The sequence below is a fragment of the Anguilla rostrata genome, chromosome 8, assembly GCF_018555375.3.
Source record: "Anguilla rostrata isolate EN2019 chromosome 8, ASM1855537v3, whole genome shotgun sequence".
NCBI lineage: Eukaryota > Metazoa > Chordata > Actinopteri > Anguilliformes > Anguillidae > Anguilla > Anguilla rostrata.
The window spans coordinates 50008609-50143761 of record NC_057940.1 but is presented as its reverse complement, the minus strand read 5'-3'; the positions used below and the strand labels follow the sequence as shown (position 1 = coordinate 50143761).

At 45.3% G+C, this 135153-nt stretch overlaps 7 protein-coding genes across 14 annotated transcripts; 5 read left to right on the top strand and 2 right to left on the bottom strand.

Moving 5' to 3' along the window:
- Positions 1-3558: 3558 nt before the first annotated feature.
- On the bottom strand, positions 3559-9516 carry msmp2 (microseminoprotein, prostate associated 2). Of its 3 annotated transcripts, none has more exons than XM_064348541.1 (4): positions 8695-9516; positions 6174-6294; positions 5228-5336; positions 3559-4754 (listed from the first exon to the last, which is right to left on the bottom strand). In XM_064348541.1, exons 1-4 carry the CDS (start codon positions 8749-8751, stop codon positions 4577-4579), a joined length of 465 nt encoding a protein of 154 aa, XP_064204611.1. In that variant the 5' UTR covers positions 8752-9516; the 3' UTR covers positions 3559-4576. The 3 variants fall into 3 exon arrangements, with proteins under 3 accessions (XP_064204611.1, XP_064204613.1, XP_064204612.1); XM_064348543.1 differs by lacking the exon at positions 8695-9516 and adding an exon at positions 6935-7238 and having other exon boundaries at positions 6174-6290; XM_064348542.1 differs by lacking the exon at positions 8695-9516 and adding an exon at positions 6935-7234.
- Positions 9517-15848: 6332 nt separating this feature from the next.
- Positions 15849-37792, bottom strand: LOC135260405 (IgGFc-binding protein-like). Its single transcript, XM_064345618.1, has 16 exons — positions 37679-37792; positions 31611-31951; positions 28044-28629; positions 26866-27470; positions 26207-26765; positions 25251-25591; positions 24027-24612; positions 22874-23478; positions 22217-22775; positions 21868-22130; positions 21201-21557; positions 20362-20929; positions 19700-19899; positions 18084-18461; positions 16921-17195; positions 15849-16079 (listed from the first exon to the last, which is right to left on the bottom strand). Exons 1-16 carry the CDS (start codon positions 37725-37727, stop codon positions 16046-16048), a joined length of 6306 nt encoding a protein of 2101 aa, XP_064201688.1. The 5' UTR covers positions 37728-37792; the 3' UTR covers positions 15849-16045.
- Positions 37793-44741: 6949 nt separating this feature from the next.
- Positions 44742-47315, top strand: ecm1a (extracellular matrix protein 1a). 2 transcript variants are annotated; one of them, XM_064348540.1, is made up of 4 exons: positions 44742-44968; positions 45564-45817; positions 46270-46431; positions 46844-47315. In XM_064348540.1, exons 1-3 carry the CDS (start codon positions 44896-44898, stop codon positions 46420-46422), a joined length of 480 nt encoding a protein of 159 aa, XP_064204610.1. In that variant the 5' UTR covers positions 44742-44895; the 3' UTR covers positions 46423-46431; positions 46844-47315. The 2 variants fall into 2 exon arrangements, with proteins under 2 accessions (XP_064204610.1, XP_064204609.1); XM_064348539.1 differs by having other exon boundaries at positions 44752-44968; positions 46270-46418.
- Positions 47316-49040: 1725 nt separating this feature from the next.
- pip5k1aa (phosphatidylinositol-4-phosphate 5-kinase, type I, alpha, a) lies at positions 49041-70915 on the top strand. Its single transcript, XM_064348537.1, has 16 exons — positions 49041-49941; positions 54109-54143; positions 54940-55029; positions 56798-56928; positions 58221-58338; positions 58446-58598; positions 59547-59846; positions 60587-60762; positions 62512-62595; positions 63284-63332; positions 63872-63956; positions 64092-64265; positions 64691-64826; positions 65157-65213; positions 65856-65937; positions 66577-70915. The coding sequence occupies exons 1-15, from the start codon at positions 49896-49898 to the stop codon at positions 65932-65934; spliced, it is 1713 nt and encodes a 570-aa protein (XP_064204607.1). The 5' UTR covers positions 49041-49895; the 3' UTR covers positions 65935-65937; positions 66577-70915.
- Positions 70916-73644: 2729 nt separating this feature from the next.
- psmd4a (proteasome 26S subunit ubiquitin receptor, non-ATPase 4a) lies at positions 73645-81483 on the top strand. The gene is made up of 10 exons (XM_064348538.1): positions 73645-73795; positions 75252-75392; positions 75979-76093; positions 76798-76884; positions 77012-77080; positions 77512-77727; positions 77987-78095; positions 79071-79208; positions 80318-80379; positions 80678-81483. Exons 1-10 carry the CDS (start codon positions 73770-73772, stop codon positions 80849-80851), a joined length of 1137 nt encoding a protein of 378 aa, XP_064204608.1. The 5' UTR covers positions 73645-73769; the 3' UTR covers positions 80852-81483.
- A 2696-nt stretch (positions 81484-84179) lies between these two features.
- On the top strand, positions 84180-99465 carry znf687b (zinc finger protein 687b). Of its 3 annotated transcripts, XM_064345444.1 has the most exons (11): positions 84180-84294; positions 84414-84484; positions 86007-88620; positions 89648-89916; positions 90834-91018; positions 91470-91646; positions 92101-92263; positions 93166-93525; positions 94130-94242; positions 96065-96182; positions 96304-99465. In XM_064345444.1, the coding sequence occupies exons 3-11, from the start codon at positions 86028-86030 to the stop codon at positions 96982-96984; spliced, it is 4659 nt and encodes a 1552-aa protein (XP_064201514.1). In that variant the 5' UTR covers positions 84180-84294; positions 84414-84484; positions 86007-86027; the 3' UTR covers positions 96985-99465. The 3 variants fall into 3 exon arrangements, with proteins under 3 accessions (XP_064201514.1, XP_064201515.1, XP_064201516.1); XM_064345445.1 differs by lacking the exons at positions 84180-84294; positions 84414-84484 and adding an exon at positions 84544-84884; XM_064345446.1 differs by lacking the exons at positions 84180-84294; positions 84414-84484 and adding an exon at positions 84924-85290.
- Positions 99466-104169: 4704 nt separating this feature from the next.
- Positions 104170-133834, top strand: LOC135260227 (trichohyalin-like). 3 transcript variants are annotated; one of them, XM_064345440.1, is made up of 11 exons: positions 104181-104306; positions 106184-106306; positions 108628-108703; positions 108911-109133; positions 113289-114250; positions 115997-121407; positions 121555-121774; positions 124905-125155; positions 126995-127255; positions 129517-129623; positions 130127-133834. In XM_064345440.1, exons 3-11 carry the CDS (start codon positions 108638-108640, stop codon positions 130435-130437), a joined length of 7812 nt encoding a protein of 2603 aa, XP_064201510.1. In that variant the 5' UTR covers positions 104181-104306; positions 106184-106306; positions 108628-108637; the 3' UTR covers positions 130438-133834. The 3 variants fall into 3 exon arrangements, with proteins under 3 accessions (XP_064201511.1, XP_064201510.1, XP_064201509.1); XM_064345439.1 differs by having other exon boundaries at positions 115997-121411; positions 121559-121774; XM_064345441.1 differs by lacking the exons at positions 115997-121407; positions 124905-125155; positions 126995-127255; positions 129517-129623; positions 130127-133834 and having other exon boundaries at positions 104170-104306; positions 121555-121753.
- The last annotated feature ends 1319 nt before the right edge of the window (positions 133835-135153 follow it).

Sequence of the window (135153 nt, the reverse complement as noted above, 5' to 3'; positions counted from 1 at the left end):
GTGAGACACTGTAGGGGGCGGGGTTAATCTTAGAGCGGGTTCAGTCTTCGTGTCCAGTTCCACTGCCCAGTGTTCAGGGACCAAATGGGGGAGATGAGAATAGAGGTCATTCGTGTACCACACTTATCTTTATCGATATTCTTTCAAGAAAATGTTATACAGCAAACGGAATAAACTTCAGTGCTTAAAATTTATGGAACAAATAAAGGAATATGATAAAAAGCAATAGTTTTAAACTGGAACCTTTTTGTAGCAGAGCATCTTTGTAATGACGATGATGACAAAAAGATGGAGTTTTTTTTTTTTTTTTTTTTTTTTAAATAAAGGATCATGATTCATGTTTACGTTTGCTGGGCTGGTTTGTTTGTTTGTTGGGCAGTGATGCGGGAATGAGTGCCTGTCTGATCCGGGAATGAGTGACAGGTTGAATTGGACACGCCCACCGGCTCAGACAGAAGGGTTGGGCCGACTGTCATGCTGTTGGGCCACATTGCTCTTCACTTCTTGTGTGTCTGTGTGTTTGTGTGTGTGTGCGTGTGTGAGAGAGAGGGTGGGGTGGGGTGGGGTGGGGGGAGAAGAGAGTTACAAGCACCATTTTTGAGGTCAGCAAAAGTTCAACTTGGAGTCTTCCTGCTGCGTTTTTCCTACAAGAACTAAAAAAATGAGCATGATGAATCAGCACAGAAAAATGGTGGCATTTATGGTTGGATGGAAGAAAGGAAAACGATAACAATTTTTTAAACTTAAAAAAAAACTATTTAACCCCTTCTGTATAATGCCCCCTTTTTAACACAAGGCTGAGAATGACATACCCAAAATTAAATGGTTACTTCCATCCCTTTTGAATACAGGCATAATCTCTTCTGAAAGGTAACCCCTTGGGAGTTTGTTTTGCAAGAGTCGGGATTACTCTGAATATTATTGAACCAAAATAACAAGCTCAAAAGCAGTGGAAGTGGTTTTTCTCCACCTAAAAGATTTTTTGAGAGGTTGCAGATGCTTGCGGGCGTGCCTGTTGGGCTTCGAAACACAATGGAGCCACAGGGACTACACGGGACAAATTCTGGATCAAATTTGATGACAATACCAGAAATGAGCATTCTACATTATTTTTTCTATGCTGTGTGTATGTGGGTGTTCAGAGAGGCCATTTGACACTTGGTAACCAAATGATATTATAGATCTTTAGAGATGTAAAGAACTATATACACTGATCAGCCACAACATCAGCCTGCCTAATATTGTGTAGGCCCCCCTTGTGCCGCCAAAACAGCTCTGACCCGTCGAGAGTTTTTTAAAATCATGTGGAAATAATTCACCCTCTAACAATATCTTAGTTTTTTAGCCCTGTGGCAACTAATAATGTAATAAACTACCAATAGTATAATAACTCCCAATAATGCAATAATTCAATTTTTTTATGTAATAAAAACCAATAATGTAATAAGTAGTAGTAGTGGTGTACTTTATTGATCCCCGGGGGGAATTTGCACTGTTGCAGCATCATAGACAACAAAGTAGCACAATCAGATACAAATTTACAGTAGATACAAAATATCAGATACAAATATACAGTAGATACAAATATATACAGAAACCCAAATATACCAGAGGACACCTTCAGAGGTGGAGTCCATGCCTCGACGGGTCAGAGCTGTTTTGGCGGTACGAGGGGGACCTACACAATATTAGGCAGGTGGTTTTAATGTTGTGGCTGATCAGTGTATATTGTGTACTATATGCTCATGGACGAGGTTTGTAGAAATTAGTTTGCTTTCCCACTGCCTGTCCCCTCTTTTCCTTGCTCTTCCCTTGCCACCTCTGACAGCAGCAGGTCTGGAAGATTGTAGAAAATTGCTACATTAGCTATCTAGTTAATAAATCCATTGATTGAGTTCCATTGACTGAAGTTTTCGATCAAATTCCCCATCCCCATCTACATGTTAATAAGGCATACTCCTTATTTTTAAGCATACTAAATAATAAAAATATTTTGAGAATGTATTTAAATTCTCACTGATAAAAAGTCCTTAATTGAACATGCCCTCTACTGTGGAGTCAAAGCTGTTTTCACTGTCCTCAGAAATATTCACTCAGACAAGTGATTTCTTCCAAGGCCTCCAAATGCCTCCAAAAGTCTGCGTCTTCTGTTCAGATTTAGGCATTGCTAAATAAAACAACTTCTTAAGCACAGGGTCTCAAATTTGTTGTGCCAGTGCCTAACATTTTCAGCGTGCGTGCTGAAAAAGTTATGGTTCGTATACACTAGAGACACAATCCGTGTCCTTTTTTTGTTCACTGGATCCTTACCGTGATAACGATACCACCTTAACCGTGATTAGTCTCGTCTGTGGATTTCCGAAGCCCAGCTTGTTTTGCCACCCCCCATGGTACAAAATAAGAAGCCGCTGTTGCTAAAACAGTGGCATCGTAAAGTAGCTTACTGAGAATAGAATCTTGAGGTTTAACACTTTCAACAGGTACATGGTATGACATGGTTAATAGAAAATTTCACTGTAAAAAAAAATTAATTCAGGTCAGCCATTTTCTGATTGCGGTCTTATTGAGCAACAATCTGCTGATTGGCTTTTGGCTGTTTTTTGAGGTTTCAATCAGCTCGACCGTAATTCGACTTGCGACGTGTCTACCACATTAAAAAAAACAAACAAAAGAAAAAAAACCCTTGAATTGTAGGTAAATCACTACATCCGTAAGACACCCATCCCAGCCGCGGGCCTGTCCCATTGCAGAAGCCTACCTTAGTTTTGGGAGGGCACGCACAAGCACAGCCAGGTGGCATTTGCGTCTCCAGGTGAGCGGAACGGCTGCTGCTTACTTGGCTCATGCAGATCGCGGGTGCCTGATCCGCCAGAGGAGGCGCTGTTGAGCAGTGAGGCGGAGGGGCGCCTTCCCAGCAGAAACCTGCGGACTCTGACCCTGGAAATATTGTCAATGCTTAACTACAGCACACGGCTGTTTTTCTGGGTGTGTGTGCTTTGGGTCCTTTAGGTCAGGGGTCTGATCCTGGTACTAGAGCAGAGCTGTAGCTGTTTCTGGTTTTCATGATAACTTCTTGCTTTAATTACTTAATTACCCCTAACTTTTACACCATGTTGACATTTCAGAAGCATTTCCTAATAAGCACATGAATGACAGCCTTCCTGTGTTCCTGTATGAGAGATTTAACCTACGGAGTGGACCGGTGTCAGTGTACATAGCCAATTAGCTCATTCAGCCAGAGCAAATGGTGGCAACGAAAACCTGCATACACACCGGGCCTCCAGGACCAGAATTGCCCACCCTTGTCCTCGAGGGTCAACTTTAACGTGCTGAGCTACAGGTTTGAACGTCAAGACTGCAGAACTACCGTACAACTGCAATAGCTATCCAGGTGAGTTGTTTTAATTGACCAATCACACGCTCAGCCGCAACACAAATCTGCAGTCGCAAGCATGCAACTCGGTGAGTCTATTTACCTGCAAAAAAAAAAAAAAAAACTGTAAAACTGTTTAAATATTGCACAAGTATGTAAATGCAGAGGAAATCAAACCAAGACTGTTTCATTGGAATATTTTTATTTCAATAATTTAAAAGTTTTTGACACTTGGCTGAAGATAAATATATTTGAAAAAACAAACTGTCCAAAAACATGAAACCATTTGCCAATAGGTCTGTACTTCATACTTCATACATTCAAAAAGGAATGTACATCATTGTGTGAAGCTTTTTTTGCATAACATATTTGCATGTTTTAACATTTGTGTTTATAAATACAGATTATATAACGGAAGATCAGTGTGTTTGTAAAGGACAATATGGCAAAATAAATGACAGTTCTGTACTTGTGCGCTTATTCAGAGTGGGCTGGGCAGTAGACAATAATAGACAAACAGTCGTTAGTCCATTTGATAATGTATTTGACAATGTTTTTGTGCATATTATCTCTCCCAAATGCCACTCATAAAAAACCATCAGAGTGTTTGCATACATTTTGGGTTACACATTTTTAAAACTATAGTGGTAAGGGACCACTGTGCTTACAACCAGTTGGTTTTAAGTTTGATTTCCAGGTTCGAGGCATTAAATTAGTGTCTCTGAGTCTCTAATGCAGTGGTTACCAATCCTGTTGCTGGAGATCTACTATCCTGTAGGTATTCATTCCAGCCCTAATTTGGCACAGCTGGGTCTACTAATTAGCAGCTCAATGAGATCTCTAGCTGTTGAATGAGCAGTGCTTTGTTAGGATTAGAATGTAAGCCTACAGGACGGTAGATCTCCAGCAGCAGGGCTGGTTACCACTGCTCTAATGCATAACTTTGGTTAATACCCAGCTATACAAATGGGTATTCATAATGGCTATTTCCTTATTAAAGATATTAAGTTGCAAGACAGTGGATTAAAATGTGATAAGCAAATAAATAATGGGGGGGAAAAAACAAATTGACAACTGGTTAAACGCTTTGGTTGATCAATCTACCATACAGATCTGATATATTTTTGTATCAGTGCATATGTGTCTGCTTTGGGTGGTTTAGTGCTTGGCTAAGCGTCACTGCCTTCTCTGCGCTGATGAAGATCAGAACATGGGGTCGTTGTCGGCCTTCCAAACTGGCCCCGCCCCAGGTCGCATCCGGCCCCGCCCACCATAGAGACACGGCAGCTTGTGATTGGCCCGCATCACCACGGCAATGTTGCAGGAATCTGGCTTCCGAACCACTTCGCACCAATCTGGGTAGTCAACAGGCTGTGAGCCACTAGGGGGCAGCAGAGAGACACAGGGAAGTGGCGTCGCAGTCAGTCCATCATAGGTACTTAACCTTTTGAAGCCGAGGGACGTTATATATTACATAATGATAGAAATATTCTCATATGAAAAAATGAAAAAGGAATATAATATAATTATTTTCCCAGGGGGAACATCAGGTGAAGTAGCTGGCATTAACAAAGTTAAGTAAACAATTTGCATTAATTCCATTCCAAATAAAATAACAGAAAATTCAGAACATGCAAATTCCACTGTGTAAAATTATTATATATTTTTTAAACTATTATTCCTAGATATTTAAAATGTTGATTGCCATGCCACATACAATATATATTATATATTATATACTACACTGCCTATTCATGAAAAAGGCACACATTATTGTCCCTTGGTGGGAAAGAGACGTGGAAGGTGGGGAGAGACTGGGGGTGCACGGTGTCTGCCTGAAAGTGGGGTACTCACAGTTCACAGCAGCCCACTCCAAAAGGCTCCAGGCACACGCACTGGTCGCACTCCGCAGTCAGCCAGCTTTCCCCCATCCCAAATACCCGGTCCTGATGCTCACACTTCGCTGCACACCAACCCCCAGGGCAAACAATTAGAGGATCTTTCAGTTTAAAGCACACACACACGCACGCACACGTGTGCGCACGTACACATACATGCCGTATATACAAACTCATATTCACACTCACGCCACCAAATATAGCATGTGCGTTCTTTTCGAAAAATTAATCAAATTGCATGCGCACGAATGCCATTCAGTTCAGTGGCATGACCCGTGACAAAATGTTTCCCTGAGGTGGTCATGGGAAATGAAGTCTTTAAATGATCTGACAGTTCTATTCAAAGCCTCTACTTGTCCCATCACATTAGCACCAACACAATACATCACATTTTAACATGATATACACACACACACACAAGCCCACATGCACACACACACATACACACAGTCTTATGCTCCAGTATTCAGTTAATGTAAATGGAATGTAAATAATTGTAGCTAGTGTTATCCAAAGTCAGATGGCAAGCGTTGATCGCTCAAGTTATTTTGTCAGTGAGTGCTAATCGTGAGTGTTGAAATTCAGTGTTGATGGCGAGCGTTGATCGTTTGTGTGATTTTCTCAGTGAGTGCTAATCGCAAGTGTTGAAAGTCAGTGTTGATGGCGAGCGTTGATTGCTTGTGTCATTTTGTCAGTGAGTGTTAATCGTGAGTGTTGAAAGTCAGTGTAGAATTCTGAGTGTTGATGTTCAGTAGTGTTCAGTAGTGTGTTCAGTAGTATTCAGTAGTGTGTTCAGTAGTATTCAGTAGTGTGTTCAGTAGTATTCAGTAGTGTGTTCAGTAGTGTTCAGTAGCGTGTCAGTAGTGTGTTCAGCAGTGTTCAGTAGTGTGTTCAGGTCTTACCTTTGGCGTTGAAGTAGCACTCCCCGCCGGTGTAGATGGAGAGACAGGGCAGCACGGTGCCCAGCAGGCAGACCGTTGCCATGAGAACCAGCCTGTCTTTCTGCGCTCCCCTCATCTCTCCCTGTGAAACCGCGACCAACACAGTGAGTTCCCCCCAAACTCTCCAAACTGTCATCCGCTACTTCCCCCTCCCTGCTCTCTCCTTCTTTACCCCCCTCTGTTTTTACTTATAGTAAAAATCTATTTTTAATGTCTTTACCCGTTTCACAATCTTAGTTGGTTTTTTTTTGTTGTTGTTTTTTTTTTGTGTGTGAGTTTTCTTTAAGGCCACAGATCAGATCACTAAAGGGATCTTAAAAGTAAGAAAAAGGCTTTCTCAGAAAGAGAAGATGGTAAAGCCTCCTGTTCTCGTCTCCCTGGCCCCCCATCTCCCCATCTCTTCTGCGTTTTGCTAAAAACCTCTTTGTATTCTATTGTACCGACCCCTCTGTTTATGAATCCTGCGTTTGCATTGCATTTTTCTCTTATCTCCTCTCCTGCTTGTTTCTCTTTTTGTCCATTTCTCCATCTTTTTTCCCTCCTCTCTTCCTCTTGCAGCCTTTTATCTGCTTTGATTGGCCATCTCTCCTCCAATTCTCTCCTCTCTTCTCCTGTGACTATACCCCCTTCTCTATTCTTTCTTTCTCGAGTGCTTCTTCATTACGGCTCTCGCTTTCATCCCCCCTCCCTCAATTTCCCCCAGAAATAAAAGGTCTCCTTACTGATTTTTGGATTTCTCGTCTGTCTGTTGGGGTCTCAGTCTCTTTCTCCCTCTCTTCCTCCTCCTTCCGTCTTCACCCCCTCCGAGTGTCTGAACTACAGTAGCATGTGCAACCCCCAGGTATTTATACTGACATCTCTTTCTATCTCTCTCTCTCTCTCTCTTTATCTGTCTCTCAGACACGCACAATTGCCTCGCCCCTCCTCCTCTTTCTGTAGCTCTTCTTTTGCCCCTTTGCTTTCTTTCTGTCTTTCTCTTTCTCTCTCGCTCTCTCTTTCAATGTATCTGTGCACACAATGTGTGTTGGCACAGATAACATTCTGACCGCAGTACAGTTGTTTTGCCTTATGCCCCTTACCACTGTAATTAGCCAATGGATCAATGGGCAATTGGGTAATTGAGATCTATTAGATGAATGTCATTTGCAGGAATGAGTGTGTGTGTGTGTGTGTTGAGCAAAGCTGCACATATTAGAGGACGAATCGAGTATAATTTGTCTTGCTTATGTTATTCTATAAATTATATAATTTATTGTGAAATTAAATTAAGCGCTTTGTCAGATGTATTCTATAATATGTGGGGATGCATTATATAAGCACCAGATCTTGCAAACTTTTTGTCAGCAGTGTATTCTGGCACAATATATTTCAGAATGCTTCATATTTTACCATAAGGAACGGAGTGTAGCACAGTGGGTAAGGAACTGGGCTTGTAACCGAAAGGTCGCAGGTTCGATTCCCGGGTAGGACACTGCCGTTGTACCCTTGAGCAAGGTACTTAACCGAAATTGCTTCAGTATATATCCAGCTGTATAAATGTATACAATGTAAAATGCTATGTAAAAGTTGTGTAAGTCGCTCTGGATAAGAGCGTCTGCTAAATGCCTGTAATGTAATGTAATAAATGTACAGACATTGTTGATCAGAAAGGATTTAAGTGTACGTTTTCATTCTTTGTGTTGTTTCTCAAATCACAAAGTTGAGCCATAGGTTGTCCAGATTAGAAGTCACTGTTAGGCCTGTGTGACTGTAAGTCTTTTGTTATGTGTTTGCATATGTGCATGCGCGTGTGTTCAAGTTTTATCTTTTGTTTCATTTATCTTTGTGTGTGTGTGTGTGTTTTGCCTGTTTGCACACCCTGCCTTGTATATGTTGATAACACACACACGCACACACACACACAGTGAACCATGGCAAGCGTATGCGCACAAAGAAAGGCTGACCTGTCGTATAATTTTTTGAAGCCTTTGATGACGTGGCTTCATGCTATAGCTCCCTCTTGTGTTATCTTGCAGAAATTACATGCAACCCCACAACTTGGTCTAATGACTTAACATGTATGACCTAACCAGTAATGCTTGAAAAGTCATGCGGACTGCCAAGTTGATTTTAGATAGAACAAAGCAGAAGGACATGAATTGTGTGTGGTGACATATTGTTTCTTTATTTTAAAGCACAGCTTGGGAGTTTATTTTTTAGCACCAAGCTGCATGATTGACACTACTGTTTGTGCATGTGTGTGAGCGTGTGCGCACACGTTTTTGTGCATTTGTGTCACCCTTTGAATGTAATAAAGTGACAGTGTGTTTATAGCATTATTATTTTAAAGGATGTATCTAATAATAGTATCAATGTCTGTTAAAGATATGCAGTATATCGTTCGTCCCAGGAAATTATTAATTCATATGGCTAAAAAAGATACCAGGGTTATGACACAACTCAATTAAAAGGACGGAAATAGTCTGTAAAATACAGTGCTCACTGAAATACATCTCCGATGTATCTTTGGGACATTCTTCTTCCGGGAGTTCCCCAGCATCCAGTGATTGGTCGCTGTGGCTCTCCGCTGCCACCCGGTGGCTGACTGAAGCAGTACTTAATGGGCAGTCTGCACAGTACAGCCACGTGCTATAGCATATTCGTCGGGCTGTGCAGACAGTGGAAAATGAAGGCCACATCCGTTCGCATTAAAGGGGAGAATTCTTGCAGCCATTGTAGGTACAACTGTTCCGAATTTAACTTTTGTACAATAATAGTGTTATAGTATTACACTAGTTTATTTAATTGCTTTTTTAATATACAAATTTTCATGCTGCTTTTCTTATATATCCAGATTATTCTGTATATTCTGTAGTAATACGTACATATATACATACATACATACATACTACTACTACTACTACTGCAACTAATAATAATAATAATAATAATAATAATAATAATATGCAGCATTTATACAGTGCCTTTCAAAATCTGAAAGTGTTTAGAACAAGCAGATTTAAAAACACGCAACAATATTTTTGACCAAACAAATTCTGAACATCTGGTTAAGGAATCCATGATAAAAATAATTTTAAATATTAAAAAAAAAGAAAAGGCATCACGACCAGCAGACTTATGTTTCATTCACCACTTAGGGTGCAGAGACACAGAAAGTAAGCCGCAATTCAGAAGAGTACTTTTTCAGGACAGACAACCAATATAGCAGTCCTATATCTGCACTAAAAAATACAGAGCATTGTTACCATGACAGCGATACATAGCAGGATGACACTATTACATGTCGTCCAGGCGGGGTCAGGGTCTTCTGATGATGTGACTCCACTGTAGAATTATGCCCAAGATCTGTAGGAATATGTCTGATATTTAGTTGATGTGCTACACGGGAAAACAACCGAATATCAAACATATCACACAGCTCCCGGCCCAGAAAGGAGGCCTGTCTTCGCTCTCCAGCGAGCAGAGAGTTCGTCGGTTTCCGAAAGAGATTCCTGATTTTGGGAAGAGAGCGCGAAGCGGTTGGCAAGTGAGGGAAACAAAAATGAGGAAGAAAAGCAAGGGAGCGACTAGAAGAGGAAAAGAAAAGGAGAGAAAATGTAAAGATTTAGGAGGGAAAAAAGACAGAGCGCATGCCCACAACCAGCAATCGGGGATCATGCATTCTGTTCAGATTAATTGGAGAGTTTATTGGGAAGGAGATACACCGTGATTATACATTCAGTGGGAAGAAGATACTGAACGATTTCACATCTAGTGGGAAAGAGATACTGAACCATTGCACATTTGGTGGGAAGGAGATACTCAAGGATTACACATTCAATGGGATGGGTGCACTCAAGGATGGGAAAGCATGGTTTGGGGATTACACATTCCTTGGGAAGGAGATACACAGGGATTACAAATTAAGTGGGAAGCAATCACTCAGGGATAAAACATTCATTCTAGAGGAAGGTTATACTAAAGAATGAATAGGGCTGTTCTCACACACACACACACACACACACACACACATACAGATATACCCTACAAGACTCACACTCCAAAGCTGGCCGGTTATTCCTCAATGATGATCCTGTTAATCTGTGGGATGGATGAACTCCTAACACTGCTCTACTACTACCTTACCACTCTACTAATCCACTACTAGCACTACTACAACAGAGCACTAAACTGTGCTTCGTGTACCAGGCTAGGTAGCCGTTCCCCGTCGGTGTGTGTCGAATGGCATAGCGTCCTGTGTGTGGTCTCCAAACTGCGCTATAATTCTTGCGCAGCTCCTGTATTAAAAAGCCAGATGAAATGAGTCGGATAAAATGTAAGTGTGCGGTCCTGTCTGGTGTCGACCTGGTCGTGTGCACTAGTGTAGTGATCAGTAGTGTCAGTAGTGAGTGTGAGTGTCAGTGTAGCGCCGGGTGCTCTGGTCCCAGGGCGGGTCAGGGACGTGTATTTATACCCCACGTCCTGTGTGGGTCGCACCTTCTGCACACTGTTCCCTTTTCGTTGGCTAATTAACGGCGTATTGATGGGCGGCGCCCGAGGCTGTTCCTACCCATTCCATTAGCCCGATCAATGGCATCGATTTCCATTCTGTTTGGAACCCGGGTTACCATTCGCCAAGTCTGCCGCCTCGCTCTTTTCTCCCATTTAAAATCGCTGTGCCGCTATTTATTTGTGGATGGCGCTGAAAGTTTTTGGCCATTTGGCATGCTGTGGTCCTTGCCTTACCATGATGTACAGTGGTAAATATTGTCCATATGTTTATTGCATGTTCATTTCTTCATTGTTTTATGCTTACTGTGTGAACTGGACTTGATGTTCATGGCTATGGATAACTGTTACATAATGAGTATTGTTCCTTATCGGACCTGTGTTTTGCGGTTGTCCAATTAACCTTCGGCATGCACTTATTGTACGGCGCTTTGGTTAAAAGTGTCTGCCAAATAAATGTAATGTAATGTAATGCAATGCATATGATTTTTGAAGGGTGGGGTTTTCTTGTTAGCCCAAGGTCAGTATCTCTAAAGCAGCTAGTGAATTCTGGCTTTGGTGTCGTAACCAGCCAGACATGGGGCACACCTGCGTTAATTACCATTGTCCCCAACTTCATCTCCTTCATTTGATGCCTGAGACTTGCACCAGCACAGTTCACTGGACGCTCATTCGTTTTTCTGCTGGTTTCTGCCTCTAGTTAAGAGTCACGTTTCCCGAGGATTGCTTTTGCCAAGCTCTCGTGTCCGTGTCACACGCGGCTGTACAAGCTTTTACTCCGGGGCCAACGGCATCGTGGGTAACGTAAAGATGAGTGTGTCAGTTGTGGTCACAGAACAGTTCTGTGGGCCCGGTCTGCCTTACTACCCACAATCCTCTGCGGAATGTTGAACATCGTTACCGTTTGTGTGCTGGTCGTGTTGGTCTCCTCCCTTCTGTTTGCCCCCCCCCACCCCCATCCTCTCTCCATCCCCTTTGCTCTCATTCCTACAACCCACCCCCTTGCCCCCAGCCCCTGCCTACGCCCACGCCCATGCCCCCACACCCCAGAACACTGACCTTGTGGAATCCGTTGGGGCGGAACATAGGCTCTGTAATTGTGTCCATAATTATAAGCCCTAGGGTAGTGTTATGTTGTAGCAATGGGATGTGGGTTGTGGTGGGATTTGGGGGGGCGGGGGGCGGGGGGCGGGGGGCGGGGGGGGGTTGGGACTGGGGGGTGTTGAGAGATTGCTCATTAGATTATATTCAGTCAATACATCACAACACATCATTACCGGGGTATCCGTGTAAAAACAATCTCAGCCACTGCTCTGCTCTCAGTCAAACACATTTAAGCCATAATTTTGCCCTTGTTACCTGTATACAGTGTGACCGCAAACAGCTGACGAATGTACTACCCCTCTGCAAGATAGCGAACTGAAATGAAAGCAGATATTCTTAGCGGGAGGCATATTTCATATTGTGTATGTTCGCCAAACGTGACCAGAACCCACAGAGTCAGTTCAGTTTTCTATTTATTTGATATTGAGGGAAAGCTGTGTCCCACTGGACCAATGTGAGAATGTTCAGCACTTTGTGTATTTGGAATTTCTTTCTAAATGTTTCTTTTCAAAGTCAGTGTTCTATAACTCCATTACTTTCAATTACCGCTAGTTATTGTTACATTAGTTAGCAATGTTCAATTAAGAACATTCTAATAGCATATTTGTGATATCACTCTTTAAAGAGTTAAAGAGATAGTTCACATTTCTGGGGTGTTTTTAAATGCTATTTCAGTTTCACTGTATGATTTCTGAGTAGGCCAGGCAGTTTTTGTGCAATAAAGAGTATTTTAGATATTCACAAAAGTTTCCGATGTACCGCTGGTTTTATAATAGCAGGTATCGGGGCATTTCGGAGTTTGGAGTCTAAAGCAAGAAACTACACTTGAATTGAGCGGCTTGTACTGCGACAGTATCTGGGAAAGTGGCTTGCAAGAGTGACACGCTGATGGAAGCACGTGTTTCCAAAACTTTCCAGCCACAGCCAGGACACATTTAATTAGTAAACGTTTTCTGTGGATTTGCGGATGTCTTTGGGAAGTGCATATGACCTACAGAAAGTTCTTTTTCACGTGTATCACCTAAACCCCCGTGCGAGGCCCATGGATGGGTTCCAAGGTTTGGAAAATGCTGTTGAATGCGCACCTGTCTGATCAACAGACATACATATGCCAGAGACATATATGCCTGTTCGTTTCTTTCTGTTATAGCTTACGGGGCAGCGTCAGCTGGCACCGCGGGGTTGCCATGACGCTGATTAGGACTGACACTGAGGTGGTGAAAGAACAGCAGCTGCCGCCCGGATGATCGATACAGACTCATAAATTCGAGTCGCAGTTGCCCCGCACGCGGATCGGGCACCGAGAGAGTCAGGCGCAAGGTTACCAAGGGCAGTGCCGAGAGGGACGTGACCCAATATTATTACCCACTGTCATTGGTTGTGTCAAACACAACACTTCTCAAACATAACACGGGAACCAGGCGGAAAGGGGGATTTGAAAAGGAACGTAGCGGACGTGAGGCGATCTGAGAAAATGTTTGCTCTGAGATTACCGTTCCCTTACAGAAAAGACAAACCCAAACATTTATTCTGGCAGAAGTGTTGCAACAAATACATCGTATATGCTGACAATTAAATTGGAGAAAGAATTGAAAAACCAATGTTGTAAAAAAATCTTTTAATGACCAGTACAGTTGACTGTAAAATGCAACTCCCTGTTATAGGCGGAAAGGAACCTCCACAACATAATGTTTTTTTTGCGCCGTGCTCGTGTCATATACACATTCGAATTCCGTCAGGCAGTTGTGTTTTCACTGGGATAATATGGGTAATTACACACACAGACCAGACTAACTGGCTTGAGTCTGGAACTGACTGATTCATAATGCACAAAAGATGCTGAAACGCACGGTGCGTTGCATTGTAGCACTTCCTGGCAACAAGCTTATCATCACCAAAACAGCACTGTTTACAGTTGACAAACAAGCAGGCAACTGCATATCTTTATCAGGGCCATTTCAGTACAGTTTGTGAGATAATGTCGTCTTCAGACAATAAAAAGTGATTTATTATTTATGGTTTTCTATTATGCAGGTCATTACATTATGCTTACTTCTCATTATGTACCCATTTATTTTCTATCCGCGACTAAAACATGTCAACTAATCTACAAATGAAATAAAACATTGTTATATAATACTTGTATCAGACGATATTATGTAGTAATTACTGTCTTCGCGATCAAGAATTGTTGATTAATGTCTAAGTTATGAATTCTGAAATGTTTTAAGTGAATCTCGATACAAACAGCCACCGTATTTTAGGTTGTTATCTGCCAAGATAGGCAAATGTAATGATACGCAAAAAATAAAAAAATAAAAATAAAAACACGAAAAAATGGCTACCTAAGTTAAGGACGGTGGATAGGAAATTCACACAGACAGGGCAGGAGGCTAATTAATATAAGCGCATTTGAAAGAAACACCTTCGCTTTTTTTAACGCTTTCGCGTATGTATTTTCTTCCAGACCACAGTTTGTAGTATTGGTACTGACAATATGCCTACGAATATATTTATGGAAACTTTCTGTCAATGGAAATGTACCTATATATCAGATCCATCCGCATCAAGACACTCCTGCAATTTGGATGCGAACACACGGCCCAGAGCAGCAATTGTACAGCAATCATACTGATTAACCACAGGGTAGCGCCAAATCGCAAAATAATCCCATCCGCTTCGAGCCACTGGAAACTTCATCAATACGCCTTCGTTGATTTCCGCTGTTGTTCGTTTTTTGTAATGTAGGTTAGAAAACAAGTGTGGTCGGGAGGGTGGCCCCTTCAGGTAGGGAATTATGTGGTGGTGTGACCAAAAGTAACTCAGACTGGTGAAGTCTTCATTTTACTGACTTGATGGGCACAGACTGTAGGCTATAAGAGGATAGGTGCAGTGCTTTTAAGTCGTGTTACAGAATGCCGTAGTTAGTAACCTGTATGGTGGCAGAAGTGCGGTTAGATATATCCTGCACATTTAGTTATGCGTATCATGAGTAAAATAATATTTATTTTTGATTGGCCCATTCGTACAACGAAGGTAAGAACTGTATTTTCTGTCTGTTTGTGCATTCATATGTCACGTGGCCGGAGCCGCGTTTTCCAACGGATGAAACAGATTTTGCTGAAAGACTTATGTCACCGGGACCTGAGATGGTGTGATGTCAAGGCTGCGTCATTTCAATGAAAATGTCGGCGGCAGATATGTGTTTTCTTCAAGCCCCACTCCCTTTTAAATTCAAGGCAGATATGATGGAGAATACTTTCTTGAGCAGTTGGACAGGGCAAATACAAAGAGCTGAACACCCATACACTGGGACAGAATCACAATGAGCACAGCTTCTTCTGGTTGAGGACGTAACCCTCCCACACACACACGCACACACACAGACCCATACACACACACACAGACCCATACACCCACAGTCCTCCATGTTTCTGTGCTGTTGGCACATGAGTGCGTGATTTCCCCCCCCCCCCAAAACACATTTCCACACAACAGAGGTGCACTTGAAAGAGGGCTTTATTAAGACTACGCTGTAAATTGTATTTGTACATTTGAAGCATTTGGTCTTGGGCTTTTGAGACAGGATAACACCTGGCTTCTGAATGAGGCTGTTGTAACCACCCTCCAACCGCCCCCCCCAAAAAATGTCCCTTAATTTGGACATCGCGAAGAGATAGAAGACCAATGAAAATTCAGTATGAAACATCATTCAAAGTTTGAAATGGGGAGAGGGAGAGACAAACAGGAAGGAGGTATATGGATATTTATACACACAGGAAAGACCAGTTCTAGGTGCACATTGACTGAGACAATGTGTGAATGATTGCTACCTATATAAAGGTGTTGGTGTCCAGGTGGCTAAATTCAAACTTAGTACATATGTGTATATAAAGCAATTCATAACTCATGCATCAGCCTTGTGCTTAAGCAGCTGAACTGGCTGAATTGTGTTTTTACCATAGAATGCTCTCTGTAATAAATCATCTGCCATTTTGAATGTGTAGGTTTACCCCAATCATTGAGGTAGAAAAACACTGGACCTAATTGCAAAAAGTTTATTTTTAGGGTGCATTACACAAATACAGAAAAAGAAAATGAACAGATGGAAGATAATCAGATAAAATCTTTTTTGTTCTTACTGTGAAAATGAATTTATACAACACACAAGTCTTGGTGATTATTGGTTAAAATTTGGTATATTTATATTTGTATGCGTGCTTCCATGGAACGCCGATTCATTACAAAATGTTGGTTGAAGCTGTCGCCAAGCCGCTAGAATGAAAAAAAAACAAGTCAGTTTTTCAAAGCTAAACACATACACACATACACATGCACGTGCATGCACACACACAAACAGACACACACAACATATTTAGCACAAAATTCACTGTCATCCTTATACAGAATCTATTCAAGAGATACAGCATGTGATTTTGCTTTGCGTCATATTGTTGTAGCGTCAGGTTGAGGGGGCTCAGAGTAACTCTTGCAAAAAGAGGTGGTGAAACCCCGCTGACTTCCCTTTGGGGGGGGGGGGGGTTCCGAAATACTTTGAGACAGAGCTACGGAATGAAGAGAGCTACCCCCCTCAGGGCCAGCTCCAGAGCTGCCTTGCCTGTTTATCATATATAATATTCGCCGCTGTTTGTGACACTGTTGGCAACTGCGCTAGTGCTAGAACAGCCAGGGTTCCCTTCTGGGCCCGGGGGTATGTCCCGGCACTCAAAAACAGGCCTATAACCACACGTCCCATCTGGACCATCTTGCAACGTTATTTACAAATTTTATATGGATATTAAGAAATTACGAGAATTCCATTTCTTGTTATTTTCCCTGTCTTAGAGTCATGGTGTTTTGCATTAAAATGTCATAAAAATGACCATGTGTGCGAGATGGCTGCAAGTGGCAATGTGTATCCTCTTAGAGACTGGGCCACACAGTTCAATCACAGTTTCACTGCACTCAACAATGATTATTTACTTTTCTTTTCTTTGTGCATTTGTTTTTTTGTCATAAAATTGCTCGTTGCCGTGGCCGTGTCTTATTTCCACTACAGTGTGGGGACACTCATATTCTAAATACAGATAATATGATAATTAATCTTGTGACTCACCAGCTGGGGAAGTCTAGTGCTCTCCACTTGTCCATGTAGCTTTGGATGGAGGGCTTGCCGAAGATGGAGAACAGGTTGGTGTCACCGGTGAATTCCCCACAAGCGCCGCACAGCTTGTCTGTCAGGTGGGCGCCGACGCTCACGCTGACTTCCTGTTTCACGTTGTAGGTCAGGTGGAGTCCCGACCGCCTCTCGACGACCACCACCTTGTCCGAGACCTTCACCGAAATCTCGTTCTGCAGCATTTTGGGTAGGGTCACCTTCTTTCCGTTTACCTGAGTGCCAAGGACAATGAGAGGAAACAGGGTCAGAAACTGAGTTTGGCCTGCTGCAGACTATGTGACAATACCGGACTCCTCCATACAGAGCCATAGAAAAACCATCTAGAAATGCTGATTCATATTTTCTGTCACAGACACTCCTGACCTGTATGTCAGTATGGCCTGACCAAGGTATTGTATAAAATAAGTACAACTTCCTTGAATTTATTCCTTGGATTTATACTCAGTACTTCTGGCTGTATATTCCAGCATCCTGTAGGCCTTTTTTTTTTTTACTGCTACAGCACAGTGCCTAGAACCTGAAAGGCTTCATCTTGCAAAAATAGATGGTAATCAACGATTGCTCCCATGTTGTTTTTTTCAAATCGAGCACATTCCAATTTTGTTCCTCCCATAAAGTAGTCCTGCTTTATGTTTTTATGTCCCATATGTAGAACTTCACGTTGAATTTAATTTGCCAGGTTTCCACCCACTTCTGGATTCTGTTTAAATCTTTTTGGATTACTTTAGTAGATTCCAAACTGTTAGCTAAAACTCCCAGTTTTATTTCGTCTGCAAATTTAACTAATACACTTTCAATGTCCCTGCTAACGTTTATATAAATGAGGAGGGGCAGTGGCCCCAGCCTCGAACAAGGAAATAGTGTTGGCCCGACTCTTATTTTAAATACTTATTTTTCCTTTTTTACATGCTTTTCATGTGGATCATAATCGCTATTTTTATTATAATGATTTAGTATAATAATTCTATACTATAGTACCATATCTTTGTCTTTTTACATGTTGTAAGCTTTAAGCATTTTTTTTTAGCAACCAGAATTACTGAGTGGGCCAGTCAGCCCGGCCCTTGCCCCCTCAGACACAGTAAGTGGCGGTAACCCACCCAGGTCTCGTGGTTCTTGTTGACCAACACGAACAGGTCCTCGAAGAAAACGTAGACGGCGACGATGGCGGGGAGGGAGGACTGCTCGCAGGTGCGGACGTCCACCACCACACGGAACCACTCAGCCTCCGTGCCCTGGGGGCAGACGGACACGAGCTCGTAGACCCCCACGGAGGTGAGGATGCCGCCCATCCCGCTGAACTCGGTGAAGACGCCCCCGGCCTGGAGCATGCACTGGGTGGGGTAGCAGCCCAGCACGCCGTCCTTCGCCAGGCACTTCTCGCCGCTCGCGCAGGACATCGCGCTGCACTGCACCTGGCCGTCGGCTGCGCAGGTGCATTTCTTTCGGCAGTCTTTGGAGATCACTGACTCACCCCTCTGAAAGGGGGGGGGGGGAGTGGAAGGGGAAGGGGGAGGGGGAGGGGAGGGGGAGGGGCACATGAGAACAACATTACATTACATTATAGGCATTTAGCAGACGCTCTTATCCAGAGCGACGTACAACAAGTGCATAGGTTCATGATGTAGAGGTGCAAAAGAAACACTAGAGTGAAGTAAGGATCGTAGTGCCAGAAGTGACCACATCGATCAGGACTCCAACCCTGTAGAGTAAGCTTGTTCAGCAAGCAAGAATCCTACCAAGTACAAACTAGCACTGGAATCACATCTAATCACACCTAATCAGACAAAAACAATCCTGCCAGATACACTAACATAATCAAATTACAGGAGAATTACAGATGTCTCATGACTGCACAATAAAGCGCCCAGCGAAAACCAAAATACAAGTCAATCTTACCAAGCATTTTAGTCTTATGTTTTGACTTAAAATCTTATTTCTGCAACTGAATGGCAAGAGTTGATTTAACACTCAATTCAATTCAATTTAGTTTTATTTGTCTTGAGCTTTTTACAGAGAAATGCCACAAAGACACTTTGCAGAGTAGCAAGACAACAAACAGAGCAAAAAGAGTAAATAGAGCAAACATCAGGCCCCAAATAGCTAATACATAAGGTAAAAAAAAGGTTACAGCTGAGGTGAACGCTAACAAGAATAATAGATGGCCAAATGGTATAGTTCAGAATAGTGCAGTTTAGAGGAGCTGGATGATGGATTTGGAGCTCCAGACAGTGTCAAGGCATGGGCAGGGGAGGAACTGGGCTGAAGCAGTCCATGACCATGGAGCGAAGCACAGGACTGGAGTGATCCCGTCGATTTAAACAGAGGAAACAGGCAAGAGCAGTCTTTGCGCTCAGGACGAAATAAGGGGCGGGGTCCCAGGAAAGAGAAACAAGCCAGCTTGACACTTGATGCTAAGCTACCCAGTGTGTCAACTCCATAGAGCCATCTTGACACTTGATACTTGAGGCTAAGCTAACTAGTGCGTGCGCTTCGTAAAGCGAGCTTGATACTTAAGCTGAGCTACCTAGTGTGTCAGCTCCGTAGGGGCCAGCCTGACCTGACACTTGAGGCTGAGCTAACTGGCGTGTCCGCCCTGTTGGTGCGAGCTTGACACTTGACACTTAACACTGAGCATTACATACTGTGTGCAGTCTTGTATCAATCCTGTCCCATTCTCGTACATCGGCGCCTGATTGGCGCTTGATTTTCTTACCTTGTAGGTTCGTCCTTCCGAGAAGCAGCCGCACCTGTCCTTCTCCACACAGGACGTCCCGTTGAAGGAGTACCCGTCATCGCAGGCGCACCCTTCAGCACAGGTGCTGTGACAGGAGCTGATTTTAGGCAGGCCGGGGCAGGGAGTGGCACAGGTTTCGGCGCAGATCTTATAGTGGCTGTTGGCCGGGCAGGACAGCGCTGGAACAGCAGAACAGCACAGTTAGACCTGACCTTTGAGTTAAAAATGAAAGGGTGGGCACAGACGAATGGACAAATTTAAACGGCGAGAAAAACGAAGAGAAAATGAAACACACTCGACTAAAAACTGCTCAACTCTAAACTAGCTATTGAATCCCACAAAGAATGAAACGATAGAGCAAAATGGGCAAACAGAAAAGTTGTCTGCATGGAGTCCGGCCCTTTCAGAATTTCCTGTTTGTTTAGCTCACTGAAGAAGGCCTGTGTCGAAACATCAGGGCTTTTCAAGCTTCGTACATCTACATCATAAACAAGCTTAGAGAAGTATTCTAGAGAGCGTAGTCCTTTAAGGTTGAACATTAAAAATGACTGATAACATTTTGTTGGCCTTCCATGCAGATGCATGTAGAGCCGATGCAGGAGCCTGCAAAGGCAGGCATACTCAGTGAGCTGGCCACTCACGACAGAAGTTGGGTGACCTCCAGTTCTGGACCGACACCCCCATGTTCTGACAGTCGGACACGTAGGCCTCGATGCTGCCGCAGAGCGCGTGACGGTCCCCGCCGGACATGCACACGTCGTAGACGCAGTCCCTGAAGTAGGAGTTGGGGTCGAGGACGCCGTAGCAGGCGGCGAATGGGCCGGAGTCTTTCTTGATGAGGGCGCAGTCCCTCTCGAAGGTGGCCTTCTTCTTCTCGTCGCACTTGGGGCAGAAGTCCCCGTTGCAGCCGTCGTCGCAGATGACGCCCGGAACAGCCACCTTCCACGCCGCCCCGAAGACCTGGACGCTCTTCGCCAAGGTGCCGTTCGGCAGCAGGAAGTCGTCGTCCCTTTTGCCGTTGAAGTTGCCACAGAGGCCGGAGGTCTTTCCCCTGTAGTCGTCAGGCACGGTGACACTGACTTTGTACACAAGGTCGTAGGTCACTTCCAGGCCGAAGTTTGTTTTGATGACATCATGCATGCCATTCTGATAGGCTACCACCGCCCCATCGTCAAGGCTCAAAGGGAGGTTGTACATTATTCCATTCACCTGAGGGAAATATTTTTAATTTATTGTAAGTCTCCTCCAGTTGAGGGTTTTTTATTTGATATATGGCTTCTCAATACAGGCATCACAAAATATTGAGACAGGTTATTGTTTGCGTTTTTTATTTTAGACTGTTATTTTCCATGTGCACTGATCAAACTGTACAGAAACCCTGTGGTTTCCGCTTAATGTTCCTTGTGATATAATTTTATACAGAGACGTAGAAGGAAAACGCAATTGCAGTTTAAATAAATAAATATTACGCCTTACTCACCATTATCATTCCAACCTGGTTTCTCCGCAGGATTATGGTGAAGCCGTACACCTCCACAGCCACTAGCTTGGCGACGGACAGTTTTGTGGACTCATCGGCGCTGCCGGTGTCGGCCATACCATACCACCTCTCGTTCTCCACCACCACTGAGAAAGGCGGGAGACCAGTTTTATCTGGGTTGCGGAACTGAGCCACGGTGTAGGTGCAGGTGCCCTGGAAGGTGTAGCTATTGTTGTCGAAGGTCTGGTAGTGGGGGTCGCCGTAGATGCTGCAGTAGCCGACGGGCTGGCAGCCCCATGCGCCGTTCTTCTTATGGCACTGCTTGTGGGCCCCGCAGGTGTTCTTTTTACAGTCCACCTGAAAAATCACGCGACACACCATGGCTTTAATTTATCTCCCCCAAAAAAACACCAGGAAAGGGGCAAGGAGCTCAAGACTAGACAATATGGAGAAAGGAACCTTACATGCAAGTTTTTTTTTGCAACAACCTGTGGATACTACTTGAAAAACAAGTGATATAATGTGTAAGTCTGAAAGAAAGACGTAGCGCTGTAGTAGTAAAATGCTTCATTGAGTCAATTAAATATGTCTCCCACTCTTCCAGTTTGCACCTGAGCCTTGTACCCTCCTCTGGAACCAAAAAATATCCCCACCCCTTCCCCCTCACCTTGCCATCCTTTGTGCAGGTGCACTCCTGCTCGCAGTGTGGAGTGTAGAAGGCCTCGTTGAGCTTGTAGTACCTGCCGTCGTGCTTGCAGCCACATTCTCTCAAAGGCACGCAGTCCTCCCCGCTCAGCACGTAGCCTTCATCGCAGAGGCACCCTTCCCGGCATTGTGATTTGCAGACAGTGGGCGGGTCCATGGTCGCGCAGTTAACCTGGCAGCTGCTGGTGCAGACCTCATAGCGGCTGTGCGTGACACACGGGTAACCTGGGGTGGAAGAGATGGTCAACAGCGATCGATAGGAGAAAGGTTCAGTCTCTCGAACAAAATTAAGAGATGGGCGCCCAACTCACTGCAGAAGGAAGAAGTTCGCCATACTTCAATTTTGGCGCCCATGTTCTGGCAGAGGGCGGTGTAAGCGGCTAAGATGGGGCACTGCCTGCCATTGCTGCTGTCAACGCAAAGGTCGTATAGGCAGTCCTGGTAGAAGTCGTTGGGGTCCGCCAGGGGGTGACAATTTTTGAAGGGCCCCTTGGGGTCAAGCAACGGGTAGCACAGCGACTCGTACTGCTTCAGCTGCGTGAAGTCGCAGCTGGGGCAGGTACCCTTGCAGCCATCAACGCAGCCGGGGATTTCCGCCACCCGCCAGCTCTGACCCAGCGCCTTGGTGGAGGCGGCTTCCTTTCCGTCCTTCATCTTCATGTCATCCTTGGCCTCGTGGTTGTAGTTTCCGCACAGACCACACATGGCACCTTCGTAGGCGCTGGGGACATTGACGATCACCACGCCGGCCCAGTCGAAGGACACCCTCAGCCCGAAGCTGGTCTCGATCACAGCATATCGACCGCTCTTGTAGACAAGCACCTTATTATCGAACAGACTTACTGGCAGGTTCACAATCTCCTCGTTTATCTGTATTGTTAAAGGGAGGAAACGGAATATTGGGTCTTGGACAGGAAATGACATCATAAACTTGAGGAATCATAGACTCAGGAAAAAAGAGCGCGTACCATCACAGTGTTTTTATTGTACCGCTTGCTGATGACAATGGAGTAACCGTAGACATTGACCTCCACCAGCTTGGGAATGGAGCCTGCCCTGCTGTCACGAACATTGTTCTGCACCAGGACATCAAAGGGCTCCAGGCCGGCCTTTTTGGAACAGACACCAGCCAGCTGGTACACGCAGGTGCCTGTGAAGTTGTATCGCTGGCCATCGAAGGTCAGGAAGTGGGAGTCGCTGGTGGCCAGACAGGTGGCGTAGGGGATGGGGTGGCAGTCTCTGATCCCATCGACCACCGTGCACTGCGTCCCGGATGGGCAGCTAGTAGTGTGACACTCCGCCATACCGCCGGTCGGGTTGCACTGGCAGCTCTTGGTGCAGCTGTTGTCACCCCAGAAGGGCTTGCCGGGCTGTGCATAGCGACCCTCGTACATGCAGCCACACTGGTTAGGGAGCACACACTGGTTTCCGCTCAACAGGTAACCCGGGTTACAGACGCAGGTCTCCACGCAGCTCAACTTGCATTTGGAGGGCGCTTTGGGGTTCTCGCAGGAGGCGGGGCAGGCGTTTCCACAGTTCTCGTAGTGACTGTTCTCTGGACATTTGGGTTTGGCTGAAAGAACATAGACCATATGTGGGTTTCAGGTTCTAGAACTTAAGGTGGCCTTTAAGGTGTGCAGCTGAGATTTTGATGTTGGATATATAATTGTATTCATTCATTTTTATGTATGTTATTACTGCAATACCACTTCCGTTTAGTTTTAAGGTTTTCTGAATTTTTTTGTATGTTGCCTTTTGTTTTGGATATCTATTTATATGTAAGTGTTCAGTAGTTTTAATTTTCTGTTAGTTTGTTTGTTTTTGGGCATCAAAAAGTTACGAGGGTTCTCAATTTCAGATGTTTGGCTTTCAATGTTCAATTACATAGTAAGATTGAAAAATAATGCCACTTCAAAGAAAGGTAATCAGTCTGGCCTTCCAGCGAAGCATATATCTAGAGAACCTGCCAGTTAGCATGATATATGATGTAAGTTTCAGGTTTGCAAAAATATCTTATTAGAATTCAAAAACCTGTTAATTTTTCACTAAAATGTACTTTTTTTCACTAAAATGTACGTGCACACTACATCTCCCATAAGTCCCTGTGCCTGATAAACTCACGGCAACCGGCCAGGTTCCTCCAGTCGTACACCTTGATCCCGGCTCGCTGGCAGGCGTCGGTGTAGACCTGCAGGGAGTCGCACAGGTACTCCTTCGCCCCCTCGCCCATGCAGAAGTCGTACATGCACATGTCATGGAACATCTTGGGATCCACGATGGTGTGGCAGCTCCGGAAGGGCCCGGCCATCAGCGTGGAGATGATACTGCAGAAGAGCTTCGCCTCCATGTTCTCGAAGAAGTTGCCCTTGCAGTTGGCGCACTTGCCCGTGCACTCATCCTGGCAGGAGTTGCCGTCGTCTCCCGCCACGCCATGGACTCGCCAGCTCTTGCCCAGCGCCACCACATCGTTAGCCTGGGAGCCGGTGGGAGTGGCCAGGTCGTCGTCCTGCTTGCCATTGAAGTTGCCGCAGAGGCCACACACCTTTCCCGCGTAGCTGCCGGGGACGGTCACCACCATGTACTGATCCCAGTCATACTGCACCGTCAGGCCGAAGTCCGTCTCCAGCAACATGGACATCCCGCTCTGGGATATCACCACTTTGCCCTTATCCAAACTGATGGGGAGGCCCCAGCCCTCGTAGTTAACCTAATGAAACAGGGAATTAGACAAGTAAACACACTGAATGCTCTCTCAGGCATACCCTGGGAGTGTTCAGGTTAAACCTGTATCTTACACATACCTATGAAATTCCCTTATATTCCCCTGAATCAGGTCAGTGGCATTTCTTTTTTTCAGACACTAAGGGAAGTCATTACAAGAATGTGTTGGCACACAGTGAGCAAAAACCGGAATCTAGATGTCTAGAGGGGTAGAAATCTATATTGAGAGGCATTTTGACACAAGCGGACTAGGTTAAGCCCAGTGTAGCTCAGGCTTTATCTGGATATAGCATGGCTATGTCCTAGTGAAACTAGAAAACTTTTACTTTTCAAAAAATTTATATAGGTTTTCACCACGTAAGTGTTCGCTGGGAGGTGAAAAGTCAGTGAAAAGTCAACGAAACACTGGTTGGACGTTCAGGTGAAAATCTGGCAACATTTGGTTGAAAAGTTCGTTTTTTTAGCTGACTAGGACATAACTCTGCTATATCTCAGTAAATCCAAAGCTATATTGGGGTTAACCTAATTTGTTGATCTCAAAATGTCTCACAATCAAAGTTTTTCACCCCTTCAAGATGTCTATATTTTGGATTTTCCTCACTGGAATCAGGCATTGTTACTTACCCTGACCAGTCCAACATTGCCACGGACAATGCTGATTACGTAGCCGTAGACTTTGACTATGACCTTGCTGATGGAGGTGACAGGCGATTTGCCGCGGCGGGTGTTCTGAGCTTCCACTTCAAAGGCAGGTTGGTCCTTGTCCGTGTGGCAACTCTTGGCCATGGTGTAGGTGCAGTTTCCCATGAAGTTGAAGTAGCGACCGTCGAATGTGCGGTAGTGGGGGTCCCCCATGGCCAAGCAGGTGCCCATCTTGAGGGCAGGTGGTTTTTTGACGCAGGTGGGAGCATCACCCTTCATTTGGCAATCCTCGTTCTGCGCACATTTCATCATGCTGCAGTCCTCTGCGGACAGAAAAATATTTTAGGGGTAAAAATCATTGGAATAATTTCTAGCGTTAGTGAATGTGCCTTTATTCAGTGCTTATTTTTCAATGCAAGTAATTTTTGCTCTGGTGACTGACATATGACCGTTAATCTTGATCAGTCCCTCTTGCAAAATTGAGATATCCAGCCTGATTACAATAAAAACAATAACTTCTTTGATTTGCACTACTAATCCTACCATCGAGGTTAAACGCATCAAACTGCAAACGCAATATTCCCAATAGGCTTTCAAAGTGGAACAAAATTGGGTTGTGAAACTTGATATTTATTGCCCGGCATTGAAATAGCAGACAGGCAATACAGAACTCCATGTATTAATGACTACTGTCTGTACGAGCAGTTCTGAGTGCAAGAGCGAGCTGAAACTGTTCAGTTCAATAAAACTTGCAGCCGGTGGGCAAGGCCAAGGTCGTGTAGTTAGCCGAGCAGTAGCCGGCGCAAACCTCATAGTGGCTGTGCGTGACACATGGGTAGCCTGGGGTCGAAGAGATGGTCAACTGCGGTTAATGCCCAAAATACAGGCAAGAAAGGTTCAGACTTTCGAGAGAATTAAGAGACGGGTGCCCAACTCACTGCAGAAGGAAGGATTCCGCCATGCTTCAATCTTGGCGCCTTTGTCCTGGCAGAGATCGTTGTAAATAGTTAAGATGTGGCACAGCCTGCCTTTGCTGTTTTCAAGACAAAGGTCGTACAGGCAGTCCTGGTAGAAGCTCTTGGGGTCCACCAGGGGGTGACAATTTTTGAAGGGCCCCTTGGGGTCAAGCAACGGGTGGCACAGCGACTCGTACTGCTTCAGCTGCGTGAAGTCGCAGTCGGGGCAGTTACCCCTGCAGCCATCAACGCAGCCGGGGATTTCCGCCACCCGCCAGCTCTGACCCAGTGCCTTGGTGGAGGCGGCTTCCTTTCCGTCCTTCATCTTCATGTCATCCTTGGCCTCGTGGTTGTAGTTTCCGCACAGACCACACACGGCACCTTCGTAGGCAATGGAGACGTTGACGATCACCACGCCGGCCCAGTCGAAGGACACCCTCAGCCCGAAGCTGGTCTCGATCACAGCGTACAGGCCGCTCTTGTAGACAAGCACCTTCTTATCGGGCAGATTTACTGGGAGGGTGACAATCTCCTTGTTTATCTGTATTGTTAAAGGGAGGGAATGGGATATTGCAGTGTTGGAAAGGTAGTGACATCACAATCTCGAGGAACCATAGACAGAGGGAAAAGCGAATGCCTACCTTCACAGTATTTTTATTGTACCGCTTGCTGATGACAATGGAGTAACCGTAGACATTGACCTCCACCAGCTTGGGAACGGAGCCTGCCTTGTTGTCAGGGACATCGCTCTGCACCAAGACGTTAAAGGGCTCCAGGCCGGCCTTTTTGGAACAGACACCAGCCAGCTGGTACACGCAGGTGCCCGGGAAGGTGTATTGCTGGCCATCAAAGGTCAGGAAGTGGGAGTCGCTGGTGGCCCGGCAGATGGCGTAGGGGGTGGGGTAGCAATCTCTGATCCCATCGACCACCGCGCACTGCTTCCCGAACGGGCAGTGCGTACGGTGGCACTCGGCCCTACCGCTGGTCGGGTTGCACTGGCAGCTCTTGGTGCAGCTGTCGTCACCCCAGAAGGGCTTGCCGGGCTGTGCATAGCGACCCTCATACATGCAGCCACACTGGTTAGGGAGCACACACTGGTTTCCGCTCAACAGGTAACCCGGGTTACAGACGCAGGTCTCCACGCAGCTCAACTTGCATTTGGAGGGCGCTTTGGGGTTCTCGCAGGAGGCGGGGCAGGCGTTTCCACAGTTCTCGTAGTGACTGTTCTCTGGACATTTGGGTTTGGCTGAAAGAAACAGACCATTTGTGGATTTCAGGTTATAGAATTTAAGGTGACCTTTAAGGTGCGCAGCTGAGAGTTTGAGGTTGGAATGATAATTGCATTCATTCATTTTTATGTCTATTATTACTGCATTACCACTTCTGCTTAGTTTTAAGGTTTTCTGATTTCTTTTTGTATTTTGTCTTTTGATTTGGATATCTATTTATAATTAAGTGTTCAGTAGTTTTAGTTTTTTGTTAGTTTTTTGTTTTAGGGCATCAAAAAGTTACGAGGGTTCTCAGCTTCAATTGTTTGGCATTCAATGTTCAATAATATAATAAGATTGAAAATGATTACCACTGGAAAGAAAGGTAATCTTTAGTCTGGGCTTGAAGTGAAGTAATATATCTAGAGAACTTGCCAGGTAACATGATATATGAAATAAGGGAGGTATGCTCTTGACCTCTTGAGTAAATTTAAGTTCCAGGTATGTGAAAATATCTTATTAGAATCCAAAAACCTGTTATTTTTTTACAACCAACTAAAATGTACATGCACACTACATCTCTCATAAGTCCCTGTGCCTGATAAACTCACGGCAACCGGCCAGGTTCCTCCAGTCGTACACCTTGATCCCGGCTCGCTGGCAGGCGTCGGTGTAGACCTGCAGGGAGTCGCACAGGTACTCCTTCGCCCCCTCGCCCATGCAGAAGTCGTACATGCACATGTCATGGAACATCTTGGGATCCACGATGGTGTGGCAGCTCCGGAAGGGCCCGGCCATCAGCGTGGAGATGATACTGCAGAAGAGCTTCGCCTCCATGTTCTCGAAGAAGTTGCCCTTGCAGTTGGCGCACTTGCCCATGCACTCATCCTGGCAGGAGTTGCCGTCGTCTCCCGCCACGCCATGGACTCGCCAGCTCTTGCCCAGCGCCACCACATCGTTAGCCTGGGAGCCGGTGGGAGTGGCCAGGTCGTCGTCCTGCTTGCCGTTGAAGTTGCCGCAGAGGCCGCACACCTTTCCCGCGTAGCTGCCGGGGACGGTCACCACCATGTACTGATCCCAGTCATACTGCACCGTCAGGCCGAAGTCCGTCTCCAGCAACATGGACATCCCACTCTGGGATATTACCACTTTGCCATTATCCAAACTGATGGGGAGGCCCCAGCCCTCGTAGTTAACCTAATTAAACAGGTCATTAGTAACGTGCAGTTACACACTGAATGCTCTCTCAGACATACCTCGGGAGTGTTCAGGTCACACTTGTGTTTTACACCTACCTATGGAATTACCTTATATTCCCCTAAATTAGATCAGTAACTAATCTTTTTTTTTTTCCTAATCTTAATCAGTCATTACAAGAATGTGTTGGTACACAATGAGCAAAAGTCAAAATCCAGACGTCTGGAGGGGTATAAAACTAGGTTGATAAGCTTTTTGACAGAAGTAGACTAGGTTAACCACAATATAGCTCAGGTTTTATCTGGATATAGTGTGGCTATGTCCTAGTGACTTTTCTAGCACTGGCAGCTGGGTTTTCACCACATAAATGTTCACTGGGCGGTGAATAATTGGTGAAAAGTCAATTAAACACTGTCTAGGTGTTCAGGTGAAAATCTTTTGATTGAAAAGGCAGCGTGACCCCCTTTCAGAGAGAGGTCTCGCTGGATAGCTCCTGCAGATGTTGAGGATGTCTGGAAGCACCTACAGCAGCTCCTGAGTGCAGGCATTAGCATAGCCCCTACACTTCTCCTATTGTTGTTGTGGACAGGTCCATCTATGTGTTGACTATCGCACTCTTAACGAAAGGACTGTGCCAGACCGGTACACTGGCCCTCGTGTAGATGATGCACCAGATTGTCTCCCAAGAAGCCAGTGGTTCCAGGTGCTTGATCTAAGGAGCGGTTATTACCAAATTCATACGAGTAACAAAGACAAGGAGAAAACTACCTTCCCCTTTGCCCGCTGGGGTTTTATCCATTTGAAGGATGCCACAGGGAGTGACAGGAGGCTCTGCTACTTTTCAGAGATTGATGGAGATGACATCTGGCAACATGAATCTGTTGGAAGTTCTTGTCTATTTAGATGACCTGGTTGCATTTCGAAAAACCTCAGAGGAGCACAAAGAGAGGTTGCTAAAAGTCCTAGATTGTTTGCAGGCAGGGGGAGTAAATCTTTCACTTGTCAATTCGGTCAAACATTGGTGAAATACTTCGGCCACATTGTGTCGGACAGGGTGATTGCACCAACCCTTCCAAAATCGAAGCCCTTGCCACTTAGCCTCACCCACAGAACCTTAAAGTTCAGCAGTCTGTTTAGGCTTTTGTGGGTATTCATTGTTGGTTTATGGAGGACTATGCAACCATTGTGAAACCCCTGCATGAATTAACTAGGGGTTATGCACCTCAGAGGAAAGACAATAACTCCAGACACCTCAGTGGAGGCCCCTACTTCAAAGATGGGGAACCAAATGCAGAGTGCTGGACGGAAGAGAGTGAGAGGGTGTTCCGCACTATTATTGAGCAGTTCACAAATGCGCCTGTGCTCTCTTTTGCTGATCCGAACAAGCCTTACCTGCTCCACACAGATGCCAGCCTTAGCAGATTAGGTGGGGGTTTTTTTTTATCAAGACCATAATGATGGATGGAGACAACCGTCTTGCCTCAAACCTGTCTAGGCAGAACAATGCTGCCAAGAAGGCTCATCATGACAAGGGAGTAAGGCATCAGGAACACCTGGGGTGCCAGGAAAACACAAGATCGCCAACCGCTGGAAGTCTAAACCTTACATTGTTGAAAATAGGCTCACTGGACTGCCTACTTATCAGGTGAAGCCAGAAGAGGGCCAGTAAAAATCCTCTTTTCCCTATTAGTTAGTTAGTGGGCGACACCTGTCCAGAAGCAGGTCCATGCAGTAAGCCCAAGAAAACCAGGAGCAGATTCCAGAAGGAACAAAATAAAACCTCTGGTGCTGAAGCAATTGAGAAGGCCACTGCCTCTTATGCAGGAGATTACTATGACAGTGGTTCAGATGATTAACTAGGCTACCGAAATTCACCTTGTTTGGATGTGTCCAGTTTTAGCCCACTGATTTTAAAATCAGCAAGCCTTGCAAGTTAGCATAAATTAAACAAACAGGGTGCAGAAACCTTCTGAACTCCCATCATCTTAGACTTGCCTGACATTCTTGCCAATGATGATCAAGACAATGAGACTCCCATTCCTGTTAAAGAGGACAATACTCCCACCCCAATGGAAGCGAAGGACCCAGACATTAATAAAGATCTGACGCAAATAGACACTCAAGAGAATAGAGTTCCAAAACCTGTAAGTAGACTCAACCTTAGTTTGGGGTTCAAACTGACACACCTTTAGCAGTAGTACACAGGGGATTATCTGTTTTTGATTAACCTGTTTACCAAAGGTGAGCTACCTTTACCATATGTAAGAAATGCTGGAGAGAATGTTATGTACTTTAAATAATGTGCTCACTTAGGAAACTGTATGTTGAAGATTATTGAATGTTATTGGATGTGATGGTGATGGATTGTATTTTACAGTATGCCTTACCTTTTTGCATTTATTTTGGCTGTAGGCAGTACAATTTGTCAGGACATCAAGTTCCTTTGTGAGTGTAACCCCCTTTAAATTTTATTCATGTATTATTGTTCTCTGTAGCCCCTGAGTTGGATGTATTTTCTATGTTAAGCATGGTACCTTCTTAATGAGGTTAATTAACTTGGGGGGAACCAGAGAGGTTTTAACATGTTTTTATCTCCTAGCCCACCTCCCCTGCCCTTAAGTGGCTTTTGTCGCTTGCCAAGCCACCTTTGTAAATGAGAATTTGTTCTGAATGACTTGTCTGGTGAAATAAAGGTGAAATAAAAATAAAATAAAAAATAAAGGTGATTGCCATGTACAGCACATGGTGGAGGATGGGCATTATGTGTTATAGTAGTGATACACAGGAAGGTGGGAGCCGAGGGGGCCACATTAGTTTTTTTATCTGGCTAGGACATAACTAGGTTTTATCCAGGTAAAACCTGAGCTATATCGGGGTTAACCTAGTTTGTTTTTGTCAAAATGTCTCTCAACCTACATTTTCTCTCCTCTTGACGTCTATATTTTGGATTTTCCTCACTGGAATCAGGCATTGTTACTTACCCTGACCAGTCCAACATTGCCACGGACAATGCTGATTACGTAGCCGTAGACTTCGACTATGACCTTGCTGATGGAGGTGACAGGCGATTTGCCGCGGCGGGTGTTCTGAGCTTCCACTTCAAAGGCGGGTTGGTCCTTGTCCGTGTGGCAACTCTTGGCCATGGTGTAGGTGCAGTTTCCCATGAAGTTGAAGTAGCGACCGTCGAATGTGCGGTAGTGGGGGTCCCCCATGGCCAAGCAGGTGCCCATCTTGGGGGCAGGTGGTTTTTTGACGCAGGAGGGAGCATCACCCTTCATTTGGCAATCCTCATTCGGTGCACAGTTCACCATGCTGCAGTCGACTGTGGAGAGAAAAAAATAGTTGTGCCGTTGAACAATTTCTAGAGTTTATAGTGCATTCTAGCTTTATTTAGTGGAATTTTTGTTTTTACATTACATTGCATATATTTGGCAGCCACTGTTATGCAAAGCGATGTACAATAATTGCATGCCGGAGGTCATTGGAGCAAGTACGAAACACAGGTCCAATAAGGTAGAGTACTCATTATGTTCTATTCTGGTGAATGATATATGTCCATTAATCTTAGTCAGTCCCTATTGCAAAATTGAGAAATCCAGCCTGGTGTAACCTGATCATTTTCTGACAGTAATAAAATGGAAAAAAATTGGGTTGCGGAACTTGATATTTAATGACCTACATGAAAATGGTGGAAAGGTGATACTGAACTCTTTGTATTAACAGTTAGTTTGTATCAGCCGTTGTTGCGACAGCGAGCTGAAACTGTTCAGCCTTAATCACTGATCTGCTGATCGTTCTGTTTCAATGGCTAATGTAGACTAGGTAGATAACCCCCGAATTGCCTTTGAAAGAAGACATGCTGCAAAAAAAAAGACTCATTAATTCAGTTTGAATTGAAATATGCTGTCTGCAAATCTCATAAATACCGGAAGACACTTTGAGGCCTGTGTGTTATTGGAGTCACTGTCACAGCCATGTCGACGGGTGATAGTCGTGGTTTGTCTTGTGCCTACCAAACAGCTATTACAATAAGCGTACTGCTGTGTGTCACTGCTCTCGTACTTTATTTCACTTTAATATAAACCTGATGCTACAATTTGTTTGTGTTTCTGCATCGATGAAGTGAAGGCATCATCAGGAGCTACCACCAATGGTGTAAATCGATTAATGCGAGTTTGACTGCTAACTATCATCGCAGGGGACGCCATTTATGGACACTACCTGGGTTACAAATGGCTGGGGACCCATATCCATTCATACGTGCGAAGCCCAGACTGTAGAGCCCGAAAGAGGAGCTGCGATGGGCCGCTCTGTGGAGGCCAGCATCCTTAGGGTAGGACATCTGAGCCCATGAGTACTCGCTTCCGGTCACCGGCCTCCACTGAAGGCTCTTGGGAAATGGAGTCTTGTCAAATGTCAGCCCCTCCAGGTCCTTGGTGCGAGCCACCACGACCGCCATGTTGTTGAAGCCAAGCTGTCCTTCCAGAGTGTAGGAGGTGCAGAAGCGCTCTACGGGCAGAATGGTCATCAGGAATGGGTCGTAACTTTCGCCAAACCATGACAAGATGCCTTGATCCACTAATGCTCCATTGAACTCGAAGAAGACCTGGATTCCCTTGTCGGCGGTGATGTGGATGGGGACTGGCCAGCGGCTTTGGTACTGAATGGTATCCCCACGGTTCATGGTCACGGTCTTGCTGTTGTCGCCTTCTTGGACGGTGACACGTGTGGTCTGGGAGGCCTGGATGACAACGCTGTCATATCTGCCATCGGGGTCCTTGAAGTCCAGCGGCGCCACCACGAAGCTCCTCCCCCAGCTGCTGACGGGCAGCAGCTGCTCATAGACGTGGTTGCACCTGGTGAACTTCCAGGTGCAGGTGTGTCCTGTGATGACGGCGACGGGAAGTTTGGACACCACCCTGGAGGCTGTCAGGTCGATATCACTCTGGATTTGCACGCTCTCGAAGGGTTCGAGCTCAAAGGAAAGCTTGCTCCCCGCTCGGTACACTTGACCCTGAAACTTTGTGTGGTCCTTCACGTAGACCTCGACCAAGTTGCGGGCCTTGTGGTTGGTGATGGAAAACTCCTTGTAGGTGCCCAGTGGGGTGCCTGCCGGGGTGTATACATAGTATTCGGTCCCCCACTCTGTCACAGGGTAGACCACGGAGGTCTCAGAAGTAAAGGGTTTGTAGTTCAGGGACATCACTGTGACCTCCTGGGTGGCCTCGATCCGGACAGTCTTGCCAGATTTCCCGCCGCCGACCATCTCAACGTCCGCGGGCAGCTGGAATGTCACACCCTCACCGGGCCCAATCGTGCGTTTCTGGACATACTTAAGCTGGGGCACAGTCACCTGGACCTCAGTGGGGCCTTTCAGTGTCACGGGGGCGGAGACCTCGAGCAGGTAGCGCGCGTCGTCGTACACCCACAAGTAATTTTGCATGAAGACTGTGACAAACTCTCTTCCTGCCGGTCCAGCAGAGCAGTGGCCTGGAAATAGCGAGGGGAGGGGGGAGGTGAGGGGGCGGAGGTTAGGGTTGAAAGATACCGTAAATCCAAGCCAGACGTCAAATGGAAATAGAGAAAGAAGAGAGAGAATATTCAAATCCTTGTCCTCTCAAACAACCTGCGCCTATGTGTTGCAGGGGGGTCACTGACTTAGGAAATGCAATACATGTCCAGTGTTCCAATCTTGGCAGTGTGTTCGCATTGCCTTGTAGCAAAGGTTTGTGTTGAATCAGGTATGGGGGGGGGGCGTGGGGGGCTGGAGTAAGACTCAGATTTTATGGTTTCTTCCTGATGTTCCCTTCCCAAAAATTTGGGGAGGAATGCCAGGATGAAATATCGCCACCACCCCAACTGGCGTTTTGTTCCAATTTGTGAAAAAGGAAGGAGCAATTAGGTTTCCTTGCTCCCTTGTTTCTCCTCACTCCTGCCAAGAGTATAAGTTGCAAGTTTCCAGCAAAAAGGGAATCCCACAATGCACTGCTCCACATGCAAATAAGAGAGGATGTGTCAGTGCACAGCTGTCAAAAGCTGTCAAAAGGATGAGGGTGTCCCAATATGCAGACTTGATCACACTTGCACACTTGGACACAGCGTTTATGTTCATGTGGTTAGCATAATAGCAGGTGAGTCCCATTTCTCAAGTACGCTTAAAAGTACACTTGATGTGAACTTTATCCAGACTTATGCTAAGAAAGCTCCAGAACGGTATTTGGCCAAGTACACAGACCCACAATGCACCAAGTTGGTGGCATTTATTGTAAATGCCACACACAAGGTTGCCAGCTTGTGTGTTTACTGGAGGAAAATGCCATCAAAGGAATATCAAAGATGTTTGCAAAGATGCAAATGTTGTACTTTATATTTTATTCTTCTGGTAGCATTATGATGGTAATGTTAATGTGAATATAACATTGGCAGACTTTATTAATTTGTCTGTACTTGGCAAGCCCACATCAAGCAATGCACGGCTATTACTAGCTATTGATAGCGGTGTGACTACAATAAATTATTTGAAATAGGGACCACAGAACAAAAAGTGTGTTCCAATTGCATTAAAAATCCCCATGCACTTGGGCACTTAATGCATACTTGTACACTATATGCAAATGTATGTTCCACATCTCAAGCACCCAAGCGCACTTAGCCAAGTGCAGAGAAATGGGACAGTCCCAATATTTTTTTTCATAGGATGAATTTGGAAGGTTCCTGAATGATTCATGAGAGCACATTGAGGAATGAGAGGAGGCATTAAGAACTGAGAACTGAATTTTGTTTGATCCACATTCTGTGGTTGTGCTTTTTCTCACAAAACAATCCTCACTAAAGACGCTGCAAAAACCAAAATTTTTAATAAGACCAGCTGGTGCATTTTTATTATGACTCAAGATAAGCTAGGGTAATGTTACTTTGAATTATTTATGAACCTTCCAATGTTATCCAATGAAAAAATATTCACACACAGAGCGAAGGTTGCCATGACGTTGTGAGGGCCGTTCTGGTTTGCTCCTTGTCTATCCTCCTTTGCAAAGCACCTCTTATGTTCACTTGTTACAGGCCACAAATTTAATCACAAAATAGCTCCATCGAGGAAAGACAGCAAGGAAAGGTATTGTGTTAAAGTGGAACCGAATCCAGCCGAGAACACACACACACACAGGGTCATTTATGCAAAACACCATGAGTGACAATAGCTTCCCCTTGTGGAGAATCTTCATTCTTCTAAATGTGAGTGAGTCAGTGAGTCAGTGAGTGAATGTGAGTGAGTGATTTACAAGCCAGTTCCACAAGGTACATTGTTTCTAAAGAATTCTACTATAGATTTAATGCGCATTTTGACATTGTCTAAAATCATGCTCTTGTATGCATTTACAATGCGATTGCACTTGACATTTTTTGAGACCACAACCATTTCACTGTTATTTGGAAAAGTGATGGTATTCATGTAGTCTATTAGCCTACTGTGGACAAGCAGTGAGTGACCAATCTGTAGCAGTTAAACAGGGCAAGAAATTACTTCAGCTGAGTGACATTATCAGATACAGCTGCTTTCTCTATCGTGTGTCTTGCTTCATTTTGGCATGTATTTTGCCTTAATTACACTCTCAAAGTACGAAACTATCCTGCCAGCTTGTGTCGTGTTGTGTTTGCCTTTTGGAATAGGACTGATGTCGTAGAAACTCAAAACATTGCGTGAGTGCATCTGTGTAATCCCTCAAGCGTAGTTGTCAGGTAGAGTCAAGAATAAAGTAGACGACCAGCTTGTTGCTGAACGCCTCCAGCCCGCGTGTCTAGCATTTTAGCTTTGTGAGTTGAGTGGCACATAAAATGAATATGTCTTTCTACGTGTCCTCATCAATATGGAAGGTTCCCACTTGGTTTTAATACCATTGTGACAGCTGAGTTAAACTCGATTTATTTAGTCAGCCTGTTTAGCTAAAAGTACCACACCCACTACTGTTGATGACTGTAGTGTGGTCGTGGTCAACGTGATTGGAAGAGCTGGTCGTTTGTAGCTTGTTTCTTATCGGCATGCACGGTGAAGTGAAAACCCGCTCTCAAATCTGACTTGGATACAACACCCAGGAGCTGTTTGCATTTCTGAACTCCTCCCCCGATTAGAACTGCACACGGTGTTCCTGTCGTGCGTAGCCAAACATTCTATGTAAAATCATCTCCGGAGTAGGCCTTCTTCTAACTCTAAAACAGTAGGCCAGCGATCAGCAGCTCACGGTCCTCGAGGGCCGAGAACTGCTGGTTTTCCACCCTCCCTTTGCCTGGGAGTCAGGTGTGAAGACAGACTGGCCAATCAGTAGCGCCAATTACCCGGGAGAAAAGAAAACCAGGGCTGGATTTGCATTCGAGGGCCAGATTTGATGATCCCTGCAGTAGGCTACACGTTGTCCCTGTTGGACTTACATGAACTCCGTGGACAGTGCGTGAAGTGGGCCTGTACTCACTTTTGATTTTTGCCGGTATGCGTAGGCTACCGTTAAATCTTACTGCGTTCCACCATTCGTTAGTCTATGTAGGTACCCAAGCTATAGTTATTTACCACAATGGGACTATTAGTTTTAAGCTGCCAATTTGTATTTGGGAACCTTTACTAAAATAAAGATAAGTTCTTATTGCGTTGATTTAGAGATTAGAATTTTGACAATAGCTGATATATGATATATGTAATTTAGAATTCTGAGTGTATCCTCTTGATACTATTTACAAACTGCTTGTAAAACTGTAGGTTAGCTCTTGTTAATGACGATCTTGCCCCAACAGTATATCTCTGCAAATGTCGGCAGCTGCAACAGAACGTTTTTGCTCACATGAGTATTGGCACTTATTTTTTCCCACTTCAAACACAATCTGTAGAGCTGTTGTAATGCTGAGGCTTTTGTAGTGTGCCACAGTATATTTTCACTTCACTAGTTTTTTTTTTTTCAATTAAAAATATGAGAATAGAAACTAACATCCTTAGTTTTGAGCCACATTATTGCAGCTGTAACCATGGTTACAGAGGCGTGAGGTCAAATGATGGAGTACTTACCCCAGAGCAGCAGAAGGGCCACACAAGACATTAACCCTTTCATCCCCATGGCTGAAATCAGGGCGCAAAGAGCTGTCGCTTCACTTTCCAAATGCCGCACGCCAACCCCACAATTCTAAGAGGTACGCACAAGGAACGCAGCACATCAGAACAACCATCCTTAATACACGTTATAAAAAATGATTAAATACAAAATAAAAATAAAAAACTTTCGGTAGTTGCTCATATATGCACAATTCCTTTATGCATCATATGATATTTAATATGGATAATCTTGCAGGTGGCAATGAAAGAAAGCACTTTTCTTTGAATCTGCATTTTCATGGAGCGTATACTGCCACTAGAAGTTTAAGTTGATTAAGGAGAGTCCCTTGGCTCCCTGCAGAGGTGCAGTGGAGAGTCAGAAGTGACTTACCTGAGCAGGACGGCTGGCATGGAGGTGCCAGGTGCGCTCCGGCCCTTAAATTGGTTTGGGGTCCCGCACGGGAGCCAATCAGCACAGCCCCAGCAACCTTGGCGGAGCTAGCGACCCCGCCCGCACGTGGAAAATGTTTCTGTCCAGATGATGGCAGGGTGTGCTCTCGAACCGGGAACGGGGTTGCACCTTAATTTGTTCACACCTGAGATGCTTCGAGAGTTTCTTATCAAAGCCTTTATCACGTTACTATGGAAACCCAAAACAAATTTTAGCTATGCGGAAAATCCAGCGATGTTTTTACATTTGAAATAAATTCAACTTCTAATGACTAATTATTATTAATATCAGTAATATAATTTGGTCATTTTTACAATATTTTTTGCAGAAATGAGCATAGCAGTGTGAATAAGAACAGCAGCAGTGAAACCGGCATCAGTGTGTATAACGGTACATCTATACTGTAAAAGCACGCAAATACGGATCAACGCATCAACGGTGGGGGAGAAAAGGAAATGTTCGTAGTGACCCCATGAATACCCATCATACATTGCACAATGGGACAGAGCAAGTCCTCCGTTGGAGAGACCCTGTAGTACAATCTGAGCAGAGGGATTGTAACTCCCTGTGTGTCAATTAGAACATGCTTAACATCAAATGAGCATGGAAGTTCACCTTCAGCCTGAATGGGGAATAAATGTACATGTAAATGAATGTACTGGTGGTATATAAAAAAAAAACTGATAACTGTTGTTAGAGAAGTTCATTAATCAGATACCACTGATAATGGACCGCCAGAGAATAATAACCTGGAGCAAAGAGTGTTTGCCATGGCTTTAGTTAATCTACATCGGGAGCACTGCCCAAGGGCGTAGATTGACCACTTCAGTGATTCATGTGAGAACTACAGTGTGGGTGCTTTGACTACACGCAAACATTTCAATGCTCGACACGTGCAGAGCCAGGGAAGCTATGCTGTTGCTACATGGGCAATGTAACAAATTAGCTTGAAAGCTAGAGAATTATAGCAGTGCCACTTACATGGGAAGAGAGAGGGAGTCTGAGAGGCGTCTACGGGTCATTTTTGTCTAAATTAAATTTTTAGGTGTTAGGCAAGCAGAAATTGATGAAGGAATTCGAAGTGATTGGCTGAGGAGGAACTTGGACAGTTTAGTTTTGTCAAAACAATATTTTTTCATTCTTGTATGTCCCCCCCCCCCCCCCCTTGGCTATCCCCTTATGGAAATGGAAAATATTTTTTTTGTAAACACATTAAAATGTTTATTTTATTGCACCTCTTCACATTAAATTAAACTTATACTGCATATTTTAATGCAGCATATTCCCTTTTGCATATGTGTCGCAGGGTAAAATGATGGTAAGATGACATCACAATCAACAGCAGCATCATTAATGCCGCTGTTTTCTCCGCGTTTTAGCTAGTAGTACGGGGGAACATTCCAGATTCCAGTGGTTCCCAAACTGTGCGTTGGGACCGATGCATCACAAGAGGTGCGCTGATGTGGACCCTGAGATACATACATTACATTACGTGCCATTTATTTGGCAGACGCTTTTATCCAAATATCCAAAAAATAACATACGAAAAAAAAACATTCTTTCCGGTTTTTTCTACACTTTCCAAAGACGTTCACATCAGTCACATTAAACGCTTCGCTAGGAAAATGCACTGCATTAGTTGCTGTGTGCTTGGTGTACTCGCGGTTGTTTTAACAGAGAAACGAGCCACCGCGCTCGCGCGTAGCGCACGCGTCTTGTCCAGATGTGCAATGGCAGCTGTTAAACAGGGAACGCCTCTTTTTGCAAGCTCTGGCAGTTTCTCATAAAGGCGTCTGTCACGTTACTGTGAAAATATAAAACACATTTTGGCTGTGTGAAAAATGCAACAATGTTTTTAAATTTGACAATACATTTTTAATTATTACTAATATTATTTTTGTGATTTTATGATTTTGGTTGCAGCAATGAGCACACCCACATGAAGAAGAACAGTAAAATCAGTGTGTATGTAAAAGGAAGTGCAACTGTTTTAGCTTAGTCAGTGGGGGAGAAACCTACTTGTAGTTGTTTTGACATAGAAACTTTATAACTCCATATTTAAACATGTTAAAACTATATTTAAAGAAGGTGACGGTAGCAGGAAATGTATTTGTTCAGTAAGTGTGTCCTAGTTTTGGAGAAGTACTAGAACCACTGCCAAATGTTGAAAATTCCATTTCATTGTTGCCAACTCACTGAAGACTGACACTTTTTTTTTTTATTGGCCATCCACTTCTTTATTTCTCAATTAGTACACATGTGATTGGTCTGAAAGTTGCCTTGGACCAATGGAATGTCATTTTAATGTGACAATTATTAATAACGCCCTCCTGTTTAAATTCTTATTTAGCCTGATATGTGAAAAATATTTTTTGCATCGTTCAGATGGCTTGGAGCAGAAGTCACGCCAAGAATCTTTTGAGGGCTGTTGTTTCCTCAAAGTTGGCAAAACTCTTGCTGATCTTTGACCTGAATGCCAAACCCAGCGCCGCAAAACAATAGAACCACCACGTGACAGCCGTTGATATCGGTTTCCTGATGTAAACATCATATATCTACGCAAGCCTTTCTTAGCTTTTAAAACAGGAGTGGGTGTACAGTAGATGTGTTTTTGAACTACTGTAGTGCAGTCTGATATGAGCCTGTGGGTGTGCTTCTTCTGTTTGGAGGTCTTATGAATGGTGTAGGTGTCAGTCAGATTGGGTGTGACCGATGATGTTGGAGAATTTGAAAGCCAAAGACTGTCACGGATTGTCGAGGGAATGGACCCAAATGCAGAGTTAAAAAAAACCCATGAACTCCAAAAGGGGAATACAGGCTTTAATGACACAAACTAAAAAAAAAACAGAAAACAGAAAATCCAAAGAGAGAAGCTAAACGGGCAGGGCAGAAGCAGGTGAACAAAAACAGGCACGGGGAAACGCTCAGGCAGACACATGTGGAAACACAAGCGAAAACACAACCAACATGGATCCAGCACCTGAGTCCAGGAGACGGGAACTTAAATAGACAGACGCTGACGAGACACAGGAGGGCACCATGAACAATCAGGCCACGGAAGGGAATTAAACAGGGGGAGCAGGACACAAAACAGAAGTGCCGCCATCTGGCGGCCCAACAAGGGAAACACAGACAGGAACACAGAACCATGACAAAGACAGGTTATGAATCAATGCTCGTCAGGAAGGGACTTAATTGCTTTGTTTATTATTTAGTTATTTTATTTATTTGTCTTTTATTTTAAAAACCCTGTTGAGACTGAAATCTATTTTACAAGCGCTGCCTGACATAAATTGTCGGTGTGATTGTATTGGGCCTAATTTACTGAAACTGTTCAGAGAGCTGGAGATCGACATCTTTGCACGGAGACTTTTAACTGGGTCGCCTACCTTACTAGCTTGGGTTTGCAGCCCACAAAAATGTGCAAAACGAGCAAACATTCAGGAATATTTATCTCTTGAATTCCCCATTATTGCCACAGGGAGGCAGTGTCTATGCGTAATGTATGATTTCACTGCCCCTGCTGGTAATACGTTATCCACGATGTGGCGTTCTCTGAAAAGACACAAAATAAAGATTTTTTTTATTTTTTATAATCAATCGTCCTAAACAGTTCATAAGTTTAATATTCACGCCATCTGCAAACATATAATCAGTTGCAGGTTTTATAAGGCATTAAACAGGCCTGACTAATGTGGAATTTAACTACAGTGGTTTGCGGTTTCCATAGTGAGCAATTGAGAGTATGGAATATTTTGAGATTTGGACGGATTCCGAATTTGTAATTAGTCATCATTCTTAACACTTTAACAGGATGCAACGCATAACAGTTCTGTATAGAAAACTTGTATTGCCTATGTCAGACCCTATATTGTTCTGAAACAAGCTGCCTAAAGTTTCATTCAAAATTTAAGTAAAATTCAATTATTCAATTATGGTGACCAAAACCATTTATAATACAAAAATAATGGATGTTGCAGTAATGGTCTCTCACAAGTTAACATTTTAATTAGAAAAATTACAATGAGTCATGTGAAATGGAATTAATGTTGTTCCTGTTCCACTGAAGGACGCTGTTGTTTGTTGGTTGCTTGTGTCTGTATTTATGTAGCCTGTGTAAATTATCTTGACGATTCTCATTCCTGTGAAATTTAACTTTCATCATTCAGTATTTCAAAATTTCAGGAGGTGTGACTCCTTTTTCACTTCCCTACCCATTTTGTGTCACACAGTTTTTTGGACAAAATAAGTATTATGGTGTAATTTGAATTTATAATGTGACTTCTACTTCTGCGAAAAGCGATCTGTTCCTAAGAAATTATGTAATTTGGGGCAATAAGAAGAAAGTGTTAAAATGTGTGAAATGGAAGAGAATTTGAAGAGGACCTTTTACCTCTTTCCCTCAATCTCCTTTAGCTTCTCTTTCCCAGCTTCCCTTGGGTAAAGAGTGTCCTCATTTTCACCACAGATAACTACTCCCTTCCTTCCCCAGCGGTGCTGTTTATCTCAACACCAGCGCTCTGGGAGGGGTGGACTGGAACACAGTTGGAACATTTGGGCTGGCCTGATAGAAAACAGGCTCCTAAAAAAAACAAAAATAAAATAGGATAAAATAAATTATGTCCTTTAATGATCTTGCTGTCTTCATGGAATTTCTAAACCCATTTATCTAACGTGGATGGAATGATGGCTGCTCACTCCCTGAAGGAAAGCTCGCTGATTGGCCAATCAGGCGCCTACAGTCTGCCTACAGTCTGTTCACTTCGGCTGTGCCTGAAGTGAACTCGTCCGACACAAGGACTGCGCAGCTGACCTGGTGGACCTGACTGCGCAGCTCACCTAGGGGACCTGACTGCGCAGTGGAGCTGGTGGACCTGACTGCGCAGCTGAGCTGGTGGACCTGACTGTGCAGCTCAGTTAGGGGACCTGACTGCGCAGCTCAGCTAGAGGACCTGACTGCGCAGCTGAGCTGGTGGACCTGACTGTGCAGATCAGTTAGGGGACCTGACTGCGCAGCTCAGCTAGGGGACCTGACTGCGCAGCTGAGCTGGTGGACCTGACTGTGCAGCTCAGTTAGGGGACCTGACTGCACAGCTCAGCTAGGGGACCTGACTGCGCAGCTCAGCTAGGGGATCTGACTGTGCAGCTCAGCTAGGGGACCTGTCTGTGCAGCTCAGCTAGGGGACCTGACTGCGTAGCTCAGCTAGGGGACCTGACTGCGTAGCTCAGCTAGGGGACCTGACTGCGTAGCTCAGCTAGGGGACCTGACTGCCTAGCTCAGCTAGGGGACCTGACTGTGCAGCTCAGCTGTTGAACTGAGGACTGAAAAAATACAGCAGCTACTGTGACATCTCTGTAACTGGACATGTCTCAGTAATGAGAATCAATCAATCAATCAAACTTTATTTATATAGCACTTTTAATCCAATCAGACGGTTGTTTTTTAAACCTTGACTAAGGACGTCTCAGTGCTGTGATAGGTCCGGATTCCAGATTGACAACTTTTAAGGGTGTAGTTGGAGTTCATGAATTCATTTAATTGAATAAACACAGGTTTCTTAAAATTTTTTTACTCAAAATGGAAGATTGGACACAGATATAAAGTTGCTGAGTGCAGCGGAGTCTAAATTGCTTTTCTTCAGAATGGCAATCTTAAGATGGGAAAAAGCTCATCTGAAAAGAATAGTTTGCAATAGTTTGCACTTCCTCAGCCACCTAGATAAAAAAAAAAATGCTGTTTTAAAAAAGGCTGTGGGGACTGGATACAGATAGCAGCAGGTGGGTGGGTTTCAATTGTGATGCCCCATTACTCAACATATCAGCATCAACCAGGACAAAAGACTTCAAGGTTTCCTCACATGCTGTGATTTAGAGTACCAGGATGTTGTCATCGGCGTTATTTACTTGACGGATACCAGCCCTAACGGCGTCTATCTTATCTCTGAAATGAGCTGCAAAGGTTTTCACATTTGGATGTGGACAAAGGATCCCTGGAGTCTGAGGACGCAGGACTGATCAGAAAGATTAAAAGAGAACTGACAGTGTCCTGCTAGAGTGATTGGTCACTAAAACAAGTCATGTAATTTTTAGCCCGCTTTTGTGTCTCTTTGGGCTAAATTTAAAAAGTTTGGATGACATATCACTTTTTTTGGGGGGGGGGGGGGCTATAGCATTGTTGATGAAATGGTGGAAGTTTAAGTTGCTGTTGATTTGTCAATCACTGACTTATTTCAGCCAATCAGATTTTTGTTTGTTTGTCAAAGCCAGTGAGTCACTGCTAAGATATGGCAGCTCAACCAATTTTTAGGTAATGTGTGTTGACATCAGCTCAGCAGTTGAACAACCTGTAAAGCAAAGAGTTCACATTGTCTAAGAGAGACATACTGTTCTGTCATGTTCTGACATGACACGCTCTGTCCTGTGATGCAGAGTTTATTTAGTCTGTCCTGCACTTTCTTTTGCTTGTTTTTTTTTCTCGGATGAGGATCCTCCTTCGATGCGTCCTCCTTCTAAAAAACACACCCCACACAAAATGCGCTCCCCTTCTCTCCTCCTTTCTCAGTGGATCCCACCCTTACCCGGGGCCTCTTAAATACCGCGACCAGTACGACGGGGCCAGCACTGTCTCTCAGTCCGGGCGTTCCTTCTGTGCTGCTATTCCACAGCGATATTCCACAGCTTGTCTGGAGCGGTTCTTTTGTGTTTTTTTTGTGTGACAAGGACGGAGCGAGAAGATCAGACGATGGATTTGCGGGGCGTTCTGCGAGGACCGTGGGTGGTCGTGCTCCTGCTGTTTTCTTTCGTGCCGTCGGAAGGTACGAGCTCTTGCCTCTGAACCGCGCGCGACCTGTCTCAGCGCCCTTCTCCTCCGGCGGACCGCCAGCGCTAGGCTCGTGATCCTGTCTGAGGGAACCTGCTTCCGTGTGTCAGAAAAGCAGTGAACGTAGAGGAGAGGTCGGGCTCCCAGAAAACAGTGAATGACAGAACAGGGATTATAGACTCGGTCATAGAAACGCCCCACGTAGCACCTATTCACTGTGGGGTGGTGTTGCAGCAGTATGGGCACGCAATGAAGGGGCGGGGTTTGTGTTAATTCTTCTCTTGCTTTAGAAAAATACAGGTCTTCACTCTGAGGAATAGGTCCAGATGTGGTTGAAACGTCAACATCTATGCGCCTGTTAATTTGCTTTTTCTTTATCAATACAAGTGCTCTCTAAAGGTGATGCAGTCCTGTGTGTGATGTCGATCCACTGCCAAATCCATTCACTGCTTTTGTTTTTGTTCAGAATCATGTCAGAGTTTGTTTTTTGTTTTATGTGTGTTCGTCAGACCCAGTCGGCATCACTGATTGGTTTAACTGCCATTTCTTATTGTACCTCCCCCCAACCCCCCAACCCCCACCTCATTCAGGACAAGCCCCTCCCTCCACGGAGAACCTCGTCCTGTTCCCTCCCGGTCGGCCAAGCAAGGACAACCTCCCGGGCATCTGCAACAACGGGCTCCATCGCCCTCCCTACCGGCTCGACTCCCTGCCCACGCCTGGGTACAGTTACCTGCGGCGCCAAGCGACGGCCGTCAACAACCTGGAGGAGCTGTACCGGGGCTGCTGCAGGAGCTACGGGACTCAGGACGACGCCCTGACCCTGAAATGCGCGCAGGGAGCGGTGAGTCCCTGCGTCGGAACCGCGCGGAACCGCACCCTCGGCGGCCGTGACGCTCCTCAGCCGCTCTCTCGTCTGCTGTTTCTCCTCCTTGTTTTGAGTTTGTCCCGGTCCTGCTGACCTGAGTGGCCTTCGGAGGAGATAAGGCAACAGCACCACCCAGGGTCTGCCGCCGCCATCGTCTTCTTCTGGCACCTAAAGAAGGCCTTCGCAACACAAATAAGAGTGTGTGTGCGTGTGCAAATGTATTCAGAAAAAAAGCAAAAAGAAATAGTTTTGTGCTGGGGGGGGGTGTTGTTTTTATCACTGTGTGAAGTGACTAACCCCCCCCCCTCCCCCCGCCCACCATTGGGGAAACACAGCAAATAGGAAATAATGAGGTTTTAACGGAAGGTTTGTGGGAGGGGCCGCGTTCTCCTGGCTGCGCTGACTCTCCCGCCCCCTGCCCTTCGCAGTGGGAGACGGCGCTCTCTGAATTCTGCGAGGAGGAGTACTCTGTGAAGACCAGGTTCTACCACTGCTGCCAAAACGACGTCGATTTCGGCTGCTTCGAGAAGTGGGCCCCCAATCCGTCCTACCAGCACCCGGTGCCCCAAAAACAGACGTGAGTGCATTCGGTACGAGCGGGACTCTAGGGTCTTCCAGGGCTGAGGAGATATGTTGGGGGGGTGGAGTGGGGGCATATGTGGGTGACAGGTCATGGAGAGGGGGGGGGGGGCTGTGTGGAGAAAAGGAGGAAAAAGGAGATAGGCAGAGAGGGAGGGAAGGAAGGAAGAATCAATGAGGGGTGTGAAGGATTGGTTTGAAGGAGGAGAAGAGAGACCGGATTCAGAGGGGTTTATTAAAGCTTAAGACTTAACTTCACTCTCCGTCTCCAAAGTGATTATGCTCAAATGCATTAATGTCATTGGGTGTGGCATCATCACCCCCCCCCCCTCAACCCGGTTCTCATTCCAGTTACACGCTCCAACATGAAGCTCCACAGTCAGGGGGTAAATTAAAGTACCTCTATTATTTCTCTTTGTACAGCTGAATTGTGGCGTTTTGGCGCCACCTCCAGGTCATCTCAGGCATGGAAACTGTGGCTGTAAGATTTCTTCCGGATCCACTGGCAGAAGACTAAGCATCCCTTTACACACAATTCTAGTAACACTGATTTCTATAAACTGGGCATATCAAACATAACTCACTTTTAATGGGCTGATATAATTGGTATATAAGCTATAAACTATCTGAATATATTGTGGGGGAAAATCACTGAGATTCAAATGGAATTATTGCAGGTATTATTTTTTCAAAACTTTTTTTTCTTCTACTATATTATGCTGCCACTTGTTTTTCTTCTTTTACATTTTCCTTTTTAGTTGGTGCAAAAGTGAAAATGTACTTTCAACATGTAAAAATAAAGTCCTGAAAGTAACCCAGTACATACAATATGCTTGACCAACACTATGTACTCTTAACAGACATGAAAATAAACATATGATATAAACAACAATAATTTTTTTGATTGTGCTTCATCCTGAGTGCTGTATTTTGAACCTAAAGAAAACAGAATGCTGTACTTTCAGTTCAGTGCTACTCCAGGATTAGGACCATACAATCTGTTCTAGACCAATGTTCTTAGCCTGAAAGATAAGCAAAAAGATAATGCCAGCTCTGACCAAAACAAGTACATCGTCAAGCATTGCAGTTTTAGCATGAAAAAAACAGATGATTTATGATTGCTTGGCAAACAAATCTCAGCTCAACAGCGGGTTAAAATCCTTATCGGTTCATATTCTATGCAATTGACAAACGATCGATTTGTTTGTGTAAATTAGGCACAATTAGGTGTTGTTAATTATTTATTTTTCTATCCCCAAAATTGGTTTCTTAGTCTATCCATACCATATTTTCTTATACCCCCTTGCTGTACAAACACATGACCGCTTAAATTAAGAAATATTAAAGTATTTAAAACATCTCACAAGTCATATTTTAAAGTAAAACTCTTTTCTCAATAGCTTTGAAAAAATCTGTTAAGAAGTGAACTGTATTTTGAAAATGTTGGCTTAACTTCATGAATAATGCCTTAATTAGCATAACATTTTATAAACAGTGCAATTACAATCATTTTTTTTAAATACATTTGAATTATAAAAAAAAAAACTTTTGAATTATAACATGGCTTCTTTTGTTGATTAGGAATATCCTACAGATTTAAGTTCCCACTACTTTGTTTTAAAAACATGACTGAATATCCTCTGTTTTGAGTTTGAGTGTTAACTAATCCTACCCCAGTCCCACCTTTACATTTACTGAAGAGTGCACACTACAGTTGCAGTAAGACTAGAAACAAGTAAGACAGCTAACAGCTCCTCCTACGGTCTCTGAAATAATGAAGATATGTATGGTCAGTGTCAGAACACAAACAGTGCAACAAAAACAGTTGTGCTACATATGCATTTGGCACTGAGCCAGCAGATTAACAAACCTTGGGGCCTATATCGTGAAACAGGATTACTCAGTTGGATAACTGTGCTGAGCAAAACGTGGAACCCTCCAAAATCTGGAACATGAACTGAAGTAAAAAGAGCTGTTTGGGGTTTTACTCCGTGCAGTTATCCAGCTGACCCAGTAATCCTCCTTCACGATACAGGCCCCTGATCATTTAAAAAACAAATAAATACTGCTTTTACAGTGGAATCGCAAAAACGAATTGATCACAATAAAAATCTTTAATGTGGTGTCTCACAGAGTTATACAAATAGTCCCAGTTCTATCACGTGGAAAGTAAGACTGTTCTTGTATTTCTTTTATTTATTTATTAATTCATTTGTTTTCATTTTGGGGTAACATTCCCAATGATGCTAAACTCATCCTAGCAACATAATTATGTTCAATAATTCATTAGATGCTCAACAACAAATCAAGCTATGACACCATCGCCGTTACATTTACATCATACACCTGCATTATTGACTGGTCGTGACGTAATAACACCTTCTATTTAAATTTGGATTTTCAGTATCTGACCTCTGAATTTTCTGAAATAAGACATTTAAGTCACCTTTTAGCCCGAAATTACAATGTGGTGTTGTGATACGTTTGGGGCGATTTGCAAAGGTAAATTTGCAGAGGTAACCTAACTCATGAACGCAGAACACGCACGGATTGAAACTGACGTTGTGCCTGCAAAAAGACAACTAAAATATTCCGATGGCATGCGCGTGATTTGCGTCACTTCCGCTGTTCAACAAGCGGGGTTGGCGTGCTAGCGTTTGGAAGCGGGTTTTCGCCAATGGTGTGATGAAAGAAAAGTGGCGGTGGGGTTGGGGCTGGACATGCTACGACAAGCCAGGGAGGCAGCGTTCTGTATCTCCGAGGAAACGAAGGAAAACAAACCGCGGAGCTTAGCTATTGTGAGGCTGTGGAGTTAGGCTGGCACCAAGTTAGCCAACGTTAGCAAAATAGCGTTATCGTACCCACCAGTTATTGGCTGCATTTAATCTAAACTGCCTGTCCAGGGAGCTGACGTTAGCCCAATAAATGATCATGTTTAGTGCATGATTGAGGGCGAAGTCTGTCAGCCTTTTGTTTTCTAACCTGCTGAGTGTTATAGATAGCTATGTACGTGTCGTTTATGCATTGCTAGATAACGGATTGCAGGTATTGGCTGCAAACTAACCTTGAATTGTCGCTGGTGCGGTAATTGGCTTTTGTCTATCTAGTTAGCCCTGTCGGCAAGCTCGCTGGCCTCTAATTGCTAGTTAGCTGGCTAACCGTGCGTGGTTGGCTAGCTAGCTAGCTGTTTTGCAAGCTCAGTTAGCCGCGGCAATGTTAGCTAGCTGGCAAAATAGCTGACGTTCCAAGCAAGTTTACAACTATTCGCAACAAAGACATCCCATTAGCTTCTCGCTAATTGCAAGTGGCTCTGTCACGACTTATTGTCCTGTTGCCTGGATTGAAGGCCAAAACTATTTTTTAACGTTGTCGCCGAGAAGGGATAAAACTCAATAGGGTAGACTAGAGCTGGGCGACCGTGCTGTGCGCATCCGGAGAAGGAAAACCCACAGAAGCCAGGCCAACAATACGAAAAATGGCGTCAGCCGGTACTGCTGCCTCGGGATCCGTGGGTCCTACAGGTAACTAATAACGAATAAACAAGCGTGCCTTTGAAATGGCATAGTTGGCTAACAAGACAGGGAATTTGGCGAATTTCAAGGCATTCGGTGGCATAGCCAAGCCAACGCGCTGTCATTTTTTTCAGCATACTGCGAACTTGCTAGTTAGCAACATTGCTAACTAATCGAGTGAACGTGGTGGTCTAATTGTTTAATCTTAAACTTTTCCAGGTGGACGCTAGTAAACACCGAATTGGGTAGATAACAGTTCGATTGTTTACAGACCTACAGACAAAATCTTTTGGATGGACAGTTGGACATTATTTTTTGTTGGCGTGCCTTCATTATATTTTTGCCTGTTCTGTGTTAGGAAGTTACGTTGGCGACCTAACTAGCCAGATGGCGAGCCTCGGACTAACTGTTCTTAACTGTCAGAAACTCGACTGTTTTCTTTGTGTTAGAATATTAGTTAAAATGCGTGCATGTTAATGAGCTGACGAACAGAATTAAACCTATAGCTAGGTCTATGCACTTATTGTCATGTTTTAATACGTTGTCCGCGGTTTACATAAAGAAGTGAAATCTAATGTATTCGTGTATGTTTTCGAGACGTTTTTATTGCTTGGGAAAAAACGTTCGCTAGTAGTCATTTACCGGAACGATCCCTTGGGAAATCTCGTACAAGGCTCTGTAGTTTGAAAAAAAAGTGCTGAAATTAAAATGCATTCCCTTGGGGTTGTCTAATTGGGTCGCCCTCAGTGCCTTTTTTAGACCTTTTTTTTTTTTTTTTTAACTTAGATTTTTTTTAACGCATATTTGGGTAGAACATGTTCTGGGAATGTTTTGTAAAATAATGCAACCCACTCAGTCCCTGTACACCCTCCCAGGGCGAATCGATTTAGTGTGACTATAAATTCCTTGCGCATTGCCTGTGCTCATAGTAAGGCAATGAGAAATTCATTCATTTCAGCTCTCTTTAAATCAACATTATCGGACACCTCCTTCTCTACCGTCTTCCATTTAATATGTTTCAGACTTATAAATGCTTTTTCTGTCTCTGTTTCCTGGTCGTCCCCAACTACACAAACAAGAGTGAAGCAGTACGTCAGTGAAGTGGTGACTTGTTTGGAACTTGTGACCGTGAAAAATCACTGTTGCATACCTTTTTTTTTTTTTTTTTTAGCCCTCTTGTCAGGAGCGCCACAAAACAACAGATTCATAGATTCAAACCTGCAAAACACTGCTGTGGCCGTAGGTTCATGAGCAGACAGCGTCTCTGGAATGATAATGTCTTTATTGGTCCTTTTCCGCAGATATTGCCGACTGCAAGAATATAGTGATGGGATCCGGGCCCTGAATTGGGGTTGTAGAAATCAACGGGCTGTACAAATCATGTGCAGCGCGCCCCCCCCCCCCTTCGCACCCGTCTTGCTCACATGATTAAAATAGCATGACCCGCTTCTCGGTGTGTCTGACTCAGGAGATTAGCTTAATTCGGTCGATGTGACGCCTTTGCTCCATACAAGGGCCGACGAGGAGAGGTTTGCAGTTGTGACGACGGGTACGCGCGCGAGAGCGCGAGTACTCAAATCCGGCCCTCGAACCCGAATCCGGCCCTGGTTCTCTTTTCTCCCAGGTAATTAACTGAACAGTTAGTGCTACCCGATTGGCCAGGCTGTGTTCACACCTGATTCCCAGGTGAAGGGAGGGTGGAAAACCCAGCTGTTCGGCCCTCGAGGACCGTGATTTGGGTAACCGGCACGGAGAGAAAGGTGTTTACCAGCACACCGCGTCAAAGCACGTCCTGCGAGGGTTTTGCAAACTGGTTCAGGCTGTCGTGTGAATCCTACTGAAGCAAATTAAATGTAAATATTTTGAGCGCCTTGAATAGTTCAGCTGCCTTTTCCGTGTGGAAAAAGTGGGCGAGCGTGAGGCGCATTGCTTCGTGAGAGCGTGGGGTTGCCTGAAATGTCAAGAATTTTGACACATCCTACCTGGGTATTGCTCGTTAGTGTCCGCCAAAATTTTCGCGGGTTCTCTGTGTGTGCACATGGACGTTTTCTGGCCCGTGCGTAAGCCCGTGGAAGGCTGAGCGGCGTGAGAGTGGCCCGTCTTATGTGACTGATCCTGTTTTAACTGCCTCAAAATTGCTCCACAGATTTGCGCACTCAGTTCTGGAGGAGAGTAGCCTCTCGCAGAGGTACCTGCATGGTGGTGTGGCGTTTGTGTGTGTGTGTGTGCGTGCGCGTGTGTGTGTGCGTAAATGTGTTCGCGGGCAGGCGTGCACGTCGTTCTTGCCCCAGAGAGCGCGTGCTCTCTTTATAAACAGCTCTTTGAACTGGAGCACGAACGCACCGGAACCCTGTGTGTGTGCGTGTGCACGGGCACCTGTGTGTGTTTAAGCATGTCACTTTCTCTAATGCTACACTTTGCCTTAAATTCTTCACGTCACAACGAAGTACCTGTGCACAGCAGTCTGTGTACCCAGAGCCACAGCCTGCTCATAGTACGCTACTGCTTTTTCTCTGTAATACACTGAGAGCATCTTTATGCTGCGTTGGTTTTATTTATTTATTTTTTATTATTCACATTGCATGCATTTTGCAACCTCCTCGTTGTCTTTCATTTGGCTTTATGAGCTGCTGTAACTACGTTTGTTCGATAGCCTTCAGGCGTTTTGTTTGTTTATTCGTTTGTTCTTCAGTCTGAAACGCCGGCGTGTTTTGTGCTTGCGAGCCTCGTCTTACCGTAACCGATGCCCTCCCACAAGTGCTGCATTTTCAGTCCAGAGCATCGACTGGTTTTCTATTGACATGGGGAAGTGTAAGCGGGGCAAGTAAGGACTCACAATAGCGGTCGCTTTGGTTACCGGCCTGCGGCTGATTGGACGAGGCGGAGCGCGCTTGTGTGGTGTTACTGATGGTGTCGCCGCGGCGCTACGCGCACACGCCACAGTACTCGTTTTTACTGACCGAACCAGACGAGGCGTCGTGTGACTTTGTGTGCTTAAGTCAGGATGCCTGCAGTTTTTCCCACTGCCTGTTTTGGAATTTTCCGGAAGTTAGTGGGGGGGGGGGGGGGGGTGTCTGTCTCCCACGGACTTTCTACAAAGGTGCTTCAGGCTCAAGAGCAGGGAAGGTGGAACGGTCTAGACTAGGGGTGGACGAGGGAGGGTTGTGTCTGTCTCTGGACTTCCTGCCAACTTCTACCCTTAATTATGCAATTAGCCCAGTTGTTTTACGTAATCTGACATTGGTGCTGAAGTTCTTGATAAGCTCGCGAATGACAAGCGAAATTTGTTCTTGTGAAGCGATTAGGTTTTCTGTTATGTAATCTGCGTCGAGTTCCAGCTGTGATCACAGCACTAGACATCAGCGTTAAGTGTGGGTGTGTTGTGTTCCGGTTGCGATGACCTCAGTAGTCCTTGCAGTGTTGAATCTGTGGCCGCTGTCGTGTTCTGGCTGTTGATCGCAGCACTAGACATCGCAGTGTTGAGGTTGTAGCTATGTTGTGTTCTGGCTGTGATGACCTCACTGGAACACACTGGCTTGCATGTTGCCGCGGGCTAGGTTGTGCTTAACTCGTCCAGAATTCCTTGGGTTACCGCTGAGTCAGTCTCTCCCATTGATGGACCAGCTGTCCACGGGATGTCTATTGCCTGTGTGTGGTGTGTGGCTCCTCTGATTGGTGCTGTCCCTCCTCTCTCTCTCTGACTGGTGCTAGCAGCCCTCTCTTCGCTGATTGGTGCTTGCCCTCTCCTGTAGTACTGTGTGGTCTGCAGAGTGGAAAGCGGTCAGACTTGAGGCCAAGATTTCCCACTACAGGCTATTCAAAACTGTGGATTTAAAAAAATGGGGGAAAAATGTGTTATTTTTTTTTTAACACTCTCAGGGTGGTCATCTAAGAAAATATGCAGCTATGGTAGGGCGGAGTAGAACAGTGTAACCGTCTCTTTTGACAAATGTAACAGTCTGATATTTGACACTGGCTGAAGTCCACAAAGCTCTCTCTTTATCTCGAGTGCGTCGTGTTATGCTGTTTGCGTTGCATTTTTTTTGTCGCATTATCTTCCCCAAGCAGCTGTGGCGGGTCTTCTGATGTACTGTGTGTAAATCCCCCCCCTCCTCCTCTCCCCCCCCCCCCCATTTCCCTTTCTTTTCCTCTTTTTAATTCTGTCGCTCTCTGTAGGGTCCGGTGGGATCTGGAAGCCGGCTGCCCCTGAGGTAAGACCGATTGCACCGCGGCCTCGGCTGGGACACCCCTGCCCCATTTATAACCCACGGCCACTTGCCCCCCCCCCCGCCCGGCCTGTATCTAAACTAGCCGTTAGCCTAGGCAGGCTTACCCCCCTTTAATGTGCAGCTCTGAAAGCAGTGGATGTATGCATGAATGAATCAGTGCGTTTGTGCAGCACTTTTTTTCCCCCCCGAACGCTCGAAGCGCTTTACGGTGATGGGCGGGAACCCGCCTCACGCACCGCCAGTGTGGTTGCAGTATCCTGCTGTGGCCTGACTCAGTGGCCCTCACCGTAAACCCCACCCCCCCCCCCTCCCCTCCCCGATGAGACATCAGTGTCTGTGTCGCCCACATCCTGTGCTCGTCTGCAGCACAGTTTTTGTTTGGGAGTAAAAGGACAGGTGGGTACTGTAGTCCAGGTTCGTGGGTGAGCCTCGTGTTGACTAGGAAAGCGCGGCCAAGTCACCTTCCGTAAACGAGTGCAGGTGCGCTGTGTACGGCCCCCTGCACTGCGGATAACGGTCCTCTCTTCTGATATCCATTTATTTGCCTTGAAAAAAGAAAAAAGAACGACCTATTGTTCCCTGTTGAGCGCTTGCCAAATATTTGAGGAAGCAAAACCGGCGATAGAAACTTCCCCATAAAGTGTTTTTCAGTAGTGGACAAATTGCTGAAGTCGGACTCTCCCTTTTTTATTTATTTATTTATTTTTTTGTTGCTCATTCTCTCTCTCTTCTCTCCTTCTCTACCTCCGTCTCTCCCCGCGGTTTCTCTGACTACCAGACGGCCGGCTCGTCGGGGACCTCCCAGACCATGAAGAGGACCATCGGACACCGAGGGGTCGACCCTACGGGCGAGACCACCTACAAGAAGGTCAGAGTTCAAAGGTCATTCGAGACTGGCCACATCATTCTCTAGACTGGGCTCGCTCAACTCCGGTCCTGCCGGCCTGGTCTGGGTGCTGGTTTTCGTTCCAGCCAATTGCCCAGGTTATTGTTGCTAACTAAAATCCAAACCAAGACAAGAACTATACATGAACTAAACCTTATTGTAAACTGAAATAAAAATAGAATGGAGAGTTTAAAAAAAAAGAAGGGGAAAAAAAAGAAAACTAAACGGACATGACCAAACCCGCTTGTAAAGCTAACTGAAATAAAATTCAAATACGCCTGAAGTGTTTTTAGTTTTTAGCTGTGGTCTTTTTGATAATTTACGTGCCGGGTAAGAGAGTGAGAATTTTTTTCGGCGAATAATTTTCTGTTTTCTGTTGAACACTGTTTCACAAGCTGGTGCCACGGTGGTGATCTGCTCTGCTCTGACTGTGGGCACCTCGTTCTCACGCGTTGGCGAATGAGGAAATGCCACTGTGAGTCGCCTTACTCTGGACTCCGCTGCCGGGTTTGCTTCGCGATACGCCAACAATACTGGGGAGAAAACGCACGCCCTGTTTGGGATTACTCAACGGGCTCAGAGTGACTGTATATTTGCGGTTTGGTTTTCCATTAAATCGTTCAAGGCTTCAAGCTTGTTTTGCGATGGTTTGCTAAATTAATTAAAAAATAACGTTGAAAAGATTTATTGTTCATTTGACGCAGTACCTGATGTAAACATGTAAACTGTTCTGTTCTTTGCCACTAACAAAATGGTGTACGCGAAAAAAAAAAGCAGAAACCAAGCATTTCCAAAAAATGAAAACTAAACTAAAACTAGCCAACCAACTCTTTAAACTAACTTAAAATAAATTGAAATTGAAAATAAATATAAATAAAAATAGAAAAAATAATGAAATTTAAAAACTATAATAACCCTGCCCATTTACCTTAGTTTTAGTTTTCTGACAGCTCTACGAACTACTCTGGTTCGGCCCTGTGTTTGAGCACAGTAAAATGTTTAGGACGCACTTGCAGTCTGCGGCTGTAGCCGGTGCTCATGCGAATGTCAGCTCAAGATATGATTGAGCTCGTTAAATAATTAAGAGCAAACGCTGGAGCAAAATTCTGAAGTGGACCGGCCCGCCGCTCCTCCTGTCATCCGAGTACAGGGAGGTTCTGCCGGCAGCAGTAATTTCCAGTCCTGTTACAGCTTATGAATATTCATGAAGAGGCGTGGCCAAGAGCAGAACGGCCGTCGCTCCGGTGCTGTCTTTGGCCGCTCGGCGGCTCTGGAGGATTTGAGGCCACGCCTCTCAGCTCGTGCACTGGGACCCCTCCGCTGCTGGCGTCACAGGGCTTTTTTTAATGGAGACAAGCACTCTGATGAGCACAGCAAAACCGCCTTTCGCTCGGATTCCTGGTACCAGCATCTGCGCACTGTGTGTGTGTGTGGAAATGGGCATCGTTCGTGTTCTGAAGGATACGCGTGAGGTCATCCTAGAGAGTCAGGTGGTTTATACTGTAAGTACTGTACGGCCTCTGACTGACTTATTTTTTTAATTCAACAACACTCATTTTTATTGAGTGTTGTTTTATTTATTTTTTTGAATACTCAGGAATCTTCGAATCTTCCCTTCCCTGTCGCTGTGTGCCCAGCACTGGGGAGCTGAACTCTGTTACTCACAAACTGAGGCCGTGTTATGCTGTGTCCCCTCCTCCCCTATCCACACTTTATTTAAAAATGCGTTTCTCACACCTCCCCTCCCCAGACCACTTCCTCTGCCCTGAAAGGTGCCATCCAGCTGGGCATCACCCACACCGTGGGCAGCTTGAGCCAGAAGGCCGAGCGGGACGTGCTCATGCAGGACTTTGTGGTGGTGGAGAGCATCTTCTTCCCCAGGTGGGTGGCGCTGTGCCGTGTGTGTGCCTGCGTGCCTGTGTGTATGTGCATGGCATGTGAATATGTACTGTGGCGTGTGTGCGTGCGTGCATGGTGTGCGTGCATGGCGTGTGTGCGTGCATGGCGTGTGTGCGTGTGTGTGTGCATGCGTGTGTGCGTGCATGGCGTGTGTGCTTGTGTGTGTGCATGCGTGTGTGCGTGCATGGCGTGTGTGCTTGTGTGTGTGCATGCGTGTGTGCGTGCATGGCGTGTGTGCTTGTGTGTGTGCATGCGTGTGTGCGTGTGTGTGTGTGCGTGTGTGTGTGCGTGTGTGTGTGTGTGTGTGTGTGTGCGTGCATGTGGGCTTGTGTACGTGTGTGTGTGTGTGTGTGTGTGCGTGTGTATGTGTGTGAGTGTATGTGTGTGTGTGTGGTGTGGTGTGGTGTGCGTGTGTGTGTGTGTGTGTGTGTGTGTGTGCGTGCATGGGCGTGTGTGTGTGTGTGTGTGTGGTGTGTGTGTGTGTGTGTGGTGCGTGTGTGTGTGTGTGTGTGTGTGTGTGTGTGTGTGTGTGTGGTGTGCGTGTGTGTGTGTGTGGTGTGTCGTGTGTGTGTGCGTGTGTGTGTGTGTGTGTGTATGTGTGTGTGCGCGTGTGGTGTGTGTGTGTGTGTGTGTGCGTGCATGGCGTGTGTGTGTGTGTGTGTGCGTGCATGTTTTGTGTGTGTGTGTGTGCGTGTGTGTGTGCGTGTGTGTGTGTGTGTGTGTATGTGTGTGTGCGTGTGTGTGTGTGTGTGTGTGTATGTGTGTGCGTGCATGGCGTGTGTGCGTGTGTGGGTGCGTGCGTGTGGCTTTGACCTCAGGCTACCCTGCGGCACATGCAGCGCTTTGGTTCTTCCTGTGCGGGGAGAGAACAGGACGGTTGGACTGGAAATGACTGCTCAGTGCTGCTCTGTGTGTGGTTTTTTCTTTTTTTTGGGCGGGGGTGGGGGGAGTGGTGGTGGTGGGCTTTGTTTGTGTAGCACCCAACCTGTCGATGAACTCATCTCTTTTGCTCTTGTTCATCTCTTTGTCGTTTTGTCAGTCCCTGTCCCACCCCACTCGATTCGATTCAGAATACTTTATTGGCATGACATATTTCAGTGCATATAAACACGTTATAATGCATATAAACTATAATGCAGTGTCATGAATTATGACATTATGACTGTCTCTCTCTCGGCCTCTTTCTAACTCTCCCTTCCACTTTCTTCCTCTCTCCTCCTCTCTCTCTCCCTCTCTGCCCCTCCCTCTCTCTCTCTCTCTCTCTCTCTCTCAAGCGAGGGCAGTAATCTGACCCCAGCCCACCGCTACAGCGACTTCAGGTTTAAGACCTACGCCCCCATCGCCTTCCGTTACTTCCGCGAGCTCTTCGGAATCCGGCCCGACGACTACCTGGTAACCTCTCTTTACTTCCTCCTGTGACCCCGCCCCCCCTCGCCCGTCCGAGCGCGGGCGCTAACGCTAACGTCCGCTAACGCTAACGTCCGCTCTGTCTGCCGCAGTACTCGCTCTGCAACGAGTCGCTGATCGAGCTCTCCAACTCGGGCGCCAGCGGCTCCGTCTTCTACGTCTCCAGCGACGACGAGTTCATCATCAAGACCGTGCAGCACAAGGAGGCGGAGTTCCTGCAGAAGCTGCTCCCGGGCTACTTCATGGTGAGGCTCCGGGGAGCTTCTCCTCCCGGACTCAATGCGACGCACTCGGGCCGGGGTTATGGGCACACGCGGTTCAGTCACACCGGAGTGCTTTCCAATTGGATCGAGCAAGCTTTAGCGCTGATAAGGACAGGGAACGCTGTGGCCTGAACGTCGTAGCGTTCAGCTGGGAGCCGGGAGCTTTATTGAAAGAGAAAATAAGCTTTCCCATGACCTCTCCAGCTATACAGAGTGCACTGTTTACTGTTTTTATACAATTAGGAACATATGATCAAATAAAGAAGTGCAACGTTTATGCAGTATTTTGGGAATGGAGGTATTAAAAGATGCAGTTCTTTCCCGTGGTTGTCTTTGTTTTGAACACAATTCATTCTCGTGAAGATGAGGAAAACATCGATGAGGAAAAATACGTTGTTTGGAGTAAAAGCTGTTTGAAATGTTAAAAGTGGAAGCCAGCGGTGGAAGATCCAGGTTCAGAAAGTGAAAGTCCTCCTCAGTGTTTTGTTCCAGTCACCTGGATTTGCTAATTAGCACAGTTCTTCAGCCAGGAGGTGGAGCTAATTAGTGAAATCAGCTGAGCTGAGCTTGTGGGTGGAAGAAGCACATGGCAGGACTTTTACTTTCTGACCCCTGGGGTTTCCACCTCTTCTGGAGGAACTCATCCATGACTTCAACCCATCTTTATTGACACTGACTCCACCCCCAGTAGCTTAAAATGGAAAATGGGAAAGCTGTGCGTTGTTAAACATGCAGTTCCTGACCCCCCTCTCCCTCTGCCCTCCTTCCCCCTCTCCCGCCGCCCTCCCTTCCCCCCCCTCTCCTCCCTCCCTCCCTCTATCCCTCCCCGTCCGCCTCTCTCTGCCTCTCGCTCCCCCTCTCCCCCTTCCCCTCTCCCTCTCCCTCCCCCTCTCCCCCTTCCCCTCTCCCTCTACCCCTCCCCCCCCGCAGAACCTGAACCAGAACAAGCGGACGCTGCTGCCCAAGTTCTACGGGCTGTACTGCGTGCAGGCGGGCGGGAAGAACATCCGCATCCTGGTGATGAACAACCTGCTGCCGCGCTCGGTGCACATGCACCTGAAGTTCGACCTGAAGGGCTCCACCTACAAGCGCCGCGCCTCGGCCAAGGAGCGCGAGAAGACCTCGCCCACCTACAAGGACCTGGACTTCATCCAGGACCTGCCCGACGGCCTGCTGATGGAGCCCGAGAACTACAACGCCCTGAGCAAGACCATCCAGAGGGACTGCCTGGTGAGAGAGTGTGTGTGTGTGTGTGTGTGACCATCCAGAGGGACTGCCTGGTGAGAGTGTGTGTGTGTGTGTGTGTGTGTCTGTCTGTGTGTCTGTCTGTGTCTGTGTGTGTGTGTGTGTGTGTGTGTGTGTGTGTGTGTGTGAGAGACCATCCAGAGGGACTGCCTGGTGAGAGGGTGGGTGTGTGTGTGTGTGTGTGTGTGTGTGTGTGTGTGTGTGTGTGTGTGTGTGTGTGTGTGTGTGTGTGTGTGTGTGTGTGTGTGTGTGTGTGTGTGTGTGTGTGTGTGTGTGTGTGTGTGTGTGTGTGTGTGTGTGTGTGTGTGTGTGTGTGAGACCATCCAGAGGGACTGCCTGGTGAGAGAGTGTGTGTGTGTTGTGGTGTATTGAGCGTGATGGGCTAACCTCATCTCAGCCATACACACAGCAGCATCTGGATCACTAGGCTTCACCAAAAAACATCATCAGGACTGGTTTGACAGCAACTCAACATCTCCTGGAAGAAAAGCGTAAGGCTTACACTTCCCACATCTCAAACCCACAGTCCTCCGTCCTCCTCTCACGGTGGGAAGCCATTCGTGCGGAGACTCAGAAGCAGCAACACGGAGAACGAATGGTGGCTCAAAAAAGGCCCATGAGATCCAAGCCTTTGCAGACTCCAACAACACTCACGCCTTCTACCAAGCAGTCAAGTCATTTTTGAATCTTGTGTTAATGTGTGCGCACTGTGACTGTCCCTGTAGCTGCTGCAGAGCTTTAAGATCATGGACTACAGCATGCTGGTGGGGATCCACAATGTGGACCAGGCGGGGGAGAGTGACCAGCGCATACGGCGGGGCCAGAAGGCCCTGTTCAGCACCGCCATGGAGTCCATCCAGGGGGAGGCCAGCGGGAAGGGCCCGCTAGACTCTGCAGATCAGTGAGTGCCTGCTATACCACCTCATACCGCCACTATTATACCACCTCATTATACCACCCCATACTACCACTGTTTTACTACCCCATACTGCTACTGTTATACCACCCCATACTGCCACTGTTATACCACCTCATTATACCACCCCATACTGCCACTGTTATACCACCTCATTATACCACCCCATACTGCCACTGCTATACCACCCCATACCGCCACTGTTATACCACCCCATACTGCTACTGTTACACCACCCCATACTGCCACTGTTATACCACCCCATACTGCCGCTCTTATACCACCTCATACCGCCACTGTTATACCACCCCATACCGCCACTGTTATACCACCCCATACCGCCACTGTTATACCACCCCATATTACCACTGTTTTACTACCCCATACTGCCACTGTTATACCACCTCATACCGCCACTGTTATACCACCCCATACCGCCACTGTTATACCACCCCATATTACCACTGTTATACCACCCCATATTACCACTGTTATACCACCCCATATTACCACTGTTTTACTACCCCATACTGCCACTGTTATACCACCTCATACCGCCACTGTTATACCACCCCATACTGCCACTGTTATACCACCCCATACCGCCACTGTTATACCACCCCATACCGCCACTGTTATACCACCCCATATTACCACTGTTTTACTACCCCATACTGCCACTGTTATACCACCTCATACCGCCACTGTTATACCACCTCATTATACCACCTCATACTGCCACTATTATACCACCTCATGATACCACCCCATATTACCACTGTTTTACTACCCCATACTGCCACTGTTATACCACCCCATACTGCCACTGTTATACCACCCCATACCGCCACTGTTATACCACCCCATACCGCCACTCTTATACCACCCCATATTACCACTGTTTTACTACCCCATACTGCCACTGTTATACCACCCCATACTGCCACTGTTATACCACCCCATACCGCCACTGTTATACCACCCCATACTGCCACTGTTATACCACCCCATACCGCCACTCTTATACCACCCCATACTGCTACTGTTATACCACCTCATACTGGCACTGTTATACCACCCCATACTGCCACTGTTATACCACCCCATACTGCTACTGTTATACCACCCCATACTGCCACTGTTATACCACCCCATACTGCTACTGTTATACCATCCCATACTGCTACTGTTATACCACCCCATACTGCCACTGTTATACCACCCCATACCGCCACTCTTATACCACCCCATACTACCACTGTTATACCACCTCATTATACCACCCCATACCGCCACTGTTATACCACCCCATACCGCCACTCTTATACCACCCCATACTACCACTGTTACCACCTCATTATACCACCCCATACCGCCACTTATTCCACCCCATACTGCTACTGTTACACCACCCCATACCGCCACTGTTATACCACCTCATACCGCCACTGTTATACCACCACTACTATACTACCCCATCCCATACCTATGTTTGTATTGCATTCTTTTTGTGTATTATAAACTATATTCACTTCCATATTACATTTTCATATACTGATTTTATTATTTTCATTATTAATTTTCCTCTCTGCATTATTTTTAATTGCTCTGTTGATTGGAACGTAATGTATGGAGAGTACTTAATAAAATAAAGTGTAATAACATGTTTATGACACCGGCAGTGATGACGACGATGATGATGATGACGATGATGATGATGGTGTTTTTGCGCAGGTCAGGGGGGATCCCGGCACGCAACGCTAAAGGGGAGAGGCTGCTGGTGTACATCGGCGTCATCGACATCCTGCAGTCGTACAGGTACGGGCCGTCCCGGACGCCTGACCCGGCTTCGCCTCCGGCGTCCCGTCTGTGCTTCTGTCTGCCTGCTTTTTTGAGCATTTTCGCCCCAGCGGCCTGTCGCTTTCGTTTAGGAACGCCCACACCCTACCGTGTGTGTGTGTGTGTGTGTGTGTGTGTGTGTGTGTGCGCGCGTGTGTGTGTGTGTGTGTGCGCGTTCATGTTCATTATTCTGATGCTATGGAGAATATACTGTCAAATTTCAATACTTGTAGGACCACTTTAATTATGTCTCTTGAAAACACGCACCCTACCCTCACCATGTTTTTCTTTTGGCCACAGGACGTTAATTCACTCTACATGTTTTACTTTATTTATTGAGTGTGTCAGTTAATTTATATACACTGTACTGTATATCCAAACACATTGGCAGCAACGTATTGCACAGTAACAGTTATGAAATTAATTTACCTATATACAGTCAGATATGGGTTACGTGTTAATTAATTTCATATTAATATATGTTTTGATATATAGAGTACAGTGTGTATATATATATATATCTTATTTTAATTTTTTTTTGACACACTCACTATAAAGTAATGCACTGTAATGCCCACCTCAGCTCCTATCACACCCCCAGTTTTGGGCAGCTGGTACAGTTTTGGCCCCCTCCCCTGTTCTGACCGGGGCGTTCCCTCTCCCCCAGGTTCATGAAGAAACTGGAGCACTCCTGGAAGGCCCTGGTCCATGATGGGGTGAGACTCCTGCGTCTTTAAAATCCTCGCATGTGTCCGCTTAACTTCTACTCCCGTTGTTCGGATTTTTTGTTTGGTGGTTCGTTTTTAAATTGCAGCTCGTGTCTATGCAGTCCTGTTAACGGCGTTATTGATTTAGCCTTTGTTGTGTTGATGAGATCTTGGCTAAAATAGTACAGGTGCCCCCCCGCCCCCCACCCCCACCCCGCTGGCAAAATGGGGCCAATGTGAAGCACGATGTGATATTAAAATGTGAATTCATACGAGCAGGGGCTGCCTCCTCCGGAGATGGAATTTCAAAACGTTCAGCACTCAAGACTTATTTTCACTGAGCTCTCCTGCGTCCAGCCTGTGGTTCTTTCTTCCACAGGAAGCTGTGTGATGAGTTCATTTTACATAAAGTTAATTCATTTTATGCACGCTGACATCTTTACACAAACCCTGTGTTTGCATTGTAAAAAGCTGGCTTTTCTACAGATTGCACCGTTTAAACAAATTATTCCAAGTCAGTAGCTCTTCATTCTTCACCTCTGTCTCAGGACACGGTGTCTGTACACAGACCTGGCTTCTACGCCGAGAGGTTTCAGAAGTTCATGTGCAACACCGCCTTCAAGAAGATTCCGCGTGAGTCCTTCCTGTCACACAAACGTCTGCCTCGGCCCGTTATCTCGCCTAAAAAAGGCCCACCCCCACCTCCCCCCCGCCCCGCCCGCCCCAAATCCCGCTTCACCATATCCCCTCTTCTCTGCACCCCAACAGTGAAGCCCTCCCCTTCGAAGAAGAGCCGGACGGGGGGCCAGGGCGGGCTGAGGAGGGCCAACACCGCCATGGGGTCCACCGTCCCACAATCCAGTGCGGCCGGCGGCTCGGGGACGGACGCGCGACCAGGCTATCAGTCCCAGCTCAGCCAATCGGAGGCTGAGGCCGAGAGCGGTGAGTTGGGGCAGGGGGGTCCGGGCGGGGTCGGGGTCATGCAGTAGCAAAGCAGTGCTTCCTTAACTGTGGCTGATCACAAGGTGGAGGTGTATCACAAGATCTGTCCTTACTAAATTATTGCTTTCCACTTTCCAAAGGTAATCGCATCAGTCCACTGCTATAGTGTACGTGCACCCATTTTGAATTTTGAAAGCATTTTAATTCCATCTTTGAAATTATCTTGGGCAGTGTTTAGTTGGCACAGAAAAATGTAGGTGTTTAGAAAGATGGAGTGGGTGGTGCAGGACATGAGGCTGGTTGGCTGTTCGGGGGCATTCTGATATCATGACTGGCATTGTGTGGAATCAACGGGGGCCACAGTTTGGGTAATTAACTCCTTGTGTGTGTTTGTGTTCTTTCTTTCTTTTGTTCGTTTTGTTCAGGCATGCAGTCGGGCCGCCCCGACCTCCTCCCGAGGACCCCTCCCGTGGACGAGGCCGTCTGTGACTCCGTCGAGACCACCCTCTCCAACTGCTCCCTGGGAAGCGGGGGGCCTGGCTCCGCCTCTCTTCTCGTCAGGTGGGTTTCCGTCGCTCTGTCCTCCTCTGTTCGTCCGTCGGCCCGCCTCACTTCCTGTTTGCTGTCAGGAGGCCGCTATGCCATTTCATGATTAAGCCATCAGTTTAAATCGTTTCCGTGCAAAGCTGACTTGCCTCACCTGGTTTTTAACGTTCGAATTGGCTGCTGATTTTTTGGCAGAAACAAAAGGCCTGCTGGACCTCGCGGTCCCCAGCCCAAGGGTTGGGGGACCCCTGCTCTCACAATGTAGTTTCAGTCCGGGCGAGGTTAGAGACACGCAATCCCCTTAATTTCCCCAGTGAATCTACTCCTCTCTCTGTGTCTGTACAGGTCAGTCGGAGTGGAGGTGCACAAATCAGCGAGCCAAGACCACAGCGCCCCCGACAGGTGAGGAGACGCACGCGCACACGCAGACCTGTTCATTTGTGTGTGAAATTTCTCTGTTATGTAAAAATTACTTACTTAAAAAAAAAAAAAAAAAGTATTTATGTTATGACTTTTTTTTATTTTTCTATTCTTTATTTGGCGTCTCTAATCTCAGTGTCCGAATGTCCAATTAGCGAACTGCGTACCAGCACGCACGTGCGGGCGCGCGTTTCTCCTCGTTGCTCTCTTTCGTGTGGTTGGGTAGTCTGATGTTACTGCGCGGGACAGCCTGCCCCAGCCTAGCGAGGGGGAGTGGTTTACATGTGACTCGTCTTACGGATATGAATATTAATGAGTCTAGGATACACGCCTTCCCTGACCTGATCTGCTGGTCACGAACAGGTCACGATAATCTAATAGCGTTTATTATCATTTAATGATTATAATATACATTTTAAGAAGACTATCAGCTGTCTTTTCTGGGGAACATAAACCACCGTATCGAATCTGGTTTCCTGGCCCTTTAAAAGAGGCGTTTTTCTGTTGAGGAAGCCAGTTTGGGAATGCCTTGTCGTCTCATTCCGTACCGTACTGTTACGGGCTCTCTGTCGGCCTAGCGACGACCTCTGACCCCTGACCCCTGACCCCTGGCTTTTCTCCCAGCGCTGCCACGGCCGCCGCGGAGGAGCAGGACAGCAGGGAGGACGTCATTTCGCTCCAGGACATCGAGACCAACCTCTGATCTGTGAGTGCAGCCCCCCCAGAGTGAACCGTGCTCTCACGCTGTCCTTATTGCCACCGATTGGCTGGCCTCTGCTGTGGCTGAGACTGGTGCTTCAGGGACTTTCTGGCTAAGCTGCTCGCTATCGTATGCGGTGCCCATGGCTGGGTAGATGTGTGGGAACGGAAAGGAGATGGAAAGGTCTAGAAGGATGACCTGGCACTTCTGGACTGGGGCTGCTCTTGCGGTTCATATCACAATTACCCCCCCACCCCACCCCGAACCCCATACCCAACCCCAACCCCGAACCCCATTCCCAACCCCAACCCACCCCGAACCCCATACCCAAGTTACTGTACTGAAACCGAGAGAGGTTTATGGTGGATGACATGGTGACATGGTTTGTTTGGAATCGGAGCCTGTGTGGTGTGTGCGCGACTGTGGTGTGTGTGGCTGTGGGTGGGTTGTGTGTAGGCTGCGTGTGGTGTGTGTGTGTGGTCTTGTGGGGGTGGGGGTTTGTGTGTAGGTGCGTGCGTGTGTGTGTGTGTGTGGGTGGGTGCGCTTGTGTGGGAGGTGTGGTTAACGTGGGTGGGGGATGTTGGCTTTGTTCATTTGCATTGTGGAAAACTGCTCTCACCAACCCCCGCCCCTTTTCTCCCGCAGGGAAAGAAGAGAGAACGAAAGTGATCCTGTGGAAGGCGCGAGTGAGAGAGAGAGAGAGCGAGAGAAAGGACCGGAACGTGCGGAGAGAGACACTCTAAAAAGGAAAGAAAAAAGAAGGGGGGGAGGAGGAGAAGAACAATCCCTCGTTTTCCTGAGGGAACTTTTTTTGCAAGAATGAGTGCCAGGAGGTGAAAAAAAAGGAAAGAAAGCAATGGACCCGTGAGGAGAGTGAGAATGTGAGAGGGAGGGAGATGGAGATGGAGAGAGAGAGAGAGCGAGAGCGGGAGGGGCAGAGAGAGAGAGAGAGGTGGACACGTCTGCAGGGAAAATCCTGCCCGACACCAAGTCTGCTGCTTGTGACACTGACCACAGCTGCACCATGAGTGCAGCTCTACCAGCCACCTTCATCTGTCTGAACCCCACACCCAGCCCCGGGGGGGGCGGCAGGGGCTCAACACAGGGCGTTTTGTCTTGGGGTGGGGTGGGGGGGGTGCCCTGGCTGCCGGGCGACGCCGAGGTGCGGGTGCAGGCTCGGGCACGCGAACGCGTTTCGCGATTCGCGGGTCTGAAGAGTCTGACGTCTCAGCGGGGAAAAAAAACCCGGGCCGCACAGATCGTCTTCAGACCCCGCGTGTGGAGAGCCGCATTTCTGCCGCCGGGGAGTGAGGATAATGATTGTAATCTCAAGAAAGTTGCCTTAGTTGTGTGTGAACTGACAGACGAGGAGCCTTTTCCTACAATAATCAAATTTTTCAAACACTCAACACGGTTTCTCCCTTCGCTGTGATTTTTATTGTTTGTTTGGACTTCAGCTATTGCTTTTCATTGTGTTGAACTTGCCAGCACTGTCCTGGAGTTTCACTGTATCACAGTAATACAGTGTAATTTTGTTTCTACAGTACGTATAGAGAGCTAGGTCAGTGTAGCACTGTAGTATTCCGTTAGGGACATTGTAGTGGACTCCTACTGCTGTGCCGTGATGAGTTAGAGTCTTAAGTGGGGGGGTTTGTGATTCTGTGCCATAACAGGAGGCATTGCAGGGGTGACCCAGGATTAGGACTACAATTCCCACTCACCCCTTTGTTCTTCGATTCAGAGAGACGGGGCGATGCCTGGGCTCAGTGGAACATGGTCTCTGTATTTTTTTTTTTTTTTTTTTTGCTTTTGTTTGTTTTTTTCCCCCACTTTTCCCTGCAAGTCTTTTTGGACTTGTTGTGATTACATTCATTGAAGATGGCTACCATTTCAACTTTTTAAATGTTTCATTTCAAAGAAACCTGAAGGATGGATTTCGGAAAAGTTGCTGAAATGGGAGGACAGATGAAGAAGCACTCCCCTACCATTTGGAACTTTTCGCCTTCCCTTTTCCCGTCTTCTCTTTTGATGACGATTCCCTCCTGCCCCCCCCCCCCCTTCCAAAAGCACAGCAGCCACTGACCCATTGTCTGCGAACTGATTTTTTTGCACCACCCGCCTTTGGGTGGAGTCAGGGGCGTATGGGTGGAGATTTTGATCGATGGGGACAACGGTGGCGTTTCCACGGCCACGCTGTCGTCGGGCAAGACATTCTATTGGGCCTGAGTCTTTTAGCGGCAGGCTTTAGGGGCTTTAACTTACTCAGAGTTTTTCGGCTTGACCTGGCTGACCTTGCTGTGGAAACGCAGCTGCACCGTCCACAGGCTACATTAGCACTGCCCTTGACATACGGTTCCAAGTTCCCCCTTTCCGGTTTCCTCAGTTTGGGTGAAGATCACACGCCCGTTCGGTTACAAAACGGGCGCGTCCTTCGAGGGAAGCCAGCCCCCCCCCCCTGCTAATTATTAAAATAGCGACCGCCGTCAAAAACACCTTCGAGCGAGACCACATCCTGGAAATGACTGCACGCGTTTTCGTTTCGGAAGCGTCCTGTTTGAGGCGTTGGCCTCGTGCGACCGAGAGCACTTCCTGTTCCTCTCCCCGAAATAGCCACTGATCTCCAATTTTTTGTTTTGTTCATGTTCATACTGCAAAACAAGTGTTTCAAGCTTATAATGAGACTTAAAATCTTATTTTTTCTCTCAAGTAGAGAGTATTAGCTTATTTTTTAGTTACTGTTTTGCTTGATGGGAAACCATCTAACCCCCACCGGCAAATCTTGAAATGAACAACAAACTGTCACCTCATAGGTAAATTGTTTTTGTCGGATTTTGCAAAAAAAGTAACAGCAATGAGATTTCAATTCTAAAAAAGACTTAAGATAGATTTTTTTGGTTTTTGCAGTGCGCCTGCCTGTTTCTCACATTGGCAGGGTTGTCGTCTCGCCAGATTTCATCTCTGGCCACAAAGAAAAAGCAGGCCTTGCTGTTTGTTTTTTTTCCCCCATTTCTTTCTTTTTTCTGGCACCCAGGAAGCGGTTCTCTGCGGTTCTTGTGTGGACGCGCCACCGCGCGGCCGTCGCGGACGCCGTTCGCCGAGCCGGTTAGAGTGTGACCGTTAGCCGCGGGGTGCTTCTGCGCGACGGTCAGCCTGGGTCACGCTCGTTCCTTTCGGGCGTCTTCATCGTATCGGCATACCCACTGCCAGCCGAGCTCATCGGCTTGTCAGCCATCCGGTGGACCAATCAGAGATGACGGATGACGAAGCAGGAGGACCAATGAAATCCGATCTGCCTTGAGGGCAGAGCGACGCTTTTCAGTACACAACAGACCGCCTTTCACACACACACACACACACACACACACACACACACACACCCATTCATGTGCCTTGAACATGCTGCGTAAGACTGTCTCAGTCAAACCTGGTTGTTTCCGTGCTCCTTCAAACTGCTGCTTTTCTCCGGGTAGCGGAGATGACTGCCCCGCCCTCTCGAAACGGACCAGCGTTCACACGCCTTCCGCGACCCGCGAACTCCACCACTGTGTGGAATGGAGGGGAGGGGGGGCTGTCCTCTACACACCCCCCCCCCCTTCCATTCCACACAGTTTTCCCTTCTCTGTTTTCTGATGCGTCTCTTGCTGATATTTTTACCCTACAGTTTATACCCAATTCGGGTAGTGATCTCATAGGCAGCCCCAGGGACCAACTGAAGGACCAACCCTGAACAGGGAGGGGAGGGGGGGAAATCCCATTCACTACTCTGCTCTGCTCTGCTCTCCTGTGAACAGTCTATCAGCTGTGGCTCGGGTAAATAGACACAGGGGGACCTTATTCTTGGTTTGGGGGGGCGATATGACCACAGTGTCTTCTGTATTCCCGTGGATTGTATGTTTAGGTCTTGGTTTCCATTGGCTGCTGTTAAAAGCATCGCGCCAAATAAAGACGTGTGATTGGACGAGAGCGCGTCGGGTCCGGCTCTGGGACTTCGGTTCACGTGCCTGCGCAGCAGAGGGCACCCGTTTCCTGTGCCGCGGCCGCGCCGATTGGACGGAACGCTGACCACGAGCCAATCCCCTGAAGCCCTCGGGCCAAATGGTCACCCTCCTGTTCCCACAACCCTCATGTGTGCTGCGTGTACCCTCCAGCGTGTCCCTATGATGCATACTGCTTGTACACAACTACAGTGCTGTCATTATTTCTTTTCCCTGTTTGTCTACTGAAGTTAAGTGTTTTATGTTATTGTTGTCCTGTTCATAAGTTTTGGAAGGCGTCTGAATTACATAATCGGCAATCTTGTCGTCAGTAGATTTGAATGGAAGATGTAAACGGGGTTTGACTGTCACATGCCCCCTCCCCCTCCCCCTCCCCACCCCCAAATGGGTCCTTGGCCTGTGCTGATAATAAGTGTAAGTGCATGTGTGTGCGTGAGTGAGTGAGTAAGAGGGAGAGAGAACGTGTGGTCTACTTCATGATTTACATGCATATTGAACTGGACCTGGGAATGAATTCTTTGAAATTGAAGTGTTCTTTCGTTTTCAGGAAGAAGCCGGTTATTTGAAAAAGAATCATCCCAGTGCAAGTGATTAGTTGGACTATCCAAGCACACAGCTCCTTGGTCCATTACAAGGCAGATTTACAAATGTGTAGCACGTCCAACCAAGCACTTTCCCTGGGTTACATTTTGTCGTAGAACCTGCACTTTTGTGCCTTTTCCGAATGGAGTGTGTGGCAGGATCGTTTTAGCGCCAAAGTCCAGGGGGTGTCCGAATGAGAAAAATGGGGACGTGGATCTTTTTCGAGGGGAGGGGCATAGATTGGATTTCCCTTTATGCCTTTGTAGCGCTTGACTGGTTTTCTTCTGCATTCCATTTTGAATTGTAGCATTGTCTTTTTATATTTCACAAGCTTTTGCCCCATAATCTGAATCGCATATTTTTCAACAGGGCAGCCATCGAATGACGGGCATCTTTTCTTTTTTTTTTTTAAATTCCTGTCACAATTAAATCTATTTGCTCCCCCCTTCCCAAGTCCCTAAAACCCAAGACTCTCTTCAGCAGATTCTCAAAAGAACCAGAAATGCCTTAAAATCGACTCCAGGGTTTTTGACTCTGCCCTCAATCGAACAGTTGACGACACACTCGGTTTACATGCAGTATTAACAGGGTAGGGCCCACAGAAGCCTTTAGAAGTTTGTGGTGTTGGTTAAACTAAACTGAAAATAACCCTTCTGGCACCTCAGAGTTAAGTGCGTCTGAATGATCGCACAGAAAACCCTACGCGTAAAACTAGTCGAAACGGCACAGAACACTAAAAATGTGTGTACATCATGGCTAGTACAGAAGTTATAACGAATGGCCATCTGTGAGATTTTAAGTCATATTTATTGATTTTTTTTTTTTGGTTTGTTCAGAAATGCTGTTCTGAAATGTTTATGATTGTATGCAATATTAAGTATTCCAGCTGGGTCATTGTTTGAGGAACTTCGCTGAGAGCACACGGAAGTCAGGAAGTTTAGTGATGACTTTTTCTCTCTTTTTTTTTTTGTATTTCAGCAGTGGATTATAGTTTAAGATGATTATACAGTATTGTAATATCTATAATATCTATTAAGAATATTCTCGCCTGCGTTTCTGTGTGATTTGTATTAGTCTCGTCTGTGCATCTCTGTTCGTACAGTTTTACTGATTGTTGTCCAGTACAATATCAATATCTTTTTACTCTTGCCTGTATAAAATGTGTATATGTATATATATAGGAGTCAAGGCAACGCCTTTTCTTGCAGTGTTTATTGGCCATTTTTTCCCCGCCATGATTTCATTGATCTGGTGATTTTTTTTTTTTTTTCATACTGTATTTCTGAATCGAGTTCATTAAAAAAAGGAAGAAAGTAAGTGTCTTGTTTCTTATTCACATCAGTCTGCTTTTGTCAGATGGAGTTATGAATAAATCATGAAATCATTGCATGGCTCATAAATATTATATTAAATTACTTTGGCCAACTGAAAAGTTTGCTCTGGGAGGCAAAATGCCCAAGACTTTTTTTCATTTTTATTTTGTTTATTTTTTTGTCCATGGAGTCTTGTGTCCATGGAAGAACTGCAGGAGGAGATGCCTGTTCTCTCAGTCACATTTTATTTATTTACTGCTGTCTTAAATTACCTCCTTTATTAAAAACAAAGCATGACAACAGATTATTTCATTGTATGTTTGGTACCAAGAAGTTAAGCTTCAGTTCTTCTGAAGCAGGCCCCTTTTTACTTATTTATACATATTTATAAAATAATTGTATTCATTTTGGTAAAATAACTTCATTAAATGGACGGAAATTCTGAGTTCTGTTTTAGAGGAAAGTAAGCGAAACCTACAAAACCGCATTTAACGATGGTGGAAGGCACTATATTCCATCATTATCGATTCCATATGAGAGCAAAACATTTGAGCACTAACAATACATTTTAAAACTTAAGAATGAATAAAGCATTATTGGATTCAATAAATGTAAACACAGCCTAATCCTTGAAGCCTACTTCCTCTCTCTTCAAGCAGGCAATGAGCATACTCACCACGGATGGTTTCATTTCCCAAAAAAACAACTTCTTCAATGGTATTTATTGGCAGCTCACAACCTGCGTAGAAGATGCATTACTGACACTTAATATTCTGGACTATGGAGCAGATTAGTCAAATCCATCCATCCATTATCTGTACCCACTTATCCTGAGGTGGGGGGGTGGGGCTGGAGCCTCTCCCAGAATGCAATTGGACGAGAGGCAGGAATACACCCAGGGCAGGCCACCAATCTATCACAGGGCACACACACCATTCACTCTCTCATACCTAAGGGCAATTTAGAGTCTCCAATTAGCCTAACTGCATGTCTTTGGACTGTGGGAGGAAACTGGAGTACCCGGACGAAACGGACATGGGGAGAACATGTCAAACCCAGAAACTTCTTGCTGTGAGGCGACAGTGCTACCCACTGCACCACCGTGCCACCCATCCAGTAGTCAGACCCTTTAGCCCGAACCCGTTTCTAAAAGATATTGCACCACAGCCCTGTAATTCCTACTCAAACCTTCCCCCTCACCCAAAATGTCTTTAATATCACTGACCCTACCACCGCCTTCCACTATCCTGTTAAATAACACTGCTCTTACATTGACGAATTGGCCACGCGCCACTACGACGTGCTCGACTGTCTCCGGCACCATACACATTTCGCAAAACCCACCTCCCCGTCAGCCGAAAGAAGAATTGAAATCAGTGTGCCCCAACCTCATCCTGGCAATCAGTACCTCCTCTGTCCTATTTTCACCCTAACCTGCTTTGCCCTAATGGAGTTCTGCAGTTTCTATAGCCATCTGCCATCTTTGCCATTATTCTACTGTTCCTGCCACTCTGTCGTCCATGTGTCTACGTTGTCCCATCAGGTTTGTGAAATAACCAAGGTGGTATGCTAGCCATTTGGCACAACGGGGCTGGAAAAATTACTTTATCCCAGATTCCTCCACCTGTTTCCCAACCGCCCATCAAAAACCTCTGCCATTTCCACTGATATACTCCGAGCAAGTCTCTAGTACTTTAGGGGTCGGGTGCCTATCATCACATCCTTGTAAATTAACCGAGTACGCAAAAAGGGAAACTTCGAAAATCTAGACCGGCGTCCATAAAACAGCACTGTTTCGGGAAAAAAAAGTAAATAACTACGTCCCCCATAGTTCGCATACATCTGGTTTTCGGATATTCATATCCGGGTCATCGATTAGCCTAGGTTAGTTGACCAATGAGAAGCTGCGTTTTAAGATCCGTCAGAAAGCGACGGTAAAGTTTCCAAAATGGTGCTCGAGAGTACTATGGTCTGGTAAGATATGCACAAATATGTTTAAATCAATACCTGCTTGCTAATTACGCGGGACCAGTTCGCTGGTTTGGTTGAGAATTAACTGTTATACTGTCAACTTTTATCTGGGGTCAAAAGCGGGCCCTTTTGTTGAAAAATTGCGTGAGAGTTTGCTGAAGCGCCGAGTAGAATGGGAGTGCTTTATTTTCCTGAGTCATTACAGACAGGCAGCCCGTGACAACCAGATATATGTGTTTGAACGTGTCTAAAACCGTCTGAATATATTGGTCAGATAGTACATGCACCATTGTATAAGCGTCTGATTGTTCGCAGTGCGTTTGATTTACCATTATACTCAGAGGTGACCGTCTAGTCCTCTAGAGAGATATACAGCTAGCGAATATTAGCTGGCTGGCTGGCTAATGCTAGCCATCTAAGGACAAAACCTCAATACTCATGCCTCCGCCTCCCTAGCTAGCTTGATATCTTAATGTCGTTTTATCTGTTTGATTTGGGATAGCTAGGTACTCTATGTATAACTTCTAAATTGTAGCAGTTTATCTGACGTTCTTGGTCGCGTTACTGACAGCGCCACTCATATCTGAGTACAATGTTGCTAGCAATAAATTAACGTTAACGCGAGCAATGTAAGTGGGGTCATTTTGGATTTATGTTTACCTCCTATATGATTGACAGTCAGCCGGGAGTTAACGTTGGCGTCGATGGCTTAACGTTGCCGTTCGAATAAATATAGAATACGCAGTTGTTCTGCCAGCAGAATAAGTGTTTAATGAGGAAACCGTTGCTAGCATCTTGTTTACACCAACAGCAGCCCCCCCCCCCCCCCATCCAACACCAACCCCCGAACAGCGCTCTCTTCAAATCCTTTCTGAGCTGGCCTGAATTCCGGCACGAGTCAGTGATCCATGAAATCCTGTAATTGTAGGTGTATCGCTTTGGACCAGGATCCTCTAGGGTTGTCTATTGTGTCGTGGGTCTTGTTATTAGGATGATAGTCTCTCCATTTCCCTGTGACTGCGTTTATGCAGTGTCTTTGTCTCATAATCTGGCTGGATGATTTCCTGTACGTTACCCCTTTAGAGTTTCGAAGTCTGGATAGTGTATTCAATGTTTTGAGTAGCGGCAATACTGGTTTAATTGCAGTTGTTTGTTTGTTTGTTTGTTTTCACTTTCCAAGCTTCCCTAGTGTCATATCCTTCCACTAAACGGAGTATCTCTGTTATGATAGCTGTACCGTGCTTGTGTTCCGGCTAGATTGTGTGCAGCTATGTTTTAAGTGGAATGGAATGTGGAGTCTGGTGGCCAGCTGTTTTCAGAATGGCCCATCTGGGTATCATGGTCTTAGTTCCACAGATCAGAGGTGCTTGTGTGAAAATTCACAGGTCATAGATTTTTTTTTTTTTACACAGAGTAATAAACATTTTTTAAAACGCACGTTTTATATGTCTTGCGTCAGCGTGGACAACAGTGAATACATGCGAAATGGGGACTTCCTGCCCACGAGACTACAGGCCCAGCAGGACGCCGTCAACATCGTCTGCCACTCCAAGACCCGCAGCAACCCCGAGAACAACGTGGGCCTCATCACAATGGCAAAGTGAGTTCCTGTGGCCCTCACTTTGAGTTCCTGTCCATGACACCCCGCAATATACCTCTGTACAGCCGCCACTGACAATGGCAATGCAGATGATGAGAGAGTCAGTTCTGGGTGAGCGTGTGGCCAGCGAACACAAAACGTTCTCACAACGTTTGCCATGTGGTGGCAAAGTTACAAACAAAACATTCCAGTGACGTTGTGAGAACGTTGTGTTGGTTGAGTTGGGGGGGGGGGGGGTTGGAGGGCATCCCAGTGGAATGATGCTTAATTTGGTTTAAGGTCTTGAGTGTCGGTATAAGGAACCGTACTGAGCGCTTAAGAGCTGATGGAGCGCCCGGTTAGTGTAATTTAATGACAGTCAGGATGCATTTCAGACAGTCTGCCAGGGTTCACCCCCCCCACCCCACCCCACCCCCCCGTCTGTACTGTACAGGCAGGAGGTGCCTGTCAGTGATGCCCCTTAACCCCCCCATGCCTCCTGTTTCTATAGGTTACTTTTTATGTGCGAGAGCCTGTAGGTGGATAAAAGGGTTATGATATTAATGGGTTTTTTTCTTCTGTGTGTGTGTGTGTGTGTGTGTAAAAGTAACTGTGAGGTGCTGACCACCCTAACCCCGGACACCGGCCGGATCCTCTCAAAGCTGCATTCGGTTCAGCCCCGGGGCAAGATCAGCTTCTGCACCGGCATCAGAGTGGCCCATGTGAGTCACACACACACGCACACACTCGCGCACACGCATGCACACACACAAGCACACACACACACCCGCACACACACAAGCACACACACACACACACACACACGTGCACACACGCACGCACGCACACTGCCCTACACACCACATCAACAAGACCCCATAGGTACACACACTGCCCTAGGTAGTGCATTATCAGGATCCTTTATGCTACACCAACACCTACACGCGCGTTGCACTGTATCAAGGGGACCTTAATCACAACCGCTACACTCACTCTGCCATACATTGCATGAACTTGCTCCTGCTACTGTAGTGGAAGCACTGAGCGTGCGCGATGCTGTACCGTAAGGATCTGTTTCCCGAATTGGCAAAGTAAAAACAGTATGTGGTCGGCACGCCAGTGCGGGCAGGAAAAGGACAAGTCATTCTGCATGGTTATGGTTCTCTGATATGCTGTACAGTATTAAGATTGTGCTGTAACACGTACATACGTTAAACAGAGCAGCGCACCGCTCCGCCAATTCCTTGCGCACAGCCCAGGTGGCGGTTCTAAACCGAAACCCGCGCTCTTCGCGACGTTGCGCCGGCTGCTCCTGGAGCTCCTCCTGGTCAGCCCTGGCTGTGTTTGAAGGTGCCGGAAGGTGCCGGAACTTGCCCCGCGTGCCGACGTGTGTTTAACCCCCCCCGTCCGTCTCCCCCCCCATTAGCTGGCCCTGAAGCACAGACAGGGCAAAAATCACAAGATGCGCATCATCGCCTTCGTGGGAAGTCCTGTCGAGGACAACGAGAAGGACGTGAGTGTCTCCCTCTTCTTTCTTTCTCTCTCTCTGTCCGTCTGCGGAGTCTCCGAACACGCGCTCCGCGCTTTTATTTACCGGTTTCTCTTTCCTCTCCTCCTCTGTCATCTCTCCACCTCCATAGTTGGTCAAAATGGCCAAACGGTTGAAGAAAGAGAAGGTCAATGTGGACGTGATCAACTTTGGAGAGGAGGTGAGATGGTCTGCTTCTAACCAGCCTCAGGTTACCTGTTGACAAACCCAGAACCCCCCCCCCAAACTATCCCCCTAAAGTTCTGGGTTCGTCAGAACTTTTGTGGGAATTCGGAAAAGGAAAGTCCAGGGGTCAAAAAGCAAAAGCCCTGCCATGTGTTTCTTTCACCCATGGACTCCACCCATGAACAGCTGATTTCACTAATTGGTTCCACCTCCTAGCTGAAGAATTGTGCAAAACAGCACATCCAGGTGATGGGAGCGAATTACTGGGGAGGACTTACCTTTCTGAACCTGGATTTTCCACTGCCGAATTTGACCAGACCAGAACTCTGGGGTTAACACCTCTACTCTTACAAAAATTGCAGTGCGATCTTTATTATTGAACCTTTAATTAATATACGCCCTGTCCCTCCCGCTTTCCCACTCCAGGAGGTGAACACAGAGAAGCTGACTGCCTTCATCAACACCCTAAACGGGAAGGAGGGGACGGGATCCCACCTGGTGACTGTGCCCCCGGGGCCCAGTCTGGCCGACGCCCTGCTGTCCTCCCCCATCCTGGCCGGCGAGGGGGGTTCCATGCTGGGCCTGGGGGCCAGCGACTTCGAGTTTGGTGTGGACCCCAGTGCCGACCCTGAGCTTGCACTGGTGAGAACTGGGGCGGGTGGGGTAGTTTTACTGGCAGTGGGGCATAGGGGTTGCCAGTTCGAATCAAGGGTAGATGACCTCTTTCTCTCGGATAAAGGCGCTTAAGGGTAATTCCTTCAGTGAATATTCAGCTGTATATGGATAATATGTAAAAGCAGAGTAAGTTATGTTTGTCGCTGGATTAATAATGTAAATAATGTTGTGAGGGCTACGCCTGTAAGCCTGTCCCAGAATTAACTCATCCCTCCCCCACCCCCAGGCGCTGCGTGTTTCCATGGAGGAGCAGAGGCAGCGGCAGGAGGAGGAGGCTCGGAGGGCGGCCGCCGCCTCCGCTGCTGAGGCCGGGATCCCCACCCCTACAGGAGACGGTGAGAGGGAGAGACAGAGCAACTGACACTACTGACAGACAGACAGGGAGAGAGCAACTGACACTACTGATAGACAGACAGGAAAAGAGCAACTGACACTACAGACAGACAGACAGAGAGCAAATGACACTTCTGACAGACACACAGGGAGAGAGCAGCTGTCACTACTGACTGACAGGCAGGAAGAGAGCAACTGACACTACTGACAGACAGGGAGAGGGCAACTGACTCTACTGACTGACTGACAGACAGGGAAAGAGCAACTGATACAGACAGGGAGAGAGCAACTGACACTACTAACAGACAGAGGGAAAGAGCAACTGACTTTACAGACAGACAGACAGACACACAGACAGGGAGAGACCAACTGACACTACTGATAGACAGGCAGGAAGAGAGCAACTGACACTACTGACAAACAGACAGGGAGAGGGCAGCTGACTCTACTAACTGACAGACAGGCAAGGCAAGAGCAACTGACACTACTGACAGACAGGGAAAGAGCAACTGACACGACTATACAGACAGGGAGAGAGCAACTGACACTACAGACAGACAGTGAGAGAGGAAAAGAGCAACTGACACTACTGACAGACAGAGAGAGAGCAACTGACACGACTGATACAGACAGGGAGAGAGCAAGTGACACTACTAACAGACACAGGGAAAGAGCAACTGACACTACTGACAGACAGAGAGAGAGCAACTGACACGACTGATACAGACAGGGAGAGAGCAAGTGACACTACTAACAGACACAGGGAAAGAGCAACTGACACTACTGACAGACAAACAGACTGAGAGAGGGGGGGGGGGGGGGCATTGTGAAAAGTACATGGAACTGGAATGTATCTCCCCAAATTCGAAGAAATGAATGACATACACTGATCATCAGTCTTACTCGGGGCGGGACCCAGTCCCTTACTCTGGGGTAAAACGCCCATGCTCTTTCAAAAAATGCTGCTTCCCCCGCAGAGTCGGAGGACGCCCTGCTGAAGATGTCCGTGTCGCAGCCGGAGACGGGCGCCGCCGTCCTGCCTGACTTCAGCAGCATGACGGAGGACGAGCAGATCGCCTACGCCATGCAGATGTCCCTGCAGGGGGCCGGCGGCGGTACGGTGAAAACGGCTACGGCAGCACCCTGTCACGCCCGTTAGCCCACCGCCACCCGCACAGTTACCATTACTGTTCACTGCTACCATTACACCATTACAGTTACCATTACCTCCTACTCACCCTACTTACCATTATGTCACTGCTACCATTACGTTACCATACTGTTCACTGCCATTACACCATTACAGTTACCATTACTGTTCACTGCTACCATTACAGTTACCATTACCCTTCACTACTACCATTACAGTTACCATTACTGCTCACTGCTACCATTACACCATTACAGTTACCATTACTGCTCACTGCTACCATTACACCATTACAGTTACCATTACTCTTCACTACTACCATTACACCATTACAGTTACCATTACTGTTCACTGCTACCATTACACTATTACAGTTACCATTACTCTTCACTACTACCATTACACCATTACAGTTGCTATTACTCTTCACCACCACCCGCACAGTTACCATTACTGTTCACTGCTACCATTACACCATTACAGTTACCATTACTGTTCACTGCTACCATTACACTATTACAGTTACCATTACTCTTCACTACTACCATTACACCATTACAGTTGCCATTACTCTTCACTACTACCATTACACCATTACAGTTACCATTGCTGTTCACTGCTACCATTACAGTTACCATTGCTGTTCACTACGACCATTACAGTTACCATTACTGTTCACTACTACCATTACAGTTACCATTACTATTCACTTCTACCATTACAGCATTAGTTACCATTGTGATTGACTACTACCATTACAGTTACCATTAGTGCTCACTATTACCATTACACAACACCTCTATTTACCATTACTGCTCACTGCTAACATTATACCACATTACACCATTACAGGGCAGTTAATACACAGAATTTGTACTACTATGACACATGCAAGCTGAGTGCTTCATTGCTGCTACTCGCTCTACGCATTCACCACTGCAGTGTTCTGCAGTTCTCAGACTCTCTGAGCACTGCAGATATCGCCGACAGTACTACAGAAGATAGACTCGCAGACGCTAACCGGTCACACACTCTCTCACACCATTTCTCTGTCTCTGCCCACTCCTGATTCAGAGTTTGGCGAATCCATACCGATGGACACAGGAGCACCCATGGACACTGCCGAATCTGCCAAGGTGGGCCTTCTCCGACTCCACACTGGGAGCCTATTTTTTATACCCAGGGGATAAAACCCACCAACGCATGATTTCACATTGCCTGTGAACTCCCAGGCTCCCCCTCTCGCCTTGACCCTGTATTCTGACCCCCTCCCCCCCTTCCCCCCACTCCCTCTCACCCTGACCCTGTATTCTGACCCCTTCCCCCCACTCCCTCTCACCCTGACCCTGTATTCTGACCCTCCCCCCACTCCCTCTCACCCTGACCCTGCATTCTGCCGGACGTGGCTCTCATCCCCGTCCTCCTCTCGCTCAGGAGGAAGACGACTACGACGTCATGCAGGACCCCGAGTTCCTGCAGAGCGTGCTGGAGAGCCTGCCCGGGGTGGACCCCAACAACGAGGCCATCCGCAACGCCATGGGGTCCCTGGCCTCGCAGACCGGGGCCAAGCCCCCTGAGGGAAAGAAGGACGAGGAGAAGAAGAAATGAGACCTGCCGAAGGACGGAGGGACGGCCCAGCGCCAGACGGACCGCCGACCGGACTGAGGGATCTCACAGGGACGGACGGACGGATGGACGGACAGACAGACAGACAGACGGACCTGGACTTGACGCCATTCTGTGTACAACAGAGAAAGCTGTGCACTGGAAGAACTGACTGATTTCTAGGTGGACTTGATCCTTGACTAGACAGACGGTCTTAGTTTTTTTTTGACGGTTGGACAAGCAAAGTGGCACACGGACTTTCAGGAAAGTACAGAGACTGTAATATACACGTGCAAACACCCACACATGCACACGCGCGCCCACACACACACACACACACACACACAACTCTGTGAATATATCTGACTGTGACCTGACCGACCGGTACACCTCTAACAGTATGTAGACAGGTTCTGAAAGCTGTATACTAAATAGTTATCCTCTCTCCTCATCTTTGGCTTGGTTTTCTTTTTTGTATTGCGATTAAAAACAAGTGGGCAAAGGTCGGTATGCATGTCTTTTTCAATTCCCACCACCTCTTCCCTGCCGTTTCTCAGCCTGTTGCTATTTTAAAGGCCTTTGTATAAAAAAAGAAGAAAATAGAAGACTGTATTAAATGAAATATGTAACATTCACTGTGCTTGTGTTATCTTTGACTGACCAGGATCAGTGTGTTACTTTAACCCTTTATGGAGTAAGATCACAAACTTGATTAGAATGTTCTGAACTGAATGTTCTGAACCAATGCTGAAGTAACAGTCACTACTGGTAACTGAAAGCAATGGAGTTCTAGAACCCGGGCTTATAATTTTGAAAAACGTTCCAGAAGACCTACTCTTCAAAGGGTTAACCTGCTGGTTTTTTTTTTTTTAAAGCTTTTTCTCCTTAGTTTAGAATGCCCAGTTGGTTTCTTTGGTAGCACTTACTGCTGAAACCACAGCTGTCTGGGAAAGCAGACAGGCACGTGCTGCACAAAGTGCATGATGTGTCAGCCACCTGTTTTTAGCACACTGCAGTCCTCAAGTCTGGCTCGCGCACACCCAAGTGTTTGAGAGAGACGCTTCACGCGCAACTCGACAGGTGGACCATGGGCACCCCGATGGACCAGCAGGGGTCGATAGCGAGCGATGACATTCTGTAATCCTGGCTGACTGAAACCCTCCCTTCCCTGGGGGGGACATTGGCTCTAAATCAGGGGTGGGCAATTCCAGTCTTGGAGGGTCGATGTGTATGCAAGTTTTTTGTTTCTACCAATTGCCATGGCTAACTGAGCTAACTGCCTGTATACACCAACACTGGTTCACTCATAGATTAGGTAAAACGTTTGGTGTTAGGGCGCAGGAACAGACTGGCTCTGATTCATATGCTTATCAAGAGATGCTGCTCAAAAGTCAGATGGAGTAAGTGTTAGGGCTAATCGAGTAATTAAGGTCAGAAGTTTGAATGGAAACCATGAAACAGAAACTGCCCTCATTGCCCACCTCTGCTCTAAATCCTGCTAGAGTCAAGCTACAGTCATCATTGGCACAGTCCAGATTCAAAAACAGACCCGCAGAGTCCATCACTACAATAGAACACAGAGCCTTAACAGGACAGGTCAACCACCAGCCCTGTAAATTGCTGGATGACATGTATAATACAACAGTGGTATGCACTGAAAGTGTGAAAATCAGGTGTGTCAAACTCTGGTCCTGGAGGGTCGCTGTGTCTGCTGGCTTCCGGTGTGTTTTAGCACAAGTGAATGATTGAAGTCCTTGATTGGCTAAAGAGTCCACACACCTTGTTCTCAAGGCCTTAGTTGGCTGCTGATTGATAGGAAACCACAAATACCTGCAGATTAATACCTGGATTTAAATCTGCAGACACTGCGGCCCTCTGGGACTGTAGTTCAACCTGCAGGCACTGCGGCCCTCCAGAACTGGAGTTAAACCTGCAGGCACTGTGGCCCTCCAGAACTGGATTTAAATCTGCAGACACTGCGGCCCTCTGGGACTGTAGTTCAACCTGCAGGCACTGCGGCCCTCCAGAACTGGAGTTAAACCTGCAGGCACTGTGGCCCTCCAGGACTGGATTTAAATCTGCAGACACTGCGGCCCTCCGGGACTGGATTTAAATCTGCAGACACTGTGGCCCTCCGGGACTGGAGTCTGACACTCCCATGTAAATCTTCTGCTCAGGAACACTCCTACAGCGTTTGGTTAATTCCAACATTTAGTGCATTCCAGTGGACAGTGGCTAAAGGCGTTGGTCAGGTGTGCATGTATAAGGGTTTACTGGTTTATGCTGGATTGGTTTGGCAGGTGGCAATTGGCAAGTGACTGAAAATGAAAATAAAAGTGAATGACCAGAACAGCCGTAAAACAATATAACCCACTTGTTAAGGAAGGACATACATTATTGCACAAGTTGCTGGTAACGTTTTATTGACAAAGCCAGCCTTACGTATGTATGGTTCCTTTGTTATTCACTCTGGGACAGCTTGACAAAGAGATCACAGCATGCTTTTTGAAAGTGAAGTTAGGACTTTTTGTATGCTAATAATCATTTATGCAAATTGTGGACATATTTGTGATGCATGACATCATTCTGATGTGTATTGCACACCTACATCTTTACTTTCAAACTAATTTGTGAAAATGTTGGATTCTTGCGAGAGCAATCTGGTGCACAAGAAGGATTTATTCTAATTTACTAATTGTTAAGTAGCTGAAAGTGTATTAAATAATCAACTTTATCAACAATATCAATTTGAATAGTCTGAAGTGCATACTTTGGCTGTGCTCAGTCCAGCTACTGTTTGGCAGTTTGAATGTTTCTTGCTTTTATTTTTGAATATTGGGAGGGAAGCCAAAAATGGTTCCCATATTGTTTTGACCACAAATCAAATTCTGTCATTTCCTGGAAAGAGCCAGAAACAGTCCTTTGACCATTTCTTCCAAAAATTATCGAAACTAATGCCACAAAGTATTTTATAAATTGTTTTTTTATATATATATTTAGCACTCTTAGATTAATCATACATTGACTTCCTTCTTGTGAAAAGAAGTACAAGTGAAAACCAGAACAGTTATTGTTGGACTATTGTTTGCATTTCTTAATAAGCACAAGTTCCCAGTAAGACCTGTATCACAGAGCTTTCCATTTCAAGTTTGCAATGTGTGTGACGAAGACAGCTGAAAATTGTAGTTCTGTGAATTGTTCTTTCTTTTTAAACAAAGCGCACTCACTCATATGTTGCCCTTGGAATCAAGAAATTAGCATTTACTGAATCTTCTTGGTCACGTTGGTCCTATAAAATTGCATGTCCTATTCAGCCAATCATAAGTCGTTGCGGGTTTGCGTGCGAAGAGAAAAGAAGCAGGCAAGTCGGCGTAAGGTCCGGGAAGAAGAATGCACGTCTATCCACCAAATAAGACTATTTTAAAGAAAGTTAAAGACTTATTAAAGTATGAGGCAAAAGAATTGTCGTAAATATAACGCAAGTGTTAAAATCTAAAATCAAAATGTATAAATGTATTGCCTTACCCATTTTTAAAATAAGATTCCAGTGATTTGTATCGGACAGGCCCTGCGCAAGTCAGGTGACGGGAAACTGGCGCAGTAACGAGTGAGGGAAGTCGGGAATCTCAGGGCCAGGTAAACAAATAAAACATCTATTTTAGAAAGTATAAATGCCATTGCAGTGCAAGCATATGCAGCATAAATGAGGAGCGTAAGAAAAAAATATTACCAATGTATGACAAATCCCCTGAATTTCAATCACCAGTATCCGTAATGGCCGTAGTTTAAATGACCCCTCGCGCTGTCCAGGGCTCAGAGAGAGGCTAGCCTCAACGTAGCTAACAAGTTAGCATATAGCTAACAGCTAACGGGACGTTGAAAATAAACTGAGGTGTTCTTCTTACTGAGATGTTTGTTCTTACTAATAACGGCTAGTTTTTACTACATATGGTTACGATCAATGGCATGCTTATATTGCTCTCATGGAGAATTATCGAGACTTTACTACTCCTAACGTTGGCCGGGTTTATTCCAGGTAGGATGGCTAGGCAGCTACTAGCTCGCTAACGTGTGGCTCAGTTTTATGCAAAGTAGCTGGTTATAAAGCCATGGTTGTCCACTATTAGCGAGCAAGCCAAGCGAAAGTTGTTGTCTGTCCGTGTTTAGCAAGCGAGAAATTGCACCATGCCAGCTACTGTAACAACCACAAATTAGGCAATGTTTCGATGCAAGCTATTTGGCTGTTTTAGCTTCCAATGCCAATGGTCACCGGGTCGCTAGTCTAGTTGGCTAATCGTGGTGGCTAACTAGCTGGTTTGCTGAATATTTTTTGCGCAAGGTCCTTAACCTTACTTAGCAAGTCAATGTGCAGCGATGACGCGTATGGATGACATATGACTGAGTTATCGGTGGGTGTTTGCTGACTAGGCCAAATCGGCAGTGTAAGTGCTGTAACGTGTTACTAGGTAATGTTCAGTTTGTATAAAGCGTCAGCTTGCCTGCTGCTCGCTGTCTACACGTTGTTGATACAGTTTACAACGTATCATGTTCGTTTACTTTAGCTTAGATTTGTACGTAGTATGCAGTTATGAAATCTAAGACACGCTGCCGAGTAGCACTTAATTCGCAAGGTTGCTAACCGTTACTATCCAATTACAGATAACTTCAGGCACTGGTTACTGTATTTTGGGGCGTGCTGAAACGCGTAGTTGGCTAGCTAGCTTGCCAAATTGCATACAATGGGATAACTATTTATGCCGTACAGGGAACCGTAAAGGCATCTTTCTCTGGTGTTTCTAAAGTTTGGTGTTATTATCTGTAATTATTAACAGTGTTTAGTTAAAACATTACCTGTTTTCTGTTGTGCTGACGTCACGTCTACATTTTAGTTCATGTCCAGAATTGAGCTGATTTGAACCATAGCGAAAGGTTAGGCAAATTCAACTTTCATACGGCGACTGACGTTTTTCTTCCCCTAGGAATTTATTTTTTAAAGATAACACACAATTTTTTTTTATGTACATTAAACCACCTTGAAGGGAGTTGACAGAAAATAATGGATCAATGAACAAAGGTGAATTGTTCTCACACAGATTACTGTTTAACCTTCTCTCTCTCTCGCTCTCTCTCTCTCTTCTGCGGGTTGGTCACCCTGCAGTTTTCTGTCCCTTATCCCGGTATGGGGGACATGAAAACCCCAGATTTTGACGACCTGTTGGCAGCGTTTGACATTCCTGACATCGATGCCAAAGAGGCCATCCAGTCGGCCCCCGAGGATGTGGAGGGTCACCACGGCGGGAAGCCATCGGACGGCGGGCCGGGGGCCCCTGGGGGCCCGTCCCTCAGACCCCCCAGCCCTTCGGACGCCCAGGCTCTGTCCCTCCCCTCGCAGGCGGACCCCTCCATCGTCAGCGTGATCGTGAAGAACCGGGTTCGCCCCGAGACGGAGGCGGAGTCGGACAGAGAGGGCGTGGACGGAGGCGGGGCCGGGGGCGTGGTCACGGGCTCCCGCCTGGGCCCCAGGATCCCGCCGTCGGTCTCGTCTGAGCCCCTGAGCCAGTCCGTCAACGGCTTCGTGCCGACGGCGGCCGCGGCGGACCCGCCGCTCCGGCAGACCCAGGGCCCGTCCAACGGCGAGCTGTGGCCGCCGCGCTCCCCGAAAACGGGGGCGGAGGGCGGCGGCGGGGGCGGGGTGGGGACGGGCGGCGGGTCGGCCAAAGCGGCCAGGCAGCCCGGCGGCGTCCCGAGCAGGCTGAAGCCCCTGACTCCTGGGGAGCCTGCGGGGAAGGCCCGGAAGCCGCCGCCGCCGCCGCACCAGCACCAGACCGCGCCCGGCGGGACGGGCGAAGACGCGCCCCCCGCCTCGCCGTTCGCCCGCTCCTCCTCCGAGCCCCCGACCGCTCCCGGGGTTTCCGTCGGGCTGCCTCCCGCTTTCTTTCCTCCCCCGAAACCCGTGCTCCTCTCCCCCTCCACCCCCCCGCCCTCCGCCGCTGCCCTCCTCTCGCGCCCCGGGATGCTGGCCTCGCCCCCGCCGGACCCCTCGCAGCCGTTTAACGGCACCCAGAGGGTCGGCAGCCCGGCCGGGGGGCGGCCCGTCGGGTTCCGCCGCCTGGAATCGGACGAGGAGGATTCGGAGCCGGACCTGGGGAGTCCGCTGGTGATCCAGGAGAGCCCGGACTCCCCCGCCCGCACCCCTCCGAAACTTTCCCGCCGCCACCGGTCGTCCTCGGAAACCTTCGGCTCTCCCACCCCGCCCCGACAGGTTCCGCCGGGGGCCGACTGCGCCAAGCCCGGAGAGCCGGCCCCGGGGTCCCCCTCGCCCTCCCCGCCTCCCCCCCCCCGGGGGCCCGCCGGCCCGGCGCACGAGGAGCGGAACCCGGAGCACGTCATCGAGGAGCGGGACTCGCCAGAGAGCCCCGAGCCCGAAGCCCCCAACCGCCCTGCTGCTGCCGCCGCCGTCACGGCAACGGTGAAAAGGAGCCCCAGCCCTGCCGCGGCCCCGCCCGAGAGCATCCCCAAGGTCAAGGACGAGGAGGAGGAGGATGAGGAGGAGGAAGACGAGGAAGAGGAGGAGGAGGAAGAGGAGGAGGAGGAGGAGGAGATGGAGGGAGTGAAGGAAGAGGGGGATATGGAAGAGGAGCAGGAGGCCGTGGATGGCAAGGCAGGCTCAGAGAGCGAGGCGGGGGAGGGTGGAGCGGCAAAGGACGTGAAGGCGGAGCCTAAGAGTGAGGCGGCGGCTGGGATCGTGCCCGTGGCCGCGGGCAAGACGCCGCCGCTCAAGGGAACTTCCAAAGTCTCTACGACGACCGGCGGCGCCGCCCCCGCACGGCCCCTCAAGGTCCGAATCAAGACCATAAAGACGCCCACCGGGAGCATCACCAGGACCGTGACCCGGGTGGCACCCAAGGGGGCGGCTTCCGCGGCGGGCAAGGGCCCGGAGCCCGCCAAGGGCCTGCCGGAGAGCCGGCGGCTGGCCAGCAGGCCCAGGAGGGCGGCGGACGCGCTGGGCCCCCAGCAGCAGACCGCCAAGGCCGCCATGCTTCCCGTGTCCACTCTGCAGGACGCCAGCACCGCCATGCTGGTGGCCGCCAGCAAGGCGCAGAACAAGATGGCGGTCGCCTCCTCCTCCTCCTCCTCCACGGAGAAGGCTAAGGTCTCGGCCACGGCCGTCAGCATCACCAAGTCCGCCACCCTCCCCGCCGTCTCCACCTCCTCCGGAACAGCCGCCGCCGCCAAATTCGCCGTGGGCGCGGCCGGCATGGGCGTGCGCCCGGCGGCGGGGGCCAAGGCGCTGAACGGGGCCGGCGGGGCGGCGGGCCCCCAGCCCGCGGGCGGGCCCCAGGTCTCCAAGCCGGCGTCCATCGTCAACAGCACCGGGGCGGTGATCTCGCGCAGCCAGTCCAGCCTGGTGGAGGCCTTCAACAAGATCCTCAACAGCAAGAACCTGCTGCCCAGCTACCGGCCCGACCTCTCCACGCCGCCGCCCGCCGAGTGGAGCCTCCCGCTGCCCGCCAGCGGCTACCGCTGCCTGGAGTGCGGCGACGCCTTCGCCCTGGAGCGCAGCCTGGCGCGCCACTACGACCGGCGCTCGCTGCGCATCGAGGTCACGTGCAACCACTGCGCCAAGCGGCTGGCCTTCTTCAACAAGTGCAGCCTGCTGCTGCACGCCCGCGAGCACAAGGAGCGCGGCCTGGTCATGCAGTGCTCGCACCTCGTCATGCGCCCCGTCTCCATCGAGCAGATGATAGGCCAGCAGGACACCACGCCCATCGGTGAGGCCCCGCCCCCTCCCCCGTCCCCCGCCCATCACAGATTCTCAGACACTCTGGTTCGGGTGCGGTGTGCTCAGCTGGAGTTCAAACCTTGAAGACCTCGAAACTGCATTGCAACTGAAACAGCGGATGCTTAGTCCACGGCTTTGGGTAGCTGTTCCAGTTGTAATGCAGGCCTGTGGCCTCGAGGTTCAAACCTGAGGTTTGAACTCCAGATAAGCACACTGCAGTCGACCCATACTGAAGCCTCAGCAGAAGAGCTTAGGCACAGCAACCTGGTCCTCGTGTTCACAACTGCCACTGACAGACTCCAGAGGCAATCGAAAGCCTGCTGGATTGCACAGACAGATTATAAAGACCAACCAGATGGTCAGCTCCATATTTCTCCACTGAAAGTTCTGGCATTGTTCCATCGAAAGCTGGAAATGCTAAAATTGAGTGAATGCTATGAATACTGCATTAGCGACTGCAACAAATGTTCGTTTCTCAGGTACGACTCTGATACGAGCGTTCATAAACTGTACCGTAACGTGGCTAGCTCCTGTTAGCAACCAGAACCTTCAAGTTAAGGAAGTAACGCTAGAGGTGGCCACCTGCTTGCTGTGGAGCCGGTTTGTCAAATGTTGTCAGAGAAGATAACAGGAACTTCTAGCTCTATGTTCGAGAATGTTTTTGAATAAGCACGGAAGAGGACTGAAATCTGTTTCCTGCGATTTCGTTGGCCACGCCTATTTGTTAATATTCATAATGTACATCACAGTGAAGAATTTCAGCCAGAGTAGAGGGGCAGAATTCAGAGTTTTGATTTGTGAAAATGAGGAACTTTTGGCTTATTAGGGAATCACATCTCGGGGAAGTCTTGTGGAGTTTCACCACAATGGAGTGAAAAATGTAACCAGGTTGTGACAGGGGAGGCTAATGAATAAATAATAAATATATAAATAAATAAATAATATTTAAATAAATAAATAATTCCTATAATAAAGAGGAACTAACGTGTTTCCCCCTCCCCCTCCCTCTGTCTCAGGTGTGCTGTCCCCGACCCTCCCCCCCACCTCCGTTTCGTCATCGTCCGCCCCCCCGGGCCCCAGCCCGTCCAAGGAGACGCCGGGGGCCCCGCCCGCCCCGCCCCCCCGCCGGGCCCCCGAGAGCCCCCAGGCCCTGCTGCCCCTGCCCTGCAAGAAGGGCGAGGTGCTGCAGTACCACAACTTCAAGTGTCCCGAGTGTCACGCCCAGTTCGGGGGCAAGGCCGAGCTGGTGGCGCACTTCCAGGAGATCAAGGCCGCTTCTAACTCTGTGAGTTCGATGCCCGTGTTACCCGTGCCTGGTCCCAGCGCACATATTCTGGGTCAGGGATGCTTGTTCCTTGGTGTGGTAAATTGCTGCTGTTATCTTTAGTCCTGTGTGAGGTCACAGCTATGCGATTAGAATGTTCCTAACTGAACATTCTAATGCTGATGTCACAATCACTACTGCTAAAGGAATGCAATGGAGTTCTAGAACACTGACTTAGAATTTTGGAGAAAAAAACATTCCGAAAAACCTATGCTTCAAAGGGTTAAGTGTTAGTTATGAGCAGATTTCTTAAAAAAAAAATAATAATTATGAGAAATAGAATTTTTCTTTTTTTCCCCATGTTCCACTCTCCTATTTGCCTTTCTTCACTCACTCCACTCTGCTCCTCCTCCCCTTTCACCTGTCCTCTCTATCCTCTCCCCACATCCTTTTTCCTCTCTCCTTTCTCTTCCCCCTTTACTCTCCTCCCCCTCGATCTGTCTCTCTCTTCTCCTTTCGCTCTCCCTCATCTGTTCCTTCCCTCCTCTCTCTCTCTATATGTCGCTCTCTCTCCCCTCTCCCCCCTCTCTCCTGTCTCCCCTCCCTTCTCTCTCCTCTCTCCCCCTCCTCTCCCCACCTCTCCCCTCTCTCCCCCTCTCTCCTGTCTCCCCTCCCTTCTCTCTCCTCTCTCCCCTCTCCTCTCCCCACCTCTCCCCTCTCCCCCCTCTCTCCTGTCTCCCCTCCCTTCTCTCTCCTCTCTCCCCTCTCCTCTCCCCACCTCTCCCCTCTCTCCCCCCCTCCCCTTTCCCCTCCCGCCCCTCTCCTCTCCCTCCCCCCCTCCCCCCTCTCTCCCCCCCCACCTCTCTCCTCTCCCCCCTCCCCCCTCTCTCCCCTCCCGCCCCTCTCCCCTCCCCTCCCTCCTCTGTCCCCCCCCTCAGACCTGCATGCTCTGCTCCCCGCCCATGATGCTGCCCAACGCCTGCAGCACGGCGGCTCACCAGCGCTTCCACAAGCACCGCTCGCCGCACGTCTGCCCCGAGTGCGGGGGCATCGCCCGGCAGGCCAGCTTCCAGACCCACCTGGAGGAGGCCTGCCTGCACTTCGCCCGCCGCATCGGCTACAGGTGAGGGGCGGGGACCCCGAAACCTCCCTGCCGTCACCCCCCCTCCTCCTCCACTCCACCGGACAGCAAGCAGTGTCGCATAGGGCAGAATACGACATCTTGTATAACCGACAGAAGTGAAGAGTAGTAATAGCAATAATAATAAGACGTGTTTACCTGGGGGCGTCTCGTGGCGCAGCCCGTAGAGCGCTTTCCACACGCTCGTCGTCTGCCGCGACGTCGGCGGTTCGAGTCCGACCGCCGACCTTTGTCGCACGTCTCTCCCTCTCCTCCTCGTTCTTCCTGTCTCTCTACACTGTACTGTCTAATAAAGCTGAAAAAGCCCCCCCCCCCCCAAAAAAAAAACATGTTAACCCTTGACAGTTGTATGTAACCTTGGGTCTGGGGATCCGCTTGTATGGTCCCAGCTAAGAGACTCATCCCCCCCCCCCCCCCTTCCTCCGCCCAAAAGGTGCTCCAGCTGCCAGGTGGTGTTCGGGGGCCTGAACTCCATCAAGTCCCACATCCAGACGGCCCACTGCGAGGTCTTCCACAAGTGCCCCAGCTGCCCCATGGCTTTCAAATCTGCCCCCAGCGCCCAGGGGCACATCAGCACCCAGCACCCCAACCTCACTGCCCCACAGGCCAAGTAAGTTCCCCCCACCCCCTCAAAAAAAAAAAAAAAAAAAATTTGGGTGTGTTTATATCTCTCCTGTAAATGTTTATCCTCGAGGTGTGTGGCAGGCAGTGTGGTATAACGGGTAAGGAGTTGGTCTTGTAACCTAAAGGTCGCAGGTTCGAGGACACTGCCGTTGTGCCCTTGAGCAAGGTACTTAACCGTCAGTATATATCCTACTGTATAAATGGATGCAATGTAAATGCTGTGTAAAACAGTTGTGTAAGTCGCTCTGGAGAAGAGCGTCTGATAAATGCCTGTAATGTAATGTGTGGACTGCTATGTTGGTGTATTATATTTATTTTCGCATGGAGTCCCAGCTGATCTTGACCTGCTTGGCCTCCAGTTGTTGCATGCAGCTACCTGTCCTTGCACAGAGGTTGTGGAGCTGCTCTAACCCCTCCCCTCACCTTCCCTTCTTTTACAGGATGATCTACAAGTGCGTGATGTGTGACACGGTTTTCACCCAGAAACCCCTGCTTTACATGCATTTCGACACCCACCTGGCTAAGCAGAAGGTGCACGTCTTCAAGTGTCCTGACTGCACCAAGCTCTACGCTCAGAAAGGTTCCATGATGGAGCACATGAAGGTCTGTGTCCTTTTCAAATTAAAAAAAATAAATAAATATATATATATATATATATACAATTTATGTTTTGCCACTGTCAGTCTTATATTACTGGTTGCGAATGCGAAATATTTTGCATCCACATTGTTGAACTAGAAAGTTGTCATCTAAATTTTGCCTTTGTGTGGTGCCTGTACATTGTGTTCCAGAAATGAGCGTGGTGTCAACAAAGACATGCGTCAGCTCTTGTGTTGGCCCTGAACAAGGCATCTCATGGTGACACCTTGTATTACGTTCTACATCAAGCACACACTGTGAAGTCTCAACTTAAAAAAATAGGGTGTGCCTTTCTGACTCAATTATAAAGGTCTAAAAAAAAATTCAGCTGAATTCATTCAAGTGAATGCTTGAACAGGATAAGCTGCCCTACTAAAATGGCTCAATGACATCGGTGTCTTCAAACCGTTTGAGTAAACAGAAGTCTCGGGTTTTGTCAGTTTCATGGCGTACCTGGGTAAGAGCTACAGAGGCAGGTGGAGGCCACAGCGACAGAATACTTTTAGGTGTGGGAGATGCTGATGATGATGACCATTGTTGTTCTTGGTGGTGATTGTTGTTTAGGATTAATTCTGGGTTGTCCTCCAGTTTTCTCCCACACATCTCATTCAATTTGCTTGTTTTTTGTCATTTATTTCATTTGCCTAATTTCATTTCTACATGTATTTTCTTTATTTCTCTTTGTGTTTTAATGTCTAAATTGCTTAATAAATCCCCTTTCCTCTTTTGATTATTAACTGGTCAAATCTCGTGAATGAATGAATAAATGAATGAATGAATGGATAAATGAATGAATGAGCTTCTTCATATGTCCTCCTTTCATTCCTCTGTTCTTTGACTCGTTCTGTTGTTTCTCTCCTCCTCAGACTACTCACAGAGGGCTGTCAGTCAAGCAGGAGGCGCCGGACTCTAGCCCCGCCCCCCGGGCGGCCCCTCCCGCTTCCCTGCCGAAAGCCAAGCCCCCGAGCAAGGCCGAGAGCTCGGACGGCGAGGACTGGGGCGCGGAGCGGGAGGACGAGGAGGACGAGGACGAGGAGGAGGACGGGGAGGAAGGAGGGGACGGGGAGGGGGCCGACGAGGACGCGGACGACGCGCCCAGCTCTCCCGAGTCGGGGGTGGTGGGATCGCGGCCCGGAGTGCCGGCTGAGTGGAGCTGCCAGCAGTGCCAGACCCGCTATGCCGAGAGGGACGACTACATCGCCCACATGAGGAAGGAGCACGGCAAGGTCAGCTCTGCTGTCCTTTATCCCTACGCCCTGAGCCCTACGCCTTTACCCCTACGCCCTGAGCCCTACGCCTTTACCCCTACACCCTGAGCCCTACGCCTTTATCCCTACGCCCTGAGCCCTACGCCTTTACCCCTACGCCTTTACCCCTACGCCCTGAGCCCTACGCCTTTACCCCTACGCCCTGAGCCCTACACCTTTACCCCTACGCCCTGAGCCCTACGCCTTTACCCCTACACCCTGAGCCCTATGCCTTTACCCTACACCCTGAGCCCTACACCTTTACCCCTACGCCCTGAGCCCTACGCCTTTACCCCTACGCCCTGAGCCCTAAACCTTTACCCCTACGCCCTGAGCCATATACCTTTACCCCTACGCCCTGAGCCCTACACCTTTACCCCTACGCCCTGAGCCCTACACCTTTACCCCTACGCCCTGAGCCCTACACCTTTACCCCTACGCCCTGAGCCCTACACCTTTACCCCTACGCCCTGTGCCCTACGTCTTTATCCCTATGCCCTGATGTTAATTAAGTAGAAGTTGTGGATGTATTGGAGTTTATGACTGAGAGCTGATGTTTTTTCTTGGTGTGCTCCCCCTCCAGTCGGTGAAGAAGTTCCCGTGCCGCATGTGCGAGCGCTCCTTCTGCTCCGCCCCCAGCCTGCGGCGCCACGTACGGGTCAACCACGAGGGCATCAAGAGGGTCTTCCACTGCCCGTGAGTACCACCCTAAACTGCATCACCCCCAACCCCCTACACTGAGTACCACCCTAAACCTCATCACCCCAACCCCCTACACTGAGTACCACCCTAACCCCCCCATCACCCCAACCCCCTATACTGAGTACCACCCTAAACTGCCCCAACCCCCTACACTGAGTACCATCCTAAACTGCCCCAACCCCCTACACTGAGTACCACCCTAAACTGCCCCAACCCCCTACACTGAGTACCACCCTAAACCTCATCACCCCCAACTCCCTACACTGAGTACCACCCTAAACCTCATCACCCCACCCCTACACCCTGTACCACCCTAAACCCCACATCACCCCAACCCCTACACTGAGTACCACCTAACCCCCCATCACCCCAACCCCTATACTGAGTACCACCTAAACTGACCCAACCCCTGCACTGAGTACCACCCTAAACCCCCTCATTACCCCAATCCCCTACACTGAGTACCACCCTAACCCCCCATCACCCCAACCCCTGCGCTGAGTACCACCCTAAACCCCCCAACGCCCTACATTGAGTACCACCCTAAACATCATCACTCCCAACACCCTACATTGAGTACCACCTAAACTGCCCCAACCCCCTACACTGACTTCCATCCTAAACCTCATCACCCCAACCCCTACACTGAGTTCCATCCTAAACTGCCCCAACCCCCTACACTGAGTACCACCCTAAACCTCATCACCCCAACCCCTACACTGAGTACCACCTTAAACTGACCCAACCCCCTGCACTGAGTACCACCCTAAACCCCCTCATTACCCCCAATCCCCTACACTGAGTACCACCCTAACCCCCCATCACCCCTAACCCCTCGCTGAGTACCACCCTAAACCCCCAACGCCCTACACTGAGTACCATCCTAAACATCATCACTCCCAACACCCTACATTGAGTACCACCCTAAACCTCATCACCCCCAACCCCCTACACTGAGTACCACCCTAAACTGCCCCGACCCCCTACACTGAGTACCACCCTAAACTGCCCAACCCCCTACACTGAGTACCACCCTAAACTGCCCCAACCCCTACACTGAGTACCACCCTAAACTGCCCAACCCCTACACTGACTTCCATCCTAAACTGCCCCAACCCCTACACTGAGTACCACCCTAAACCTCATCACCCCAACCCCCTACACTGAGTTCCATCCTAAACTGCCCAACCCCCTACACTGAGTACCACCCTAAACCTCATCACCCCCAACCCCCTACACTGAGTACCACCCTAAACCCTCCTCCCCCTCATCATCCCCAACCCCCTACACTGAGTACCATCCTAAACCCCCCCCACATCACCCCAAACCCCTACACTGAGTACCATCCTAAACCCCTCATCACCCGCAACCCCTACACCAAGTCTCCAAATACCACCCTAAACCCTCCCCCACATCACCCCCACCCCTACACAAAGTCTCCAAATACCACCCTAACCCCACCCTAAACCCTGTGAGAAAGACCCCCACACATCCTGTTACGCACGCGATGAGAGTTTTCCTCCTCCCTCACCCAGAGAAACAAGAGTTGTCATAAGAACGAATTTGGGTAAGTTCAATAAGATAATCTGAGCGTTTGCCCGAAAAGCTAAAATACACTATTCGATATTTAAACAGCATGCATCCACCCATGTGAATGTAATGAACTCAAACTGACCTCCCGCCATCCAAGGCCTTGCTAGTGTTGCACCTGCGGAAGCGTAAATATCCGAAAGTGTCGCGGAAGCGTTTCCCGCGGCGTTAAGAGGCAGCGGCGTCGAGCGGAGCGCCCCGCCCTTAACGCCGTGTTCGTGTGCAGGCACTGCACGGAGGGGAAGCGCACCTTCAGCAGCCGCCTGGTCCTGGGGAAGCACATCCGGCTCCGGCACGGCGTCCAGATGCGCGAGAGGGGCGCACGGCGGCCGCGGGACGCGCAGGTCAGAACCCCGCCCCCCCCCCAAACCACCCCCCCCCCACCCCCCTTACCGCGTAGCGCTCGGTCGCCGCTCCTCCTGTTTGTCCCGTGTGTCGATTAGACTCATGACCCCTCCCCCACAGGGCCCCGCGCTGACCCGGAAGCGCTCCGCCTCCGGGCGGCCCCTGGACGAGGCGATGGGCAGCTCCTCGGAGCCCGAAGGGGAGGGCGGGCCCGGCGCGCCGGGGGGCGGAGCCACGGAGGAGGAATCAGAAGGGGGCGCGGCGGCGGGCGGGGAGGAGAGCGGCGGGGAGGGCGCGGCCGGCCCGGCGAAGAGGCCGCGGGCGGCGGCGGCGGCGGAGGAGGACGCGGCGGAGTTCCGCTGCGTCCCGTGCGGCTTCTCCACGGAGGACCGGCAGGAGTTCCTGCGCCACATCCCCCAGCACCGGCCCGACGCCGCCTCCCAGCAGTGCGGCCGCTGCGGCGCCTGCTTCGCCTCCGCCACCTCGCTCAGCCGCCACCGCTTCATCACGCACCGCGTGCGCGACGCCCCCGAGGCCGCCCCCGGGGCCGCGCAGGCCGACGCCCACCCGGGGGGCGGGGCCAGGGCCGGGGGCGGGGCCTCGGCCCCCGCGGACCCCGCCCTGCACGGGGGCTCCTCCCCCGACTCCCCCTCGCCCCTGCAGCTGGGGGAGGACGCCGAGGGCCGCGTGGGGTGCAGGGTGTGCGGCCGACGCTTCGACAAGGCCTCGGACCTCAGCACCCACTTCCGAACACACGGCATGGCCTTCATCGCCGCTCACAAGACGGACAGACCAGTGTAGGCAGGGAGGGAGGGAGGGGGAGAGAGGGGAAGATAGAGGGATGGAGAGAGGAGGAAGTCCAATGGTTGTCGACTGACGGGAGGAGGGGGGGGTGAGAGGTCAGCGATAAACGGTAGTGTCTGCATGTCGTCCTCATCGTTAGTTCCTGGGCTCGCTCACACACACACACACACACACACACACAGTAAGTGTCAGTGGCATTACAGGCATTTATCCAATCATAATATGGTGAAAGACCAGAGGACTGTGGAACACAGGGGCTGCACGCAGAGTTTTGGGGGGTGGTGCGTAGAGGGCTCCCAAACTGCCTGTTTCACACAGGTTAATCTCTTCAATCTGTAAGCTTCCTCTCACATCATTCTCACTCTCCTTCCTACTTATCTGTATCTTTCCCTACCTCCCTCTCCTCTCTCCCTCTCTCCATTTTCCCTTCTGTCGGTCTTTCAGGTGCCTGTCCACCTCATCCAGTCCTTATTCACTCTGTTTGCCCTACCCTGCTCGTCCACTCAGCCTTCTCCTTATATCAGTGTCCCTACTATTGCTGGCCATTCAGAAGTTCCCTTCTATCTGTGCGCCTACCATTCTTATCCAGTCAGCCTTTTCCTTATATCAGTATTCCTGCTATTCCTAGCCTCTCAGCAGTTCCCTTTTATCTGTACCTCTATAGTCCTTATCCGGTCAGCCTTCTCCTTATATCAGCGTCCCAATTATTCCTGTCCAATCAGCAGGTCCCTTGTATCTGTGCCCCACCATCCTTATTCCTATTGGCTCGTTTTCTTATGTTTTCGGACTTCTCCCCATCACATTTTTCTTCCTGCTTGACGCTGTCCACCTCTTCACTTCTATTTTTCTTAATTTTGCATGGTCACTCCTTCATTCTCAGTGCTGGCTGTTATTTTTTTTTACTTCTCCAGTCTATTTTTGTAACGGTATCAAAGCAGTTCAAGTATGACTGTTGGCAGCTTGTGTCTATAACCCTGCACTAACCCAGGCTTCCACTGTAGGGCTATCCAATCACCATTCACACTGTATTAGGTTGTCCACCATCCTTTATCCAATCAGTGTTCTCCATGTCCTGTATTATTGTCCTGATTGTCTTTATCCAGTCAACATTCTCCTTGTTCCTGTGTCCCTACCCTCCTTATCCAATCAGCATCTGTGTTGCTAGAGCTGATCTCCTCTCTGTCGTTTGTCCAGGCCTGTGAGCATAGTCTGTAGTGGCTTCGGTCTGCTGACTCCAGCAGCTGTTTAGCTAGCGGGGGTAAACACGCAAGCATCGTGTTCCTGTAATGAGATGCGGCTAAAGCAAACACAAAGGGCGCTCTCTGCTGAGGTTTTTAAACACTGATTTTAAATTGTTTTATAGCAAGTTATTTTATAAACGAGTATTTATTAAAAATGTCTGATTTGTTTCTGACCATATCTTTTTTTCTTTTCTTTAACCAGTCCTTCTATTTACGTGTTAAATTCGGACCGTTCTACCAAGCCAAAACTTTCTGTTGACAGGTTTGATTCCGCCGAATTCAGTTCGTCGTCCTGAGATTGCTTTTATTTTTATTTTTTTCTCGATCGCATCAGCCGATGCTGCCGAAGCTACGTTGCTAATATTTTATCGTATACTACGAGCGCTGTGCAAATAACACAACAGACAGGCAGTCCGTGTTTCTGTAAGCAGTCAGGCAGTCAAACCTCCCAGCACGTTCTCGAGGAAGTGAGGTTATATGGACTTGCGTAGTTGTAAAACATGGTTGTTTGAGCTTCGGTCAGCTTAAAAAAAGAAAAGTAAAAACAGCGCCATTGCGCGTTTTAGTTTTCATCACTGTAGCATGAGTATAATTATGTTGTGTTCGCATGTGCTTCTACCCGGGTCTGTGTATACACACGTATATACACATCTGTATTTACAAACACGTACACACACTAAGCTTGAGGAGTTTCTTTTCTCCCTCCGTTCCATTGTTAACAGGTTATACGAAATGTATTTCTTTTTCGGCTGATTGGAAGCAGATGGGTGTTCGTCAGGGGATGATCTCGTATTTTGTAAAGGGGGGTTTGTAATTGTACATTTTAAGAAAAAAAAAACATTTAAAAAAATGGCGTGTAAGGGGATGGTTGTGTGTGTAATAATTGTGTACAAAAATTAACAATCTTCTCTTTGATATACTTTTCTAGTTTCTCCACACACCCAGTCGATGATGGAGTTTAAATACTTTGCTCTATTAGTGGGTTTTTGGGAATTTGCGTGTGTGGCCCTCTATTGGAGGGGCAGCTGGGGGGGCGGGGTTAAACTTCTGTTTTTTTTTTTTTTAAACTTGAAGTAATTTCGTCATCGACTCTGTAATAATAAAACTATAAACAGTTTCTTAATTTTTTTTCCCTTCTTTGTAGAGTTGATTTGTCATTTTGCTTCGTTAACCATTCGGCTGTGATTTCTGTTTGAGTAGATTTCATCTTGTGTCTTAAATAAAACATCTAAATGTCCGTTTTGTTTGGGTTTTGTTTTCATTTGTAATCTGCTGCACTGTTCAGTGCTGGTAAATATTTGTGACAGTTTTTTTTTTCAGAAGCTGTTATATTTCCAGCCTGACAATTGCCTGTCGTAGCTGGGTAAAAAATTCTACAGTAATGGATTTCGATTCATTCTCCTCTTTCATAAATAGAATTGCTGAAAGAGGCAGGCTCTCTTAAAATGTCCATCCAGACATCAAGTTTTTAAAACAAGATCTCCTGTTTAGTCTTATGTCCTCCTTCCTTCTATCTCCCCTCTATTCTCTCAGTCTTTGGAAGGGTAAGGTTTTTATTAGCGGATCAAGGACCACTGGTGCTACACCCATATTGTTTTTTTTTTTGTTTGTTTTTTTTAAAGATGGGTTTTACTCCCTTGACCTAACTTCTAGCTCGCTAGTAACCAACCCTGTACCTGGAGAACTACAATCCAGTTGGTTTTCACTCCTACCCTAACAAAGCACATCTTATTAAATTGCTAGAGAGCTCCTTGAGCAGCTAATTAGTAGAGTCAGGTGTGTCAAATTAGGACTGGAGTGAAAACCTACAGGATGGCAGATCTCTATGAACTCTTACCATGGAGCACTACCATACTTGGATAACTTGTTTGGATGGCTGAACTCATGCATGAGTAACACTCAGTGAAGGTGGCTTGTTGCAAAATGCTTATAAATTCCTGACTGTTTTACTTCGGTCGAGCAACCCCAAAACAAAGGTTTTGACCCCATGACCTAGGTTAAGCAACCCCAAAACTGGCCTTAATTGGCTGGTTCTACTGTCAAAACCTTAGGAAGGTAAAGTCTGAATATGTGTTAATCATTTGGATGCACCACGGGCATTCCATGTGGTAATTCCATTGGCTGTACTTGTCGCATGTAAAAAAAACACGTCTCAATGAAAAGAAATGGACAGAGTCAACTCGCATCATCATGACATTAAAAATGACAATATTTCTGTAGCAGTAATGTTAAAGGTGATAGTACCAATTAAGATGTTCTGTTGTTCAGTTGTAAATGCTAGTTGCCCCACTGACTATTTTTGAATTGACTTTTGAAGAATCTCAGGGGGAAACGTGTCCCCCTTCCTGATCCACCCACAGAGGAATTTTGTAGGTGCTGGTGTGGACCTGTGCGTGTTTGCCTGGCATGCTGGTGTTCGCTGGTCTTCCAAATTCTCAACGCAGAATTGGCAGCTGAAGCAGCAGTCGGTGGCTCGTCGCCCAGAAGGGCGGTTGAACAAATTCCCATCATGCTTTGCCTTGAGCGTTGCCTGTTCGTTCCACCCGTAATGGATTGTGGTGTCAGCGAAGGCATTCAGTGACTTGTGGTGGTCTTATGGAGGCGGTGACCGTGGCCTTTATTCGGGGCTGTGACAAGCACATTAAAACGGAGACAACGCGATTTCTAGTGAACTATCAAGTTCGGAGGAGGTAGGACGGAGTGTAGCACAGTGGGTAAGGAACTGGGCTTGTACCGAGAGGTCGCAGGTTCGATTCCCGGGTAGGACACTGCCGTTGTACCCTTGAGCAAGGTACTTAACCGAAATTGCTTCAGTATATATCCAGCTGTATAAAGGGATACAATGTAAAAATGCTATGTAAAAGTTGTGTAAGTCGCTCTGGATAAGAGCGTCTGCTAAATGCCCGTAATGTAATGTAATGTATCAAGCGTTTCAAGTCGTCGTAGCCAGGCTGTGTTGCTTGGTTTGCTCAGAGCACGGAATCGTCAGTCTCACTGAGCTGCATTTTCACGGCGAGGCTGTCGGAATCTCTCGGATAAACGAGTACACGCCCTGGCCAGTTCCTGCTTGGAAGTAGGAGCGGACAGTCCGTGTTGTGTGTACGGCAGTTTGTGTCTGTCTAGGGTTGGCTTTGTAGGAACATTTTGAGACTCCCCATGATTGAGATGACATCACATGTTAAAGTTAGGGTATTCCCATCAATGTTGATCAGACTGTTTCCTCCAAACTCTCGATGCTTCATGATAAAAAATATATCAAATGTATAACTATACACTCATATAATCAATATGTAATCCAATAAACCTATATCAGTAGTTACAGGTAAGCTTATGGAAACGCAAGAAACCACAGTATCCACTGTAGTAAAAAGCACATGCAGAAGGCTTAAAAAACCCATACTTACTCAGCAGAACATTATTGCCAAGTAAAAATGCTAGAAGGCAAATATTTTTCCAAAACTAACACAACGCTATTGAAGTACTAGAAGACTAACATTTTTACAGTGACCCTTATGTAAACTGAATATATATATAGAAAAGTACAGGAGGCTCTAAATCCTGTAACTTGTATGCTTAAAGAAACATTACAGAATGAAGACTAAGATTTGTATAAAGGAAAGTTGGGGTAACAGTTCACAATAACGTTATCATCTAAAGAACAGAAAATCATTGTGGTGCCAAGAAGGTCAGGCCGACCCAAGAGCAGGAAATCAAAATCATTGTGGTGCCAAGAAGACCAGATGGCTGGTATTTTTAGAAATGTGTTAAGGGGAGTTGTGGGGTACATTTGTGTATAAAATGTATGTGAATCTGACAATCGAGGTTCAATTCTGCAGAATTGATCCGGCTTTGTGCACCTGTGCAAATGAAGTCTAACTTTTCTGAAGAGCTTGCTGCTGTGGTGTCTTTCCCCTTGTGAAATTGTTTTCTACAGATTGGCGATTGGACTTTGAATTCTGTCGGTTCCTAGACACGACGGCTTCACATGGGCACGCGTTGCTAGTTCCTCGTCCTCTACAGATGCTCTACCCATCACGGGCCTGACATTCACTGTTGCGTACAAACAATAAATAGTCTGTTCCAAAGGCTGTGTGTGGTGTGCTTATTTGGCGGTGGTGTGGTGAGGGGGTGTGTATTCCTTCTGAACAGTTGGAACTGTTAATTGGTGATGTCACAAGGACACCTTGGCAAACGCAATACTCAATGTCAACAGATTAATTAAAAACTTTTTTCACTTTTTTACTTTCCCTTTGTTGTGTAGCATGACCACACTCTTTTGTATGTGTGGTACAGATATGTACATTATGTATAGGCAGGAAATGTAGCCTCTTACAGACACAGCAGGGGTAGCCAACCCTGTTCCTGGAGATCTATTGTCTTGCAGGTTTTCAATCCATCCCTAACATAGCACACCTCATTCAACAACTAGAGATCTTGTTGAGCTGTTAATTAGTGGAGTCAGGTCTGCCTAATTAGGATTGAAATGAAAACCTACTCAATGGTAAATCACCAGGAATAGGGTTGGTTAACACTGCATTACAGGGTAATGTGCACAGTTGCCTGTTCAGACTGGTGTCACGTTTTAATTTGTCAGTTTTAATGGTAACCACAACCCTAACTGGTGCACAAGTAGGATTAAAGTGTATTACAGATGCCGCTTGCCTTATTTTGTTACAGTTGCCAAGTTTCAATAGGATCTATTTAAATGTCTGAAGTAAGATATGACAGTTTCCACATTTTAAGTGTGATTCTTAAACCATGTACCTTTTTATTTTGGTAAAACAAAGAAGCTGCAATGACACAATTTTTTTTGCCCATTAAGAGAAATTACTTAATTAGAGGCCTGTAATTTTGGTCCTCCTGAGTTGGGGTTGAGGAGGCATATATAGCAGTATTCTATGCGCATTGTTTAATTTGATCTATCTTGTATATACTTGCTGATAATCAGCATGGAAAACGAATCCATGTGGTGTAGTAGCTTTGATATAAGTACTGTATGTTCTTTCAATGAAAATTCATCAAAACTCACCTATCAGCTTGAAAAATATGGGTTCACCTTGAGACCCAACAGCCTGTAGTGAACGTCATGTGGTTTAATGAGAAATGCACCCTGGATTTTTGAATAATTTCAGTGTGTCTGATTGGGCACCCACGATATAAGATATGTTTTATGCTGACATTTCTTCATTCCACTGCAGGGGCTTTATGACCCTGTTCCTGGAGAATCGAAAGGTCTTCTGGACTCTGTTAAGCTGCACTTAATGGATCGGTTTAAGCCGTCAGTCATTCCGTAAACTAGCCTCACCTGGTTTTTTGGGTCTTGGTCAGTCACCCCAAAAGCCAGCAGACCCTGCAGCTCTGTAGTTCAGACCAAGGTCACAGTCTTCATCTACATGGTCTGGTTTCCATTGCCATCAATTAAGAAACCCTCTGAGCCCTAAATGTAAGATGCATAACTCAATCATGCAACACTTTCTACACAGAACTGTGTGAAGTGACCTGATCAGAATGTATAGAGTGCATAGTGGTGGTGGAGGTGAAGCACACTGGCTGTTAACTCGCTTCGTAACCCTAAGGTTGTGAGTCCCAGCTCCAGTGATTACATTGAGTTCTTGAACAAGGCATTTTACCTGATTTACTTCATGGAAAATACCCATGTATATGAATGAGTTGCATGCAGAAAATAAAAATAAAAATTTAACCTCAGTAAGGCATTCAGGATAAGAGTGTCTGCTAAATGCAATGTACTGTATAATCCTCTTAACATAAATATGTGGTGGAAAAAAACAATAGCCTGTACAGTGAAACATTTTGTAGGCTACGTTGTAAACGTGCTTATAGTTATAGGTGTACTTTCACAGTGCAAAAACAAAATTTCTATTTGTGGGGTAGTTTTTTCCTTTTTATTCCTTTAAATAGCAGTGGAAATAAATAAATAAATGTAGGTTTTCTGTACTTTGACTAATAAAATGCGAGGGGAGTGGTCCCAGTAAGGAAACGGCACTGCTCGGCCAACGTGCCATTTTGTGAAACTAAGAGAAAGCATGTTAGCTGCTTCTTGAGAAATTACTTCAATGGGTGAGTTATATCGCCAACGTAATCGTTTTAAAATAAAGCTATAAAGCTGACTACTGAGACTAAATGCAGTCAGCACAGCCTTCATAACGTGCGAGAGAATATCGAACAGATGTGCCAAGTAGGGTAAAATGCACTGCCATAAAATAGTAAGAATAGTGTAGCCTATACAGGAATAGGACCATCTTTAATATTAAAGTCGTAGACGGCAATAGTTACATTTTATGTTAAATTACTTTCTTAGAATTTCACCGTACCTTCGTTTTAAAAGCACGTCTTTTCTGGTCGACAAAATATCGCAGTTAGTTTCGATTTCTACGTCTGTAGAAGCTGCCAGCTTGGATTGATGATTAACTGATGTTTTTTTTTTTTCTCGAACCAATTGATTATGTGCAATTTGATATCGTGGAGTGGCGAATTCATTTATAGCTAGGCTAATGTTGAATTCCCTGAACTTTGTAAATATTATTACTCGGAAAATATTTAGCCTATAGCCTCTATGGATTTTTACTTCAAATTTTTTACTTCATTACCCGTTTCATTCATAATTACCCAGTCTCCTACAGTTAAACCAATTAAACCAAAGCACACTGTAAATCCGGATTTTGTTTTAAAAGGAAATTGTGCTCATTACTAAATCAGATTATGCCGAAGTGGTTTGCAATATCCATCCATCCATCCACCCATGCATTATCTATACCCGCTTATCCTGAGCAGGGTCGCGGGGGGTGCTGGAGGCTATCCCAGCGTGCATTGGGCGAGGTTTGCAATATTCAGTGTAATGATTATGTTAGGCGGAGATGACTCGATATAAGTTTCTGCCTAACAATAATGGGTACTGGTTTGTGATTGGTGCGTGAGGAATGAGCTCTATTTGAACAGACAGAGATTGTTGTAATTGTATGCAATAAGCTTATAGTTATAATAATAAGTTATTTATTATTATGTATTTATTTATTTTATTTTATAATGTTTATCTGTTGTCGTGGGTATTTATTTATTGTCATTCACTGTATACTATGCTGCAGAACTAATTGCCCCATGGGGATAATAAAGACTGAACTAACTAACTAAGCTTCAAAATGATGATTAAGATAAATTAAATGTACACTTAAGAATTTAACTTGTTTTATCAGCAATATTACTGTACTATGAACGGTACTTTGCTGTTGGTGTTGTATAGAACGTTGTTGTAGAGAGTAATGTTAAGACAAACTAGGAGGCAAGACAACAAGCCACAACATTAAGATAACGATGCAAGTAACCATTTTATTTTAGGTATGTCATTTTTCAAACTTGTGTTAAAAAGGGTGTGCTCCTTTAGGGGTTAATAAAATATGCCACACCATATTTATTACATACGATGGAAAGACGACTAAATATGGTATTGTGTATACTTCATTAAACCCTCAAGGTTTGCTGTGGTGTAATGCTATTGCATATATGTAGTCACACAAGTCAGAATTAATTAAAAAATATGTTTATTTTCTGAATCCAGGGGTTCCAACAGTCAATGCCCTTCTTATAATTTTCAGTACTCTGAACACTGACCACGTGGTATTGCATGCTAGAACCCCTCAAAAAACAAACAAACAAACAAAAAAAAACAGTTCTCTGCATTTTGAGATCTTTTACATGAATGGTTTTTAAAAAAGTAAAAAAAAAAACTGACTAAGATGTTTACTCGGGTTATGGACTTCAACGTTTAATCAGATTTTAGTTAACATGATTGATGACACTGGTGTTGTTATTTAAACAGAATACTTATACAGATTCATGTTATTACCGACACAGGTTTAGTCACTGTAAACTACAATTCTGCTCTGCACTATTAGAAAGTGTTTGCCTTTAAAATGACTCTACTTGTATTTTAAATGCAGGGGTGTGTGGTCACTCATCATAGCCAGAAGAGGGCGCTAAATGCCCACTGGAATGCAGTGCTGGACCATAGAACCCCTTTGCTGATATAAGGCAACAGATTATACACCACAGGAGGACGTGAGGTATGTGGAATACAGCTGAGCAGTATCCTAACAGTTGGGTTGACACAACTAATCATCAGAATTGGGGGGAACTAAGCTGTCTGTCTGTGTCTCATTTTGGCATAGTTTATACCTTCCAGATTTTTTTTTTCTATTAATCCAAAAAACCACCGGGGAAATAAAATGAATTGTAAAATCTATACATTTTTCAGTGTCTGAAGTCGAGCTACACAGCACAAAATGTCACTTAAAGTGCTAATAATAAACTGTTATTGAGTGTCCAACCTTTTGTCAAAATCTACATCTGAGCATAAATTTAATTTATGCTGGCAAAATGTCCCCATCGCTTTTTAGGAAATTAGGGGGAAAAGTATTTGTCCTCAGTGCTTTTGTTTAACTGAAACTTGAGTTTATACAAATACAAAGGCTGCTGACAGGGCATTGCTGGTGTAGGAGAAGGTCACAAAAATCCCAGGTGCAAAAATAAAATCCTGCTGAGAAATTATTAATCATTAAATAAATACATTATTAAACTATTCATCCCCAAGGCAAGAGGAGTAAATAATTTTTTACTCCATTATTATTTATCATTTGAATTTTATTACTTCAGTTTTTATACTTTCATTGCACCTCTCTCTCATTCTATTATTTAATTTTCATTGCACTTTATTTGCGTAGAGTGGTTCATTAGCATAGTAACACTTCATGGCATTCATCATGGCATTTACCAATCAAATTATTCCGTGTAGAAAAGGGACTGTATGTACAAATGTGTAAATAAAGCCACCAGAACCTAATGTTTGATATTATCCCAGGCAACTAGATATTATTTTGTTTTGAAAGGTATTTTAAAAGAATAGAAAATAAATAAATAAATTAATAAATAAATGGTAAATTTCCTAACACCTTTTATTGTAATGTACATGTTTGACAGTACTTTTCATTGATTTCAAATTACATTTGAGTTTACTTTTTCAAAAATAAAAACTATATATATATATAGTTACTGGTATTGTTCATATTATTATTAGCTTACTCAAGTGGCTTCCAGTGCCTTCAAATTCAAAATAAGATTTTGAAATGATCTCTATCCAATACTGGTATTCATTTAAATCAATCCTTTTATTGAAATCCAAATTTCCACAGAAACATTTGTGCATCAGGACAGCATCATGACCCAACTTGGCTAGTTCAAATAAATCAACATACATTATTTGTTATTACACCTTTATTACATGCTAATACAAAGACATTAATGCTCCTGTGTACATGACTGACATGAAAACGCACTACCATGACAGTGACCAGTTAAAATAAAGTAACATAAAAAACTGATGTGTCATAACACATTTACGACAATAGCATAAATTTCACAGTAGACATTCACATGGAACTTATCGAAGTTACCAAAAGTACCTAGACACTCCTTGGCCTGGGGCTGTTTTTCATGGTTTGGGCTCGGCCCCTTAGTTCCAATGAAGGCAAATCGTAATGCTACAGCATACAGTCACATTCTAGACAATTCGGTGTTTGGGAAAGGCCCTTTCCTGTTTCAGAATGACAATGCCCCTGGGCAAAGAGTGAGGTGCATATAGAAATGGTTTTGTTGAGAACAGTGTGGAAGAACATGACTAGCCTGCACAGAGCCCTGACCTCAACCCCATTCAACACCTATGGGATCAATTGGAAAGCCAACTGCAAGCCAGGCCTAATCGCCCAATCAGTGCACAACCTCACTAATGCTCTTCTGGCTGAATGGAAGCAAATCCCTGCAGAAATGCTCCAACATCTAGTATAAAGCCTTCCCAGAAGAATTGAGGTTGTTATAGCAGCAAAGGGTGGACAGTCTCCTTGTTAATGCCCATAATTTTGGATGAGATGTTGGATGTCATGTGTCCACATACTTTTGGCCATGTAGTGTATATCGTGATGACGCTCAAAAATATATGTGACATATATATGACATACCACTGTCTTGACAAAGTCAAACTTTCTTATGACAGTTTATGACATAATGGCACATGACATGAAGCATTGTGAATCTCGAGGTGTCAAATAAAGTGTTACCGATTTGCAGAATGGTTCCATCATGTGCAGATCACATTTGTAAATGAGAGGTTGTTCTAAGTCTGTTTCCCCCTTGAACTAAATAAATTACTAAATAATAATGTAAAACAATGATTTTCTTTCCTCCTCTGAAGTTCTGCAATCTCTTGTAATGCTTTATGTTTATTCCTGAACAGAGTATTTCTTGTTATGTTTGTGCTCTGACTGTGTGTGTTTCCCCTTTTAGTTCTGTCGGTGAAGGCTTGATGAAGTAAAGCTTCCTTTCTGTGTTCCAGATCTTGAACCATGGGGGGCGGGTACTCGGTCACCGTGAAGAATGAGACCCCGTACACTTGGGATTACTCGGATGAGGTCACTCGATTTTCTAAACTTTTCTAAACTTGATTTTCTAAACTTTTTTTAGACTTGTTTGCCAAATTTTCTAAAACCTTTCAGTAATCGACTCCCCAATGCATCATTAAGTTTCCATGTGATTCACTCACTCATTTGAATGGATCTATCAAAACAATGTGTGACGAAATTACAGAAATATATTAAATTACTATTTTTTTCCCTCAGGCAAGGGGCAGACTGAGTGCCTGGGAATCTAAACAGTTTAAGAAGGGCATATTCAATCGATCAGAGCTATATCTGACATATGGAGATCAGAGAGAAGTGTCTTTATCTCTGCATACTGGAGGCGGCCGCGACACCACATTCACCATAAAAGAAAGCTGGGACCGATCTCTATTTGAGCTGCATTGTAGTATATGTGGTGAAGTTAGGACTTGCCCCAACTATGGTAAGTTTTTCTTTTTTAAAGATACTGTCAATTAGCTGTAACCAGTGCCAAAATATGGTGAGTCGCGCAGTTATCTATGCAGTGCTGTACTTCTAAATGGGTGGTTGGCAGGATTATTAGTTACAGAGGCCACCTGAACAGACAGTTACTGTTTTAATTCCACTAAGTGTCCAAGGGAAAGGACACCCTGCATATAAGGAGCATCAACTGTAGACAAGGCAGTGCAGAGGGAAGTAGGGAGCTCTGGATATACTGCAGTACAGGAACTGGATATACAGTAGAATAGGGGTCACTGTATGTTCAGTAGAATACAGGAACTGGATATACAGTAGAATAGGGGTCACTGGATATACAGTAGAATACAGGAACTGTATATACACAGTAAAATAAGCATCACTGGGTATACAGTGGAATACAAGAACTGATATACAGTAGAATAGGGCTCACTGGATACACAGTAGAATACAGGAACTGGATATATAGTAGGATAGGGGGAACTGGATTTACAGTAGAATACAGGAACTGGATATACAGTACAATAGGGATTAATGTGTAGGGAATATATGACTAATAATCATAAAATGTTGAGGATAGATAATTAAAACATGTCCATTTAAACAATCCTCAGAGGTGGCCCCAATTATATAGGGTCAGCAGTATAATAAGTAATCAGTCTCACAAAATTACTGTTATCTAAATGATCTAACCATAAATTTACAATTTCAATTAATAATTAAAAATACCAATATTGATACTGATTTAATATAATTAAATCAAAGATTTACTAGATATCCTGAACAATGGAAGGGGTTCTCCAAAAGACTGATTTGACTCAGTTCACATGTTTGTGCAACATCAAAACAGACACAGGTTTAATAAAATAATTAATTATACAAACATACGAAAATACAGAACATACATAAACTAATCTAACCTGAAAAGCTTAGTAGGAGAGGTTGTATGAGAGTTTGTGTGAGTGTGTCTGAGAGTGCGCGCTTGTGCACATGTGTTCTTTTTCTCTGGACAAAGGACAAACATATTTAACGTGTTGGACGCTACACATTAACTCATGAGTTATATATGTAACCAATAGCATGTTATTTACCAAATACCGACTATAATGAGATTGTTGTTTGTTATTTAAGAGTTTGAGTTGGAAAGTTCACTATAAGAAAAGAGACTATGTGTGGTTGCTCTATGTATCTATAGATGGCGAACCATCCACGTAATCACACCGATAACAGAACCCATTGAAATGATCAGGAAAAAAAAGAAAGGCCCAATAGAATTACAATAAATTCAGCTAAGACTAAGCTAAACTGTTGCTAGTTATTGCACGGAATGTTCAGTCAGTCTTACTGAAAGTCCCCCCACGCGCGTTGCTGCCTCCGGTGGTTGCTCTTGGGTCCACAGAAGAATACACTGGTGGAGTTGGAACCTGTGGAGGTTTCCAGCGGAGATCCATGCCGTGTGCATGGCGACATCTTGTTTGCTTGTTCGACAGAATGTGTCCCTTCCGCTGGGTAGAATTGTGAGAGTGCTTGGCCTAAGCGGGCAAGAGAGTGAAGGCCAAGAGAGTTAGAAATGGCTAAATATGTGCAAACAGGTTGGTTACACAAAAAGCAGTGTAGACGTCTAGAGGTATGCAGACAATGAGAAGGTAGCTGGAGTAAGTGAAAGGGACTAACACTGGGAGTCAGTGTTCAACATGGGAGGGGGGGGGTCAGTGTTCAGCAGGGAAGTAGTTTGGAATGGGGCCTCCTGTAGCGACTCCCGCATGACGTAGCTGGGGTGGGACGGACCCCTGGTGATGCTGTGGGCCCTCTGCAGACAGGCTTACGCGGGAGGCCTTCGATGGCGGGGAGCTGGGCACCAGTGATGTACTGGATCATCAAACATCAAACCCATTGAAAGCAGCTGCAACAGTGCACCTCTTGCTGCAGTGAATGTGTTCAGTGTGATCAAGGCCTAATCCCCATAAGGCTACTGTAGCGTTCTCTTATTGCAAAAAGGTGAATTAATTACAAACACGTACTAATAACAAGGCTAATAATGGAAGGTTTCCATTTCCTAACTTCTAAACTTTTTTCTAGGACACATATTTAGGAAAAGTCATGAAGTGTGCTGCTGCGCGAAGGCAAAAGGCCGTAACTTCAATTTTGGTCGAAAATGAGTTATTGTCATTTTTGGAACATTAAAATCTGCTTTATCGTGTGGACAAATACGAGCAGCCAAGGCAGAATCCCGTAACATCAGTTGCGGTTCTTCGTCTTCGTTTCGCTGATGAACTGATGAACTTGATGGCAATGTAAATAACGGTAACGTTAAGGCCAGTTCAGATCAATGATTTGCAACGAGACAAAACGGTTTTAGAATGTTTCAGAGAAAACTGCAGCGGTGTGAACTGGTTAGTTGCAGAGCGTCTGAAGCCGTTGCCTGGGGTCTCAAAAGACCCACCTTGTCAAATCGCCATGTGCAGTTTTAGAACGTTTACAATCAGACGTCTTGGAATATTGCAAGTTGCATCCTCGTCTCGTTGCGAATCACTGTTACGCTTCTCCATGTCGGAAACTCTAGGCGAGGCCTCTAAACCGAGAATATATAGGGGCGTGATATTTAAATGACGATTGTTTTAAGCCGCCACATTTATCAACGCCCGATCATTCTTACGCTGTGATTGGCGAGATACGAACGTTTCATGAATCTCACGTGAACCCTGTGTCAGGGTGGGCGAGGGAATGGACCCAAACGCAGAGTACGGGAAAAACACAACTCCAAAAATGGGAAGAACAAAGACTTTACTCACAACTCCACAAAAAGGGAACAAAAAGCCTTGCAGGGCAACTCTCACAAACACAAAGAAAACTTCAAAAAATGCAAGAAACAAGAAAATACAAAAGTCCTAAAGCACGTAGAAAAACAGAACAGGGGCAGGAACACTCAGGGCAGAAACACGCTCGGAGGCACGATCAGACAAACTAACAGACTTCAACTAGCAGGGAAGGATCCAGCACCTGAGCCAGGGAGAAGGGAAACTTACATAGGCACGACGCAGACGAGACACAGGAGGGCACAATGAACAATCAGGCCACAGAGAGGGAAGGGAGAACGAGACAACCAGCAAACAATAATTGGCTAATAGAAAACAATGATACAATTAAACAGGACACAAAACAGAAGTTCCGCCCTCTGGCGGCCCAATAAGGAAAACACAGACAGAGGGAAAACACAGAACCCTGACACCCTGTCGTAAGATGATTTCTGCGCTCGGATCTGCGCTGGTTTCTACGTTAGATTGATAAATGAGGGCCAATATGTGCTCATGCCAAATATGCCTGTAAGACCTGAAAATGTTTACTTACATTGTAAAACAATTTATACCTAAATATATTCTACATAAATATATTTTTATAACATCATATGTATTGTCCATTTTAAATAATATAATGCTATATAATGGTGTCAGACATGCAATTCACCATTTGGCCATTCTCAGCCATAGAAGCTTGGCCAGCATTGCCTGGAGATAAGACACTGAGCAGGAACTGGAGGGGATGCCATTTGAGGTGTGAATGTGTGTGTGTGTGTGTGTGTGTGTGTGAGAGTGTGTGTGGAGGAGGTGTCCCCCCCCACCTTTCACTAGAGAAATATGCGGCTTTCTTTTAGTTGGAAGTCAGTTTGGGCAACTAGGCAAGAAGTCAGTTTGTGACTCTTAGTAAGTGGGCATCTGAGTCCTGCATCTAGGTCTGGCATTCTACATTTCATCCCTGGTCTTTAGAATATTATGCTATCTTATGATTTTAGAATTTTGGTCTTGGCACATCTTTGGATTACTTTGGGACAAACACACTGTGGTTTCATGTCTTCTTTCATCAAAAAACATGTTTAAGTTTTTTTTTTTAGTTAAAGCCTGATTGTGTTACTTCGATATAGCTTTTAATGTGGAGGATGAAGTCGAATGTAATTGTCAGTTTTGAGAATGAAATGATTTGTGATTTAATTTTACCACTCCATTTCATATTGCACCCACCAGCTCCAAAATCAGGTATTGCATTCCCATTCAAGTAAAAAGAATCCAGAGGAGACAATTGTAGGAGATTGTCCACATTTTTGTATGGAGGTCCTTTTTAAACTGCTTATTCCCTTTCCCAAAAGCAAAAATTGAGGAAGACCGCATTCGCCAACAGCAACAAGAGGAACAGAAACGTCAGGAGGCACTGAAAAGACTACAAGAGGAACAGAAACGTCAGGAGGCACTGAAAAGACAAGAAGAGGAACAGAGACGTCAGGAGGCACTGAAAAGACTACAAGAGGAACAGAAACGTCAGGAGGCACTGAAAAGACTACAAGAGGAACAGAAACGTCAGGAGGCACTGAAAAGACAACAAGAGGAACAGAAACGTCAGGAGGCACTGAAAAGACAACAAGAGGAACAGAAACGTCAGGAGGCACTGAAAAGACTACAAGAGGAACAGAAACGTCAGGAGGCACTGAAAAGACTACAAGAGGAACAGAAACGTCAGGAGGCACTGAAAAGACGACAAGAGGAACAGAAACGTCAAGAGGTACTGAAAAGCCAACAAGAGGAACAGAGACGTCAGGAGGCACTGAAAAGACAACAAGAGGAACAGAAACGTCAGGAGGCACTGAAAAGACTACAAGAGGAACAGAAACGTCAGGAGGCACTGAAAAGACAACAAGAGGAACAGAAACGTCAGGAGGCACTGAAAAGACAAGAGGAACAGAAACGTCAGGAGGCACTGAAAAGACTACAAGAGGAACAGAAACGTCAGGAGGCACTGAAAAGACAACAAGAGGAACAGAAACGTCGGGAGGTACAGAAAAGACAAGAAGACAACAAGAAAAGACAACAACAGAAACTAAATGAAAAGTTGCGCAGACAAGAGGAACTGCGGAGTTTGAAAAGACTGGAGCAGGAAAAGAGGATTGAGGAACAAATCAACAGAGAAAACGAGACCGCAAGAAGGAAGCTCTCAGAAGCATGGTCAAAGATAAATCTGAATCTAAGTCAAGGGGGGCAAGAGAGACATCATCAGCGCACCCACGTGGTACAGCAAGCAGTAGATGACCATGCAGGTGCTATAGAGTGGAATGAGGTACAGTATGCTGTTTTTTAGCCCAGATAAAATGAATTAAGATAAATTCATTATTTTAATGCACCTCTTAAATATGATAAGCCTAAATATACTTTGAAGGTCACAGAATGAATCCCTTGCAATCTTGGGTTGTGAGGGAGGGGGGAGTGTCGGAGGACCACACGCAACTGTACTGGGAATCGAAAAGCTTATCCCTGAGGAGATAAGCCATTGAGGCTAGCGAAAAGGAGGAAGGGAAAAAATAAGACAGACTGAGAGGAGTGAAAACTCAAACTCCCTGTCAAGCCTTAAAAAACGGCCAAACAGAAAACAACCCTGTAAAAACAAGGGCGAGAAACAGAGAAATAAAAACACTGAGCACCGCTCAGGAACGAAAAATTGTTGGGGTAGAAACCAGGGAAACCCAACGTAACTGAGTCGCAGCTCAGACCCAAAACAAAAAGGAAAACTTGGGGTCGAACACCGAGATACCCATGACACGGGTGGGTTGCATTGTGGGTTCATTTATACTTAAAAGTATTCTAAAAGTAAGAAGTATTCATATTGATCAGTTAAAATTTTACTTTACATTTTTACAGTTCACACTTGTCACACTGCTGTTAAAATGCATCTGTCTTAACACTTTGAGTGTAGGACTGGTGAACAACCAAACATGACATTTTTTTGGGCTTTTCAGCTTTATTGCACAGAACAGTGTAGAGAGGCAGGAAGAACAGGGGAAGAGAGAGGGAGAGGCGTGCGACAAAGGTCGCGCGGTCGGACTCGAACCGCTGACGTCGCGGCTTGTAATGGGCATGTGGACAGGCTACGCCACGAGACACCCCCCTAAGATGACATTTTCAGTAAAATTAATGTTCATAAATGGTTATTAATAGAATTTTTGTGGCTAGATTTTGAGCACAGTCATGTCATTCATGTTAAATTCACATTGGATATATGCCTGCAATAAGCATACAATGTGTTCAGTGGTTAATTTTGAATTTATTTAAGATGAATTGTCGCGGCTCTGCTGTCGGCCCCTAGTTTCTCGTTTATCAAAAACAATTGGAAAGATAAATACTTTAAACATGTTAAATATCCATGGGAACAAAAAATAATTATCATAATTTTCTTTACAATGTAAGTAAGCTTATCTTGTTCCAGAGAGTCTATACAAACCAGAGATAATAACATTCCTGTGTACACAATACATTCGGCATGTATGCAATGGAAAAATGGACAACAATGATAATTCCTCTGGTGAATTTGGAAGTAAACAATAAACATTCTATTGATGTTTCTCTGGGTTAGCACATTTTTGGGACTAAAATTTTTTCTGGACTTTGTTTGCTAGGTTCTTGCTATTATAAGGATACTGACTGTACCTTGATTTCTGTAAATTTAAAAATGCATAGAACGTTAAGACCCCCCCCCCCCCCCCCCCAACCGTTGTTATTAAAACATTGGAATCGTAAAATAGTCTATAGAGATAGAACCTTGAGTTTGAACACTCAAGGTTCAAACTCAAGGTTTTATCAAAAGGTATATGATATGACCAGATTGATCACCGTATATTCACTGTATATCACCAATATTTCACCGTATAAAAGCGAAGTGAATGCAAATAAACCCACTTCGACCTGAATACAGACTTAAGAGGTTAAGGTCCTTTATAAAACCATCCCCCCATATTCATTTTTAGCACTGCTTTTTACAGATAGGGTTGACATTTTACTAATTTGCGATATTTAATTTCTCTGATTCTAGTCAACTGAAATCGAGAAGAGGTTCAATGACCTGCTGTTGGAAAACCAGATCACTGAGAATGAAAGATCTGCAAATGCACCATTAGAAGACAGAATGAGAAACCTTCAGACTGAACTGACTGTTCAGTTCTGTCAAGAACATGGCCTTTCCAATTGGCCTGTGTTGAACCTGGAGGCTGCCCTTCAGTGCACAGAACTGTCACTAACTGAGAGGTTCAGCTTACTCAAGGCAATGACTCAAGTTCACCTGGAAGACAACCAAGAAACTGAGAGCGAGACTATGCACTACCTAAACTGGGATAACAACTACAGTTTATTTCTGTTTTTAATGGAGAAGCTTAGTGATGTCAATAACACTCTGGCCAGTAAACTTATTTTGACATTTCTTGACCTTTTCCCAGATCTTTCTCAGATCAGCAAAAATCACCTGAGTCAAATCCTGTTCAGTGGCATCTGGACAACTGTAGAGATCATGTTCTTTCTCAGAGGGGTCAGTAGTAGAATGAACCAGAACACCACAGAGTCAGTCCTTCATAAAGTGCAGACCTATAGACTTGGCCTCCTCCTCACTCTCTCTGCCCTAAGAGATAAAAATCCATGTGAGACCCTGCAAGGGATTGTAGAGGGAGAGACTGACAAAGACATAGATTCAATTTTGAGTGAAATGCAAGATGCAAATTACCCAGACAAGTTTGTCTCAGTGATTGAGCAAGTCTTAAGACAAGTAGCAGAGGAGCTTAGTGAATACCCAGCAGCACACTTGTGGAAGAATGTTAGTGTTGCCAAAAAAATTCAAAAAAAGATTGGAGAGGTGGAACATAATATCAAGTTGTTGAGTTTCACCAGGATTGACATCAGTACCCTCAAAGATGTCCTTATTGGCATTTCCATGGCTGTTAATGAATGTTCAACTGCTGAAACTCGGGGAGGAGAGAAAATCGAGGGATATTTACCCAGAATCACCCAGCTGGCTTCTTTACTAATGCTTCTATTACAGTCAACTGAAGATAAAGGATGCCTCCTTGAAATTGGTACTGGGGAAGGGAAATCATGCATCCTGGCTATGTTTGCAGTAATCCAGGCCATCAGAGGAGCCAAAGTTGATATTGTGACCAGTTCTCCAGTGCTTGCAAGACGTGACCAAGAGGAATGGAGAAAACTCTATGACATGTTTGGTGTCTCATCCTCTGTTGTGCCACCACCACCGAGTGCTTCTAAAAGTCACGAAAAAAGACTACAGGATGCTTACCTTAATCAAATTGTGTATGGAACTGTTAGTGACTTTGCTGCAGATACGCTGAGACAGGAATTTGAAAGACAGATCACTCGCGGGGAGAGGGAATTTGACTTGGTGATAGTAGATGAGGTAGATTATATGACCTTGGACAGTGGCGTTCAGGTGACCTTTCTTTCTCATGAGGCCAGTGGCATGAGGCATGTTGAGCAAGTCCTTGCCAGCATTTGGTCCATGCTGTGCCCCTGTCGACCCATTGAAATGGAGGAAACTGGGGAGACGGAATGGATAACTGGAATACAGCTTTTCCACAAGGCTGCAAAAATGGCTGTGATGGGTTCAGAAGCATCGGAACACTTTTCAGATTTTGACATTTTGCTCCCAGGGATACAGTTAGGATTTTACACGCAGGAGGACATCAATCAGTTGATGCAGATTGAGACAGAGGTACAAAAGGAAGGTAAAGCTAATGATTTTCAAGATGATAATTGGAAAGCCATTGAAAAATTCATGACAAACATTGGAGTGGAGGAACAACATGATCTGCTGTGCATTTTTGAGACTGCTTTGGAACAAACTGTTTCTATTAATTGCTATAGAGCCACAAACAATAAAGCAGCACTACTGCATAACAAGAAAATGGACAGAGATATGAACATCAAAATGCTACTTTTGGAGAATGGTCAGGCAAGTGAAATAATGTCTGAAAAATCACTCATCGAGGCATCAGTGCAAGAGTTAAAGTCTAAAATCAAATATTCTGATGCTTGCACGCCAAACTCAAAAGACACCAAAAGTTTTATTGTTATCCCCTCATTCCTTAAGCAGTACTTGGAGAATCGATTGCCAGTGTTTGTGGGTAATGCCTTGAAGGCCATTGTAATGACACAGGGCAGAGAGTATATGATTGATGTGTCATCATCTGCTTCAATGCCAAGCAATGTCAGTGAGTCTGACAGACATCTCTACCATTCCATTATCCCAGTGGACTACCAAGCCAGTGGAGTGCTGGAGAAGAACAAACGCTGGGGTGATGGCTTGCAGCAGTTTCTGGAGATGAAGCACCAGTTGGCAATGTCATCTCTGTCCATTGTTACAAATTATATGTCAAATATGCAGTTCTTCAAAAGATACCTCAATGGAAGTGGAATTTTTGGTGTTTCTGGAACATTGGGTGGGGATCCAGACAAAGATTTCTTGAAAAGGCATTACAAAACAGACAGTTATGTGATACCAGCTCATCGCTATAACAAGGTGGTTGAACTCCCTACCCAGCAGATTAGTGGTGACTACTCTGATTGGGTAAAGGCAGTCCGTGAAACTACATGGGCAGCTGCTGACAGGGGGCAAGTTGTCTTGGTGGTGTGTGAAGATGTGAAGACAGCAGTTGAGCTTCAGAAGGAAGTGGAATCTGAATGTCGATCAATCACCATGTACACAATCAGTGAAAGGGATTACATTGAAGAAACTACATTTAAGAAGGGAAGCATCATTATTGCCACTAACTTGGGAGGACGGGGCACAGACATTAAGGTAGATAATGAGGTGAATCAGTGTGGTGGACTCTTTGTCCTCCTCACACATTTTCCCAGCAACCGTAGAGTGGAGAAACAAGTGTTTGGACGTACAGCTAGGAAAGGAAACCCTGGTATGGTCCAGATGATACTCCACCATGACCATCTGGCACCGGCGTACCAAGGCCAACCGGTGGAGGTCATGAGGCAGCTAAGAGAAGTCTACGAAGTTCAGCGCATCTCTGATATGGAATCAAATGAGCTGCTGGAAAATGAAATGAAGGAAGAACTGTTCGCCACTTTTTGTAAATTTCTTAAAGAATTTGATGCAAACTATACAGAGCAAGAGAGAGATAACCTGTTAAGTATGAAGACAAATAATGTGGTAGATACTATCAAACATCAAGGTAATAAACTTGATTACAAGCCTGCACTCAATGCTCTCAAAGAATCCTGGGCCTTGTGGCTGACACTTAATGAGAATAATATTGAACAGCAGAAGAATTTCTCTGACTTGGAAGCTGACTTGTTTGGAAAGTTGACCAGTACATCCAGCATGCTTTTACAGGGTCAAAGCCACACATTCTATGACTATCTCAAACAAGCTGTTATCAGAACTGACCTGCATTGTCGTAGAAAAACAAAGTGTGACTATGGAGCAAAAGACTGCTGGCAGAAAGTTGCAGAATGTGATCCATTCTACAGAGCGGTGGCACTCTACAACCAAGCCTATATCACAATAAACCTTGCGAAGAAAGACTACAAAGCAGAGGCTATTAAATTACTTGAGGAGTCAAAGGAGACTGTGGATGTCTACATTTCAGAGACATCAAATACTGCAGTTGCTGGTCAGATGGCAATGAGAGGAAACTTTGAGCCACATCATGATGGTGCTTGCAATTTTCAAAGCCAGATGCAAGCTCGGATGGATATTTTCAAAACTTGGAGAGAATACATAGACAATGCTCTGGAGAAACTTAAAGAAGTTGAGAGAAGTAACGCTGATGCCATCACTGAAGAAACATCAGTTTATTCACTTTCAGATGAGAAGGACTTTGTCACCACAAATGAGCTCATGGCCATGTATGAGTATGGCCTTGGAATTGTGTTTGAGATAAAACAAAAACCAAGATTTAATGTTGATGCTTTGATTTGTTTTCTGCTTGGCGCAGCCCAGGTTCTAGCTGGTGTTCTTGTTTGTGCAGCATCCTTTGGCTCAGCCTCTCAGTTTGGTCTTGGTCTCATCTCCGAGGGTGTCTCTGACATGATCAGTGGGGTTGTGGGTATGAAAACTGGTGTTTTCAGTTGGGCGTCCTGGGCCATTTCCAAAAGCATCAGCATCGGAATATCATTGCTAACTGCTGGATTTGGAACAATCAAGAGCGCTGTCAAGTCTGTATACAGTACCACAAAAGGCTTACTAAATGGAACAAAGACCCTGTCCTCTGTTGCTCAAGGTGTCATCAAATCAGGGAAAGCCACATTGCTGTCGATAAAAGGTGCTGCCATGTCAGCAGTCTCTTCAGTGTCTAGAAGCTCATTGAGGATGGGTACAGATGTCGTGGTAAAACAGACTTTAATACATGCTTGCAAATTTGCTGGGCAGGAAATTGTTAAGCAGGCAACAATATACACATTGCACTACGCAGTTGATGCAGGACTTACTGCTGCTCTGAAGAACATTGTGGATTCAGCTTTTAGGAAATCCTTCAAAGATGAAATAAAAAGAAATGGTGATTTGAATCACACTCTCACACGCTTTATATGCCTTTATGTTCCAAAATCTGCTCCGATGAGACAACATATGGACTTCAAGATTGACAAACATTGTGAGAGGGAAATGAAAAAAATGGTTAAATTAATGGCAGAAGGTGTTATTCCCAGTCTCATGACAGACTGCACCACTGTACACGAGGTTATTGACAGGCTTTCCGAGGTGAGTGGAAAAGCTACAGAACTCTTGGACAAAGCAAGAGTACCCGGCAAAGTCCAAGCAGCCATCAATGCAGGACTTGTGATAGCAAAACACAGCACTGTGTTAATACAAATCCTGGAATCTGTCCCAACAAGAACAGTAGTTAATGAAAAGATTGTCCCCAAGTTGATACAGCAATTGAATGAGCAGCTGGTTAAGAGCTATGAGCATGATGATAGACATGATCTCTCTGATGTGAAACGCTTGAAGGGTGAGCTTTTGGAATTAATCTCAGACACCATGTATGAGGCATTCAGTGAGGCTTGTGCTACACATACAACAACATTTATGAAAGGGATTTTCCGGAAGAAGATTAGTAAGGCAGCAGAGGCTATTGGGAATGCCTCAAGCAATATATTTGGCAGATACAAAACCCAGGATTTTTTCCAGGAGCAGCAACAGAGATATAATATGAAAAGATATGGAAAGATTTTGACAGAGAATTTGTCTGAAGCCGAAACACAAGTTCTTCAAGATTATATAAGTAACATTTCCAGCACTGACCGTCCAGCTTCTGAACTACACCTCTATGTCCTCACAAAAAGTGACCTCCTTCAGGGCAAAGGTATTAAGGTCATAACGTTCAACAAAGATGGGCAACCAATCTATGAGAATACCTTCCCTGGCAATGACCATTCCGCAGGATTCATCACTCTCAAACTGTCCAGAAAGCCAGAGGATTCAGAAAGGCATGTACTTTAGAGGTTCTAATTTACATGTTTACCTTTTATTAACCTTAGCCATTCTCAAGGAAATAGTGAACTGTTAATAATAACTCTATCAAGTGTTCAAAGGCCCATGAATGAATGTATTATATTTTTCATTTGCTCTTTCAGTCAGAGGGGCTTTTTCAGAAGAATGGAAGACAGAGTCCAAGGAGTGCAACGTCCCCATGAAGGCCATTACAGCATCATCCACCCAGATGGCTCTGAGATTCCTGTCATATCAAATGGTCAGGACTGCCTGTATCATGCTGTAATCCAGGCAACAACTACAGGTCAAGAACAAGACATCCAGCAAAGAGCAGCTCTTCTGCGCTATAGAGTACAAAGTGAGGTAAGCCATTGTTTTCCTTGCCTGTAATTATACAGGTGCTGTAAAACTTTTAAAAATACTGTGCCCTCCAAAAGTATGCTAATGGTTGAGTAAAACCATGAATATGAGACAGAAGTACAGACGGTCAGCTTTTATTTCCTGGTATTTACATGCATATATGTTTTTACCGTTTTACAGCTGTTCTTATGTTGAATCCCCCATTTTGCACTGTGCAAAATTAAGTTAATGGATGACTGACAATTGTTAATTGTTGCTTAGGTGTTTCCTGCTGTATGGATTGCTCACATAAAAGAGCAGCGAGTATCTAGTCTTGGTTTTAGCCTTTGTCTTCGTCAGTGAAGACTGCATTTGGAGTCAGAGGCGTGCGCAATCATGAAGACCAGAGAATGAACTATGGGTGAAAAACAATTCATTTGTAAGCTGAGAGAATGGAAGAAATTAAGCAGGATAGCAGAGAAACTGGGTATATTAAGTGAAACAGTTTGGTTAAAAAAAGACCATATAAGAACCCACTAGTGACTATACTGGAAGATGCAGACCTCTCATCAGCTGCAAGAATCAAATACTCCGATGATAGTTCACCAAAAACTATAGAGATGGGTTTTATGAACAGATGAGACAAAAATTAGCACTTACCAAAGTGATGGAAAGCCGAAAGTATGAAGTAAGGAACATCCCATGATCCAAAGCATATCGCCTCATCTGTGAGAGATGGAGATTGTGTCATGGCTTAGGCCTGTATGGCTGCTTCCGGAACAGGTTCACTCATTTTTATTGATGATGTAACAGAGGATAGAAGCAGTAGAATGCATTCAGAAGTGTGCAGGCAGATTATTATGTATATATATATATATTGGGATGTATCCAAGTGTGCATGACTGCTTTCAAGTCACTCACATGTCATGCACACTTTCTGTCAGATCAAAGAGACAAATATTTCGAATTGCCTCATGGAACACATTGAACATTGTACATTGAAATTAATGTATAAATTCATTAATGTACAAAACTGCTGCTGAGCAACGACAGGAAGCACATTTCTCCAGAAAACATGTTTATACATGCTTCTGAACTGAATTTGAGTACATGTGCAAGTTATTGTATATTTGCTACGTACAATAAATACTGCATGTAAAACACATATTGTACATACATACATAGAGAACTTCTTTATCCGCATGGGGACATTTCCCTGGCAGCATCTTACATTCACATTCACAAACACACTTGTACCAAGAAACATACTATCATTCACGCAACAGAAAGCCTGGGCAGCAAAATACATAGGCCTACATACCAATACAAATTGAACATACACACACCTATTCAATCAATCTTGACTGTGAGACAGCCATCCACACATATGTTTGGCCTGTCCATGTAGTGCATGCTTATACACAGGGCCAAGTGACTTGAAAGAACTGAGGAAATATTGGGTAGCATTGCTTTGAGATACATCTTATGTCATTTCGGTGAGGCAAGATAGCCTATATTGTTTGTAGTATCGTAACTTGGCGTCATTTTGATATCAATACTTTTTAGTAACTTGGCATTTTTGTACGTTGAAAACGTTTTTTTTATGAGATATATATATACACTCCTGGGCAACAAAATGGGCCAAGCCCAAAATGGCAAAATATTAAGCTTTTAATGGTCTTAACAACAGATAATTGGTCACAAAATTAGCAAGAATTAAACAAATGCACTCCTTAGACCTCCTGTGCCACCATTTGCTCGTTTACTTTTCCTGCAGTGAACTGTTTGGGCAAAAGCTAGAAACATGGAAATTCACTTGTATAGTCTTCTTGTATGCAAAGGTAAAATCCTGATAATGATTAAAATGTTTGATGTAAAATTCAAACTAACACATGTCTGGGTGTACAAAATTTTCCAAAAATATCTTCTAGGATGTTTTTTTTCTTAAAAGATTACACACCTGATGCAGCCCATCAAGGGCCTGATAAAAAGCTCATAAATGGAACCAGGATTGATAGAGCAGGAAGAGATCTACAGTATGACGGATATCCCCAAACCAAAGATCAGCTGCAGTGAAGGTCTGGAAAAGCATTTTCAAAGATGATACCATACGTTTGGTGATGTCTGTTGGTTGTAGAATTGGTGCAGTTACTGCAACCAAATATTAGACTTTATTGCTTTGATTTACTATTGTTAGGATTATTTTTCCCTTCTCCGTGGAGTCAAATGCAGGATGATGAACACGCTGACGACGTCTCCTCAGAGAATTTGATGTTTATTACAATGCGCAAGGGAGAGACAAACTCAGAACATTTGGGCAGTGCGCCAAGCAAGTCTCTGCCAATCACGCTGTGTGGTGTCTTGATATGCAGTCCGTGGTCTTACACATCAAAAGATTGAGTTAAGTGGCGGGCCGGAGACAAATGGTCTTGTCCGTCCCTGGGAACCCTCACAGCCATTTAGCATAGGAATGTGACATCCTTGCTAGAGTTGTTGTACTGAAACACACTACAGAGGGGCTAGACACAGCGGCATGCAAACTACAGACACAGTAATGGCAGAAACGGAAACACAATACACTACAAAAAATATTATATATATATATATATATATATATATATATATATATATATATATATATATATACTAAATAAAACTGGGAACCTATCACTATTAAGCTTGTTAATTTTGCACAGCTGAAAATGGGGGGAATTAACACACAGACAACTGTTTCTGTAAAATGGCAAAACATGTACACACGTACCAAGCAGTCCTCTTATATGTGGAGATCTTTCTAAAGCACATCCTGATCTTCCTATCACATGCCATCATGTTTCGTCAAGTGTTAACTAATAATAGTTTTGTGTTAATTCACTTTTTTGAATAAAAATGTGGCCCATTGTGACTAATGGAGCTTTGTGATACCATTGGGATAAACCGAGTGATACTCTTTTTCATGAGGACTATTTTTATTTATTCAGGGAAAGCCAACTGAGATCAGACCTCTTTTTCAGCGACACCCTTGATAAAATTGAAAATATCTTCCATTTACACATATTAAGAGACCCAATGCAAAACTCAAATGTTGTCCAAGATATGAAATCTATGGATCTTCCCTCATTTGTTTCTCCAACTTCTTGTTTTAATGTAACAGCTTAACCAGAACCTTCCACGGTATGCTGGGCTAGTAAGATGCCAGAAGAGCTATGAGGAATGGCAGAAAACTCCCGGACAATACTCTGTCATAGGAGGAGGACTGAAAAGACAGAAAACCGACAATAAGTTCAACGATGAAGACTATAAGAATACGATCTCTGAGATGAAAGCACATGAGTATTCTCCTGGAACAACAGAATATGAGATTGCTGTAAAATACCACCTTGGATATGTTGGAACATATGAAGAGTTAAGTCATTTTTTCATCTTGGTATTGATGAGGTGGCATGTTAGTGAAACATGTTAGTGACTAAGAGTCAATTTCCTTACAGTATTATAGATGACCAGGTCATCCTTATTACCGGGTAGTTATTCAATAATTCAGTCATACATTAATTTATTAATTCATTCATCGTTCATTGATGAGCGCAAAGGTAGATTTCATCTGAGCCCCCTAAGACAGCTTTAAGAAACTGTGCAGGTATTGTTTCAGTGAATGACATCAACTGAATCAAAAGGAAGCAAAATAGGCTGCAAATAATAGTTTAAATTGTGAAAGCAATTCTGTCATTCAGACAGATAGACAGACAGACAGTTCATGCACTCAAGGGTCCCTTGGAATCAAAACTATAGTGTCATGCAAAAAGCAGCTTGAGGATTAACACTTGCCTACTTAACTTGCTCCTAAATGTCGTCATTTCTTTACTGGCGAAAAGCAATGTCTTAAACACTCTTAATCAATCGGATGAAACATGCATTCAAATGGCGTCGGAATTATGAGACAAATTGGCATAACTGATTGGTCTGCAATGATTTGTAAGCTCAGTATCCACATGCTACCAGCCTCTAACACATACTGCTGATCTGTTGTCTGGATAATTTCTTCCTCCAAACTAGATAAGTCACCTCAAGAGTTTCCTTTCTTCCTCATTCTTATGCGGGTACTGTTAACAGCTCTGCACATGTTTTGTAAAGAAATTAATAGTCAGACATAGACCTGCTTCGTCCCCTACATGTTTTCTTTCATTTCCACCTAAATATCATATGAATGTGCGCCTGTCCTTGTCCGACGCCATAGCTTGGAGAAAAGTGCACCCGAGATGCACTGGAATGTGGCAGAAGACGAATCAATCAGGTTCAGGTGCTCTCCACAGTATAAACACTCTTCGCTACACCAGCAGGCGTGGCCATGTAAACCGCATACGCTAACTGGAAAGTGGTTAGTATGAGGGACTTAAAAAATACATGATATATAGGGTGATTACAAACAAGAGGAATATGTGGGCTAGCTTCACACAAGCAGTGGTGATTAAAACAATTTTCTAACTGTTAGAAATTCTTTATTTAATAATAATGTTGAAATTCAATTTTTTATTTCCCTTTCCTGGTGTCCTCCCGAGATCACAATTCTGCTGGATTTTTCCCGTTTTAGGAAAAGTTTTCATATACATTTTTTGTTAATAAATAAATAAGCAGTATCAATGAAATCCTAACAAAACCCATCCCTGATTTTAGCACACAATTTGAATGAATGGCTTCCTGGTTGAGCACTTAATGGGCCAGGACAATGTCAAACAGTATTGAGAGCTGGACAGAAGCATTGTAGGTTTTAGTCTTTTCATTGGATATGTTGACAATAAGAAGAAAATTTTAAACTATACTGCCCTTATCCTTTAACTTGAAAGAGTCACTTATTCCTGTCAAGGTCTTAATCATGTCTGTAGAATACTGTGAAGAATACCTGATTGGTTTTGTCTTTGTCAGATGAAGGGTCGGTAAGAAATTGAAACTTCACTTTATGATATAAAATACATCATAATATTTTGGAGCTATTATGGAATGCAAGTTCTATTCCTCATGCTACTTAATTCATTTGTTCAATGTTGACATGAGATTCAAATTGCATGGGTCTACTTTGCAAACTCATGCAAAAAGCAACAAAAAGTAAAATCGTAATCACCAGATTAGGTTTAATACATCAAAATTCACTTCAAAGCAAAGAAGTTCCACAATATAGTATGAATTCATGGATTTAGCTTTAGATTTCGGAATGAACTCATTTTTTCTTTGTTTCCCTGCATTGAATAGTCTAAAGAATACAATTGAATCTGGAAGGAAAATCGTGGAGAAGGATCATTTCATTCCAAATGGCACACTTGCTATAGCTCGAACAAAAAAATATGCTCTAAAGAAACTTAAGAATTCAGGGCAAACAGAGCATTCAAATCTTTATACTCTGGTGACAAAAGAGGACAAAAATGGAAATCTTCACCTGGCCATGCAGGTGCTTTACCAGGATCACCGTATTGCCTTGACAACTGCAAACAGCAGGGGCGCCCCAGAATGCAGGTGAGTCATACTGTATAACAGAATGCAGGTGAGTCATACTGTACAACAGAATATAGGTGAGTCATACTGTACAACAGAATGCAGGTGAGTCATACTGTACAACAGAATGCAAGTGAGTCATACTGTACAACAGAATGCAGGTGAGTCATACAGTGTAATAGAATGCAGGTAAGTTATGCAGTGTAATAGAATGCAGGTGAGTCATACTGTATAACAGAATGCAGGTGAGTCATACTGTACAACAGAATGCAGGTGAGTCATACTGTATAACAGAATGCAGGTCAGTCATACTGTACAACAGAATGCAGGTGAGTCATATAGTACAACAGAATGCAGGTGAGTCATACTGTATAATAGAATGCAGGTGAGTCATACTGTACAACAGAATGCAGGTGAGTCATACTGTACAACAGAATGCAGGTGAGTCATACAGTATAACAGAATGCAGGTGAGTCCTACTGTACAACAGAATGCAGGTGAGTCATACTGTACAACAGAATGCAGGTGAGTCATACTGTACAACAGAATGCAGGTGAGTCATACAGTGTAATAGAATGCAGGTGAGTCATACAGTATAATAGAATACAGGTGAGTCATACAGTGTAATAGAATGCAGGTGAGTTATGCAGTGTAATAGAATGCAGGTGAGTCATACTGTATAACAGAATGCAGGTGAGTCATACTGTATAACAGAATGCAGGTGAGTCATACAGTGTAATAGAATGCAGGTGAGTCATACTGTATAACAGAATGCAGGTGAGTCATACTGTATAACAGAATGCAGGTGAGTCATACAGTGTAATAGAATGCAGGTGAGAGGTGAGTCATACAGTATAATAGAATACAGGTGAGTCATACAGTGTAATAGAATGCAGGTGAGTTATGCAGTGTAATAGAATGCAGGTGAGTCATACAGTATAATAGAATACAGGTGAGTCATACTGTATAACAGAATGCAGGTGAGTCATACAGTGTAATAGAATGCAGGTGAGTCATACAGTGTAATAGAATGTAGGTGAGTCATACAGTGTAATAGAATGCAGGTGAGTCATACAGTGTAATAGAATGCAGGTGAGTCATACAGTGTAATAGAATGCAGGTGAGTCATACAGTGTAATAGAATGCAGGTGAGTCATACAGTGTAATAGAATGCAGGTGAGACATAAGGTGTAATAGAATGCAGGTGAGGCATACAGTGTAATAGAATGCAGGAGAGTCATGCAGTATAATAGAATGCAGGTGAGTCATACAGTGTACTAGAATACAGGTGCGTCATACAGTATAATAGAATGCAGGTGAGACATAACATAACACTCTGCATTGATATTTAAAGTGATATACCAGCCATAAGGGCTATATGCCATAATGTCTCTGTTAGGGCTGTCCTGTGGGTCAGTAACATCCTCCCTCTGCTAACTAGCTTCATCCTCCATTATCGGAGCCCACCAAACATGCTAATTATTAGCTTACTGTGTCATCCTCATCGCCTTACTCTGCCTCCCAGCTAACATTTTGGAAACCAGCACATTAAATACATTCAAAGGAGCCTGAAATAACTTGCTTAAATTCTGCTTGGATCCCTATTTTACCAATATGTGGTGCACTTAGGTTCACAAAGCAGTACACTCAAAATAAACACTAAAATTATACGCTTAATAATTTCTTCAACTACTTACTTACCAATTACAGACTGTACAAGTCATCCTCCAGCCAAAAAACAATTGGTACAGCAAAGAGTAGGTAGTTATTTATTCACTGTACTATCTGAGTTTTCAAGCACTGTGGGTCTATACTATTTTAATTCTAATCACTAGCACCAAGCATGTTTATTAAGTTACCTTACATTATTTAATAGTCCATTCCTTGTCCAGAACGTTAGCTGGGTGGCATTGTAAGTAAATGAGAATGATTTAGCAAGATGATTATAAGCTTCTTGACTACTTGACTAATGGAGAACTGGATTAGAGAGAAGGATACTGCTGTTCCCTGTCACTGCCCTGAGGAAGAAAATTAGATCATATAGCTCTTGTGTGGCAAGTGAAAAAAAAAAGTATTTTACCGTTATCCTCTTAAAAAGTATGTATTTACCTCCAAAGGATAAAAATGCTGATTTGGATCGTGATGGGTGGAACACCTTGAAGGGTGGTACATTGTAATTGCTCTTGGCTTTCAGTCATAATGACCAGACAGCAAACAGACACTCACCTCCTCCTGTTAGAAACAGCTTTAACAGCCTCCGTTTCCTCCTTTTCTCTCTCCAGGGCACTGCTGGCTGATACGCTACTGAGTGGGGATGGTGAGACCCTGCTGAAACAGGCCATGATCATGGCCAACCCCATATCTTCCCAGAACCTCAAAAGACATGCAGGTACAGACTTGATGTTTGTTTATACAAATTTCATTGTTAGTGGGCTAGCTAAAAGCTAGCACTCTATTGATATTGTCTATATTTATTAGGGGCCAAGCACCAAATGGTGCAAAGGCACCAGTAGTGGCTTGTGGGGTCTGTTCAGCTATGAATTCTATTGAGCTTTTATACGTTCTGCTTCTTTGTATTTTAAATTGTTCTTTTCAGTTGCTTTCAGCTAGCTCATAGTTTCTTCAGTAACTTCGGTTATTTGTGTTATACTATGCTTAAAAATGTCTTACACTTCAGTTGTCCAGTTTAACTCAGTTCAAAACAGATTAGTATTTAGCACTGCTTATGCAGCCACAACATTTGTTTTCCAAAAGCAATTTCAACAACCAGTTGTAGTTAGCAACAGATGTTTGAAAGCATACTTATGGTAGAATTGCACATTTAGTAATTCTATAGATAATGTTCATTATTGCTTTTGCCTTGAAATGTTTTTTCATATTTTTATCTTTTAGGTATACAGACTCATCCATTGGAGGGAAGAGTAAAACCTCTTACAAAAGAAGGGACAAATTGCTACTACAAAACCGGTTACGTGACGTTAATCGGTGAGTATCAGAAGATCGGCATCATCGACCAAAACGCGGTGGGTAGACTGAAGACGTGGGTGAAAGAAGATCAGCACCTCAGCAAAAATACACCTGAGTACAATAGCATATTAAAAGTATTATCACCTTTGGGCGATCAGAGCGCGGGCACTGCAACTAGAGGTATTAAGAGGAAAAGCTTTACAGGGCCTGATCATGGTCAAAAAAGAAGAAAATGAACTTTTAAAAAAGAAGCATTATTTTTCAGTCTGTTTTAATTTTTGTCTGTGTCTTTGATGTGTGCAAGATGAATACTTGCCCTGTGATCTTCTACTTTTGTGGAATGCTCTTTATTTGATTTGATGTTAGTGGTGGATTTGATGTTGATGCAATGAAGCACATCACAGTTCAATGGGCCTCACTGATGTAATGCAGAGCAAAACCTTTACCCATATATGGATTTCCGGATCAATGAGAATTTCTCTATAGGGAAAATGAATGGGAGTTTCACATAAACATCCCTATCACAGTCTGTGATTGAACTTTTTAAACACCAATATAAATCTTAAAATGTTTTATCCGAATGCATTTCTGTTGTAGTCTGTATTTCCCGGTCACTTGTCTCCCCAGTACTGTCTCTGTGTCTGTGTTCCCTGAGCTGCTTCACTCCCCTGTACTTGTGTGATTTCACTATTCGGGTGGTTCCGGGTTTTCATGGTTTCCCCCCTTCTTTCCAGTCTCGCTTTACTTTCTTCCTGCTGATTTCTAGTTTTACTAATTTCTACTAATCCCTACTAACTTATAGATTGTAAAGTACTAACCTCACTAATATACTAACATGTGAATATTACTAATGGACTAACACACACTAGTTTTGGGTTTTTGATAGTTTAGATCACTATACTAATACATTAACCAGTCTCCCCTTTTCCATGCTGCGCTGTAGCTCCGCCTCTTTTCTTTCTAGCCTGCTCTAACGCTGAGTTCTGCAATTGCCTGCACCTGTCTCTTGCTCTGACTGCACCTCTCTCTCTCTGCACGTGTTTTACCTGCTTCACCCAGGCCGTCTATTATCATTGTTGTCTATGTGATTCCAGTCCGCGTTTTGTCAGTCCCCTGTCATTGAATTAGTTTTCCTAATGTTCTTCACCTGGATGTTGTTTGTTACTCCTCCCTCACTCACTTAACCCCTCCTTGATTGTTATCTTCCCCAGTGTATAAATGTCAGTCTTTTCCACCTGTTCAGTGTCAGAACGTTGATCATATTCATTGTGCCGATTATTTGTAAGCCTTTGTCTATTGAGATTCCTGCGACACCCCTTTGCCCGACTTCGAGTTTGCCTGCCCCTTTTGGTTTTGTTTGCTTCTGGTTTGACCTTCGCTTTGCCTTGACTTCTCTTTTGCCTGTCCCTTTGTACCTTCGCAATTCTGATCTCCTGGTTTTTGATTTTTTGCCTGTCTTTTCACTATTCTTTTGGAAACTCGATTTGGCACCGTCCTCTCTCTGACTACCTGGCTTCGAACCTCGGACTGATTAAAGACAACGTTTTTTGGATTTCCCTGGTCTTCGTGTGGGTCCTTACACAGAACATCACAATTTCTCTCTTAAATGAAACTGGATTCGCTTAATTCCAATGGCTACTTTCCAACCGAAATAATTATTTTGCTAACAGAATGCTAAGACTGCTACGAATGTTATTTTTGTCAAAAAGCAACCATTAGCCAGCAAATAAATTTTAAAGAAAGTACTCGAATAACATAGAAATTACTCACAAGAACAGCAAAAATAACAACAATAAACCGTGAATTATAGCTGGAAATATAGCTAGCCCTGTTTATGATGTGCAACGGGTCGCTAACCACTTAGCTGTTAGCTATTTGTTTTTTTAAATTACAACAAATTATTTATTTATTTATTTTTTGTGAAAAATGGATGAAACGCAGTCTTTTTTCATGCACAGACAAACGTCCAAATGTCATACATTATTTTGAAGGAGTTAGGAAATGCCATTCACACAATTTTTTTGATCCGGAAGTCTCAAAAATGCTAATAAACCTGAAGCAAATGATGACAACTTCTAGGCCAATATGATCCAGACTCAATCAAAGATGATGGACAAAACACGGAGAGGCCAATTTGCCTATTCCAGCCATAGAAAGAATTGTTTCATAAAACAGAATATAGTGGGGACACAAAGGCTGAACAGGAACACACCAAAATGCAAAGAACACCAAATTCAATACTTATTTTGGCCCTCTGTGGGCACTCAACCACAAATTTTACAATATAATTACAAAATATTTTTGAGATTAAAATATTTGTCAGGTCTGCTGTGTTGTAATTTTTTTCTTGGCAGTTCGTCAGTAAATTTCATTAAAGGATAGGCTCACTATTTTCAACGCAGACGTTAGTGAAATGTTGTTCCCCTTCATTTATAATCGTGCATAGCACAACCTCACTGATACCTTAAGTACTGAGAAACTTGAAGCTTCTCAGAGGTCTTGAACATGGTCCAAACGTTCAGCCGTTTATATACCATAAATCTTCTTTTCGAGAATGGGGAAACTCATAGTATACTCACGAGTCTCTTTGTGTATTTTTTGTTTATTCAGAACATGAGTGACAGTAATATCACATTTGATTTGGAACTAGTTTTTGCAACTGTCACAGTACAGTACATCCCAACCAGTTATAAAATTCCGTACTTCATTTTCTGAGAATGGAACCTCTCACAGGGATGAAATGTAGGAGCAGAACACCCTGTCTATGAGAACATATTAACGGAAGTGCAATATTAAGCCAATAAGACCCGATATAAAGCATGGTTTGCATTTTTCGGTAGAAAATATAAAGGTGTCTGAGTATACTGGGAGTTATACTCTACAACATAAACAGGAAGCGATAGTCTAATTGGAGCACTTTGAACACATCAGAAGCGTGAAAATATTTTTGCAATCTCCACTCATGAAGGAACCTTGTGTTAATTAGCATTAGGCTTCTGATGCCTGACTAACATTCCTGATCATTAATTACATTATGCTTCTGTACAATCAAAAGTTTGTATTTAAAATAGGCAATTAAAAAAATATATATATTGTTGGAATGCTTAAAATTGTAAAACAAGTAATTAGTATATTGTATATCTTTGATAAACACTTGGCTTGCTAATGGATTACCTATGAAGATGTTTAAATCCATAAAGGATACTCCTTATGAAATTATGTATTTCATCCACAATTTGTATTTTAAATGCTGTCAAATTTATTGTCTGCATGCTGTGACTGATAATTCTGTGGAATAATGGTAGTATTGTTTTGGAATATTCAGTTACTATGTACATGTATTTGTTAACAGAATATTTTCACTTTTGCCTCAGTCTTCATTTTGCTTCATGTCAGTGTAAATTTTGAGTGGCAAGATAACAGTGTCATTGCTGATCTGAAAATAAAGAAAGTGTTACTGGCCTCAGGCCTAGGGGAACCTGGGCCTGTTACAAACCATGCTCCTTTAACACTGAAGGATGATAGAGAAGCGGACACAGTTACTGCGTGTAGTCGACTCTGGCACATATTTTATTCTCCTTTTCATTGTCTCTTTTCTTTGGTTCAATTATCAAAATAAACAGATCAACCATTCCATTTGTTACATTGCCATCCTTCTATTCACATACAGTCACTTCAACCATATTCCTCATACAGTAGTACACAAGTTCATTAATCCAAAAATGCATTTTCACATTAGTTCCAGAAGAAAACTATAATTTACATTCATTGGTCTACATCTGGAAAAAAGGGGCTTTTTTAAATCTGGTTTCAGCTTATTCCCATTTGAAAATTGACCGGAATGAACAAAACTACAGTCACTTAAATTCCACATGCCAGTATATTGGTGCCTCTGCATAGGGCTACTGCGGACTGACTAAAAGATAAAATGTTTATTTAACATTCGCAAATGAACTTTGCACAGGAACCGCGTGCCGCAACAACGAAAAGGAATGCGTAGCTACGGTGCCGCCATCACAGGAAAACACCCCCTCTCTTTCTCTTCAGCTAATCCATTAGCCTGCACAAGTTAGCAAACCTCTGTAAATATGCTGCTACCGCACAGCTTGCTAGTTTGGCAGTTTGAGTTCATGACTAACAGACAGTGTTTTGCATGTGTCAGTAACGTGGAATTTTTGTACGTTGAAAACGTGTTTTAATCAGATATCATTTATATTTGTACTGTTTGTTATGATAAACTGTGCTTATTAGGCGATAATAGTAATACATATATGAACGTAGGTTGTGACAGACATGTATAAACATAAATGCATTCAAACGCACATAGCCTACACTCTGAAAGAAAGACCTAGACATGGATTCAATTATTTTTCCTTTACCATGAATAAATGAAAGTGTACATCATATTTTTAAATGGAAGTGGTTTTAATGGGCTATTGTACATGACAGACCTACTAATTGTTTGTATGTTGGTAGAGGATCTATAGGGCCAGATAACTTTAATTTAGAAATGTGGTGTTGCAGGGGAGCTAGAGTAGCCTAGTTAAAAAGTAGTTATCAGTACAGGTGCAGAGGTATACCTGGCGTGAAGAAGTCATGACATTCCAGAGTGTGACAAAATGTTATCTATTAAGAGTTGAATTAACACTGGACATTTTGCCCAGAAAAGAAAAGGCCAGTAATGGCAAAGCAAAGTCTAGCCTTCTCTAATTTAACTGTCTACTAAAAGTGTCCCAAATTAAGTGCAGTTGAGGTCATGAAACCAGAATGTCAGTGTGGTGTGGGTCAAAAACAAAAGATGCCCCAGGTAGCACAGTGCACGTTCTTACAGTTCCTGGGTTCCCATGCCAGAGGTATTGGTCATCGGCCACTTCACGCACACACAAAAAGCCAGTCAGTACAGAGTACCAGTAAAAAGGCACGTAACAGTGAAGAGGTGTGTAACACCCCGA

Bases quoted from the DNA above. Each gene is read 5' to 3' on its own strand.
- msmp2 (XM_064348541.1), bottom strand. From the start codon at position 8,751: ATGCTGGGGAACTCCCGGAAGAAGAATGTCCCAAAGATACATCGGAGA. The intron at 6,295-8,694 runs GTGAGCACTGTA...GCGGTTTCACAG, and splicing joins TACATCGGAGATGTATTTCA to GGAGAGATGAGGGGAGCGCA. The intron at 5,337-6,173 runs GTAAGACCTGAA...GTTGGTGTGCAG, and splicing joins GTGCTACTTCAACGCCAAAG to CGAAGTGTGAGCATCAGGAC.
- LOC135260405 (XM_064345618.1), bottom strand. From the start codon at position 37,727: ATGGGGATGAAAGGGTTAATGTCTTGTGTGGCCCTTCTGCTGCTCTGG. The intron at 25,592-26,206 runs GTGAGTTGGGCA...TTCTGTCCGCAG, and splicing joins GCGGAATCCTTCCTTCTGCA to AGGACTGCAGCATGATGAAA. The intron at 21,558-21,867 runs GTGAGGGGGAAG...GTGATTTTTCAG, and splicing joins CCTGCACAAAGGATGGCAAG to GTGGACTGTAAAAAGAACAC.
- ecm1a (XM_064348540.1), top strand. From the start codon at position 44,896: ATGGATTTGCGGGGCGTTCTGCGAGGACCGTGGGTGGTCGTGCTCCTG. The intron at 44,969-45,563 runs GTACGAGCTCTT...CACCTCATTCAG, and splicing joins TTCTTTCGTGCCGTCGGAAG to GACAAGCCCCTCCCTCCACG. The intron at 45,818-46,269 runs GTGAGTCCCTGC...TGCCCTTCGCAG, and splicing joins TGAAATGCGCGCAGGGAGCG to TGGGAGACGGCGCTCTCTGA.
- pip5k1aa (XM_064348537.1), top strand. From the start codon at position 49,896: ATGGCGTCAGCCGGTACTGCTGCCTCGGGATCCGTGGGTCCTACAG. The intron at 59,847-60,586 runs GTGAGAGAGTGT...CTGTCCCTGTAG, and splicing joins CCATCCAGAGGGACTGCCTG to CTGCTGCAGAGCTTTAAGAT. The intron at 64,827-65,156 runs GTGGGTTTCCGT...GTGTCTGTACAG, and splicing joins TCCGCCTCTCTTCTCGTCAG to GTCAGTCGGAGTGGAGGTGC.
- psmd4a (XM_064348538.1), top strand. From the start codon at position 73,770: ATGGTGCTCGAGAGTACTATGGTCTG. The intron at 76,094-76,797 runs GTGAGTCACACA...CCCCCCCATTAG, and splicing joins CCGGCATCAGAGTGGCCCAT to CTGGCCCTGAAGCACAGACA. The intron at 80,380-80,677 runs GTGGGCCTTCTC...CCTCTCGCTCAG, and splicing joins ACACTGCCGAATCTGCCAAG to GAGGAAGACGACTACGACGT.
- znf687b (XM_064345444.1), top strand. From the start codon at position 86,028: ATGGGGGACATGAAAACCCCAGATTTTGACGACCTGTTGGCAGCGTTT. The intron at 93,526-94,129 runs GTCAGCTCTGCT...CTCCCCCTCCAG, and splicing joins TGAGGAAGGAGCACGGCAAG to TCGGTGAAGAAGTTCCCGTG. The intron at 96,183-96,303 runs GTCAGAACCCCG...CCTCCCCCACAG, and splicing joins GGCGGCCGCGGGACGCGCAG to GGCCCCGCGCTGACCCGGAA.
- LOC135260227 (XM_064345440.1), top strand. From the start codon at position 108,638: ATGGGGGGCGGGTACTCGGTCACCGTGAAGAATGAGACCCCGTACACT. The intron at 109,134-113,288 runs GTAAGTTTTTCT...CTTTCCCAAAAG, and splicing joins TAGGACTTGCCCCAACTATG to CAAAAATTGAGGAAGACCGC. The intron at 121,775-124,904 runs GTAAGCCATTGT...TTAATGTAACAG, and splicing joins GCTATAGAGTACAAAGTGAG to CTTAACCAGAACCTTCCACG.